Source organism: Cloeon dipterum, chromosome 4 (assembly GCF_949628265.1).
Source record: "Cloeon dipterum chromosome 4, ieCloDipt1.1, whole genome shotgun sequence".
NCBI lineage: Eukaryota > Metazoa > Arthropoda > Insecta > Ephemeroptera > Baetidae > Cloeon > Cloeon dipterum.
The window spans coordinates 28045461-28167356 of NC_088789.1; the positions used below are offsets into that span (position 1 = coordinate 28045461).

The 121896-nt window shown below is 40.4% G+C and overlaps 12 protein-coding genes across 13 annotated transcripts; 6 read left to right on the forward strand and 6 right to left on the reverse strand.

Annotated features, from left to right (window-relative positions):
- Window positions 1–26642: 26642 nt before the first annotated feature.
- On the forward strand, window positions 26643–31745 carry parvin (beta-parvin). Its single transcript, XM_065489741.1, has 9 exons — window positions 26643–26843; window positions 26906–27090; window positions 27153–27470; window positions 28142–28267; window positions 28438–28527; window positions 28585–28758; window positions 29290–29693; window positions 31091–31334; window positions 31388–31745. The coding sequence occupies exons 1-9, from the start codon at window positions 26683–26685 to the stop codon at window positions 31462–31464; spliced, it is 1779 nt and encodes a 592-aa protein (XP_065345813.1). The 5' UTR covers window positions 26643–26682; the 3' UTR covers window positions 31465–31745.
- A 350-nt stretch (window positions 31746–32095) lies between these two features.
- LOC135943474 (beta-1,4-glucuronyltransferase 1-like) lies at window positions 32096–35104 on the forward strand. The gene is made up of 5 exons (XM_065490015.1): window positions 32096–32407; window positions 32457–32657; window positions 32712–32888; window positions 33751–34407; window positions 34714–35104. Exons 1-5 carry the CDS (start codon window positions 32300–32302, stop codon window positions 34996–34998), a joined length of 1428 nt encoding a protein of 475 aa, XP_065346087.1. The 5' UTR covers window positions 32096–32299; the 3' UTR covers window positions 34999–35104.
- Window positions 35105–35240: 136 nt separating this feature from the next.
- LOC135943475 (beta-1,4-glucuronyltransferase 1-like) lies at window positions 35241–39371 on the forward strand. The gene is made up of 5 exons (XM_065490016.1): window positions 35241–35835; window positions 35895–36095; window positions 37808–37984; window positions 38096–38752; window positions 39002–39371. Exons 1-5 carry the CDS (start codon window positions 35722–35724, stop codon window positions 39269–39271), a joined length of 1419 nt encoding a protein of 472 aa, XP_065346088.1. The 5' UTR covers window positions 35241–35721; the 3' UTR covers window positions 39272–39371.
- Window positions 39350–40019, reverse strand: pen-2 (presenilin enhancer). Its single transcript, XM_065490018.1, has 3 exons — window positions 39830–40019; window positions 39662–39766; window positions 39350–39603 (listed from the first exon to the last, which is right to left on the reverse strand). The coding sequence occupies exons 1-3, from the start codon at window positions 39888–39890 to the stop codon at window positions 39464–39466; spliced, it is 306 nt and encodes a 101-aa protein (XP_065346090.1). The 5' UTR covers window positions 39891–40019; the 3' UTR covers window positions 39350–39463.
- A 664-nt stretch (window positions 40020–40683) lies between these two features.
- Window positions 40684–42675, forward strand: LOC135943647 (beta-1,4-glucuronyltransferase 1-like). The gene is made up of 5 exons (XM_065490293.1): window positions 40684–40933; window positions 40987–41226; window positions 41283–41459; window positions 41689–42300; window positions 42356–42675. The coding sequence occupies exons 1-5, from the start codon at window positions 40820–40822 to the stop codon at window positions 42641–42643; spliced, it is 1431 nt and encodes a 476-aa protein (XP_065346365.1). The 5' UTR covers window positions 40684–40819; the 3' UTR covers window positions 42644–42675.
- Window positions 42676–43448: 773 nt separating this feature from the next.
- On the reverse strand, window positions 43449–47146 carry LOC135943648 (short-chain dehydrogenase/reductase family 9C member 7-like). The gene is made up of 8 exons (XM_065490295.1): window positions 46939–47146; window positions 44544–44750; window positions 44304–44489; window positions 44118–44250; window positions 43945–44056; window positions 43791–43886; window positions 43612–43735; window positions 43449–43542 (listed from the first exon to the last, which is right to left on the reverse strand). The coding sequence occupies exons 1-8, from the start codon at window positions 47144–47146 to the stop codon at window positions 43493–43495; spliced, it is 1116 nt and encodes a 371-aa protein (XP_065346367.1). The 3' UTR covers window positions 43449–43492.
- A 1094-nt stretch (window positions 47147–48240) lies between these two features.
- On the forward strand, window positions 48241–60030 carry PCB (Pyruvate carboxylase). Of its 2 annotated transcripts, XM_065487453.1 has the most exons (17): window positions 48241–48417; window positions 52456–52591; window positions 52661–53011; window positions 53421–53566; window positions 53621–53845; window positions 53901–54064; window positions 54961–55123; window positions 55176–55358; window positions 55415–55649; window positions 55840–55890; window positions 56061–56442; window positions 56498–56738; window positions 56787–57036; window positions 57718–57928; window positions 57981–58440; window positions 59220–59363; window positions 59422–60030. In XM_065487453.1, exons 2-17 carry the CDS (start codon window positions 52456–52458, stop codon window positions 59674–59676), a joined length of 3597 nt encoding a protein of 1198 aa, XP_065343525.1. In that variant the 5' UTR covers window positions 48241–48417; the 3' UTR covers window positions 59677–60030. The 2 variants fall into 2 exon arrangements, with proteins under 2 accessions (XP_065343525.1, XP_065343526.1); XM_065487454.1 differs by lacking the exon at window positions 55840–55890.
- Window positions 60021–99173, reverse strand: LOC135941758 (mucin-2-like). The gene is made up of 3 exons (XM_065487455.1): window positions 98387–99173; window positions 73614–73748; window positions 60021–65747 (listed from the first exon to the last, which is right to left on the reverse strand). Exons 1-3 carry the CDS (start codon window positions 99101–99103, stop codon window positions 65679–65681), a joined length of 921 nt encoding a protein of 306 aa, XP_065343527.1. The 5' UTR covers window positions 99104–99173; the 3' UTR covers window positions 60021–65678.
- A 1378-nt stretch (window positions 99174–100551) lies between these two features.
- LOC135943259 (intraflagellar transport protein 81 homolog) lies at window positions 100552–108599 on the reverse strand. Its single transcript, XM_065489712.1, has 12 exons — window positions 108448–108599; window positions 108267–108400; window positions 108032–108212; window positions 107813–107971; window positions 106969–107164; window positions 105196–105359; window positions 104953–105138; window positions 102400–102793; window positions 101249–101364; window positions 101011–101159; window positions 100822–100950; window positions 100552–100755 (listed from the first exon to the last, which is right to left on the reverse strand). The coding sequence occupies exons 1-12, from the start codon at window positions 108553–108555 to the stop codon at window positions 100656–100658; spliced, it is 2016 nt and encodes a 671-aa protein (XP_065345784.1). The 5' UTR covers window positions 108556–108599; the 3' UTR covers window positions 100552–100655.
- A 176-nt stretch (window positions 108600–108775) lies between these two features.
- LOC135943260 (uncharacterized) lies at window positions 108776–110328 on the forward strand. Its single transcript, XM_065489714.1, has 6 exons — window positions 108776–108997; window positions 109084–109340; window positions 109396–109528; window positions 109580–109730; window positions 109788–109847; window positions 109905–110328. Exons 2-6 carry the CDS (start codon window positions 109088–109090, stop codon window positions 110055–110057), a joined length of 750 nt encoding a protein of 249 aa, XP_065345786.1. The 5' UTR covers window positions 108776–108997; window positions 109084–109087; the 3' UTR covers window positions 110058–110328.
- Window positions 110321–111334, reverse strand: Pmi (Transmembrane protein Pmi). The gene is made up of 3 exons (XM_065489715.1): window positions 111236–111334; window positions 110937–111142; window positions 110321–110878 (listed from the first exon to the last, which is right to left on the reverse strand). Exons 1-3 carry the CDS (start codon window positions 111259–111261, stop codon window positions 110556–110558), a joined length of 555 nt encoding a protein of 184 aa, XP_065345787.1. The 5' UTR covers window positions 111262–111334; the 3' UTR covers window positions 110321–110555.
- An 800-nt stretch (window positions 111335–112134) lies between these two features.
- AlkB (alpha-ketoglutarate-dependent dioxygenase AlkB) lies at window positions 112135–113578 on the reverse strand. The gene is made up of 5 exons (XM_065490288.1): window positions 113270–113578; window positions 113100–113217; window positions 112876–113041; window positions 112743–112821; window positions 112135–112678 (listed from the first exon to the last, which is right to left on the reverse strand). The coding sequence occupies exons 1-5, from the start codon at window positions 113459–113461 to the stop codon at window positions 112205–112207; spliced, it is 1029 nt and encodes a 342-aa protein (XP_065346360.1). The 5' UTR covers window positions 113462–113578; the 3' UTR covers window positions 112135–112204.
- Window positions 113579–121896: the final 8318 nt, after the last annotated feature.

A 121896-nucleotide genomic window follows, 5' to 3' on the forward strand; every position in this document is an offset into this window, starting at 1 on the left:
CACTCGAAAGTCGACATTTTTCCTCGCACAAGAAAGCAATTAATCTGCGCTGATTGCAAATGCCAAGGTGATGAGTTTGGCAGCAGCAGGAGCGAGTGCGTGTTATTGAAAGAAAACGAGATTAAGCCGGCTGTGAAGAGAGCAGCGGAATTCTATCTTGAGCTAAGCGAGAGGGCCCGAGAGCGACTTTTGCAGCCGAGAAAGAGAGAGAGCGAAGGAGGCAGAGAGCAGTCTGACAGCATCATTCAATTTGGCAAAACAGCGTCGAGTACATACGCGAGAAAAAGCGACCGCCGCGCGGCAAACTCGCTCCTCTTCCTGCTGCTTTTACACGTGCGCGATTTATCACCGAATAAAACTGAATATATTATGAATAATATAATATATATTATATAAAAATGCATAAATCAATCATCGCGGCTGGAGGAACGGAACTGATTTCCGCGAGATTGAAATCTCTCTCTCTTTCTCTTTTTCTCTCTCTCTCTCTCTCTCTTCTCTCCCCGCAGCCGAGTCATCTGGCGAAGAGGAGGAACAAACACAATTTCAGCCCCTGCGAGTTAGGCAAGCAGCAGCAGCAGCAGGCGGGCGGGTTGGCGGGTGGGCCGGAGAGAGAGCCAGCGAGAGAGCGCACCCTTTTGCTTCTTTATACTGCGCTTTGGAGCAATGTTGCTCACGTAGTAGAAATGGGGAATCGATATTTTGTTAGATAGGGTGGTTATATGTGCTGTGTGTACGCGGCAGCGGCAACGGCGGCGGCGGACGGACGAGCGAGCGAGCGAGCGCAGGAAGGAGGGGTTGCTCGGTTGGTTTTATGCCTTGCTCTTGTGGGCTTTGTAACTAAAGGTGTTTAGATGAAGTAGAAGACAACCGAGCCAGCCAGCGAGCTAGAGGAGGCAGGTAGCGAGCGCGCGGCACCCACCAGTATTAACTTTATCAAGACACCATTTGGCCTGAATTACATTACCGGCGCAGGATTTATTCCGACGAGACAAACGAGCTCTAATTAACGAGATTGTTCATTAGATGAGACACGGCAAACTGAATCAAATTATTTACCCCGTATGTCTTTTATTTCGGACCTTTTTTCCCAATCAATCGAATCAAATTTAGCTTGCTTACAAAACAAATTGGTAATTGGACTGAATAAATGTTTTAGTCAGTCAAACAACAATGCGGTGTATGAGATCCACATTAAAGAATAATTGAATAACCAGCTGTGCCCTGCTCTTTGTTTGATCCGTCTACGAAATTTGCTAATTGGCAAATAAGAAGTTTGTTAGTTTTCGCCCGTGCTCAGTGTAAATATGGCGAGTTTTGGTTTTGCCAGAGAGGAAGCCAGCCACGCACTGAGCAAAGTTTTCGCCCCCAGGCGGGCTTCGTCTACACACAAGCACATCAATATAGCAGAACGTTCGTTCGGACTAACAGATGCCACGTCTGCCGCTGCTGTATGTGTGTTTTATCTTTCTCTCTCTCTCTCGCTCGCTTGTGGGTCTGCAAACATCAACTTGCGATATGTAATTCACTTCAAACAATCCACACAGTGAACTAATGAGATCCTACATAATGGGGTGGGTGGCGATAGACAAAAGGAGAGAGCGAGAGAGGGTTCAACGCGTGTTCCCGGAAACTAACACAGGTTGCGCTCTCTTGATGGTCCAATAAATGGAATGGTTTATTCATGATCATCATTAATCTCCGCAATGAATCTAGAATCTGAGATGTATAATTATGTATTTTCTCTATATAAATAAAACTGTTTGCTCTGCGAACAAACATGAGGATATTTCATAACTCAGCGTTACAGTTATGTAAATTTAGATGCTCAATTATATCATTTGTTTTCACCCATTTGGAATCAAAGCATTTGAAATGGTCTAATTGTAATCATCAAATGGGTTTTGAGTCGTATTCAATCACATTAGACCAATTTCTAAAACTTTCAAGACGGTCTGAAAGTCTACAGTTCATTCGGAAATAAACAATGCATATAATTGTCTAAGACATATTCGTATTTTGATCTAAATATTACTATCTTTCATCAGAAAAGTGGTTTATATTCTTTAAAAAAATAAATTTTATAAAACTGTTACAAGATTTTTGTAAATTTCAGGTCAATTTTAGTAGAAAGAAACCTCTAACGTCTTTTGAAGAGCAAAATATTATTATTTTTTATTTTTAACACTTAGTAAACTAAAAAATGACAGGCATTTGTCAATTACAACATTTTCAAGGTTTGTATTAAAGTGGAATGATGGATGCCATAAGCAATTGATCGATGAACAATTTGTTCAACAGTTTTGCAATAGAAAAAAAGGACCTTCCTACAGTAAAAATTCAAATTTTGCCAATTTTCTCCAAAATGTACAGTGTTTGAACATATTTTCTTGGCATATTCCGATTCCTCTCGTCGAGATCTGTCCAACGGTGTATGCCACTTATTGGGGAAACTCTTGGTTTTGAAATTAAATCGGATTTCAAGTAAGGAGACAGCCATTACCATTTGAAAAGCACGGTAACTTTCCAGCCAATTTTCCCAAAAAATTACAGTGCTTCTTAGGTCAATTTAGGCTTTAATTGAATCCTAAGGGACGAGTTTAAATGCATTGGCAACAAGCATTTTCCAGGCTTTTGCAGTTTCATTCCTCTTTAAATTTAAAAACAACATAAAATTTGACTAAAAAATTCAACAATCATTTCGACAGCATCAGCAGAGAATCAAATTATTCACATCATATTCAAATTACTGAGTCCAAGCTCGGCTGTATAATATTAATTTGTTCGCCGGCGCTTGCAGAGGCAGAGAGCAGCTTCAGAAGCAGCAGCTCATGCCATTTTAACTATAAAGCTGTTGGAGAAGCATGCACTGACGAGAGAGCGAGCGAGAGAGAGAGAGGAGGCAAAGTTTGTTGAGCAATTTGGCAGGCAGATGATTAGAGATGCAGCGCTGCGCCGAGTGCACTGGCAAAGGCATCTAGATGGAATAATAGCTCAATTAGAAAGTGCTGTATTATTATTTCTTGACCGTGTCATTGAATAATGTCGTGGTTATGGCTCCAAAGCAGCAACTTCATCCTCTTCTCTCTCTCTCGGAGTCGAGAGATAGAGATCCAACTCGCGTCGTCGTCACCGTCGTCGTCGTCGTCGTCGCTGCTGCCCCGACAAAAAAGTTCACTCGAGCGAACGTACTCTGACAACCCGAGTGCCCCGGCTGCTGCAGCAAGGAGCAGGAAAATCGCACTGCTTTTTATGTGTCGGCTATACGCGAAGAAAGTAACTCGATGGAGAGCAGCAGCGCATTCGAGCAAAATGCAGCACAGATGGAACGATGATGCTAATTTAACTGCATCATTGTACATACCTCTCTCTGCTCTCGTTTTTTTTCTGTTCTTTGCGACAAAAAATCCATACCTACAACAAACCGTACCGTCATCTTAACAAAAAAGGAAGCAGCTCCTCTAAAAAGACACAAAAATGGACATATAATAACCTCTTCAAAATTTGGTAGAAAAATAAATATATTATGTGCGGTAAAAATTAATTTTGTTTTCTGTTAAGCAACTAACATTTCGAAAGGAGGGATTGATAAATTACACAAGGATGGAAAGTTCCGTAATACCGTTATTCATGCGGAAGGTAGAAAAATTACTTTCTTGCACCTGACAATTATTAATTTCTGTTGAAAAAGTGTTAAACAAGTTCTAATAAACTATGTATCCAAATGTTCATATTAATAACTATACAATGAAAGGTCTTCAGTTTAGGTTTTGAATAATTAGAAAAACAGTTAGAAACAATAGACACGATTTTAAGTTGAATGCTTTAATAACACATATTTATCTTTCAAAATCAAATTTAAAAAAAAAATACAAAAACTGGGAGAATTTGATTAAAGGAAATTGCTTCTGATAGGAGTGCAGGTAAAATCTAATTTTATTTAGTAAAACTTTGTCACAAAACTTAAAAAATCTGATGTCTTTTTTACTACTAAATAGAATGAGGAAATCAAACCATGAATCTGACGACACATAAATTTCAACAACATTATTTATCAATTCTTAACATCCAACGAGAGCTTACAAACACGTGTATAGAGATCTTAAACTGAGATAAGCGCTTTTAAAAAATCTCCTATCGCATTTATCCTCCATTAAATTCCGATGTTATTCTTTACCGATGCGCATGCAACCTATTTTTTGGTGCTTGAGATTAATAATCGCATAAACACGTTAAAGTTTGATTTAAACTGCGAGTGAAATCCCGAAATCAGAGCCTTTTTGCTGCTGTCTCCAATTTATGAGTTTTCACTCGCAGTTAAATCTATTTAAATCAACTTTCAAAGCAGGGTTACATTTGCTTACCATCCGGGTTTTTTCACCACTGGTTTTTAACGGTTTTTACCACTCCATGTTTACTATTTTCTTGCGCAAGAATTGAAAGAAATGAATTTATTTAATTTTTCTTCTGTGACAATCTAAAATTTCGGTCGGAGTGCTCAAAATTTCCTCCACTGTGCAGATATTTTCTTTTAAATTGTCTTTTTTTACTCTGACAATATTTCAAGTCGAAGTTATAAGCTAAAAATTAGTAAATTATTGAAAAAGAATGCCTGGAAGAAACTGGTAGAAATGAAAAAAGGCATTTTACCACTAAATTGCATTTTTTTAAAAATGCGGGTTTTTTGCAGCCCTGTTTCAAAGTGTTTCTGCAATTATAAATCAATAAGTCTAACTCTATTGCGCAATCGGAAGCAGAACAAGGAACAAGGAGGCATTATGTAATATAGAAAAAAATGCGTTCAGCGACTTTTCTGAAAGCAGGTTTTAGGCCTGCTTGGAAGCTAAACACGAATTTATTGCTATACATATATATAATTTCATAAAACTTGCGTGCGATGAGCACGTTTATTTATATTCCAGACGCCGATGTGTGAATCAGAGTTTGCTGAGGTTTACCGGCAGGCACTGGACATAAAATATTCGAGCGGAGCTAATAAAATGAGTGACGCATTGAGCCGCGCGCGTTTGTGCTCCTTTCCTGCTTTGCTGGAAAGAAAATGCTTTGTGGAAATGCGATACTCACCTGCAGAAAACGCGGCGGCGGCGGCGGCGAGACAAGGCAATTTCATATAAAATTTGAGCTGCCAGCAGCAGCGGCAGCGCAAAAGTTATTACGGTTTAATAAAGAGAGCGCGCTTGCAAGAATTTATTGATTTTGATGCGGGGCTGCTGCTGCTCGTTCTCATTACTTATGGCTCGGCTCGGCACGGGGCTAGATTACTTACTTATTTATCCTGGGCTCGCCCGCCATGCACACCGTCGAGCGCGCAGAGTTGTGTGTGTGTCTCGCGCGCGCTCCTTCTTCTCGTCCTTTTCCAACAGCTCGAGGCCTCTTTGAAAATCTGCTCGTCGCGTCTGCTTGGTTTGCAGCTCATTATTCCGCCAGCAGTCAAGGTGTTGACGTCAAAATGTGCATGGAATTGATATCATCGCATCGCGCACTCACAAACACATATGACAGCCAGATAAAGTCGAAGATTTCCCTCTGGACAAATATTTTTAACGCTCAAAATAATATAAAACACGATCTTTTGTATACATTTTATGTCTTCAAAGCACATATAGCGCTTCACTAATAGTTGGAAATTCAGATTTATTTATTAGATGAGGTTTTATCTGTCAATTTTTTATTTATTACTGAGTGTTTGATTTCAATTAATCAAGAGTGATATTTAATTTCAGTTTAGGCTTGAGTTGCGTGATATAAGACAAGATCAAAGATATCAAGAACACATAAAAAACTAAAGAGCATTCGATTAAATCTCAGATTACAAATTAATCAACTTGAAAAGGTTTTGAATTTATAGGACTGTGTTTCCTTCTTCCATTGACTGAGTCAGCAAGAGGAATCGCGCTTTCAAATACTTTGTTTGAATACCCTAAATCAACACACTAATTGATTTAAAAATACAAATATTTTCTGGCCACTTCTTGCAAAGATAATTTAAAAAAAATCAAAGAAATATTAATGGGTATAGTTTTTATAAAATGCAATAACCAACGATTTTCTAATTTTTATACAGCATAAAATACCGTTTTAGAGCGAAAATCACGGGACGCAGAACGTTTTTGGTGGTGTCAAGAAAATCTGACGAAATTCACACCATCGATCAGGAGAAACCGAAAAATCGTCAACATTTTAATTATTGCGGATTTTACGGAACAACTTTGGCAATAACTCATTTTGAATAGGAGCAATTTAAAAATTTAGGTGTGCGTTGAGCTCGTCTCATCCAGCCCAATCGAATGAACACCAAATTTGTGGTCAAAGGTCAAGGTCAAAAGTCTCGAAGACTCGTTTTCGTAAATTTCTGGCTGTTTTTTCGATTTTAAAAACCAGCACCATACTTTAAAATCTTGAAATGCCCCTTAGAACTGGTCTCAGGGTCTGAGTGAACTGTTGTGATAATTTCAAGTTGGCGTCCGGCTTCATTTCCGAGAAATTAAATTTTGAATTAAAAAACACGGGGTTTTAAACGTTGTGAGCGCCAAATCTCGGGTTCAAATCGTAAGAAATGCGAAAACTGCACACCGTTCGACTTGGCTTGACTTTCCCTAGTGAGACAAATTGTTTTTGAGGTACTCTCCCCTCTCCCTCAACCCCTATTGACCTTAATTTCAAACCTGCCCTGAGTAGAAGAGTGAATATTTTTAACCATCGCGATTTTTGTTCTTTTATATCTGGAAATTTAAATATTTTACACTCCTGTATAGAACACAAGTAGATTTAACACATTATTCAGTGGTTATTCCGCATTAGACGTTTTGGGAAAGCGAAAAATTCCCGGTATGCAATTAGAAGATTGATTTACTCTATATAACAGTGAAACAAAAAACAGTTGTTGCATCTTGATGACAGGACCGCTGGTCAAATTCAGTGGCAAAAAGCTGTAGAAAATAACGCTGTCGTTTGCGGTGTTGGCGAGCCGAGGCAAAAAGCAGTGGAAACTGTCAGTCGGTCGAATCCACCGGGTTTTTTTACGCCGTGAAAGGGTATCCAGCGCGCCGCATTATTGTGTCTTTTGTCCTTCAGGAGATCAAGTTTTCTTTCGCGTTTTGAAATAATTTAATATTAAAGTGCGCGCCTGCCATGCAGTGTGTCTGCCGGCCGGCTGGCTTGGCTATATAGCAACGCTGCCGAGTCGTCCGTCGAGTCGAGAGAGCGAGAGAAAGACAAATCTTTTTAGCTGGGCGCTCGCTGCTGGGCGTGGTTCGCATATAATGTAATAAAGTCAGTTTCAATTGCCATACTTTATTCCGAACAAGCAGCCAGCCGACACTGTGTTATTACATCACGGAGAGGCTGCGACGGCCAATTTTCCTCGGCTCGCTTTTTTGCACCTCGTTCCGATCAACTAATAATATCGTTTTTGTCAACGGCAAAGCGCGTTGTTAGAAACTCAAATCTTGATTTATCTCTGATAATTATACCTCCTATATACGCAATGCTCATTTGTGCAGTGTGTTACACCCGCCAAGCACTCCGATTTATTTGTCTGCAATTAAGCGCTCAAGCATGCAGGACGGCACGCACGTAAACAAAATAATTCACAAATTGTCCCGACGAATTAAAAAAAAATATGAATCAACAGTTTAAGGACTATCGAGAGAGGGACTCTATATGATGGAGGGTCCGTTTTTCTGTTTTTGACGCTAGAGGGTCTGTTTTTTTCTGTTAATGGTGCTAGAGGGGCCGTTTTTGGATCTAGACAGGCTGCTTTTAGGGGGGTCATTTTTTGGCTTAACGGAGGGGTCTTTTTTGGCTGCAACGGGTCATTTTCTAGATGCAACGGGAGGGGTCATTTTTAGGATGCAACGGGAGGGGTCATTTTTTTGGACCATAGGGAGGGGTCACTTTTTTCCATAGGGAGGGGTCACTTTTTTCCCTAGGGAGGGGTCACTGTTTCCATAGGGAGGGGTCACTTTTTTCCCTAGGGAGGGGTCACTTTTTTCCATAGGGAGGGGTCACTTTTTTCCCTAGGGAGGGGTCACTGTTTCCATAGGGAGGGGTCACTTTTTTCCCTAGGGAGGGGTCACTTTTTTCCATTGGGAGGGGTCACTTTTTTCCATTGGGAGGGGTCACTTTTTCCATTGGGAGGGGTCACTTTTTTCCATTGGGAGGGGTCATTTTTTCCCTAGGGAGGGGTCACTTTTTTCCCTAGGGAGGGGTCACTTTTTTCCATTGGGAGGGGTCACTTTTTCTATTGGGAGGGGTCACTTTTTTCCATTGGGAGGGGTCACTTTTTTCCATTGGGAGGGGTCATTTTTTCCCTAGGGAGGGGTCACTGTTTCCATAGGGAGGGGTCACTTTTTTCCCTAGGGAGGGGTCACTTTTTTCCATTGGGAGGGGTCACTTTTTTCCATTGGGAGGGGTCACTTTTTCCATTGGGAGGGGTCACTTTTTTCCCTAGGGAGGGGTCACTTTTTTCCATTGGGAGGGGTCACTTTTTCTATTGGGAGGGGTCACTTTTTCCATTGGGAGGGGTCACTTTTTTCCATTGGGAGGGGTCACTTTTTTCCATTGGGAGGGGTCACTTTTTTCCCTAGGGAGGGGTCACTTTTTTCCATTGGGAGGGGTCACTTTTTTCCATTGGGAGGGGTCACTTTTTCCATTGGGAGGGGTCACTTTTTTCCCTAGGGAGGGGTCACTTTTTTCCATTGGGAGGGGTCACTTTTTCTATTGGGAGGGGTCACTTTTTCCATTGGGAGGGGTCATTTTTTCCCTAGGGAGGGGTCACTTTTTTCCCTAGGGAGGGGTCACTTTTTTCCATAGGGAGGGGTCACTTTTTTCCCTAGGGAGGGGTCACTTTTTTCCATTGGGAGGGGTCACTTTTTTCCATTGGGAGGGGTCACTTTTTTCCATTGGGAGGGGTCACTTTTTTCCATTGGGAGGGGTCACTTTTTCCATTGGGAGGGGTCACTTTTTCCATTGGGAGGGGTCACTTTTTTCCATTGGGAGGGGTCACTTTTTTCCATTGGGAGGGGTCACTTTTTCCATTGGGAGGGGTCACTTTTTCCATTGGGAGGGGTCACTTTTTTCCCTAGGGAGGGGTCACTTTTTTCCATTGGGAGGGGTCACTTTTTCTATTGGGAGGGGTCACTTTTTCCATTGGGAGGGGTCACTTTTTTCCATTGGGAGGGGTCACTTTTTCCATTGGGAGGGGTCACTTTTTTCCATTGGGAGGGGTCATTTTTTCCCTAGGGAGGGGTCACTTTTTTCCCTAGGGAGGGGTCACTTTTTTCCATTGGGAGGGGTCACTTTTTCTATTGGGAGGGGTCACTTTTTCCATTGGGAGGGGTCACTTTTTCTATTGGGAGGGGTCACTTTTTCCATTGGGAGGGGTCACTTTTTTCCATTGGGAGGGGTCACTTTTTTCCATTGGGAGGGGTCACTTTTTCCATTGGGAGGGGTCACTTTTTTCCATTGGGAGGGGTCATTTTTTCCCTAGGGAGGGGTCACTTTTTTCCATAGGGAGGGGTCACTTTTTTCCATAGGGAGGGGTCACTTTTTTCCATTGGGAGGGGTCACTTTTTTCCATTGGGAGGGGTCACTTTTTTCCATTGGGAGGGGTCACTTTTTTCCATTGGGAGGGGTCACTTTTTTCCATTGGGAGGGGTCATTTTTTTCCATTGGGAGGGGTCACTTTTTTCCCTAGGGAGGGGTCACTTTTTTCCCTAGGGAGGGGTCACTTTTTTCCCTAGGGAGGGGTCACTTTTTTCCATAGGGAGGGGTCACTTTTTTCCATAGGGAGGGGTCATTTTTTCCCTAGGGAGGGGTCATTTTTTTCCCTAGGGAGGGGTCACTTTTTTGGTGCAACGGGAGGGGTCGGTTTTTTGGTGCAACGAGAGGGGTCATTTTTCAGCATTCGTGCAGTGCGCGCCCTTCCCGGTCCTCGGACAGGGATAAAAAGAGCAAAAATACGGACTCTATCAGGATTCTGCAAGCAGAAAAAATGGAGTATTTCAAATTGATCGGTATTTTTACAACTTCAAATATCTGGGGCGCGAAAATGAACAGTCTCCGGCAAAAAAAAATTGTCACCAGTCCGGGCCTAGGCCCAAGTAAAAAATTACGAGCCGCAGAAAATTAACAAAAGCATTTTTGCCCATCTGCATCACGAAACGAACACCTAATAATTGCATACGTGCCAATTTACTTGATCCGACAATTATAATTCAGGCGGCTCACGCAATATTTACACTGGATTTTAATTCGGTTAAATGAAACGGGAAACGTGTGTGCAATAATATACAGCGCAGTGTGGAACACGTTTGCTATGGCGATATTTAAATGGCGGCAACGCGCAGAGCAGCTTTGTCGAATTAAAATATTTACAGCATACATCACAAACAAAACGTGACGAATATGACATTCCGTGTGTGCCATCAAATTAAACATTCGCGCTGCCGCCGCTTCCTCGTCGCGCTCGGCGTGTGTATTTATTTCTGGCTGTTAGCGGATTCGCGTGGAGATTCACGCGCCGTGCCACCGCGCTTGCACAATGCCTGCCCGCGGCTCGGACCGACGCACACTTTTGCGCATTCAATGCTAATCCGAGCGAATTCCTTTTCACTCAAAGCTCAAGTTATGATCAAAGTTTCACAAGGAGTTCGAGAATGTTTTCCTTTTGTTTATTTACAGAAAAGCACCATTTTATATACCTGATAACTTTCTCAACTTGCGTTTTACGTGAAGGAACAAATAATGTAGCTTGTTTAGAAGTTACCGAGCAAGGTTTTTAAAAGTTAAAGATTCATTTTTTGTGGGTTCTTAATCTCGAAAATTAATCAAGTGATTTTTTCACAGAACTTTTTCTGATAGCAAGCATTAAAATATCAGCTTTTATATTTTAATTAATCAAATGGTTAATTTAAATTAAGTTGAATTTTAGAAAGGCGTTTGAAATGCAATCTTTTTGGTATCTCTAGCATGTCTACAACTGTGGAGTTATCACTGTTTGTTGTTTTTCAGAAAAAATATATGCCATTTACAAATACTGCCACACTGAGAACAATACAATCACAATTTTCACACATCATAGCACTCATAAAAGATTGTTAAATTAAATTTTTATTACTTAACATACGTGAAACATTTAAAATTAACACATAAAAGTGTCGAATAAAATTCTAATGATTTTCTCAAGCATGAAATGAAATATTTTCTAAATAAATTCCCTCCTTGGGCCCCAGTCCGGCACCGATGGGCGCCAATTAAATAAAATGCATCTAATCTCAAATTAGAGTAAAGAAAAAGCATTGCATTTTATTGCGCGGCAGTGGAGCATTACAAAATGCTATACCTTTCATTGTCCTCTGTGACCTTGTTTAGGAGCGAACATTTTTGTATGCATGTCAAGTAAATGCCGCATTTTCCGCCAGCGAAGAGCGTGCACGCTGATGCGGCACGGCGCGGGTGACACTCTTGCACGTGTATTATGTGAATTGCGAAAGCAGCAGCAGCGCAGATGAAATTCATTAGGACGATTCAAATATTAACAACTCGCGTCCATGCACAGAGCACGAATTAATCTGGCTTGCTAATTTAAAATCCAATTATTCGCCATTGCGAGAGAGCCAGACGCTCGCCAGACGCGAGGGCGCCGCCGCCGCCGCAAAAAAAAAGAAAATTTATATAAAAGAGCAGGCCAAATACGCGCGTGTTGCCGAACTAATCCAGCTTTGCACACGTTTGCTATTTATTGCTCCGCCGGTGTGGTGACGTCAGCTACGTGAAAGTGTAATATTCACCTGTAGCAGAAGAAAAAAAAAGTGTCTTTTGAAATAATCCCTTCTCCACAGGCACTTTAAATGAAAAGATAATTGCCCAATCAACTGGTGCTCTCTCAAGAAGAAAAATTATGTTAATGAATTAAAGAATTTATAAATTTATCAACATTCGTCTCGCTGAATGTCAAGTTTTCGAGAAATTATGGCGAAAGAAAAACAGTTATTTTGGATTTCAGATTAATTTTGAAACGAAATTTTATAATAATGAAATTATTTAAAAGCAAAACAACTAACTAGAAATTTTAATCTTCATTTGCGTTAATTAGGTGACATTTTGTGCTGCCAACCCACCCCTGCTGTTACTCATTAAGAGAATCTGCGATTCGCCCCCGCGCAGCTTCCGCCAACAGGGTAATTGCGCGCAATCAAGATCAGCGACGTAAATAATTAGAGCTGAAAGCTGTTTGCGCTCGTGTCAATTATTGATAGGATTTTGCATGCGCCTGGCTTCGAAGCCAGGCAGGCAGCCAGAGCGCGCAGTGGCGATGAATAATGACGACACGAGCGATGAAATATGGAGCGCTCATGTTTGATACATCACACACCGTCGGCGGCAGCGGCAACGGCGGCGTCGGTGATGAGAAATTGTGAGTAATAAAGAGAGCCAACCTGCAGCATTCAATATTTAAACACGCAGCTTCAATTCAATCACATTTTACTCGTTTTATTGACGGCGAGTTTATTGCTTTTCCCATCGGCCGGCCGCCGCCAACGCTCCAATCAATAAAGTTTGTAATGAATTCCTTCTGCGAATGCGATCGCACCGCGCGCTCTTCCTTTTGCTGAGAGGTTGATCTTATGTGCGCCGAGTACGTTGGCGGTGCTTGCGAAACGTGCGTGCGGAAGAGCCAGCTTTCCGCAATCGGCGCTCAACGATGAGCGAAAATGAATGCTTTCCAATTCCCTCCAACAGGCATCAAACCTTTAGAATTTCACATTTGAGCGAATATCACAAGGTCACGCGTCATAATTATTTAATTCTTCCGGCAAATCTAAAACAAGAAGTGTTAAATTTTCAGATATAAACGATAAAAAATCGCGGTGGTTTAAAATATTCACTTTAATGCTCTGCGCATAAAATTGTGGCCGATTGGGGTTGAGGGGTGAGGGTTGAGCACCCCAAAAACCATACAGCTTACCAGGGGAAGTCGAGATACGTTGAATGGTGTGCAGTTTATGCATTTCTGACGCTTAGTACCCGAGATTTGGCGCTCGAAACATTTGCAAAAAATTCAAAAAATTAGGTTTTTCCGAAATTCAAAAGTTAATTTCTTAAAAACGAAGCCAAAAAAACAGCTTCAAATTTTCACAACGGTTCAAACGCACCCTAAAATCACATTTTTAAGGCGTTTCGGATTTTTTAAATTTTCAAAATCCCAAAAAAAACAGCCGGAGTTCTCGAAAATGAGCCTTACTGACCTTTGACCTAGCCCGATGACCTCAAATTTGGTATCCATTCGATTGGGCTTGACGAGACGAGTTCAAAGCACACCTTAACCTTGAAATTGCACCTCCTCAAAATGAGTTATTGCATTCAAAAAATTCGTAAGACTAATCAATGGTGTGAATTTCGTCACAAAACCGTCTTGCGAGCCGGCAAAGTAAAAGTTTGACCATCTGACGAATTTCTATTGCGTAGTGATGTCGTGTTGGAGAAGAAGTTGAAGAGCTCCGACATTTGTTCTCTTCTCACAGGCGCCCACGCGAAAAGACGCAGAGCGTGCGCGCAGAGGCGCTTAATTCCGGGGGCCGCTGCAAACGCATCTAATCATCGCGTCCAGTTAGTTTGCAGCGTAATTACTCTTGCACGGCGCATGTATAATTCAATTCAGAGAGCTGACACAAAGCGCGCGCACACTACGCAGAGCACAAACAAAGCGTCAACCGCAGCAGAGGAGGAAAATCTGCCGCACAAAAGGCCGCACGCGCGCCCCCGCGCTGAATTTCCCAAGCCGACTCGTACACTGCTTTTTTTCAAATTAAATTAGTCGCTCCGGAGAACTTTTTTAGCCAACGCGATGTCATTATAGCAAAGGTGGCGCGGCCCACAAAGTGTTTGACGCATATTAATTTATTCTGGCGGATCCCAAAGGGGTTTGACGCGGCGCGGAAGCTGCTCAGTTGTGTGTACCACTGATACAGCATTGTGCATGCCGTTCGCTCGCTCGCTCGCTCGCTCTACAAAGGCATCGTGATGAAGAAAGGGCTAAACTTTATCATAATGTACGGCAAAAGGGACCTCGGCTAACTAATTTTCCGAGTCTTTGAAGCAGTTCTAGAACGCAAACTGCCGAGGATATTAATTCCTTTATGTCGTGCCAGGCAATAAAGGCAGAGCAAGCCGAGCGACGGCACGGGACGAGCAGGCAGGCAGGCAGGAAGGCAGCCAGCCACCTCGCCCTTTTAATCCGCCCCCCGCAGCACGGATAATCTATTGCAAATTAATTACACAGCCACTGACTGTTAGAGTGAATTTGCAATTTTCATTCAGGATTACACAAATTATACTGATGTAATAAGTACCACATGCGAATTTGTAACAAATTAATGGCAAAATGACAAGCTAAATAATTTCCAGGTGGCCGTTTAAATTTGGGAGAAAATCAAAGGTTTGCATACCGGCGTCTCCAAAATCTATTTCAGAATTTAGGGAATTTTCCTAGAAATTCGCACGCCGTTGGAAAGATTGCGACGAGAAGAATTAAAATCAAGTAAAAATTTATTTTACTTTTCTGAAATTTGAGAAAATTGGAAATTATTGAACTGTTCCTTGCTCCTGATTTTCTAAATTGGATTGATACAGGGCAAAAATTAAAAATTATTTAAATAGTTGGATGTAATAAACAGTTGATCGATAAACAATTTGTAATAATTAAAAAAGGCCCTCCTACAGTAAAAATTCAAATTTTCTCCAAAATTTACAGTGCTTGAACATATTTTCTCGGCATATTCCGATTCCTCTCGTCGAGATCTGTCCAACGGTGTTTGCCACTTATTGGGGATACTCTTGATTTTGAAATAAAATCGTATTTCAAGTAAGGAGACAGCCGTTACCATTTGAAAAGAATGCTAACTTTCCAGCCAATTTTCTCAAAAAATCAGAGTGCTTCTTAGGTCAATTTAGGCCTAAACTGAATCCTAAAGGATGAGTTTATGCATTGGCAACAAGCTTTTCCAGACTTTTATGCAGTATCGTTCCTCTTTAAAATTATATTTTTCTCCAAAATTTACAGCGCTCGACCGCATTTTTTGGCAGATTTCAATTCCTCTCGTCGAGATTTGTCCAACAGCGTATTAAACCTTTTAAGGACACTCTTTGTCGTGAAATAAAATAGTATTTCAAGTAAGGAGACAGTCCTCATCATTTGAAAAGCATGCTAACTTTGCAGCCACTTTTCTAGAAAATTTACAGTCAATTTTGGCTTCAGCTGAATCCTAAATCCTAAGGGATGAGTTTTATGCATTGGCAACAAGAATTTTCCGGGATTTTACAATTTAAATCTTTTTTAATACAACGCAATTGGCTAAAATATTATTTTCCTCATCGACATTAAGTTGCTGGAAGCCTCATTACAAATTTGAAAACACTGAGAAGAAGGTGGAAGGAAGCGTTTTCAATTAAGCCTTATTAACTGCCGCTGACGAAAGGGAGAATGGGAGCGATGACGGTGCGTGGGACTTTTCCGGCAGCAGCCAAGTATAATGAAGAGGCCGCCTTCGATGAACCCTTGACAATTTCTCATAAAAGAGCCTCGTCTATCGTCTCTCGTCTCGCGTGTCGACGCCGCGCAGCATTTCGTCGATCGACTGACTGCCGCTTTTTTCTGCGAGACGACGGAAGTACGTGCGAATAAGATCAACGTACAATTGCAATTGATCTCTCGGCAAACACCAATCTGTTTATTGTTAAGCAATAACGGGCGGGCGTCACGTTGCCTCCGGCGCCACTGGCAGGCCGAGGGCAGAAGCTCGCGCGTTATTTGCTGATCTTCACCTATTTAAATTCAAATCAGGCCGTTTTTATTCCGCGCAGATAAAAAGAATCTCTCCGCTGGCTGGCTGGCTTTGCTGCGCTCGGATATATTTATTTTATATATGTACGTTTATAAAATACTCTCGGCGCATACACATTCACATTTATACAGAAAGAGAGCAGGACCGGCGCGCGTGGTTCAGATTCTTGGTAAAGAGAGAAATAAAAAGCAGCCCGCTCTCAAGACGGGAAAAAGAGAGAGAGAGAGAGGAGCAGAGAACTTTTGCATCCAAGCCGGGAATAATAAGCGGACTACATTTATTTAACAAGGCCGCCGTCGCCTCCGCCTCCGCGCGTGTGTGTCTTCAGCTTACTTAAAAGTTTACACTTGTGTGTTGCTGCCATTTTCCCGGCGTCTAAAACAAACTAATTAATTCAGGAAAACGTAAACATCTTTGTTGCTCAATAGACGCCTTTCAGGCAGCTGCTCTTCGATCATGTTCAACAATGCTTTCCTCCGAGGAATCCAATCGCGTTCTGTGGTCTAGTGTATGTATTAAACACGTGCGTGTAACCTAACACTGCAGGGGTGCCGCGCAGTCAGCAATATGTTCGTATTATTATATTATACATTTTGTGTCGGAATGCATTCAGTTGCCTGCGAACTTCATACTTCAGGTGCTGGACTAACCTCCGATGACCCTTGCGTCGCGCGAGTTACTTTCGTTGCAGTGACAATAGCGTTGTTCTGCATGGAGAGGAGCTTTATGGCGAGGTAAAAAAAAGAGGGGACCGAGCAACCCACCTGTTTCCGCTGCGGCTCTGCGCCGCTATCTCTCTCTCGCGGACGAGCAGACTGGAAATAAGCTACCATGCTTTGGCACGCATATATAACACTAATGATAACATGCACTCTATATAGGGTTAGGAATTTTTATACCTTTTTTCCGACAAAAGGCAAAATTTAGCAAAAGAGTAATAAAAATGTTTTTTTAATCATTTCACGCCTAAATAATGAAAACCCCACCAAAGAAATTTATTTACAAAAATTCACTGTGATGTCACTTAAATCTAAAGTTTGTGCTCTTTGCGCAACAGTTATTAAAATTAAGCCGCTTCCAAAGTCTTGAAGTGGTCCAGGAGTCTGAATTTCTTTCCTTGGTTGCATTAAACGGAAAACAATCAGTTCTACAATGAAAATTTTGGCGTTTTTCAAGCGCTAGTCAATTTCAAGTGCACCCCTGGTGGCAGATATGTGAATATCAAAAGAAACGGGCAATGATTATCTCCTTTTTTTATTTTAATGATTTTAACTAAAACTCAAACTTTTGTGTGGAGACTCTGGAAGCGGCCATCATGCGCGGCTGATCATGTGACGTCGCAGTGCAAAAATTAGTAATTTTTTCTGCAAATTTTAGCACCTCTTGGATTACAAAGAACGCCTAAACTCGTTGTTTGCTGCCAGATTATCAATTTACTGTGAAATATAGCATTCCATTGCTACTGTACACATTTTCCGAAGTTTGATTGGCATTTTACATGATCCAGAAATGCAGGGAAAATATTTTAAGACCCTTCCCCTTTATAAAAAAAATCAAACTTAAGCCTAGAATTTTTTAATTTGTTTGGAATATACGCAAAAAGTATACAGGCAGCTCCGATCAACAATAAAAAACAGACGGACAAAGAGGACGATTTTGAAGGAATTTTAGGGTGTTTTGCCTTAATTTTCTTGCCAGTTAAATAATCCTCAGCACTAAATAAACAGTAAAAACTCTCTTGCTAAATCAACAAGAGGATTAAAAACTAAAATACACGGTCAACCAAGAAAAAAAACCTTTTTCGAAAAACCAAATTAAACAAAAAATAAAAAACGGTACAAATGAATAAAAGATACATTTTTATTCATGAAATACAGGTTTCAAAATGTAACTGCGTGAAAATCTTACTTTAATTTACTACAAAAACCACTATGTTAATTTCCTAGGACGTTTTCGAGCGCTTTTGGACTTATTTTTGTATTTTTATAAGGTTTCAAGAGCCCCAGCGACAGTTTTAGACGATTTTTAAGTAGCTCGAAAGCATCTCGCGCTCATTTGGCATTTTTTATATACGCTTAGAGAAATCCAAACTCAAATGAAAACCATTTCTAGGCATAAAAAGAGAGCTATATATCGTCCTGGTCCCGGCAAAATTGCGTAACTTTCAACAACCAAACGCGAATTTCCTTGTTGCAAGAAAAGGTCAACAATCAATTCGACAATGAAAATTTGGGTGTTTGTTGAACGTTGCGCAATTTTGCCGGGACCAGGACGATATTATGTTTTTTTTAGAGATTGCCAGGATGTAGGGTTTATCGCGTGGTTCGTTATCAACACTCAAGTTGTGGAAAAATTCGAGTCTGTTGTTTTGTTTTCAAATCTCCGAGTCGAAAATGATTGGTGTGTTTCTGTTTCTGGAAAAATCTGATATGGCTCGGATGACATTCAACGTCTCAATAAATACATAGCTGCCCTTAAGAGCAAAAGTAGTTCAACGAAAGGCGATAGCGCGAAGTAATTGCCTCACTCAGCAGCAGCGCAGCGAAAAAAGCTGCGAGAGGGAAGAAGAAAAAAGGGTGGCGGTTTACGGGATTCTGTTTGCACCGTGGCCTAATCGGTTTTAGCACCAATCGAGCAGAACTTTTGCGCTTATCATGCATACATGCGAGTGTGTACACAAAGCACGGGTGGCTTTTTTATCGCCAAGGCAGCAGCTAATAAAATAAAGACGAACGAACGAACGAACGAACGCCGTATACAGAGCGAGAGGAAAAATAAGAGAGAGTCAGCCATGCAGCCGACAAATGATAAGCGCGCCGAGATAACGCATTTTAAACCAACCGAGACGTGCGGGACTCTTGTTTCGTTTTTGGCTCGTAAAAAATTCGCCGATTGCCCTCTGCCTCTGCCGCGTCTGCGCTCGCTGCTGCTGCTGCTGGCCACTTTTTCCTCGACTAAATTATTTTTTCCGAGTAGGAAGCAGCATTAGCATTATGTGCCTCTTGCGTATACGCCGATCTCCTCCGCTGGCATCCGTTCAAAACGCGCCTGCCTGCAAAAACGAGCAGTAACTGTAGCTGACTGAGGGGATGTGAGAGATACAGACACGTACATATTATACTCTCTCTGCATTTCCATTCATTCTGGTGAAATTTGAAGCGAAAGCTGCCAGCCAGGTCACTTCCTACGACACTCGACCAGAGAATTAATTCAAAGTTTTAAAGCAAAACCGCCAATTTTTATGGGTAGTAATTTATAGAGGAATCATACTGCAAAAGCCTGGAAAATGCTTGTTGCCAATGCATAAACTCATCCCTTAGGATTCAGTTAAAGCCTAAATTGACCTAAGAAGCAGTGTTATTTTTTGATAAAATTGGCTGTAAAGTTAGCGTGCTTTTCAAATGGTAATGGCTGTCTCCTTACTTGAAATCTGATTTAATTTCAAAATCAAGAGTTTCCCCAATAAGTGGCATACACCGTTGGACAGATCTCGACGAGAGGAATCGGAATATGCCAAGAAAATATGTTCAGGCACTGTAAATTTTGGAGAAAATTGGCAAAATTTGAATTTTTACTGTAGGAAAGTCCTTTTTTATTATTGCAAATTGTTTATCGATCAATTGTTTAAGGCATCCAACAATTCAAATAATTTTCAACTGTTATCCTGAATCATTCCACTTTAAAGGAGAGCTCTTCAGGCCAACAATTAAGAACATTTTGCTTTGTTGACTTTATTTGTGAAATTTGGCAACAGTGGCAAACTTTTGAGCCGATTTTCTAAAAATGTGTATTTTTCTCCCTCATTTTTCGTAAGGATTTCAAGTAAATTTTGATCTTAAATAATTTTTGCACGTCCCTCGGCGTTGGCAAATATATCTACGGCAAGGGCTAGACGCCTTTCGCTTATTTTTCCCCTGCAAAAACACCCCGTAACATAAAACATATACACATACACACGATAATAGCAGTTGCTGCTCCTCTAAAGTAGATCTCGTGCGCGACGGAAAATTTTTGCTCGACTGCTGCTGCTTATTTATTTGATGTCGCTCTGCCGCCGAGGAAAAATAAGTGTGCAACATCGTGAGCCCTTTTCTTATTTCTCCCTTCTTTTGCTCTGCGCTCTTCTGAATGTGTCTGTATGTGTGTGTAGAGCGCAGAACGTTTTAACAAGCCAAAAGGAGACGTCGTCGGACAATAAAATACACACAATCGTCGTTTAATTCATTCGTTACGTTTCCTCAGTGGTACTTGTACGCAGAGAAAGAAGAGATTACACTTGGAATAAAAGAGCAGAGTTCTGACTGAGGATTCGTTTTATTTATAGAGGCCCCTCTTATAGATGGGATGTTTTTTCTATTTTCTGGCCAAAAAATAAATATAAAAAATAATACTGAGGTTTTTTATTAGATTTTTACAAATATTTAAAAATAGTAAACAGGCGTCCGGTGATTTTTTGCTTCATTTCGATCCTTCTGGTCACGATCTATCCAAATGGTGAGTGAATTTCGAGGAAATAATGCCATAAAAATTGTGAAATAAATCGTGATTTTACAGTAGAGAGCATGCAAACTTTTAAGCCGATTTTCTCAACAGTTTAAACGGCATTTTAGCTTTTCCCAATATTTAAAGCAATAGAATCAAATAAAAATTACAATTTTAATTTTCTACGTGTGATTTAAGATTATTTTATTTGTAGAAATTCTTGATTAATTAGGTTCGAGGAATGCCGATCCACTTTACAGCCGATGGAGCATTATTTGTTGGCGATAAAAGCCGGTAGCAGCGGCACGTCGCGCCATTTGTGCAAGCAGGGAAGCGCCGAGCAGTTATATGCGGCGTACGTTTAAATTTGCGCTGGCTGCTCTCTCGTGCAGGCAGCGAGCGAGCGAGCGAACGAGCGAGCGGCCGATGTACATGCCTGAGTACATATGTACACACTTACCCATACAAATATAGTCGCGACCGCGAGTAAAATACACACATACACAAATTACATGGCACACAGTAGACAGGATGCTCCGCTGGGTGGATCGCTCTCGCTGCCGTGAAAATAATGCGCGCACGCTGACAAATAAAAGAAAGAAAATACGCAGAAACTTTTAAAGCACGTCTCGTTTCCACCTGCAGTGGTGAAAAGCTGCATTTATTTGCCATTCTGCAGCGACCCAAAATGACCTGAAACAGTTATTAAAAGTCCTTGTCGCAAAATGACAAATAGTTGGTGCAGAAAAACGTCTCAGTGGCGTCGCAGTCGCACAATCGCAGCTCCACCCTTATTCTCCTGCGTCTTTTTCAACCAGTTTCCATTGAAAGGGAGGAAAAAACGCAGCTGGCTGACACTACTTGGAGTTGCTTGGCGCGGCATAATGTGTGTAATTCACCAGATGATTTACTGTTGAGACTGGCTAATCCCTGACTTTAAAAAAATATATAAATTGTTCTGCTCTGCAATTCTTTTATCTTGCAGAAGAAAAGTGTCTAAATTAGACCAAATCGAGCGGCAATGCCGTTCCTCTGCTGTTGGAATGATATCAATTTCCGCCGCTCGCACTTTCTACTTTTATTGTATTCACGCAGCAGATGATCCGGCGCCTCGATGGAAATTTTATTGCCCTGTGATGACCATAAGTGCGAATTTATGGCTCCAGCACCTCCGCGTGCCAACATGTTTGGCTGCCAATATCTTTATTGTTCTCTTCTGCAAATAAGCTAATTTTACTATGGTATAAACAGGCGCAATCGTATCTTCGGAAACTGGATCTCATTCTAAACAAGACCAATTTTATATCGATTTTAAATCATCGATTGGCATTTAATGGATTATCACAGCTATTTATTTTTAAAATTAGAGTCGCTTTCTTGTTAAAAATAAAATTGTACGCATTAGACAGCTTAAGTGTGTAGCCCAGCAATGAAATATATTTAAATTAAGCAGTAAAATTGCGTCTTACCCATTCAAAAATATTTAAAATCATCCCTAAACTACCCTAAACCTGTGTTCAAAACAGGAGAGCAAAAAATAACAAAAAAATCGACATACTTTTCAACGTGGGGGATGAAAATAGGGCCAAGAGGGGTTCTAGTTGGGGTGAGCACCCCAAAAACTACTCAGCTCACCAGGGGAGGTCAATCCAAGTCGAACGGTGGGCAGTTTTTACATTTCTGACCCTTAGAACTCGAGATTTGGCGCTCACAACATTTGCAAAAATTGAAAATTCGCCTCTCAGCGCGTTCTCGGATTTAACGCTGACAGAAGCTATGCAACCTGCTCGACAGTGACGTTGCGCGCGTTGCCTACTCGTCAGAGCTCTCTCTTTCTCTCTCTCTCCCCTCGCGAAAAAACGATCGTATTTCTATTGTTCGTTGCTCCTCGACAAAAAATAATCCCATCAGCCGCGGCATCAACGAGCTATTTGAGCTCTTTTTATATGCAGCTATTCCATTCTGTTTCAATTACAATTATAACACAGGCCATTTGAGAGCAAAAAAACTGTGGACAATCAATAATCCTTGTTGAGCTTTTTTTAATAATTTTTAATCCGCAACCGCACCAAAACCGCTTGAAAAAAACCGCAACCACTTATTTTCTAGATTTTAAAACAGCATCCAAAACCGCAACCAATTCCTCAAATTTATAACCGAAACCACACTTCAATAATATTTCTTTTTTTCATCAAATTAGTTGACAAAAAAACAGTTCCTAATTAATTGATTTGCGGTTTGGCTAATTGTAAGGAAAACCACAACCACAATCTACCATATTGGATTGGAAAAAATTCGAACCGTGCAAAGCTCTAAAAACCTCCCAGACACATATGTACAATGTGCCTGCCTCATTATTATTTTAAACGCTTTCCATTTGATAAAAAAATCAACAGCTGTCAATCAAGCGAGCCTCATATTTATCACAAAAAAGGATCTAATTTTGTCGCGCGACAACCGTGTCCAATAACATATTGTCACTGTTGCTTTGCTATAGCCGCTGCCAGCTGGCGCTTATTTCCAAATTTTGTTTGTGTACGCCAATCGCACGCTATATCGGTTGTTATGGCATGGAGATCATCGAACTATATGGCGAGTGAAAATTGAAAGCAATAACAATTTTCAATAATGCCACAATCACTACTGTTTTTTTAATGAACGCCCTGTGAAAATTTTTCGGGTTCGTTTTCAAGAAATTCAAATTTTTTTTCGAAAAACACCAATTATTTGAATTTTTGCAACTTTTGTGAGCGCAAAATCTCGGGTTCTAATGGTCAGAAATGCAAAAATTGCACACCGTTCGACTCGGATTGACTTCCCCTGGTGAACAGAATGATTTTTAGGGTGCTCACCCCTCAACCCTCTACCCCAATAGGCCATAATTTCATGCCCCGAGTCGAAAAGTGAATGTTTGAAATTTTCTCGATTTTTTATTCTTTATAACTGGAATTTTTGGAAATTTAATTTAATTTTATTTGGTTGCTGGGTTGCACTTATCAAGAATCTTCCTGTCAACCGCTTCATAGTCAGGCTCTTGTTGTTCCCAAAGATTCAAAATGAATTTTACATCTAAATTAAGGTTTTATTTATTTATCATTCACCTCGTATTAATTTTTAGTGCACGAGGTTAGCGCGCAAAACTTGGTCAACGCTGTACGTCACTGACCAACGTATTTTTAATTTCTTCACAACCTTGTTTCAATCTAAAATAGCACGAAAAAACGCCATGCGACCTTTAAAAAATGCAAATACAGCAATAAGAAAAATTATTTTCTTTCTTTATTTTCTTCATTAACATATTGCGTTTTAAAAAAAAGTTACATTCCTAACGAGCAAATAATAATTACGTGCTTCTGCGAAATAAAAAGGCGCTGTTTGTGCTATTTGACGTGTACAGTGTACAATTTTTCAATTTGTTGGAGCGCACAGCACACGCATACATTATTCCATCTTTGCCTGCCTGCCTCTCACGTTGTACAGAAAATGTGTGGCGTGAGTGGTGCGCTGCGCGCGGTGAAATGTGCCCGCGTGTGTGTTTCTGGCTCTTGTTGCGTCAATCAATCACACCTGACGATTCGATATCACCCTCCTAGCCTCGCCCGCCGCCCACTGCTGCCATTTTATTATCATGCATCCGCGCACATACGTTTATATCCACCCCGGCGGCAGCGGCGGCGGCCGGCGTCCCCTAGGAACGGAGCGAGCGAGCGTCGCGCGCGCACTGCCGCTTTGTGTCACTTTCCTGCTCGTGTGCTCCACTTCATCCCATTGATTTTGATATCTGACGCACCTGCCTGTCAGATTTGTTGCTTCTCACCAATCATATAAAACAATGTTGATGGAAATTTTTAAAAACAAACTTGAAAAGTGCTGACAGATCTCTGATTGTGAATGCGAGTCGCACTGTGCAAAATTAAGAAATGTAAAAACGGTAAAAACATTTCAATATTTGTTTATAATTTGAATTTGTAAGATATTGAAACAGGAATTTAAATTTTCGCCAGTATATACACGTAAAATTTCACTTTTAACCTAAGGACATAAATATATTTATTTTTTGTCTTTAATTTCCAATAAAATTTTTAATTTATTGAACCAAAAATGTGCCCCCGCGTTCTGTATTTTTACTTTTACAAAAAAATATTGCTCGTTTTCACTTGTTCAACCAGCCTGAAAATTTTGGAATTGCGTAGTTTTCGAGAAAATTGTTTGCAAAGTGTAAGTTTGGAGCGCGTGCTCAAACAGCGTAGTAGCGAACGCATGGTTGCTTTCGCACTGCAACCTTAATAGTTGTAAAATTGTTATCAAATTTGCAAGAAATGTGTATGCGAGGGTATGTTCATTGATGTGCAACCCCAACCCGACCCTGAACGATTGTTCTGCCAATTTTGCTATGCATGAAAATGCACCTCTGTTTTTTGCGCAAAAAAACAGCCAGAAATAACTACTAGTTTTGGTTTTTTCCCGCATTTTTCCAAATAAACCCTGAAACGTTTGAAGTTTTGGAAAATTACGATGGTCAAAATTAAAATTTTCGGTCTTTTACACAGAGTTTTTCAGTCACCCATCATGAGAATTTTTTTATCTTCAATAAAATTGCATGAATTTCGGAACAATTCGCAAAATTTCAGAAAAACAAAAATAGCATTTATTTTGCAATGCAGTGTTTTTCCGGGGAAAAAACGGGTTTTTGAAACCCTGTTCTATACCCCTTTAAACATGAATTTTCGATGTTTCGCTTAATTGGCTACATAAAATCGACTCTCAGTTTAAATTTCATCAGGGGTGGTTTTTATTCCGGACATAATGTAAATACCAAACAAGGTAGAAATTCAGCTTTCTCTCACGCTGATTTTTTGTGTGCTTGTTTTTTAAACAGGAAACTGATTACATCCCCGACTGCAGTAACCCCTCTCACCCTCTTTATCTCCTGTTTTCACCCCCTGCTGATCGTTTTTGAGACAGCAGAGTCGTGGTTTTCCTCTTTTATCATCTTAAAATTTATACGCAACTGGTTTTGTCTTTATTACTTAAATTTTTTTAAAACTAAATTAAAAAAAACAGATCATTTTAGTTTATGATTCAAAGTTACATTCCTTTTTATCTTAATGTTAGTCCTGTGTAAAATTAAAGTCCAGTGGTAAATTCAGAGAACACGTATGTGCAGTTGTGCACGAAAAAGAAGTCAGCTATTATATACTCTGCGGTTTGGGAGTTAAGCTACGCCAATTAACACTGAGATTAGCCCGCAAAGTCGAGGCAAAAAGACAGTCCGTGCCTGGCGGGTGGTTTTCGCAGGCATCAGCCAGCACCCTCCGGTGGCCGCAAAATTTGAGCTCTCGCTCGCTCGCGCACTCTGGGCAAATAGGATTTCTGCGAGAGGTCGAGGAGCGAGAGGTGGCGGGCGCGGGCGGCTGAGTGACATGTAATAATTAATGACTCCCCTCAATTAAGCACGGCCAAGTGTGTCGCAAAACATTTACCAGAGAGCGACACGCATCTCTGCCCCCGGTGGCACCGGCGCCACGTAGTTTGCCGTCTCGCTCACAGATGTCGGACGCGAGCTTTGCTTTTTAATTCGCACGCTGGGTGCGCGGCGTTACACACACTACACACTCACCCCGCGTCAACCCCCGCGTGTTTATTTGATCGCATTATGTGCTAAGCAGTTGACGCTGGTTCGGGGGGTGAAATGAGGGATGGGAATGAGCCCATTAACACCTGTCAACTTAAGGGAACAACTTGAATAATATGTTGTTAGATTAATTTGTGTTGTATCAATCAATTTACTTAAATTTAATGATTAGAAATAATTACCGCTAACCTTACACGAAGTGTACAAAAAAATATAAATTTAAATTTATTTTGTGAGGTATTTTTTTTTAAATTTATGAACACATCAAATCTGCAAGCAATTTTTAAAGTTGAATTTGCGAATTTTTCTTACCGCTTTGGTCAAAATATCCTAAATATATTTTGCCTTTGTTGAGAGTTGCCTCTGGAAAAACTGTTATTTCTCGCCTATAAAAGGGATTTTTATCTCTTTTAAATACTTTCCAAGATTTTTTTCCTTTTGGAGAATTTTTTCCCCTTCATTCGGTTAAGGGAAAAGTATTATTTTATTTATTTTTAGAGCTGGCTCATTGTCAGAGCAATATCCTTCGAGTTTTTATGGTTATTTCGTTAAACACGACGCCACATATGAAGCGGATTTCCGTCGTTTTTCTTTCCGAGATAAAAAGTTGGGGTTTGGTCTCACACTATAACACTCCTTGCTAGTTTCCACAGAACACCCATTCTATTAAGTAGAGCGTTTTATTTTCTCAAAGTGAAAATGGAAAAAGATGAGCAGGTTGAGAAGCCTGTGGTGCGCACATTATTTCGGCAGTCCTCGGTGGAGATGAGAATGTACCCTGAAACAGACCAGGGCTCTTCGTCAGACGATCCAGACGAGGAAGAAGAAGTCGCTTCTTCTTACAATCAGCAGGGGAATAGGTACAATTATTATTAAAATAATTTTGCAACAATTAAAAAAACTTTTGCATTTTTAAAATAAGCCCGAATTTTATTTTCACTCACGCTGCAAATGCAGTGGTAACCAAAAAGGACGAGGAGGAGACAGATTTCCGGCCCAGAGTTGTCAGTGCAGTGGTTAAAAGGGATGAAAAACCACCCCCTACAACGCCGAGGCGCGTCTCCAGCCTGTCAAATGCCGAATTTATCAATCCCATCCAGAAGCGATGCAAGTATTTATTCTATTATTTAAAAATGTGTTACAATTTGTATTGTTTTAAAACTAAACAGGCATGGGCGAGGAAGACTTGAGCAAGGCTGAAAAGGAAATTAAAGAGGGTGATGCCGAAAAATTAGCAACTCAGCAAAAAAGCCACGCACGCGATTCGCAGTCTTCAGTTTCATCCTCTGCAAACACTCTAGAAAGGAAAAAAGTCAGCTTCGTGACGCCCCCAGGGGAAAAAACCAAACCAACTTTGGTGGAAATTATTGAGCCTGCCGAAATTAGAGCGGCACACGAAGATGACGAGAGGCCGCAAAGTGAAAGCAACATTTCCAAAGATGGAACCGAATATGCTGAAATAAGCTACAGTGTTGGAACACTAAAAGGTACACCACGACACTTTCATTAATTTATTTTTAGACAAAATTAAGGGGTGGGAAGAGAGATCTGGGGTGGTAGGGGGTGGTTATTTCATGCAGCACTCTTTAAAAAATTTATTGAAGTTACGACCCTGAAAATTTGAGCCTAATATGTCCATAACAATGATCTCAGAGGAGAGCAGAAATCATGCAAAAACGGATCATCTTTTTGAAGGGGCGGAGAGGGGTTGAAAATCACTGAGGGTGAAAGTTTTGCACTTTCACTATTTAGCTGGCATTATCAAGGTGCTACCCTAAAAATTTCATCCTGATATGTCCACAATTTCGTTCACGGGAGCATAGAGTCTCTGAGGGGAACCTGAACGCCATCCTAATCCTCACTTTTGAAGCTCGCAAGCTTATTCAGATCGAAAATTCCTCCCTTATATCCTTCCTCCCAACGATATTTAAGTAACTCCACATGTATATCAATGACTGCGGCCCTTAAACTAAAATAATTGCATAATTATTCATTAATAAGAGCAGAGGTTCCCTGTATATATATTACTCATGGTGTGTAAGAATTTTCCTTCCCGCCGTTTCCCCCACCCCTCCCGACGAGGCGCTACGTCACGCTACGTCACAGCCGTGTTTATTTACATCACTGACTGGTGTTCTGCTGTTGGTGTGACGTACAGCCCAAGAAATGGCTTCACCTCGTCCCAAATCTCCGCGAGCTGGCAATGTTTCGGCCAAACCTGAGAAGGAGGAGAGCTTTTGGGAAAAGATCGGCACTCTAGGACGAAAGAAACGCATAAAAGAAGGTAATTTGATAATATTTTCGGACTTTTATCCCCTGCAAAGGAGAATATTGGCGAACTGAAATGAGTCATGTCCATATTTGGAAGTGATCTCACTCAAGAAGTGTGTAGGAGGTGTAACGTTGTCCCTTTAAAGTAGACAATTAACAATCTTTATTTGTTTAAATTTTCAGTGCAAGAAGTACAAGAAGAGGGCAAATATGCCATCGACTCTCCAGGAAACCCGATTGCAGCAGACCTTCCGCCGGAGGAATATGCTCTGGGTGAGTTAATCAAATAGAAAAAAGGGTTTTTAACCTGTAAATAATATTCTCTTTTAGATGAAAATGAGGAGCGGTCCATGATCACACCGCAGTCCTTGGAGGACAGGCGTCTGCGAGAGCTGATCGAAGTGCTGATTGAGTGGGTGAACGACGAACTCGCCTCTCAGCGAATCATCGTCAAAAATCTCGAAGAAGATCTGTACGACGGCCAGGTGCTCCACAAATTAATTGGTATGATGTGGTTTTATTTTTATTTATTTTCAAATACCCAAAAAATACAAATATAAATTAAAAAAACGCCTTCAAGTAGAAAAATTCGATAAATTCCTACGCCTGTGTTTGTGGCTTTTCAATTTTTTTTTTTACTTTATAATGCTATAAAATTCGTTTTAAAGATTTAAATATTTTCTTCTCTGATTTTCTTTAAATTGTTACTGCTTGTAAAACCCTGATTATTAAAAAAATCGGTTTTTAATCGTTCTAAAATATTAATTCAACCAACTGTTATTCTTTGATATAACTGCATGTTTTGCACTTAAAATTTCAAATTTCTACTGAACACGTACTGTAGAAAATTAAAAATGGCCATTTTAATATTAAATGCGAGAATTTGGTTTCCCAGAAAGCAGATAAAAGCGAGAAAATCGTTATTTACGCAAAACTAGAAGGAATTTTTAAAATTTCAAAAAGAAAATCATCCAGCACTGTAAATTTGAAATTAAATCCTGAAGAATTCACTAATTTTCATAAAATAATTTCCAGAAACCCTGACGGGCGAGTATTTGGACGTGCCTGAAGTGACCCAGTCCGAGGAAGGCCAGCGTCAGAAGCTGAACGTGGTTTTGTCGACGGCGAACAAGGTTTTGGGTCTGCCCCGCTGGTCGCAGAACAAGTGGAGCGTGGAGAGCATCCACTCGAAGAACCTGGTGGCCATCCTGCACCTGCTGGTGGCGCTGGCCCGGCACTTCCGAGCTCCGGTTCGCCTGCCTGAGCGCGTCGCCGTGCAGGTGGTCGTGGTGCAGAAGCTGCAGGGCGGCGCACTCGCCCACCGCACGGTCAACGAGGAAATCACCTCGACCTACGACGACCTCGGGCTGCGCGGCGAAAGGGATGCCTTCGACACACTCTTCGACCACGCCCCTGACAAGCTGCAAGTCGTCAAAAAGGTTGGTCCAAAGGTTTTTGTTCTTATTAAAGTATTAATAATTTTATCCTGCAAAACTATCAACGTAGAAATGACGATTAATCGGGAATTCCCAGATTTTTAGCTAAATTCCTGTCTCTTTTATTTTTTTTAAATTTAATAATCTTCTCAGCCTTTTCTAAATTAAACTGGAGCTAGTTTTTGTTAAATCGCGGCTATATATTTTAGTGAGTAATTGATTTTTGTTAAATTTTATATTTTTATGTATAAAAAAAATTGAGGAAAATTTGTGAATTTATTTTGTCATGTTTGATCAATGAAATGTTTCTCTTTCACTTTACATTTTTGATCTGTGCTCATTTCGTGGCTAGACCAGGACCACCAAAAAATCGACGGTCCGTTTTGCGATTTTTATCAAATGCAGAATCTTTATTGCCAGCAATTTCATACATCAATTGGGAGGATTATTTACGCTGTTCAAAGTGGAATGACTGATAGTGAATTTACCCGCAAAATTCTTTAACACACGTGCAGATTAGGTCCTAAGGATCATGTATGGTTAAAAAATACGTAGCGCTGTAAATTTCCTAGAAAATCAGCCTCAAAGTTTGCATTGTTTGAAATGGAGAATTCTCAAAGGTATTTTGCAATCGCCAATTTTCATATTTACCCAAAGAAAGACTTACACTGTCGAACAGATCTTGATGAGAGGATTTCAAATCATGTGAGAAATTAGTAAATTTGTGTAAAATTTGCTTAGAAGGAAAAAAACTGGAAAGTCTTTCTGAATATAGGAAGTTTTTGACGCTACTATTAACTGGTAAATTTTAATGAGGCGAAACACAGACCCTTTTAAAAAAGCTGAAATTTCTGAAAAAAATAGCTTTCAAGTTTCAAGACTAAAAATATATTTTTTTATCTTCTCACTTTTAAATTTCGAAAATTTTTCCCATCCCGGAAGAAATTAATTTCCTTTGCTCAAAAAAGAGGATTTTGGATCCTCTTTTGCTTAGAAGTATATGAAAAATTGGTTGATTAAGGTTAACTTTTCATGTAATATAATTTTTTTCATAAAAAATCACTGTCATTCTGATTTAAGGAACAACGTAGCTCTATTTTCGTTTTTTGCAATAAAATCACATTTTTCTTACGATATAAACTTAATTTTCAGAGTTGAATTTTTCCGGAATGGCTTGAAAATTGATACCAACACAAAAATATTGAAATCAGGACCTATCACGTTTGAGATAATTCGAAAAACTTAGCTATCAGTGAAGAGTTTTGTTCTAAAATTGATTTTTCAAAGATACAGGACCTTGATGGAATCAATTCACACACATTTAAATTCCTAAAATGAACTAATAAAGAAAAAACCTGTTGCACATACATAAAGAATGTAAATTAATTAATATTTTTCAGTCGTTGGTGACGTTTGTCAACAAGCATTTGAACAAACTCGGTCTGGAGGTCACGGACCTGGACACGCAATTCCACGACGGCGTTTTCCTGGTCCTTCTGATGGGGCTGCTGGAAGGGTTCTTTGTGCCTTTATATGCCTTCCACAATACTCCTCACGATTTCGACCAAAAAGTACTCAACGTGAATCTGGCTTTCGATTTAATGCAGGATGTTGGTTTGGCCAGACCCAAAGCCAGGCCCGAGGGTAATTATTTTTGTAATTCATCCGATCCAAGTTATTAATTTTAATCATTTTAGATATTGTCAACCTGGATCTGAAGTCAACACTGCGTGTTCTCTACAATTTATTCACGAAGTACAAGAATCTGAGCTAAATTCCAGCAGTGTATTTTCGCAAATTATGACAACTGTAATTTAATAATCAAAAGTCACTAATTCCTTGTTAGTGCTCTGATTCAGTCTTAACAGAGCTTAATTTTTGTACTAAAACTTCTTGTGCCTATCATGCAGTATTAATTGTAGCGATTAGAATGACGTAATCTGTGCCTTTTTTAATTGGTCTGTTTCACAAATTGTTAATAATTACTATATGTATTGTTTATAAGAGAACTGACAGCGAATATATATGGATCAATAAAATACTTAAAAGATAAAATGCATTTTCTTTGAAATACCGAGTTATCAACAAAGAAATAAAAATTCTGTGTCCGTTTTTAATTAATAATTAAACAGAAGATAGGCTTGAGTGCCGCACTCGACATAATTAATTTTATCTTTTCTGCTGAGCATCTAATCACTTTTTTAATTCTTTGATTGCTAGTATGCTGGTTGAAGGGTGCGGCATTGTTTTACGTGTATGTGCCGAGGAATTATTTCAAAACAAGCTCAAAAAAGTGTCTGATATCAACTCCAATATAATCTAACACATGCCTAAAAAAGTGCCTTTGTCAACGATATGAAGAAAAGTTAATGTTTCATCCGCCGATCGCGGTATTGCACCTATTATATATATATACGCGCGGGATTAGCACTTTAGGGTACTTGACTATTACTAAAAGCAGATAATGTATGGCGCATATTTTTATCAAAACGAGGTAGCAAAGTTTCAGTCCATCTCGCGTATTCAAACATGCAGGCTTCGCCGATAAGGATGAGCAGTCGTGCGTTTTGAGCGATTTTTTCCAGTCTCATGAGGCTTGCAGAATAATAATGAGGATGAGAAAATCATTTCCCTTGTTAATATTGTTTATCATCAACATTTTATTTTTCCTCGCTGTGATATTCGAGGCGCCGAGCACATCCGCCCGGAATGGAGAGGTATATGTCCATACAAAAAATAGAATTTTTATCTTTTTTAAAAAATTAGATCTTTGTGATTGTTTCATCTCGAACACTGTCGGGGGCGCAGACCCTCGGCTCCGTGGTAGTTGATAATGCCGATGCTGGAAACACGTCTTTGGTGGAAATGTTTAAAAATACTCTCCTTTACGGAAAATTGGATCAATCAGGAACATACCTGACGCTGTCAAATGTTATCGTGGCCCTGGACAACGAAAATGTTTTAAAGGTGAGTTTAATTTAATGAGACGCCATTCATTTATTTTTTTTTTTAATTTTTTAGGAGCCTCTGTGTGTTGCGATCCAATCGTCTTTTGACCAGCTCCACAAACTTCCTGATTTTGTTTCCACGTGGCCAGGACCCGTCTCCCTCGCAGTCTTCGCGCCTGGCGACGAATTTCTCCTCGCAATCTCATACGCAAAATATTTAAGAGCCTGTTTTCCAGCAATCAAAGCCCAGGTATGCATTTTTCATTGCTGCAAACACTGATTTTTTTTACCAATTTCTGGCTCAATAAGAGATTATGTTTTTATCTTGGGGAATCCAAAACGATTAAAGGCTTTAGGGCTATAAATTATATATATTTTTAAATTAATGTGCGAAATGTACTAAGTTTTCGAGTGGTAAAACCTTCAGGTTTTTAGTTACTGAAGGTTAAAGGTTGAATCTTTTTATTTCGGGTTATTATTGAGCCGCACGATCGGTAGATTTTTACCCTCAGGATATGTTTGGATAAACAATTTATATACCATCAGTATAGGTGAGAAATCGAACCCTGGCATCAGGGTAGCCCTCGAGAGATCGAATCATTTAACTCCCACGTTTATAGACACATTAACGACGCCAGACGGACTGTATAGTTTCGATTTGCAAAATCTTTACACCGTTGGAACAGAAAAATCAAGAGCTTTCAGAATATGTTCAATTTGTACCTTTAGGGGCCGTCAGGGTCCTAAGGAAACGCTCTGATGTGCCAAAATATCGTTCCTGAGCGTCCTGATGGCTTCCCAAGGGTCGAATTGCACATATTCTGAAAGCTCTTGACTTGGCAGTTCCAACGGTGTGCAAATCTTGAAGATCTGTTCTGATCATGGTCTTGTCTGACAAACGTCTTATATTTCAGTCCTAAATTATAACATAAAAATGCTATTGCTGGCCTGACAAATACCTTCAGGTTGAGGTTATGTCATAGGAAAAAAAGTAATTTCCTCCGAGAAATTGGTAAATAATAAATAAGCGTTTTTTTCAAAGCTGCAGGTATAAGCATAATTGATAAAATTTAATTAAACGATAACGTAATGCAATCTTCTGACACCTATAGGTGAACTGGCACTTTGCTTTTCCTATCGATTACCAAGCCAACGAGAATTCCATCGGCCAGGTCTGGCGGGACATGGCGTTGAACTGCAGTCTGAACCAAAATGAAACCCTTGTGAGAGTGCTGGAGAGACTGAGTCCAGAGGCGAGAGAAGATATATCTGCGAAGAGAAAAAACCACGAACTGCCGTACCCGCAAAACCTGATGCGGAATTTAGCCCGGCAGCACTGCCTGAGCGAGTGGGTCATGTGTCCGGACATAGACATGGTGTTTCCCAGACCTGACCCGCTCGTGCAGCCGCCCCTAACGGACAGACTGAAAGCTTTTCTGCAGTCCCAATCAGCTGCCGAAAGTGCAAATTCCGTTTTCGTGTTTCCTCTGTACGAAGTGAAGCACGAGAATTTCACCCTGCCGAGCAGCAAAAGCGAGCTGCTGGCGTACAAGAGGAGAAACTGGGCCCAGGTTTACCACGTCAAGGTGTTCAGTCCGAATCAGGGCTGTTCTAAACTGGCCACCTGGGAGAAGAGGCCCGAGGAAAACGTGCAGGTCGCTTACAAAATTGAGTTTAAAATGTGGTGCGAGCCAATCTACGTGGCCAAACGGGGAATTCCACTGTTTGACGAGAGATATGTCGGTTACGGAATGACCAGGAACACTCAGGTACGAACTTGATTTGCATGAAAAAGGGTCGCAGACCAATAGAATCCAAGCAAAAAATCAGTTTTTCGTGTTTTCACACAGAGGAACTTGAAATTCCATCGCGCAATTCAATTCAATTCAATTCAAATTTTTCTTTATTCATTAATTCGCGCACAGCAGAGCCTTTTAGAAAATATTTTTATATTATAAAACGAAACACTAATATAGTTGATCTCCTAGCTTTCTAGAGGAAATCCACATAAATAATCGATATAACTTTCAAACTTATTATCATTTATTTTTAAATGGAAATGACCCATTTTTTAGGCATATGAAACGGCTCTGGCTGGCTACAATTTCTACCTGTTAGACGGCATTTTCCTGAACCACGTGTGGGGCTTGCAAAGTAGATCAATGCAGGGCAAAGCTCGGAAGAAGGAGACATCGATGAACCACAAATTTTTCGCCAGCGTGCACGCTCGAGAACTGGCTGCGAGATACGACAGCGACAAATTTAACGTGCTCTCCATTCAGAAGCAGGGAAAAAGGAACTACAACGTCGCCATGGAAACAGTTAAACCAAGAAATAAACAAATTAATTTAAACACCTAGTTAAACAATCTACGATTACCTTTGTTCTCACAAGGGTGATTTTCTCAGGAAAAAATACATGTTTTTATGTAATCTTCTAATAAAACAATGGGATTGAGTTTAAATACATATTAATGAACGACATAAATTACTATTATTGAGAAAGAAATAAATTCATTCGCAAAACGAAATCGAAATAATTAGAAATTTCAGTAATTTAAAGATAAAATAAATTGCAGATGATTGAGGACTGGAGATTTTAGACTGTTCAATATTTTTTTGTGAGCTATCAATCGTTGCTAGATCGTCAAATTAACACGACTCATGCAATTTAAGTGATTTACACCGTACTTAAAACTATATATTAAACTCAATTTAACGCTGTTTCCAAAATTTTGTTCCTTATGCTCAAGACTAAAGCACTATTTAAAATTTTCCAACTCAAAAAATACAGAAAAACAGAAAAATTTGATTTTGTTACAAACCCTTGAATGAAAAGGACCTGTCAGAACATTAATTAAAGACCGACGCTCTTTATACATATTTTTGTAAAAGAGTAGTTATAAAAGCAGCGTAGACATGGAACTGAAACGCTTAATTATTCTACCTCTTATCAAATCGAGCTGGCAAAGTTTATGTCGCTCATTTCAACATGCAGGCTTCGCCGATAAGGTGAAAAAAAGGACAGGAAGCCGGACATTTTGACCCGAATTTTTCCAGTCTCATTATGAACCTTGGAAACTAATGAGAATGATGAAGAGAAAATCATTTCCTTTGTTACTATCGTTTCTCATCAACATTATATTTTTCCTCGCTGGGATTTTCGAGGCGCCAAGCACATCCGCCCGGAATGGAGAGGTATATCCATCTACTCACAAAAAATTATAATATTTATCTTTTTTTAATAAAAAAATAAGGCTTTAGTGACTGTGTCATCTCGAACACTGTCGGGGGCGCAGACCCTCGGCTCCGTGGTAGTTGATAATGCCGATGCTGGAAACACGTCTTTGGTGGAAATATTTAAAAATACTCTTCTTCACGGAAAATTGGATCAATCAGGAACATACCTGACGCTGTCAAATGTTATCGTGGCCCTGCACAACGAAAATGTTTTAAAGGTGAGTTTAAATTTTAATGAGGCGTAAGTAGTAGAGGTCTGAGCCGCTCATTTTTTGTAAACTGCTGGCTAAACCGGCTAAGCCGCATAAATCTGGCGGCTGCGGTGGATCGCCTAATATAGGCGGCTGCTGGCTCACGGCGCGGCTCGAGTCACTCACAAATCACCTTTCGGAAATTGAATTTTTTCTAACATTTTTTTACGAAGGTAATTAGGATTCACGAATTAATTTTCTTATTAGTCCTTCCTATCAGTCAACAAGAGTAGTGAATCTCAAGACGCAGGGAATCGAAACTGGAAACTGGAATCCGGTCCTTTTTTTCCCTATATATTTATAATAATTTCCACCACAGCAAAAAAGCAAGCTGAAAACTGTAGAGTGGTTTTATAATTAGGTTTGGAAAAATTCCACTACAAAAAAAATACGACATATTTTATTTTTCAGATTTTTTGCATCTCCAAATCTAAGGTTCTAGCCATCAGAATTGCAAAAATAAACCACCGTTAGACTCGTCTCAACCTCCAATAACCAGCTAAAGTATTGAAGAATTGCGTCATCCACCCCTTTCAACTCCATTGCTACAATTTTGATAATAGAAATTTTATCATGCCCCTTCTGTGGGATTTAAAATATTTTATCCAAAAACCTTTCAAAATTAACTCCCCGTCCAAAATCAGAATAAAATTTATTGCAAATTTTTTTTTTTTAAAGAAATATATTTATTTTGAAAGCTACAGAAGTCCAGCCAATTCCGGAGAATTAACGGCTGGTGCTTATTCTGCTACACAAGGCAGCATAATTTTAGTACATTAGTGTGCAAATTACATCAATAAATTATTTTTTAATGCAGTGTCGTCATTGAGAGTCCATTCTATTTTTAATAAGCCACTTTTTGATGTTTCGCTTCACAAAAGCGAAACATTATTGAATACAAAAATCTAGAGGCATACAATTTTTACTCTTTCTAAAGGGATGAAGTATAGAAACTTAGGGGTGCCATAGAGACTAAGCAAAAGCACCCCTTAAACCTTCAGATTGTCATGGGAGGTCAAGACGAGTTCAACTGTGGGTAGTTTTTGCAATTCTGATGGTTAGGACCCGAGATTTGGAGTTTGAAATAATGTCAAAACACGAAATCACGAATTTTTAATTTTTTAACTCCAAATCCTGGGCTCTAACCATCAGAATTGCAAAAATTAAGTACCTTTAAGACACTATACTTGACCTACCCTGAATAGCTGAATAGTTCAGGGTGTTCTAACCCTCACCCCTTTCAACCCCTTGGTTTTGTTATAATAAATTTGTACTCAAAAGCATTTTCTTCAGTTTTAAAAATATTTTAGCGATTGGGGTTGGAAGGTAAGCACCCCTAAACCCTTCAGCTGGTCAGGGGAGGTTTAAATAAGTTCAACGGTGGCTATTTTTTGTAATTCTGATAGTTAGAACCCGAGATTTCAAGTTGCAAATATAACGAAATTTAAAATATTTCTATTTTTCTTACTTATTTGAAAAAAAATAAATAAAACTGAAAGTTTTTTGACATGGGACAACATTTATTTACATTTCCTAATGTTCAAAGCCATTTTCAAAAATACATTTAGATTTTTTATTCTTAAATAGTTGATTAGAGAGCACTAAGAGCTCGGATCGGCGCGGCTCGCTCAGACCTCGAAGCGTTAGGCGTCATTCAATTTTTTATTTAATTTTTATAGGAGCCTCTGTGTGTTGCAATCCAATCGTCTTTTGACCAGCTCCACAAACTTCCTGATTTTGTTTCCACGTGGCCAGGACCCGTCTCCCTCGCAGTCTTCGCGCCTGGCGACGAATTTCTCCTCGCAATCTCATACGCAAAATATTTAAGAGCCTGTTTTCCAGCAATCAAAGCCCAGGTAAGTATTTTAACACTGCTTTTTACCAATTCCTTATTCAACGCTGCAATTAAAAATGATTAATAAAATTTAATAAACGAGAATGAAATGCAATCTTTTGACACTTATTAGGTGAACTGGCACTTTGCTTTTCCCATCGATTACCAAGCCAACGAGCATTCCATCGGCCAGGTCTGGCGGGACATGGCGTTGAACTGCAGTCAGAACCAAAATGAAACCCTTGTGAGAGTGCAGGAGAGACTGAGTCCAGAGGCGAGAGAAGACATATCTGCGAAGAGAAAAAACCACAAACTGCCGTACCCGCAAAACCTGATGCGAAATTTGGCTCGGCAGCACTGCCTGAGCGAGTGGGTCATGTGTCCGGACATAGACATGTTGTTTCCCAGGCCTGACCCGCAGGTGCAGCCGCCCCTAACGGACAGACTGAAAGCTTTTCTGCAGTCCCCATCAGCCACAAAATGTGCAAATTGCGCTTTCGTGTTTCCTCTGTACGAAGTGGAGCACGAAAATTTCACCCTGCCGAGCAGCAAAAGCGAGTTGCTGGCGTACAAAAAGAGAAACTGGGCCCAGATTTACCACGACAAGGTTTTCAGTCCGAACCAGGGCTGTTCTAAACTGGCCACCTGGGAGCAGAGGTCTGAGGAAAACGTGCAGGTCGCCTACAAAATTGAGTTTAAAATGTTATGCGAGCCAATCTACGTGGCTAAACGGGGAACTCCCGTGTTTGACGAGAGATACGTCGGTTACGGAATGACCAGGAACACTCAGGTACGAATTTAATTTCCATTAAAAGGGTCACAAACAAATAGAATCCAAAAAACTGTTTTTTAATTTAACACTCAGGGAACTTGAAATTCCATCGCACTGCAGAGCCTTTTTTCAAGTTATATGCAATATATTTATGATGAAAAACGAAACACTATTAGTTGATCTCCTTTCTAGAGGCACTCAACATGATTGAAACTGTCAAAATTATTGTCATTTATTTTTAAAAGGAAATTATTACTCATTTTTTAGGCATACGAAACAGCTCTGGCTGGCTACACTTTCCACCTGTTAGACGGCATTTTCCTGAACCACGTGTGGGGTTTGCAAAGTAGATCAATGCAGGATTTCGCTCGGAAGCGAGAGGCATCGAAGAATTACATATTTTTCACCAGCGTGCATGCTCGAGAACTGGCTGCGAGATACGACAGCGACAAATTTAACGTGCTTGCCATGCAGAAGCAGGGCAAGAGGAACTACAACGTCGTCATGGGAACAGTTAAACCAAGAAAACAAATTTAAACACCTTTGTTCTCACAAGGGTTATTTTCTCAAGAAAAAATAAATGTTTGCATGTTTTCTTCTAATAAAACAATGGAATTGAGTTTAAATATTATTTAAAGACATAAATTATTATTGTTGAAAGAAATAAATTCATTTACACCAAAATTAAAGCCTTACTTTAAATATATTCACATCGATAATTTGCGTCAGTCACGGAATGCCTTGAGGAATCATGAAGGAAATACTGTCAGCGAATTCTCCCCATTCTGCTCTCTTGGTTTGAAATATGATGATCCAAGTTGTGAGGCCTGCAGCCCAAATAACTGCTCCGATCGCAGAGAGAATCACGTCTGCAATAATATTATGAATCATAATTTTCCGGCTTAAATTTCTAATCGCAATACGCACATCGCCTTATCAGCTTCTGCTCCTCAAATGGATTCCTCCTGAATGCCTCCCAGAAAAACCACACAGCGTTGATTGCCCACAAAAACGGCAGAAAAGCAAATCCACCTGTATATTATAAGAGGATATTAAAAAAAATTGTCGAGAAGAAAAATCAAGAAATAAACCCACCTCTAAAATACCACTTGCAAAGATCAAGTTTTTGGTCGTCTTTCAACTTTCCTAAATCCATTTCGCAGGCAGATCGGCAGCAGAATTTGTTTTACAACAGGAAAATAGGTGGAATCGTGAAATCGGACGATTCTTTAAGGCTAATCCTTTTTAGGGTAGATCAGCAGGTTATAGATAGGATGGTCAGCTGGTGGGTTGTGCACTAATAAATAAACGAAACAAACACTGACGAGTTGAGTGCCACGCCCCCTTTGCGAGCAGAGAAGAGAGGGAATGCGAAAACGGCGCGAAACGACTGCTCTCGCCGGGTATTCGCGTTCGCGCGCGCTGCCAAGAAATATAATAATCGAAATATTTATAAATTTCAACAGTTTTAAGTTAAAACAAATTGCAGATGATTAAGGACTGTGGAATTTAGACGGTTGAATACTTTTTCTTAGCTTTCAATCGTCGCTAGACCGTCAAATTAACCAAATTTACATGAATCATGCAATTTAAAGTCATTTGAATGATTAACATCTTTTACTTAAAACTGTATTAAACCCAAATTTATGCTTTAATTCTCAAATGAAGTCCTTTATGCTCAAGATTTTAGATTTCTAAGTGAGATTTTCAATCTAAAAAATTTAGTTTGGTCAAAAACAGAAATATTATTTTCATATCAGCAAAAATTTCAATTTATTGCAAAAAACTGATTGAAGAGAAAAATATAACGATCCAAAAATTATTTGAAACTGTCTCAATTTAAGATGCTTTTCAAAATTAATGTCATGAACCTCAAGATTAAAATAATTCACCTAAAAAATTATCATAGAACTGTGTGTGAAAATACTTTCGAACAATCGGTATATATACTTAAAATAATATAATAAGACATGCAAAGACCGCCCCCATTATCATGGTTATCAACTTTCTGTAAACTTCCGCGTCGGCGTGCTGTATTTTTCAAGAAAAGCAGGAGTTGACACGCACACCTGGCACCTGGCAGACATGGACTTGAAACGCTTTCTACCTCTCATATTTGCCCTTTACATTTTCCTAGCAGTCGGTTTAGTCCTTTTGTTCACTAGAAAAACCACCGAAATCCACATTGAGACGATTAAGGTAACAAAAAATCCGCAAAAAAACGCTAAAATAGTTCAAATTTAAAATTTCAGCGAGAACATTTCACGAATTTTTCACAAATATCTACAAACAAGAGCAGAAATGCAGCTTTAAGTTTTGAGGACATAAAATTCGCCACGCTGTTTGACGACATTGCCCTGAAGGATTTGTCCGACGTGCAGTTGGCTGTGATTTACAACCAGACCCTCCTGGAAAGCTATTTCGACGACCAAGCCACTTTTTACATTCTCCACGACGCTTTCCAAGGCACAAACTATCTCTCCCTTGCAAAGGTATTTGAAATAAATTAAAATTTGCTTAAAAATTAACCTGATTGAATTACAAAAAGGACCCTGTCTGCGTTGCACTGACTTTGTCACCTGACCAAATTCCACAAATTGCAAATTATTTGCAAACCTGGCCAGGCAGCGTTTCCGTGGCAGTCTTCGTTTCTTCTTTGGATTTCTACTACGCTATTATTTTGATCAACCTCCTGCGGGAGTGCAATAAAGACGTTTTCAAACAGGTAAAAAATGCAAATATTGTTAAAATTAAATCACTGAAAATTAAGAGAGAATCAAACTGAGAAAGGTTTGCAGGGGAATCAAGCGGCAAGCATTTTCCGAGTAAAATTTTATTATTTAGGGGCACACCATTGGATAAATCATGTATTTTTTTCGATAAATTTGGGAAAATCTAAAAATTTAGCCAATACATAGTCCTGAATTGTATTTCTAAATTCCATAATTTTTCAGGTCAGTTGGCATTTCGTTCTGCCGAGGAATTTCACCCCACCAATTAGCAAGCTGGGGATTTTGAGGACAGAACTAGATTGTTCTGTGGACATGCACGAATCGTACAATGTGTTGAGCAAATTGTTTAACAAAGACAAGGAAAAATCGCCTCTGCCGCTGCCAATTAACACGATGCGAAACGTGGCGAGCAGGCATTGCAGAAACGAATGGGTCATTGCCCCAGAGGTCGACCTCAGATTTCCTTCTGACAAATCAATTTATCCGAAACTGGTGAACTTCTTCAACGCAGCCAATGCTTTCCAGTGCGTCAAGTGCGCCTTTTTGCCGGCGACGTACGACGTTCTCAACGGCGTCATTCCTGAAAACAAAAAGCAACTCGTGGAGCTGGTTTTAAACGGAACTGCACACGTGTACCACGAGAAGAAAAGCAATTTCAGAAATTTTACAGGAAATCTCAGTTTCTGGGAAGCTTTGCCGCACAATAATGATGACTTTGTGGTTGCCTCCAAAATTAATTTAAAGTTTCCCGACCAGCCAATTTACATCACGAGACATGGCATGCCGAAATTTGATGAAAGATATTTGGGACACAGCTGGACCAGAAGTGTCCAGGTAAATCAACCCTCTCTGAAATTATACGCATTCAAAATTTATATATTTATTTCAGGCTCTGGAAATGCAGCTTGCGGAGTACAGGTTTTTCCTTCTGGACACAATTTTCCTTGTCCATGTGAATGGCACGAAGATCAATCAGGCAAATACTCAAGTGAACAAGCAAATTTTGACTCATCACTTGAGAGAACTGTCATTGAGATACGACGAATACCTGGAAGAACTAATCGAGCTCTACCCGTACGATTCTCCTCGGCTGGTGGACATTGTGCAGTCACCCCATGAACTAGAGAGGAAAACCGACCGTGAAGGTCTTCAAGGAAAAATAAAAAATGCCGATTAAATTATTTATAAGAACAATTTTTATTTGTTCTAAATATCTTCACCAAGAATTATTTATTTACAATACACGATAATAATAAATTAGTAAGTCTTGTTGTTTTATCTGTAGTTAATAGTATTTTAAATGTACACGTAAAATGGGAAAAATTCAATTAATTGTTCATCATTTTTTTAAGAATTAAAAATGTCGAAAATGACCGCCCATCCACAGTTATTGGCAAAGCAGCCTGTCCCCGGTCCCCGCACATTATTACACGAATTATTCGCGAGTTCAACACGCTTGATGTTCGCGCAAATCTATCGCCTCTAAAATATTTATGCAAACCGGTGTACGCCTAAAATACACATTGAAAAGCTCCGTTATCCAATATTACGCGCAGTTGTTGCCCAGCACCACCTCCGCAATTGAAAACAAGAATTCTTGAAAAACCCCATGACCCATGACGTGTATTATGAATGTACCAATATTCATTCTCCAAACAACAACTCCTCGTTATAAATGTCAATCATAATCGAGGAACAGTTAAATTACAGAATTAGTAAAAAATTTAATTGATTTGTTCGCTTGATTACCATTCCACCAATCAAAATCTATTCAACGATGTGTGAATTAATAAAATTCCCTATGTTATGAAATAACGAACATGATTTTACAGAAGTGATTAGCATACAAGCCGATTTTCTCAGAATTTTTAAACGACAATTTAGTCCTATCTAATTTTTTAAGCCATTGCGTCAGGAATGATATGATTTTTCAGATTTTTCCGTATGCTGAAAAGGTTTTTCTTTATTTACAATCATGCGCAATTGATACATCAGCTCTTTATTGTTTCTCCACAACGATAGTTAGCTACACAAACACCTCTGTGTCTTGGTCAGCAAAATGAGCACTAGAAATCTCTGGGCAAACAAGCAGCAGATTACAGCATTATCGCATTTACTTAATTTCCAAATCATTAATATCAGTACCTGCCAAGCCTGCGGGGGGAACGTCTGGTATGCTCTTGCTCATAATTCTGTCCTGCCATTCCGTTGGTATCGACGTCAACAAATGCACCATGAATTTAGTGCTCAGAGACGGAATGTAGGTTATCTAAAAGAAGTGTATCAAATTACTTCCGTCCGTAAAAAAATCGTAAAAATAATACCTTTGGCTCTTTACTGAGTATTGCGTCCACCATGTCGTCGACAACCTCACTCGTGTTAGTCCTAGATAATTTCTTTCCGGCTTTCAGGTAAAGCGTCTGCCGAAATTTAGATTAGAGAATTAGAAATCAATAATTAAAATGTCAATTTAGCAACCTTAAAAGTTTGGAAATAATTTTCTCCGTAAGATTTTTTTACTTCTGGCTCAGTTTTATCCCAGTGCGACTGAAGCGAGTTTCCAATATTTTCAGCCGAACTTAGCGGAGTCCTATTTTTTTTAAATATTTTACCAATTTTAATATTGTCTAAATTCTAATCCGCCTTCTTACATGTACGCCGTGGGTTGAATAGTGTGCACAGAAATTTTGAACGGTTTCATTTCCTTTCTCAAGACGTCTGCAAATGAAATAATGGCATGCTTCGACATGCTGTACGCTGAAAATCCAGGCAAAGAGTATCTGCCTAAAAGAAAACATTCGGTCTATTTATTTCATTTAAATAATCGGATCATTTACCAGCCACTGAAGCGGTGAAAACGACTCGCGAGCCTCTCTTCAAGCGGAGCAAAGGTAAAAAGGCTTTCGTCACTCTGATTGTGCCGAAAGTGTTGACTTCAAGCACTTTGTAAAAAGTTTCTATGCTCGTCCACTCAACTTGGCCGTACTCCGCGATGCCTGCATTATTCACCAGCGCGTGAAGCTCTATATTTGAAAAGAAGCTTTTGGGGAAATTATCATTTAAATATTTTAAAATACTTTTGTCGTCTCCCAAGTCGAATTTTATGAACTCCACAGCTTCATCGATAGATTTCTGATTTGTGATGTTGATTTCGATGACTTTGCACCCTTTTGTTCTTAATTGCTCGGCGCCGTCCGAGTCCTGGTTCAGCACGCCTGCATACACGGGGATTCCCATCGAGTTGAGATACAGGGCCAGTTTGAAACCAAATCCAGTGTCGCATCCTTTATCAAAATTGTTAGTATTAAAAATCTGTTAAATGTTTTAGGGCTGGGAATTTGAGACTTTTTTTCTGTGTGGCATCAGATTAGCACAAATTATGCAATTTTAAGTCTTAAAACTGTTTAAATTTTCTTTGAAATAATTTTAAAAACAAAAGTTTCGATCAGAATCACTGAATTTAACGCTGCCTGTAAATTCACAAAAAAGTAGAAGTCGGTAAATAGTATTTTACAATCACTTGGTCGCTTTTAGTATTCATTCAACGTCTCTAATTGAGCCTAACTCCAGGCAAAGTACATAGTTTTGAGGATTTTGATTATTTTTATGCCGCTCCTTGACAGGGCGAGTGGCGCGGCTTGGGGAAAATATGAGAACGTGCGCGAGAAATTGGGTCGGTGTGCAGTCGGCTAACTAACAATGAGAGAGAGAAAAGAGGGTGACGCGAGGCAGAAGTTAGTGCAATTGTGTAAAGTGCAGTTTATCTCTCATTGGGCAACATCCCGCAGCCACGATGTCGGACAAGGTTGGGGCGAATAAAAAGGTATAGAGTGTATATTTGTTTAAATTTCGCGTTTTTTAATGCCTTCGGCCTTCCCCTTTCAGATAGCCAAGTCAGAGATAGGGATGTAGATTTTAGAAACTCACACTGCGGTAGGCGCCATACCCTAACAAAATCTCAGCTTCTAATAGTCAGATTTATGAAAACCGCACACCACTAGACTCGGCCTTAATCTCTCCCTTAAACAGAGAAAAATAGTCCAAGGGTACCACCCCTTCAACCCTATTTAGCACAGTAAAAAACTAAAATTTTAGTTTTTGTTTAGCTTGCACCTCTTTAATTTTATCACCCTTAAACCACTTCAGTTGATTAAGGAGCGCGAATTCGAGCCAAGCGGCATGCAGTTTTGTAAATCCGATGCTTTAGAAATGAGATTTAAATGTCATTCTATTTTTTATCATGCCGGTTTCTGAAAGAAAAAACGCGTTTTCGCCAAATCTTAGCTTCTAATAGCAGATATTAAAAAACTTCACACGGTTTGACTCTTCATATAATCTACCCTAGATAATTGAATAGAAACCCTTTTCAACCCTTAAAAGGTCATAAGGTGCTGTAATAACAATTTTTTAAAATTTTACATCTTTAGAATGCAAAAGTGGGGTTTAAATATTTGGCACTTATAAAAAACGTTCTCTATCTGGGGAAGGCTGAAATTATTCTAGCGGTGTTTGATTTTTGAATACCTGATAATTACAAGCGGAGATTTAAGCGTGTAAACATTTTTTCAAATCCAAGTGGAATTTATTTTTTACAATAAAGTAAAATCACCAAAGCAGTTTTAGAGTTATCCAACCTAATTTTGCTGCGAGTCACAATCGCGCTCATCTATCACTATTTAAAAAAAAGGGGGAAGATATTGTTTTATCTCAAATATTCGCTCAGGTATTTAATGAATGTGTGCACGCAGAGAGTGCGAAGTTAGACTCATGAATATGTAACTAATTTTTTGCCCGTAAAAATGAGAGAAAGTCGGGGTTTTCTTATAGTGACTTCAGCAAAAATCAACCCGTCGAGAAAAAATGATAAAAATCACAATTTTCGAAAGCCATACTAATGTTCATAACCGCCAACAAAAAGGCACTGATTCCTTATTCTACACTTTTAAAACTATATCTTTTGGAGTGCAGAAAACCAAATTCGGTTCAGCCAACCACCGTAGCATCGTAAAAAAATATTTGAAATAAAAATATTTTCCGACGTTTCTACGGCGATTGGCTGGACTGATTTTTGTCTTGAAAATATATAAAAAAAATAACAAATTTAACAGCAGAATGCACAGTAGCAGGATTGAGTTTAAAAAGTGAATTAAAATCGAAAGTAACCGCTGGTGCCATATATTATGGTGGATTCGCAACTAGTGAATTCACGAAAGATTCAAAAGAAGCTTAATATTTATATGTATAGTTTTTTATCGATAACAAACATAGATATCGATTGATTAAAGGGTATATAATAATAATTGTGTCTCGGATCCTTGTCGAACTTTTAAACAGTCTAAACGCCACTCTTTCAAAGCCTCAAATGAAAAACGTCTAAAAAATCGACTGAATTAATCTTAAAATTAATTTTTATATGTGCCGGACGTTATCTCCAAAGACCACCGAATAACAAGAGGTGTGGCTGGGGCTCACCTGTAATAAACGTAGCCCTCTTGCTCAGATTCGGGATGAAGTTGGCCGCCCTCCGGCTGCTGGAAAAGGCCGCGCCCCAGATGGCCAAGTAGGCCGAAATGACGAGGGTGCCGGTCCAGGCGATGAGGCGTCGGCTGATGCCCACCCACAGCACCGACGCAAGGGCCACAAACCAGCCTAGGTAAATTTTACAGCTCTCGCTCAGCATTTTCGGCAGACTGATGATAACAAGTGCAAAAAAAATGCGCGACGGGGAAGCTCCGAGCGCTTTATCGGCGAGTGAGAGAGAGAGAGAGAAAGGGAGAGATGCCTGTGTAGTGTGACACTAACAGTCCAGTTGCCGAGTTTATATAGAAATTTTTACGTGGGAATAGTGTTGTGTTTGTGGTTATCTGAATCACCCACTCACGCGTGCGGTTCATCTCAAGATAGTCTCGTTATCAAGTAATCAATAATAATTTCGGAGATGAGTCTATGAAATCCGTGCTCTTTGAGCTCTCATTGAATTTTATACTTTAATTTTGATTAATTGACTTTTGTTTGAATTAAATTACGCAAGAAAATTAATATTGTGAAAATTACTTAAAACAGCTAGAGGGCCCGAAAAATTCATAGTAACAAAAATTGTGATGATTTATTTATTTTCAATTTTAATTGATAAAAAAACTAGAGCACGGTTTTTCTGTTGGCCTGATTCAATTAATTTTGTAGAGCATATATCCAACAAAAACCTTGATCTATATATTTTTTTTTCTCAACTCTGGAATTCCTTGGTTTTCACCACTTTATATTCATGAATCATGATAAAACAATTTTCTGAAAATCAAAAGAAATAACATACGCATTATTTACTACTAACATAGAATTTTCGTCACGTCCGCGCGTCATTCTAACAACAACTAACTAAACATCAAGCCAAGGCCAGGAAATCCTTTTTATCTGCCAAACAGAGGCAGTCGTATTTTCGCGCTGTCGCTTCTCGCCGAGAAACCTCTCTCGTTCGACGTAAGATAGCAGCTCGGTTCTCGAACTTGCCATTCATTTATCAATTTTCTCGCATTTCAGCTCAATCCGCCGTATGAAATAAAATTTTAACCCTTTATTTTGTAAAAAAATGCCTTTTTAACTCCTTTAAAACCCGTCATCACGCCCAGCCCTTTAAAAACACGGATCGCGGCGCTTTGTTTACGTTTTCATCGGAGGCGCCGGCGTCAGCGGACGGGAGACCGCGCGCGCACGCCATGTGCGCAGGGGTCCTGACCCCTCCGCCGGCGCAGAGCACGGCGTACGGCGCAGAAACAGAAACAGAGGATTCACTCAGTCTGGCAGCAGCTGCGTGCGAGGCGGAGTCCGTGCGACCTGATCGAATTCTACCTGCCTGCCCGTGAGAGAAACCGCCCCCGTTATCCAGCTGATCAGCGAGAGGCGATCGCAGACCGGCGAAAGACGCTCCGACGACCGAGTTTTTAAAGACCCAAGGTGAGAAATCGGGCCTGCCGCCGCCGCCGCCGCATAATGCCGGCTTGTTTCTTCAGCTATTTTTAAACCCTTTTTTTATGCGTGTCATTTTTGCTATACTTATTCTAGAGAAATTTATTTAGGCTCGATAATTCCTTTTGATGGTTTGTATAATTATCATTTCGCTCTAATTTTAACTCCAATAACCTTTGGTCGCTCGTCAGCACAATTAATAATTACAATAATAATTATAAGAAAGTCATGACGCATCGAAACCCATTAGAATCGTCTTTCTTGAGGCTTGAGGTACAGTGTTTACAAAAGTTAAGGAAATAACTTCAGGCGCTAAAAACTTTCGAGTTTTCTGTTCGAAATAATTATAATGTTGTTGCCCAACCTGGGACTAAATGACCCCGTCTGGCTTGTTAAGGTGTTTATTGAGCTGCGCGGCGTTTGTTGATCTGGTTCTCTATACGCCAATTATTATACCTCCACCTGCTGCTTTGTTGCTACTCCGCGTACTCCGTTCAGGCAGGTGTGACGCAATAGGCGCTGACCCGAGCTCCGCAGCAGCTTTTTTTGTCCTTTTTCATGAGTATATTGAGTTGGTCAAGGGCAAACCAAGGTGGGAGAAGAGACCATAAAGTGAAACCACCATACGTCCTCTAACCAATAACATTATTATTTTCTTTATCGCCTAATTATAATTATTTTTGGCAGATCCGACATCAACATAATAAAATATGCCTCTACGCGAAACTGCGCGCGTACGTTTTGAGTATTGAAACTGATGCGCGGCTTCTTTTATCAGCTCGTGGTGGTGATAAGAATTTTTTTCCGAGCGAGATGTGTAGCAAAACACGACGCGGTTTTTATATATACCATCTGATCAACGTGTGGCCAGCTGGATGAATTGGGTTAGAGTTTGCAACATCCATAATATGTTGTTATTCTTGTAGCTTTTATAAAAATAAAATTTCGCAATAATTAATTATAATGGAATGGATAGCAAGAAATTAATTTGATAAGAAGAATCCAATTATTATAAACGAAACTCATACTTGTGCAATGATAAATTATCCTTGGCGACCGGGGATATAAAAAACTCTCTTTATGATGTGTGATGTGCCAGTAGTGCATCCCTGAAGGGAGAATCTATGCAATATCCAGCAAAGCTTGATTTTTGCTTATAAAGGAGAAAGTAAAAATCTGATCGACTGTAAATTTCTAACAATAAGAACCGAATTTTGGGTTGCGTGTAAGATTTATAACCTAAGTAAGTGAGGGTGCTCAACTGATTTGACAAGACGCTGTAAGTGTTAAAGAATTACCAATCCATTCCATAATTAATTTCGAAAATTATGTTTTATACCTGCTATAGAGTAGCATACAGCGAATGTTACAAGTGCTATCTGTTTCTGAGTGAGCCAAACCGCTTGGGTTCATTTGGTTTTAATTCATGAAGTTAATTTAGGAACTAGTTTAAGAAGTTAATTGAGGAACCAAACCCTCGATCATTAATGTTTGTCAATATTTTAACCAATTTGACGTTTGTTGAATCGTTTGTTGTTTCTTTAAGATTGTACAGGCCAGGAATGGAATAATTAAAAAAATGCATAAATAATTATTACAAATAAATCTTGCAAAAAGGGCCACAGTTAAAAATAAATCATAAAAAAGCCCAGTTCTCTGCTGGCCTAACGGTAAGATCGAGACAGCAGCGCCAGTGGAAGCGAGTCAAGTGACAAGACCAGCTTTTTAACTCGTGTTAGTTGTCACTGTGGCGCTGCTGTCTCGATCTCGAGGCCAACGCTTCGTCCAATCAGAGAGCCGTTCCCTTGTCTGATTATTTGTCGCAGACCAGAAACCACAAAAATAACGGTGTTTATTTACGTTTCCTCCGACTTTTGGCACGTTGGTTCGCATTGTTGACCGAGGGATTCGGCTAGCATACCGAAATTGACCATCAGAAATCGATTGGTATTGTAAAAATAGAAATTTTAGTGTTTTTTTTAGTAGTAAAGACCTTGGAAAAATTTCTCACGCATCCCAGACTTCACGATTACCCTCGCTGTCGAAAGGAATCTAAAAAGGTCCTTGCACCTAAATGAAAAACCGCAGCCACGTTCCGCGCGAGCTGCATTTCTACTCATATTTTTCTCACTGTCGCTGTGAATATTTCGCCACAGCGCCGACGTCTGCGAAAAGGACCTTTGCTCTTACGATGATATAGGTCCATTCGGCGGGCCATATCGCATAAATCCGACTCCATATAGCTTGATGGCGTGTCCTATTGGCACCGAGAACTTTATTGCTCTGAAAGTTAAATAGGCCAGCATACTTTTGTGTCTCACTCCGTTTTTATTATGAGATCGATCAACCGAGTGGACAGACGAGCATAAATAATTTTATTTATCGTTTGACTAAAACAGAAGCACGACTTTAGGTTCAAAATTACATTTTTCCGAACAAAACGGTAAAGCAATTAAATAATTTCTTTGATCTTTGCTGAAAATTGTCTTGGCGAGCGAACAGATTCTGAGAAAAAAAACCCGTTTTCAGTTAGATTGTTGGTTGGTTGGTGTGTTTTTTTCTCTAGCTGTGCGTAAGGATTCGTGCGGCCACGAGGAGTCAATTAATTTAATTTCCTTTCGTCTCGCTATTCCTGGCAAAGTGCCGACGCGATTGGGCGGCGCGTGCGGCGCTGCAAACGCCGAGATCCTTTTAATTCTGAATGAGCCAGCGTGAACTTTAAAACGAGTCACCGCGTGCACTTTGGTTATTTCGCTGACAACTAGTCTAACCTGATCGCCAAGGCCACAACCACCACTCGCTAGCTCACCGACTGAATTCTCGTGCATTAATTTAGGCCCTCGGCAAACCACTTAAGCGCCGATTTGGGCTAATTGGCTGCGTGAGGAGCCGCAATAATTACACAGCTGCTGTATAGGATTTGTTACACTCGCAATTTTAACTGTTTTGATCTATCTTATCTCCTCGCATTACTTATTTCTATCTTGACATTGCTTTGTGTTGTACTCACATTATTTTATGCTTATTATCTAAGTAAGCTCCGGCATGCAGTTTGAATCTTTAATTACGTAAGCAAAGACGATGTTTTTTATATGCTATTGCCTCATGACCGCTTCATTGAATTAATTAAGATGCCAGTAAGTGAGTGGTACATGTTCTTTTGCTGGCGACGATTGTGAATGACGGACACCACGGAGTTTTAATTCTGATTGAAAAATTTTAATTTTAAAGTCGAATTTCTGAGGATGGGAAAACCTAGCTTCTAATCTTTTCATGTTTAGCAAAAATGTGTTTGCAGCAGTCTTCGTTCCAAAACAAAGTTTTCATAACAAACTTATTTTAAGAAAACTATGTGGTTTTTTTGTGTGTCGCGGTGATAGAGGCATCACACTTATCGCTCTTTTCTTTGTTAAGGGAATTTCCAACGCAGCTCATAATTTAATTTGCTTTATGAACCAACACACCCATTAATCTTCAAGATTTTAAATTGTCCTCAGATTTCAAACAGGATTATGCGATAAAAATAATTAAAAGCTGAGAAAATAATAACAAAATTTCTAACAGGGTCAGGGCTGCTAAAAATCCCTATTTTTTAAATTTATTATGACGGATTTTTTTAAAAATGTAGTGCAATGTTTAAAAAACGTTTATTTACCAGTTTCTTGCAGCGTAATTTAGTTTTTAATAATTTTCTAATTATTTGCTCATGGCCTTGACTTAAAAAATTGTTAATAGATAAATTTTGTTGAGAAATTGACACTTTAAAAGAAAAAATCTACACAGTAGAGGCAATTTTGACCACTCCCATCGCAAATTTTAGATTTTCTAGGGGGAAAATTGAAAAAATTCATTTCTTGCGTAAGAATTTGGTAAAAATTGAGCGGTTAAAACCTTTAAAAACCAATGAGGCAGCAACCCTGAGAGGGGGTTATGGTAAACACTCCCTTCAGTTAGGACTCGAGATTTGGAGTTTACAATTACTAAGAAATTGATTTCCAAGTATTAATTCTATCTTTTTTGGCACAGATGGTTCTTCGATGGCCGTGCGGCCTGTACTTGAGCACGCGGCAGCGGCTGCTGCACCTGCGGGCCCACCAGCCGCGCTGCTACTCCACCGACGTCGAGTACAAGCCGATCCGCAGCGTGCTGTGTGCCAACAGAGGTGAGAGCCAAAAAAACAAACTATATAAAACCAAAGATATGATATTTCATTCTGGCGTGCAAATTGCAGGTGAAATCGCCATCAGAGTGTTCCGAGCGTGCACCGAACTGGGAATCCGGTCGGTGGCCGTCTACTCGGAGCAGGACAAGATGCACATGCACCGGCAGAAGGCGGACGAGTCGTACCTGGTGGGCAGGGGCCTTCCCCCGGTGCAAGCCTACCTCAGCATTCCGGAAATCGTGCGAGTGGCCAAGGAGAACGACGTGGATGCAATTCACCCGGGCTACGGCTTCCTCTCCGAGAGGGCCGACTTCGCGCAGGCCTGCATTGATGCTGGCATCAGGTTCATCGGGCCCACCCCCAAGGTTGTCCATCAAATGGGCGACAAGGTTGCTGCCAGGCAAGCAGCTATTGATGCTAGTGAGTCCTAAATTTATAAAGTTGTAAACAAGCGGGCTCTGCCTTCCAGCGCCTCCAGCCCTGCGGGCGACTGTCCACTGAGACAGGTGCGCGGCTCGCGTTACCATTTCTCGAGAATCGTGTCGAAAAAATCGCGAGCGGTAACGTCGGAACGGTCGGCGGCGTTGGAAAAATCGCGAAAAGTTGGTCCGGGACGGATCTCAGGGTGGGGTACCCTGAAAAAGGTCGCCAGGGTCGGTCAGGTTGTTGGTCTTGCCGAGACGAATCGATTGAGACCTCGTGAGTCGAAGTCCATCAATCCGCTGAATTTATACAAAAATAACACCATGGCAAAAAATGACTTGAGCGCGTCAAAATGAGTCCTAAATTTATATAGTTGTAATTTTTAAAAAAAATCTCTTGTTTGCAGAGGTGCCTATCGTGCCAGGAACCCCTGGACCTATCACCACCTCTGAGGAAGCAGTCGATTTCTGTCGGAAGCACGGTCTTCCGGTTATTTTCAAAGCAGCATACGGAGGGGGTGGTCGAGGAATGCGAGTCGTTCGAAAAATGGAGGTTTGTAATTATTTTTATTAATATGCATCCTGATTAAATATTAATTCCGTTCAGGAAGTGGAAGAAAATTTCCAAAGAGCCAGCTCAGAGGCTTTGTCGGCCTTTGGAAATGGTGCCATGTTCATTGAGAAATTCATAGAGAGGCCTAGACACATTGAAGTGCAGATTCTCGGCGACAAGGCAGGCAATGTCGTTCATCTGTACGAGAGAGACTGCTCTGTCCAAAGAAGGCATCAAAAGGTCGTCGAGATTGCCCCTGCCCCCAACCTAGACAAAAAGGTACAATGACAATTTTTTTTTTAAAAAAAAATCGATTTATTCAGTGCTCAATTAGGTGCGAGATCAAATGACTGAACACGCAGTTCGCCTTTGCAAATCGGTCGGCTACGAAAATGCAGGAACCGTTGAGTTTTTGCTTGATGAAAACGGAAACTTCTTCTTCATCGAGGTTAACGCTCGCCTGCAAGTGGAACACACAGTTTCAGAGGAAATTACCGGGTAAAATTTATCATTGTTAACATTAGTCCTTAGGCAAAATCGATCTTTCCGACAAAATATCAAATTTTTCCGGGTTTTCCGGGATGATCCCTGAAAACTCTGAAACATCATCTCTCGGTAGTGCAATTTTAAAAACAAATGTTTTGCTTTGAATTCCTCTACCCGCGAATTAACACCAAATTTAATGTCTGAAGGTCACTACCAAAAATGTTGGTTTCTAATTTAAATTTTGGAAAATAGCTTTTTGGATATTAGAATTTTGAAATTTTGCTCAAAAGTTGTCCCTTAACATGTGTGAGCTTGTGTCAAAATTTCATAGAGGTGTGCTGATTTATTTTCGAGAAATTCCGCTTTAAAACTCAAAAAAAATGTTTTTTTGTGTTTTGCAAATATTTGCAACTCCAAATCCTTGGTTCTAACCATCAGAATTTCAAAAACTACCCCCCGTTGGACTCGCTTCGACCCCCTCTGACCAGCTGAAGGTAGTAGAGGGTGATTATCTCCACCCCTTTCCACCCCCTGCGACAATTTCAATTGCAGAAAGTGTAAAACTTTGGCTGCCATACCGTCGCTTTAAAACTAACCATCCAACCTCATTTGGGGGTGGAAAATTAGCACCCCTAAACTCTTCAGCTGGTCAGGGGGGGTGTATTCAAGTCTTTTGTAATACTAATTTTTAGAACCCATGATTTGAAGTTGTTAATATTGGCAAAACACAAATTTTTTTAAAAAAAATCATGTTTTTCTAATTTTGGAGGGCAATTTCTTGTAAACAAGAATAGAACACCACTCTGAAATTTGCACTTGAGTTCAGAATCTCAATTAGAAAACAAAATCAACAGCAGTTAACCTTTGACCAACATGAAATTACATTTTTTATTTAAAAAAAAATCTAGAATCGACTTGGTGCAGAGCCAGATTAGGATTGCCGAAGGCATGACTCTGCCTGAGCTTGGAATGACGCAGGATACAATAACCATGCAGGGCAGCGCCATCCAGTGCAGAGTGACCACGGAGGACCCTGCGAAAAACTTCCAGCCGGATACTGGACGCATTGAGGTAGGAAAATTCCAAAAATTTAGAATTTCTGACTCAATGCACCAACCAACAGGTCTTCAGAAGTGGAGAGGGCATGGGAATCCGTCTGGACGGTGCTTCTGCTTTCGCCGGTGCCCAAATTTCGCCGTACTACGACTCCTTGTTGGTGAAGGTGATCGCTCACGCGGGAGATCTGCAGGCGTCCGCTTCCAAAATGAACCGAGCCCTCCGTGAATTCCGAGTTCGTGGAGTGAAAGTGAGAGGAAAACAATTTAAACCGGGGGTTAGAAAATGACATCTAAATATTTCCAGACGAACATTCCATTTTTGCTGAACGTGTTGGAGAACCAGAAGTTTTTGAACGGCACCGTCGACACCTACTTCATCGACGAGCACCCGCAGCTATTCCAGTTCAGACCGTCGCAAAACCGGGCCCAGAAGCTGCTCAACTACCTGGGCACTGTTCTCGTCAACGGACCATCCACACCCCTTGCTACAAGCCTGAAACCTGCTGAGGTCGTTCCCCACCTACCCGAGATTCCAATGAGTAAGCAATTCATTTCTCTTAATCTGTGCACAGTAGAATATATTCATGAATTCTATTTAATTCTCATTATATTTTTGTTCGTAATGTAGATAAAAATTTTGTGTTTGTAACTGGTGAAATTATAATAATTTCTCGTACTTTCTAAGGGTTAGCATGGCATGTTTCAATCATTTCATTTTTCACTGTCCAGATCTTAAAGCTGCCTCTGAGGCAAGTGAAAGTGAAGACGAGTGTGAATATGGTAAGACATAGTTATCTTTTTTCTGTTCGTAGCTCATTAGTCGTTTTTGTTTGTTTTCCCTGTTGAAAAAACTGCATGCACATGGTACAATTTTAAAGGAACTAAATGAAAAATAGTTGTTTGTCTGACAATGTTTGAATATCATCATTTTAACATGTGCAATTTTCAAGCTTTCAAGCCTCCCAACGGATTCCGCCAAATTTTGTTGGCTGACGGGCCCGCGGGCCTCGCCAAGGCTGTCAGGAATAACAAGGGTCTCCTGCTGATGGACACGACCTTCCGCGACGCCCATCAGTCCCTCTTGGCCACCCGCGTGCGCACCTTCGACCTGCTCAAGTCGTCGCCGTACGTGGCGCACAACTTCAACGGCCTGTTCGCCTCTGAAAACTGGGGCGGTGCTACATTCGACGTCGCCCTGCGCTTCTTGCACGAGTGTCCCTGGGAGCGTCTCGAGGAGATGAGGAAGCTGATCCCCAACATTCCGTTCCAAATGCTGCTCCGCGGTGCTAACGCTGTCGGATACACCAATTATCCGGACAACGTCGTTTTCAAGTGATTTCCTAATTTAATTTAATTAATCACTGTTGATATTTTTTGTATTTCAAAGGTTCTGCGAGCTCTCTGTGCAAGCGGGAATGGACATTTTCCGCGTCTTCGACTCGCTGAATTACCTGCCGAATTTGATCCTCGGAATGGAAGCTGCTGGAAAGGCCGGCGGCGTGGTCGAAGCTGCCATTTCCTACACGGGAGACGTGTCTGATCCCTCGAGGAAGAAGTACGACCTCAACTACTATCTCAATCTGGCCGATGAGCTTGTCAAAGCAGGCACTCACATTCTCTGCATCAAAGTAAATTATTTAAAATTCAATTTAAATTTAAATTAAAAAAAACTCAAGGACATGGCCGGTCTTCTGAGACCCACGGCCGCCAAGCTGTTGATTTCTGCCCTGCGTGAGCGCCACCCTGACATGCCCATCCACATCCACACGCACGACACGTCTGGAGCTGGAGTCGCCTCCATGCTGGCCGCTGCCGAGGCTGGCGCCGACATTGTGGACGTTGCCGTCGACTCTATGTCTGGAATGACCTCTCAGCCCAGCATGGGCGCCATTGTCGCTTCTTTGAAGGGAACTGAGCTTGACACAGGTACTAACAACTGAGATAAAATACCACAATTTCCACATTTTACATAAAAAACGCGACAGTTATTCAGGGTTGCATTTGCTTACTACCCGGTTTTTTCACCAATTTCTGGCGCAAGAAATGAATTTTTCCAATTTCCCTCAGGGGAAATCTAAAATTTGCGATGCGAGTGTTCAAAATCTCCTCCATTCTGTAGATTTTTTCTTTTAAATTACTATTTGCTGCCTCAATTTCTCCATAAATTAATCTCTGAAAATTTTTCAAGTTGATGTCATGAGCTAATATCTGGAAAATATTGAAAATTGAGGTGCACACATTACCTGCAAGACACTGTTAAAAATTGAAAAAAAAGTTTTTCATTACTGCACTGCATTTTTTTAATGCGGTTTTTTTGCAAATATTAGAGGTCTCAGCCGCGAGATTTAAGGAAGCAGCTTAGCCGTATTTCTTGCCCAGCGGCGACTGCTGGCCATTTACATCGGCGGCTGATGTGGCTGACAATATTTTAAACATGAATTTTTATAGAAGCTTAACGGCCCAAAGGGCCGCAAGACATTTTTTTCTCCTGTACTTTTTAATTTTCGACTCTTTTTCCCTGGTGGCTGAGGCCTCTAACAATTTTATTCACCTAATTCTGAAAAAGCCTAGACGTCATAATAGAAACACTGACTGAAATTTGATTAGGCATCGAGCTGAGCAAGGTCAGCGAATACTCGGCCTACTGGGAACAGGCTCGAACTCTGTACGGACCGTTCGAGTGCGCTACAACCATGAAATCCGGAAATGCTGACGTTTACATGAACGAAATTCCTGGCGGCCAGTACACGAACCTTCAGTTCCAAGCCTTTTCTCTTGGTCTCGGCGATTTCTTCGAAGACGTGAAAAAGGCCTACAGGTATAATGAATTAAATTTTGATTTTCGAAATAATTATTATTATAAAATTCAGAGAAGCGAATCTGTTGCTGGGAGACATCATCAAGGTGACTCCGTCCTCGAAGGTGGTGGGCGACCTGGCGCAGTTCATGGTGCAGAACAAACTGTCGGCGGAAGAAGTGTTGGAGAAGGCGGAGGAGCTCAGCTTCCCCAAGTCGGTGGTCGAGTTCTTGCAGGGCAGCATCGGCGAGCCCTACGGCGGCTTCCCGGAGCCCCTGCGCTCCAGGGTGCTAAAGAACATGCCCAGGGTGGAGGGAAGGCCCGGTGCGTCGATGCCACCCATGGACTTTACGGCCCTGAAGAAGGACCTGCAAGAAAAGCATCCGCACATCTCTGACAAGGACGTCATGAGCTCCGCCCTTTATCCGCAGGTGGCCGAAGAATTCTTCGACTTCAGGGACAGTTTCGGGCCTGTTGACAAACTGGACACTCGCATCTTCCTCACGGGACCCAAAGTTGGAGAGGAGTTTGAGGTTTGGATTTTTTTATTTATTTATTTTCAGCCACAAAAATTTTTAGTACATACTTTCCCAGATGTAATGGTTGTTTTGTTGACCTTATCTCGGAATCTTTTGCATTTATTAATTTTAAGCAATTTTATGCGTCTGTGAGGAAACATTTTTTAGGTGAAAGGTCAAGCTCATCAATTTTTAATTTTAAAAAATGAAGGACATTAAATATATTTGTCGAGTTTGCGCAAAAATGTTGCAATTTGTAATATCAATCTTGTCTGAAATTTTTGCGGCTGTGGAAGTTTTAGTTTTTCAGATATTTCAGGTCAAAGGTCGAAATTAGAAATAATCTGCTTGTGAACGCGAGATCTCGGCTTCTGCTGGCCAAAAATGCAAAAGCCGCATGTCGTTTTAATCGTCTTGATGCCCCCTGACGAGCCAAAAAGGTTCCAGGGTAGTGTAACCTCCCCTTTCCATCTCCCTGTACCCCCGATATTACAACCCCTCAAAAATTACTGCGGTAAAATGCTAGAATTGTTTTTATTTGACTAAGAAATTGACAAACGCCTTTGGTAAAATCCAAGCTTAGCCCTGAGAATGTGTGAAATGACCCATCGATCGATTTATCTTATAAAACACTGATTGTAAACCAAATTTCATCAAATTTGAACCGAAAACTGAATTTTTAAAACATTTTTTTCTTTTTCTTCAACACCCTTTAAATTGCTTAGAATTAATTTTGCATTTAACTCTTCCTTTATTTTATTTTAAATTTTAATTCGACCGGTTATTTGTTGCAGGTCACAATTGAGAGAGGAAAAACTCTTGGGATTAAAACTCTGGCCATGGCCGAAGATCTGACGGCAAACGGCGAGCGGGAGGTGTTCTTCGAGCTGAACGGACAACTGAGATCTGTCTTTATTAAGGACAAGGAGGCAGTCAAGGTGCGTTGAATCCCTTTGGGCAGCTTCCCGAATTCATCTGCATGGCGTCTTTTTCCAGGAGCTGCACATCCATCCGAAAGCACAAAAGAATGTGCGTGGCGAAGTGGGCGCCCCGATGCCCGGGGCCGTTATCGAAATCAGGGTTCAAGAGGGGGATAAAGTGGAGAAGGGAGCGGCTCTTGTCGTCCTCTCTGCCATGAAAATGGAAATGGTGGTGCAGTCGCCGGTGACTGGCATTGTCAAGTCGATCGTGGCCACCAAGGGGATGCGCCTCGAGGGCGAAGATCTGCTCATGACCATCGAAGAAAAGTGAAAAAAGTCTCCTTTGATCAGGGCTCTCTGTTAACGTAAAAAAAAAGAAAGAAAATGTTCTTCCATAGCTCCTATATTGCTTCTCTTATCATACATTGTTGTCCATTTATATTTTTTATACTTGTTAATACTGAATTCTGCATTTTTATGATGAAGAGCTTGTTGTTTTTTGGGTAGAAATGTACGAGTTTAGGCAGAATTATCAAGACTGTTGCAAACAGACGAGAAAAATCTGTGCTTGCCCTCAAACAAAGTTGTCAAACACACACAATACCGCGCTTTCTGGAAAGCATATCTGTGACACGATTACGTCTATAGATTTATGAAACCATTAAACAAAGTCTGTATGGTATAATAGCGTAATAATTTATTTTTCCTTCCCATATACACTTATTCCGCTATTTACACTTAACAATGCTACAGCAATAATGAGTTTTAAGCCGCTTTTTTTCGACCAAGGATTCGTCTTACACGCTAGATCACATAAAAGTAAAATTATCCGCGGAACATTCAACGCTCAGTGTAGCGAGGCGAAGTGCTAAAAATAAGCAAATTGCATGACACAACTCGAGTCAAGTGCGAAAATTTAATAATTAAAAGGTAGAGGAGACGAGTGTAATTTACGATATTTCGGCAGGCGGCGCGTCGGCGGCGGCGCGGCCTGAGAGTTTATTAAAAAGCCGGGCGCTAATTAGAGGCGCGGAAGACTGCTGCTGGATGACGCACACGCGTTGCCTTTTCTAATAAATAGACGCACCACCTCCGCGCGCGCGTGTGTCACTGCTAATGGATTTTTCAACCGGCGGAAAAGCTCTTTGTGATGAAATTTCGCCAGGAGAGCAGCAGCCCTCGCGCCTGTCTAATAAGCAGAGCAATTTTCGCTCGGAGAATTTTCACCCTCGCCGCCCCCGCAATCAGCGATCGCGCGCGCAGCCTCTGGTAATTAGAATTCGCCGCCCTGACACCTAGACGTCGCGAATAATTTTAGCCGGGGAAAATTGTTTTTGTCAATCCCGGAGTCTTTTGCTAATTTTTAACTCAATGTTTGTACGAAATGTATTTGTCTTTTTGATTTATAAATTATTAATGGAACTAAAACACTGAAGATTTAAAGTTTATTTCAGGAGATTTTCTTTTAATTTTTCGCCCATTAAAAAATAAAACATTATTTGGTTTAAATTTTGAAATTCATCGTGGTAGGTAGCTCTGAAATTGCGCATCGCTCAATAAACAACCAAAATTTCCCTGTTCTTGCAACAAGGAAATTCGCGTTGGCTTAAACGCAATTTTCCGCTACCTTTTTTGATAGTTAAAAAACAGTTTTAAAAGTTTTTAATCTTCTAAATAATTTTCAACTTGAATCGTGTGTCTGATATATACTGAGCGTCCAATTTTATACATGATGTACACATTTTATATGAATATAAGACAGCGATTTTTACAATCTACACTGCTTTATTCATAGTGGAATGTTGTGATGGATTCTCTGCCGTTAATTTTGACACAGACTAGACGTCAGAAGATTGATTTTTGGTCCTTTTGCGTGATATACAGGGGATTTTGATTAATTCGTCTCTCATTTTTCCACACGAAAAAGGGAACAATATATGTATATAATATATGTACCACCTCCTACACGTAGAGAAAACCAAGCGTGGAAAGCATTTTAAGGAAGCCCACGAAAAGAATGAAAGGCACAATTATTTGCTCAACTCAAAGGTCATCTCATTCACACTGTGTGTTTGCACCTACCAAAAAATGAATTAAAATTCAACAAAATATGACAACGACGCGCACTGTCCTATGTTCAGCAGAGTGACACTGTGATTCACGAGTTGTTAGACTAATTATTGATAACCTCAGCAGTTTTCTCATCTAATGAACGAAAGTTTACCCGCTTAAACGAATTGTAGGGGATGTACATTTGGTTCGAAGGCACAACATGCACTCGAATTAATTAAATATTTATTATAAATAGTGAGTGTGTGTATTTGCAAACACCCGCGCCAACAATTAACCAGCATTTCCCTAAAAACTAAACCCTCAGGAAACTATATTTCCAGTTTTTTCATCTCATCTAATTTTCATTACAAACAGCAAACTTCTGGGTCCTTAATTTTCCGTGAAAAATAACTTGTGTCCACTAATTCTGCTAGTAACTAATTCATATTGTTATGGTTTATATATATTATGCTGTAGTACACAGTGAGGCTAATGTTGCTAATCCACCATATAATTTTTAACCTTCGATCGCGTGGGTATATTTATATATCATATGTATATAACAATAAGCTTTTTTCCAGTTTTCATCAGTCGGATTATGTTTTGAAATCACAATTAATAATAAAGCAGCCATTAGTTGCGTGGACTACTCCTATATAGGACATCAACTGTGCCGTAGCAAACCGTCGGCCTGCGGAAAATACAGTACATGATATTTATATATGCGCCATCAATCCGTAAAAAAGATTAAAGGACACACGTGTAGTCGAAAATTATTTTTTATGTTTAGCTTAAAATTCTGAAAATCATAAAGTTGTAAGAATTATTGAAAAACGGCATCAACGTTATTAAAAACCGTCTTTGACGAAGTTTCTGAACACACCAATCGATTCCTGAGGGTCGAATTAGGTAAAGTTGATATTTTTACCGCCCAAAGAGTCCAGCGCGACGTGCGTAGCACAAGTAGAACTTTTTCCCGCCAAAATAATATGAATACGAGAACTGCGCATGCGGCAGAGCTGGTTCGAGCATTTGCAGATAGATCACCTGTACGAATGACTTCTTTGTCAGATCCAGCCAGCTCTGACGCATGCGCAGCTCTCGTATTCATATTGTTTTGGCGGGAAAAAAGGTTCGCACGTCGCGCTGGACTTTTTGGTCGGAAAAAATATCCAGTCAACCTAATTCGGCCGTCAAGAATCGATTGGTGAGCTCAGAAACTTCGTCAAAAGTCTTTAAACAAGCGTTATAGAGATAACAGAAACTACATATGACACTGATGACGCGACAATATGGCCGCCCTCTTTTTCCATCAAATTTATTGATGGCTATCGCAGCTGCCGATTCCAAAAACTCCAACAACAAACACACTGATTGACAGAAATTTTAGCCTGACATGTCCTTTAAAGAGGTCAGCATTAATTTGGAAAATAAACGCGCTTTATATTCTAATCAGAACAACGGCTCCGCAGGGGAAATGCGCAATCAAACACAGGCCAACGATTTTTGCACCACAAAGCGGCGGCGGCAGTGAATTTGTGTATGTGTGTGTGTGTGTGTGCGAGCGAGTGCTAATAAATCTAATCAGTATGGTATGTACAGCGCTCGTCGATTTATCTGCGTGTGTGCTCTCCATATTCTAGTCGGCGGTATAACGATCAAAACATACGATATATATAATAATCAGAGGGTGCATTCATCGCGCAAAGCGCTCTTTGACCATTCAAATCACGTACATGCACTCGCGTCTCTCTTTCCTCTGTAATCAAACCGTCATCATGTATATATACCGATTGATTCGGCGGCGCCATCGCCAGCAGAGGACAGAAAAAGACACGCCAAGCCCCTGGAAAATGAAGTGCGTCATGCGTGCGTTTGACGCTCGAGGAAATCCGATGAAAAAGGGAAATTAGAAACTGTTTTGCTAACAAAAATGATAATTTTGAGATCAAATCGGATTCCTGACTCAATTAATTTCAGCTGTTCGCGTTTATCTATGCGCGAAGGGTTGGCGTGTATTTAGTCTCTCAAGTGTATAGTGGCAGAGGGATAACCACTTGATAAATGTCAACAGTTTCAACCGCAGGCACCAACTAAATCACGTCGAGGGTCGAGATGCCACCCCTGCCTGCGTGCGGTGAAATAAATGTCAGTGCAACATACCAAATAATTCGGTAGTCGCGTCAGGTCTGGACTGATATTGATTGATAATAGCCATTTATATTCAGTTGTTGGACACGTACACATCTGGGAGTCGCGGCATACATGCATACATATATTATATTTCGTGCCCGCGCGCCGTTTGCCTCTGGCTATTCGTTCTCTTTTTGTTTGGCTCGGCAAATGTACTGCAAAATGCAACGTTATTGGTATGCAATATCGCTCCAACAACGAGAGAGAGAGAGAGAGAGAGAGAGAGCACACAGTCGGTCTGACACTGTGTTGAGAGAGCCATTATGCAACCGGCATCGCTCACTATCCTGCTCCAGACAAGCGTATCAGTGGCTTTATTGTGCAGCAACAGGGGCGGAATCGGACACTAAATACTTGGCTCAATGCTTTCCTCACAAGGAAACTCTTATTATGGATTGATACAGGACGCGCAACAATTGAAAATTATTTGATCGATAAACAATTTGTTCTACAATTTGCAACAATCAAAAAATGACCTTGCAACAGTTTTTGTAGCGAATTTTCTTCAAAATTTAGAGCGCTCGACCAAATTTTCTTGGCAGATTTCCATTCCTCTCGTCCAGATCTATTCTACAGTGTATGAAACTTTTTGGGGATGCTCTTTGTTGTGAAATAAAACCAGATTTCAAGTAGGGGGACAGTCGTCACCTTTTGAAAAGCATGATAACCTTGCAGAAACTTTTCTAAAAATTTTACGCTGCTACTTAGGTCAATTTTTGCTTCAACTAAATCCTAAGGGATGAGTTCAAGCAATGTCAACAAGGATTTTCCAGGCTTTTTAATAGTATCAATCATTTAATTTTGAAGAAAACCGTTACTTTTGGCGGTTCTGAATTATAAATATGCTGGCGACCAATCAGAGACGTGGCGCTGCATCAAAGAGCCAATCAGAGAGAACCACTCTATTTTCTGATTATTTCCTATCGTTCTTTGCTTGATTTTCTTCGCTGATTTTCAGCACATCGAGTCGAATTGTCGACCGAGTGATTCGGTTGCCTTAACTAGTTAGAAAATTAGACCCTGACAGGAATCCACACGAATCCAATTATAGTTTTAAGAGGAATGATACTGCAAAATCCTGGAAAATGCTTGTTGCCAATGCATAAACTCATCCCTTATTGTAAGAAGTACTGTAATTTTTTGAGAAAATTGGCTGGAAAGTTACCGAGCTTTTCAAATGGTAATGGCTGTCTCCTTACTTGAAATCCGATTTAATTTCAAAACCAAGAGTTTCCCCAATAAGTGGCACACACCGTTGGACAGATCTCTACGAGAGGAATCGGAATATGCCAAGAAAATATGTTAAAGCACTGTAAATTTTGGAGAAAATTGGCAAAATTTGAATTTTTACTGTAGCAAGGTCCTTTTTTATTATTGCAAATTGTTGAACAAATTCTTTATGGCATCCAACAATTCAAATAATTTTTAATTGTTGCCCTGTGTCATTCCACTTTAAGAGTTTCTTTGTGAGTCAGATGAACAGAATTTTTGTCTTTACTCCCTTTTAGCAGGTGCCGTAAAAATTAGATATGTCTCGTTTTATTTAATAACACAATTTTCGGCTCTGGTTTCCCTTTGACGTGCATTATTTGGGCGCCGTTTGCCACTGAACGAAAGGCGCGCGTATTTACTCAGCGGCGTGCGCGGGTGCTTTTTATATATGAAATCCAATCCTACTCACATCCGCGCTAATGCATCCTTTTCCACGATTCTCCTGCACACTCGCACAATCACAATGGTGCATTTCATACCGTGTATATGTATCTACTTTTTATAACTGCTTTGACGCAGACACACAACCAACAAGCAGCAGAGCAGCGAGGGACATACGTGTGTTGTAACAATTATTACCGGCAGCATCTCCTTGAATACGCCGACGAGCAGACGGGGAGATTTTATTGCGATTTCAATGCTATAAAGAACAAAATGAATTTGCCGCAATTTCCATGTTTTTTCCTGTCAAAACGGAACATGAACAACTTTTTCTGCTCTTTTTTTTATACAAAACGCCCATTTGTATGTGTGCAATGTAACGTGAGAAATATAGTAAAGCGGCATTTTCTGTTTTCCAGGTTGCCGGCGGCTGAATTAATCCTCCACCTCGGAGCCCTCAGTCAGCAGCGTCGTTTTGTCGCTCTGGTTGCCCTCTGTGCCCATCTGGAACAAATAAACGCACGAGATTAAATTATTTATTTATTTTCGGCGTTATTTAGGCTGTCGGTCGGAAAATTGGTTCAAAGAGTTATTTACGAGGGCCGTAAATTGGATTTATATTTGAAATTTGATTCGAATTTCGGTGCGGTAATGCACAAAGCGGACGGAATTCGAAAATACAATTAGCGCCAACTCGATTAGGCGCGCGGCGTCGGCGTAACTCTCAAATTTTCGAGGGGAGCCAACCGCAGGCCGTAATTTAATTTTTACCGGCTGATATTGTCGTGCCGGCGGGAGATAGCAGTTGCGTAATAAAAGCTAGTTATGCAGCACAAAGGGCCCTCGAGGGAACCCAGGAGCAGGAGACTGCGGTAATCTCAAAGATATGAAAAGTACGTCCCCGCAGCTTGCGTGTGCCACAATTTGGACACTCTTGCGCACTAAAACCTTCATAAATACATCAGAACGCTTTAATAAAAAAAATTCAACTCCTGCCGTATAGAGGCGAATTAATAAAAGAGGCCATCTTTATTGCGCAGCAAATTTAAAAAATTTATCTCTAGAAGCAGGATAAAAATCATTGCCTGAAGAAAAATCTGAACTGTTCCTCGTGTCGTACATGAATTTTACTTTTAAAAAAGAAAACTTATAAGCCTATGTTAATTTGATGTTGAAACACATCGTATTGTTCGTGCTTAGGGTCACGTATAAAGATATTGTGTTTAATCAGGCTTTCTTCTTGAAGTAATTTCATTGTGTTGCTGCATGGTAATATTTTTTGAGTGCACTTACGGTGCCAGGAAAATTAATAAGAACAAAAATGAACTCTCTCGGTTGGAGGACGAAACAAAACATCTGGAGTGCGGCCAATTTCCCGGCCGGCCAAGTAGCAAAAAGAAAAAAAAACTGGACCGATTTGCTCAGATAAATAGTTTGCGATTGTTCTTTGGCGCGCATTTATTGGAGCGAAGGCCACTAAATCTCGAAAAGAGCCACTCGATCGCTTTGCGAGTAAACAGCTTGCAAAAACTTTTGTTATTGGAGGCGCCGCCACCACCGCCAGCGCGTCCTCTTTCAAGATAAATATTTGGGAAATAGAGGATCTTCCATACCTTTCTTGTGTTTTGCTTATAACATTACAAGTTTGGTGTATCGCTCGCCAGTTTTTGTACGCCGCTGAAATCTGATTTAGAAGGATATCTTGTTCGTGATATTGGAAGAATATGTCCAATGAAAAGTTTCTAAATAGCATGGTACAAAGTCTTGTGGGCATTAAATTTTTTTTAAACTAGCAATTCCTGTCTAATCACTGTGGAATTTTGTGTGACGATTTTATCTGGTCTGTCTACCACTTTGCAGTTTTCTTTGGCTCAAAGTGACCTCAAATTCAAAAATTAAGTGGATTTTAAGAAAGTAAAAAAATTATTCCCCAATAGATTCGTCTAGAAAAATTTTAACTGGTGGTTTATGTTAACTGCTAGATTTGAAACTGTAATTATTTTAGTATTGAAAAGGGTGTAATATTCCAAGTACTCAAACAAAGGAGTATGTCTGTGCTATCGATAATTACAGTTAATTAATTTCCAAGTAGGTCTTTCTTCTATAAAAATTGAGCGTCGTACAACACAGAACGAACGTGTAAAACCAACATGCGATTTGCCTCACTTGAAATCACGATGATCAATAAAACAAAAAACGCATAAGAGTATAATTCCACAAATGAAAACGATTTATTATTTGATGGTGCCGGCGCGGAGCGGGAGGAAAACAGCTAGTTCGGCTAGTTCATTACGTTATTACGGCAAAAGGGCTGGAAGTCGTGATAGCGTCGTCAGCTGAGGATTATCCGCCGCACAAGTTGGTTCGCACGGATTTATATCAAAATATCTGCACGCCGAGGCCGTCGAGCTTAACATTTGAACACGTTGTACAGCAAGCATCTCTTTTGTATAATTAGTCGTCTCCGCGCGCGCTCAAAGCGACGCAGAATAATAATTTGCATTGGGAGCAACGCAGTTTGGACAAGAAGAAGCCACGCGCGTGGTGGCACCGGCTGTTTGAATACATTTGAATAATACGTACTTCTCTCTCTCTCTCTCCCTCTCTCTCTCTCTCGAGAGAGAGAGAGAGGGAAGAAAGTGAAGCCTGCAGCGCGTCTAATAATTGTTATTGCCCGAGTTGCCCTAATTAAATGTCAACTCTTTGACTTTGAACCAGGGAAATCGAAAGCTGACGTCTATAAGCAATGAAATTATATTATTTAGTACTACGGATTGTTTCTATTGAATTGTCCAACAGGGAAGAAAGATAGTTATTAATTAAATTTATGTTGGATTTTTTTAAATTTTTTAATTTGTATCAATGGGATTGCTTAAAGAGTTGTGTTTGGATTTTTCGGTTGAAAAGGTAAGATGGCGTCAGTTAGGACCTGGATTTTGTTTTTCGAATTTGGCGATATGTGACTCAACGAAATGTTCAAGTATATTGCGTCTAAAGAACAAATAATTAATTATTTTTCAAGATTTTGCAGTGCATATTTTTGAAAACATTAAGCGCCGGGGTGCAATTTTAAAAAAGGGCATGATTTGGATTTTTTCACCAAGCCCGATCGAATTATCTCCAAATTTGATGTCCTAGGTCAAGGTTACAGGTAATTTCTGTCAATTTTAGGGTTTAATTTAAATTTTGGAAATGTGCTCAGGATTTCACCATTTTTAAAAAGAACTTGAAAGTTGTCCTATGACATGTGTGTGACCTTATGCCAAAAATCCGGAGTTTGTTTTCGAGAAATTATAATTCAAAACTTGAGAAAATAAGAATTTTTCGACTTTTTCGAATTTTTTAAATATTTTGCAACTCCAAATCTCGGGTTAAAACAATCAGATTTGCAAAAATTACCCACCCACAGACTCGTATTGATCTACCCTGACTAGCTTAAGAGTTTAGGGGGTGCTAATGCTAACCCTTCAGCCCTAAATTGCAATATTTCAACCCCCATGGGATTATTGAAAACTTTTATAGCGCTGTAATTTTAATTCTAACATTATAAATTGTTTTAATTTTGTAATTAGACATTGGATGTTAATTTAGGGTGAGTTATGGATAGTTAAAAACATTTTTAAGCTTCTGAAATTCTCCATCTGGACAGCAGAACAGCTATTGGTATTAAAAAACTGCCAGACCCCTCGTCTAAAACACGGCAGATTTTTCCTCTGATAAAAAACGCTAATAATGCGGTCTTTGCAATATTTTCAAGACTATACAACACGCGCTTAAATAGTGTTCTGACCTAGAACGGCAGTGATAAAAAGCGCCGGTGCCATTTATTCGCGTGCACGGGCATGAAACTTACATAACGTGTTTTTCTTCTCGGAATTGTTCCGCATCGATCCTGGTCGACGGAAAATTGACGTGTGCAGCCACTTTAATGCTGCACAAACCGAGCCAGGATGATAATTTTCAAATAATTTGTGAGATGAATGCCGGGGATTAGGCGGTGAGTCGTGCGTGCGGCCGCTTTTGAATATTTTTACATTTTGCTAGCGTTTGCTCATGCTGGCGCTGCTCCATTTGCATTTTACAAGTGTATACGCACATTAATATTTATCGACCACAAGCACAACCTCTCCGAAGAAGAGTGTTTGCGCTTTAAAAGCTGGCGGAAGTGCTGGGGAAGGCTAAAAAATATGAAAATTCGATTCTCGGCGCCGCGCCAGAGAAGGAAGTGACAAAAAGACTTTTCATTCGCTATCGCAGGTGCATATTCGCACCTTGCAAATAATGCACGTTGTCGAGATAGCATGACTGCTGAATATCTGCTGCCGGGGCTGCTTTGAAAAATTATCGTGCGCCAGCGTGTCTCGTGAATAAAATATGTATTCATACGCTTTTTTTGCGTTTTTTTTTCTTTCTCCATCTCCGTCGACGACCCCCCAAGGCTTTAATGCTCCACTCTCTCGCAGTGCATGCGAAATTTCTGCAGACGTCCGCCCTAAACACTAGAGTTTGTCTTTTAAAAAAAATGCTTGCAAGCAATTCCACGTGATATACGGGTTTTTGATGCGTTTAATTTTTGACTGAAAGAAAGTAAATTCTCCTTTTGGAAAGGCATGAGCTTGGAATTTAGGAATTTTAAAATTTGCTATAAAGTTTTCCCATGATATGTGTGAACATTCCAGAACGGGGCTAATTTTTTCGAGAAATACCCTATCAAATCTCGAATATGGCGATTTTTTTCGACGTTTTCGTTTTTGCAAACATTGTCACCACCAAATCTTGAGTTCTAGCCATCAGAATTGCAAAAACTACCCACCTTTAGACTTGTATTGACCTCCCCTGACCAGCTAAAGGGTTAAAGAGGTGCTAACCCTCCATTTAAAATATTTTTTAAGAAATGCAACAAAGTATTGTAAGTAGCGCAATTTTGCTATTACATTTAAAGTGTGGGGGTTGAAAGAGGTGGATATTAAGCACCCCTAAAACATTTCAGCTGGTTAGGGGAGGTTTAGAAGAGTCTAACGGGTTTTAGTTTTGACATTTCTGATGGCTAGAACCCGAGATTTGGCGTTTACAAATTTGAAAAAGTAAAAATGTCTTATTTTTCGAGTGTTTATAAACTATAAAATTTATTTTCAGGGGTTGAAGGGAGTTTTGGGGGGTTGAAAGTGAAAAGTATGATAAAAACCCTCAACTAAATTGAACAATACAAAATTTGAAATCAATTCAAAAATTTTTAGTTCACCCGAAGTGTAAAAAAACAAAAAAAAATAACTTTCAAGAGAGTAAAAAAGCGAAAGGGGGTAAGTTAGGGGTAGGTTGAAATTCAATATACATGAAACATACTCATATACACATTTTATGAAAATTTCAGGGTGTTACTCCAATTATTCGAATTTTAAAGAGTCAAAAACAATATTAAGCTTTGTATATGGATAGTTAAATACCCGGGACAAAATCGGGTTATTTTGAAAACGGCTGACCTTGGAGTTTTCAATTTTGGTCACAATGTGTATGGTGGCTAGAAAGTCGACTGCAAAAATTTTCGGATTTTTTGGAACAACTTTTGAGTCTAAAAACGACAAAAAACGTCATTGGGGTCGTCAAACGACCCCACGCTCACTCTCAAGGTTTAAATAATGGAATTTCTCAAGAACGAACAATAACACCATTCTGAAATTTTCACACGAGTTTACACGAGTCATGGGACAACTTTAGAGCTCATTTTAACAATTCCAAAATCATGAACTTTTTTCCAAAATTTAATTTAAAACCAAAATTAACAGTAGTGACCTTTGACCTTGACGTAGGACATGAAATTTGGTGTCAGTTCGATCAGGCTCGGCGAGAGAAATCCAATGCACACCTTATTTTTTAAATTGCACCACAAGGAGAGGAGATACTGAGAGGATTTAAAGATTTCCTTAAACGTTCCGTAAAAATGAAATTTTCTTATTACGCAATCTAATTGTATTGTAAATACTAATTTGTGGGGAAATCGTGGACTAATTGCGGAACCGAGATAACGACTAAATTACTATGTACCAGATTGTGATTTGGAGCAGAAATTGACGAGCAGTGCCAGACGGAGATATGCAACCGTCTCGACGCGAGGGCACGGCGCGTTGCATAATTCCATCTGTCGTATTATTAAGCCGGCTGTTTGTCAACTGGCAAGTCAATTAGCCCGCACATGCATGTTTCAATTAGGCAAATCCGAGAGCGAATTTATTGAGCACTCCCCTAAGCGGATTGCTAATTAAATCAGCCGCCGGCGTCTTCATTAAGCCGAGAGTGGCGACGTGCAGATGTCAGCCACGGTTATTCCGGTCCGAAAAAATTTGTCACCATGACAAAGATCAGGCGCACTCGCTTCTTCCGAGACACGCGTGCCTAGAATTTTTATTTTCAGCTGCAGAGGCAAATTAAACGTTTTTTCCCCTTCTTCTCCTTCCGAGCGAGCGAGAAGATTATGCTTCAACCGTCTGACTTTTACTGCGAAACACCGCGCGCATCCTGCCTCGAATTTTAATTTACTCCGGCAGCGAAAGTTGTATATTGAATAAAATTGGAGCCAGAATTCCGTTCAGCAGGCCGAGTTTTACGACGCCCCGACTAACAACTTCTAAACTGAGAAAAATTCCATTTTTGCGCGCTGCCGGCGGCCAACTTTGCAGAGTTTAGCAAGTAAATTCTTTTCTGCATTCACAAGCGCCTCGAAAATAGAAATATTGATTCGTCCTCGACTTCACGAGACGAGACTCTCTCGGCGCGGCAAGCGTTATATTTTTCCTTATTGACGCGGAATAAAATTGGAATTCAGCATCAATTAAAAGTTATAATTAATTGAAAAGTTCCGATTGCTCTCTGATTGCGTCTGGCGCTTGATGTGAAATTAATTAGAATTCGCTAAACGAGTCCGATCTCGCTTTTGACACTTAATTTTCTGCGTAGTGATTTCTGAGTTGAAAAGCACGAAGCCATTCTCATTACTAATTAATTGTTTCTAGGTTAATTTAGATTTATAGAACTCGAAATCAGCTGTCACAAAATCTGAAAAAAATCGCAGTTGTTTAGTTTAGACCCTTATATTGGATTTTAATGTTGAAATTCACCTTGTTGCCAATTTTTCCCACTTCAAATGGTTTTTTCTTTTGAAAAATTTTATTCCAAATTATAATTCTCCATTTAAAACATATTCAGATAAAATAAATTAATTTCAAAATATTTTCCAGCCCCGTAAAAACACCCCTTTTACATTTTGCAAAGTTTTAATCCCTTTATTCTTGAAATAAAACATTGATCAGGAGTTTCGAATAAATGATTTTTACTCCAGCCCCTAAATAACACCCCAAATTAACCCCTTAAAGCGTTTTTGGTACCTAGTATATAGTTTAGAGCTCTTTTTTGAGTAAATTTTATCATTTCTTTTGGCCTAAATTTATTTTTCACAAAATCCTCGTCTTTCAACCCCTTAAAACCCCCCCTTTGATAAAGAATTTCTTATTTTCGTTTAATTTTATTTTGATTTTTACTTCACATCTTAAATTAAAACATTGTGTTGGGAGCCTGGACCTATTTTTACACTTCAACCCCATAAACCACCCTCTAAATCAGTCCCTAAAACATTTTTGGTGTGTTTTTTCTTGTTTAGAGCTCCACTGAAATATAAATTTTAGTATCCTCGTCTTGAAACCCAAATTATTCCTTTTAAAATCCCCTATTTGAGAGAATTTCTTGTTTTCGTAGATTTTCACCATGATTTTGGTCATTCTACATCAAGCCTGGAATCATTTTATTCATCCATATGGTATGTCAACCCCTTAAGCCACCCTTTAAAATTATTGGGACCTTATTGGCGCTGTTGAGAATTTATTTTAAATTATTATTGCTGATTTTTCAAGTAATATTTAAAGGCGAAAATCAAGAAATTCTATCATAGGGGTGGTTGGGTGGTTTGAAAGGGATGAATTGGGGGTTATATGGTAAGAAATATGAATAAATTTCACATTTAGTTAATTTAGAAGGATACAATGTAGAAGTAATTAAAAAGATTCCTCTAAATACGAGCTGAAAGGAACCAAAAATCCTTTAGGGGTTGATTTATAGGGTTGTCAAGGTATAGAAGGAGCTAATGGCTTAATTTATTGTGTTAAACCCACAAATTCCTAGGATAAAAACGTGTTCACAGTGAATAATAGCAAAAATTACTTTAATAGGGTCGGTTTTTAGGGGTGAAAATTTCAATTTGGGGTTTTTATTTGTTCGTGGCCGTGACTCATCCCATTCTTTAGTTTTAAATTTGGCAATTAACATTTCTGAAACAGTTTTTCTTGAAAAAAGGGGTGAAATTGGTGGAAGTGCACTTCTTACCCCGACATTTCTCCTGCGTCTCGCTTTTTGTCTTCTCCGGCGGGTGGCGAGGCAGGCGGCCACGGCGATCACGACGGCCAGGAGGAGGGCGCCGAGACAGGCGGCCGGTACGATAGCACTTTGCCGCGCCAACTCCTGCGAACACGCCACAGATTTTATTAGCAGTCGCGTGCGCATCTTTTCTTGTCGAGCCGACATTAGCATGAAAATAAAGCTCGGTGAAATATGGCTGCGAATTTGCATTTTATTTGCAGCCTTCGCGGGTCAGCCCCGAGAACTTTTTTTATGCAAAATTATACAAATTTCTGCTGGGGCAAGGACCGCATGCAAACTAATTGCCCAGCGGGTTGTAAAATAATTTAAAAAGCATTTTATGCAACTTGATGATAAATTAAAAACCATCCAGAACCAATTAGCAATTAATTTGGCTAAAATTTCCTTGTTTGTTTACGCTTTAATGTTTATAAAGAGCAAATAATAATTATTGACATGGTAAAACATCAAATTTAATTTATCAGAGCTGAAAAATCATTGAATTGATTGAATTGTTAAAACAGAGCGAGCTGTAAATTTAAAACATAATAAATTGTCCTGGTTCCGGCAAAATCGCGCAACGTTCAACAAACACCCAAATTTTAATTGTCGAAATGATTGTTGACCTTTTCTTGCAACAAGGAAATTCGCGTTTGGTTGTTGAAAGTTACGCAATTTTGCCGGGGCCAGGACGAAATCATCATGAAATATCAACACTGATTTAATTGTTTTAATTTCTTTTTCAGGATTTTGATTTTTTTTCTCTCTTAAATTAATGGAAATAAATTCAGAAAGAGTTTATATGTATGGCAGGAGCCGGTGGATCTTGATTATTGTTAAAACGTCTTTCAAACTTTCCCATAGTTGTGGATTTTACGGGCGTTTCAATCTTGAATTTCGAATTTCGGGATTTTTTAGTTTTCTCTGAATAAATTGGGCGCAGAACAAAAAATTTGACACTGTTGAACTCGTCTCGTCAAGAGTAACAACTTTCCTGTTGACTTAATAGCAGTAGGTCAATGTTCAAAATCATTAAAATCGAATTTTCTAAATTGCACTTGAACATGAAAATATAAAAAACTTCATATAGCCATCTTGTAGAGTGCAAAAAATAGAAACATAAAATGTCAAAGTCTGAAATATCATTTTTTCCTTGATTTAATTTCAAAAAAATGAAACCTACAATTTTTTTAAATGCTTAAACGCCCAAATCTCAGCTTCTAATTGTCATATTTTCAAAAACCACACACCGTTAGACTGGTAATAATCTCCCCTAGATAGTCGAAGTAGTCTAAGAGTTCCAACCCTTCAACCCTTTTTTGCACCCCTCAAAAAACGTATTATTTTACATTTTTTAGTTCGCGCACCAAAAGAAATAGACGTTATTCACCAAATCTCGATTTCTTATCATTAGATTTGCATAAACTGCACACATTTTGACGCATCGTGACCTTCCCTAGCAGTCTAAGGGTGTGTCAACCCCATTTCAACCCCCATTTAAATAGACAGTTATTTAATTCCTATATATAAATTGAATATTGGATATATTTAAACGTCGTTCAGCCCTCATCCCCTATACTATAACACGATAATACCCTTGGGGAATTGATGCGACGTGGCGATGATCACATTGTCGGAATTAAATTCCAATTGCAGGTGCAGAGAGGCGGGTGGGATTACGCCCCGCCAGTCATTAATCATTCCGAATGTGCGTGTGCATCTGACGAGTTAAGTGGAAGGAATTCGGCGAGCATAAGGGCAAATCCTTCGAGCACCTTTAGTGTCAGCCATATTGCTGCGCCGCTAGCTCGAGCAAATTTCAGCCAGGTTTGAGTTATGGGCCGCGCCGAGCGTTATTAGCAATAAATTCAGGGCCAATTTTATGTCTCGCTCGTGCTTAATTTCCGCGATAAACACACACGCCTCGTATAAATGAACCTTTTTAATTATTCCAGCGGCCGCTCTCTGAAGTGAGATGTGAGTGAGTGTTATCATTCCTGTGCACGCGCCTTTTTGCAACAAACGCGAACTCCGCCATTCACACGCTCGTAAATTTGCGCCAACATTTCCATTCAAATCTCTGGATAAATTTATTGCTTGCATTTGTTGCATTCCGTGCAGGGGAATTTCAACAGGAAATATCGTGAGTTAATTGCTTCCTCTTAAATTTGTAAACCGCGGATTTAATGAAATTCTAAAACTTTATTTAGTTTTGTTGAATTGCGGTATTTAAATTTAATGATTCATAAAACGAATGTGCTGTTTGAGCCTGGGCTTGGATTAAATGTTATTTAAGCCGAAAAGCACTTTTTTAATTAATTAAATTGCAGTAAAAATATTCAAAAATCAAGTCAGATTATTTTTAAAAATACATTAATGCGATTCCATTCGTGTTTTTTGCTCTGAATTGGTTTTTTACTACCCTTCTCTGCATTGCACGAACAGAGAAAGTGATTTTTCGCGTGTGCTTTTTGGCGCAAATATACGCAAGTTGCGGCGCGCTACAACACTTTTGGGCCCGAGGCATAAAATGCCATTTATATTGTGTGTGTCGTGTGCTGTGCGAGGGTATTGACAAAAATGCGAAACAAATTCCAAAGTAAACTCTCTTTGCGGGCCCGTCGAGGCAAAGGAGTCAAGCAGGCATGAAGGAAGCTCACAGCCGCCACATCTTGCTCCTTTGAGATTCGGCCGCGCTGCCACAAACAAGAAGGGCAGGCGGTATACGTTCAACGACAAAAAAAAACGTGTATTTCTTTTTTACAGCGAGTCAAGGTGCAGGCCGACCGACCGACCGACCAGACCCTTCGAGCTAGAAGTAAATAAACTTTTGGAGCTAAAGCCTGAATTATTTGCTTCCTTTTTTTTTAAGGAAATTTAAGCTTTTAAAAAAATGATTTATTATTTTAGTTACTATGCAAAACACATAAAGCAAACGAATTTACTGAATATTTATCAGAATTTCTTTTTTATAGAGAGAGAATCTGATGGATGCGAAGAATTCCTGCAACTCGGCTTCTTCTGGACCCTCTTAGATCAAAATTGAATTCCCACAAGCCTGAACTTTCCAGCATGATGCCATTTATTCTCAAAAGATCTGCTATATGTGAAGGGGGATGCCGCTTCGGCCGCAGAGGAATATGTTTGTGTCTGCTTCTTGCGGCTGCCGAAACGGCTTTCACCGTATAAATTTTGGCTCTGATTGTGTAGCGCAGTCGTTTGTGTGCAAATTAAAGTGGGCTACAGCTAGAATGCTCCTCGGCACGTAGTGGCAAACTCTGCATTTAATTCGAAAAGAAGCTTTGAAAAGTTTTTTTTTCTTAAGTCATGCATGCGGAGCGAGTGTAACGCAGTTGCTTTTATATTCAATCTCTGCAACTTGCTTTAGAATTTTGCTGTGAAATTAAGACCCGAAATTTCTTTGCTGGGAAAGTGGATTCTTCAAATTTACTCCAGAGTTAGGAATGAGCTCAAATTTCCCGGAGTAAATTTCTGGTTGCACTGCACCCCATTCCAGATTTTTGTAATTTTTAATGTTTCTTTTTCTCGAAATTATTTTTGATTTCTTAAAATAAATTTTTATTATCCTTAATTTAGCATACCGAAAGATTCCCAATTTAATTAAGCGCTTCATTAAGAATTTAAGGTTGAGAAAGTTGTGAATTTTGAAGTAAAAAGGTCCTGCTTGAATTTAAACTTGTTTTGTCACATTTTATTTTTGTGCCTCCATCAGCTCGGCATGCAAAGTAAAAATTCAGCTAAGCCGCAGGATCTGCTCTGGCAGCGAGAGAGTAAAAACCGTTTGGCGTTGTGGCAGCCAAGCTCGGAATCGACGCGGATCGTGACTTTTTATGCTGCGAGAGAGCGGCCCAGAAGCCGGCCAGAATGAGAGCATTTCGCCTTTCGCCGGTGTTATTACGTAAGGCCGCCCGCCCGCCCGCCCGCCCGTGTGTTCATATACATATATCCGGCGCTCCGCGTGTGTGTATTGTCGACATGTGCACAATATCACATATGTGTGCCTACAATCTCGTTTCGAGCATGCAAACGTTTGGACAGAGATGGATCGATCAAACGCCATACCATTATTTTATTGCAAATCATATCGCGCGCAGCAGCGTGCACACATATGTCGCCACGGGTTTATGTCATTTTTACGATGACAACCGTTGCAAAGAAGCGAGAGTAGGTGCATGTCCCAAAAACAGCCGACAGGATTTGCCATCTTTGCCAAAAGCCCCTCCGCGTACGCGTGTTTGGAAACTTTTCTCCAGAGCAAATAATGCGACGTCTCAACTTGTTTTGACAGCTTTGAACCACAGAGTGCGACAGCAGAGACAGTTGATTTTCCCAGAAAGGAAAATTTCCTTTCCAGACCTGAAGTCAAATAATTAGAGTCAACACTGCTTTCAATGCCAATATTTGCTAAAAGTGTTGAAACGCGAATTGCTGGAATTTGTCGATGGAGACAGTGGAAATATGGTCTCGCCAGTTTTTATTCCTGTAATAATTGGCCATTCCTGCAGATCAAACTAAAACGGAGCCCACACAGCACTGGAATTCCATTTTTGACCGTGCCAAGGTCGATTATATTCAAATGGCTTGGTCGGAAATTCGATACGACGTGCTGAAAATCGGGGGAAATGAAAAAACCGTTACTTTGGCGGTTTATTCTACGCAATAATCAATCAGAAATGAGAGCCGTACTCTGATTGGACGTGGCATTAGCCTAAAGACAGCAACACAAGCGCCACAGCGCCAGCCAGCGGAGGTAGCCAGCACCAGCCTCTTCCCTCTTGTTGCTTAATAATTGCACTGGCTGTCGCAGTGGCGCGGCTGTCTCGATTTTAGGCCAATGCTACGTCCAATCAGAGAACGGCTATCCCTTCTCTGATTTGTCGCCGGCTTTCGTTTTTCTAGATTCAGACCAAAAACCGCTAAAGTAACGGATTTTACGTTTCCCTAGGGCTACCCTGACGCCAGGATTTGAATTTTTCTCTGTCCTCACGGTCGTGTCTGACCCTCAGCATGCTCCGAAGTTAAAATTAACCAATTTTGCAATTTTGATTTCTCCTGAACCTGTTTTTCCACCTTTTTGACCCTGTTTATCTGGGAAAATAAAAGTTTCGCGACCCTAATAACAACATTAAAAGCATCAAGATGTTGTTCAACAATAGATTGCAGACTTGATTGCGTGTCGCGTCGTGAGATTGAGAAAGATTGGTTTTTGGCCTGCGGGAGAAAAGTTGCCAGTGGCAAGGCCAATTCCTCAATTCCCGGAGTATCACACACACGCGGCGATGGAGACAAATATAGAGCCAAATGTGCCCTGCTAAAGGGTTCGTTTGCTCGTTTCCCAATTTCCCAGCAACCGCTCTGCAAACATCCGCTTCGCACCGCATTTTTCCAACCCATTTTCTCCGATGCCTCTGCTGTTTGCGAAAGAGAAAATTCTTTCACTCGCGCTAAGGAAGAGAAGAAACGTGTGTATTTCCTTCGGTCGGTTGCCATGGCGACGCAGCAAAAGTGATATAAACCCAATTTGCAGCACAGCCCAGACTCGGCCGGTGATCCGAGCTCTCATCCTTGCCTCTGTGCATATCCTACGCTGCCTTTTTGTCTTTTGATCAGACGCGTGAGTAATAAATAACTGCGACAAATGTGGATCAATAAGGAGCAAGGCGGCCAAGTGTGTGAATGAATGAATGAAGACGGAGCGACAAATTGAATTTTATCTCGGCTCTCGCGCCAATCAGGCTAGGTAAACAAGACTTTTTTACTTCGCAAATGCCAGCGAGGGTGAAAAAAGCCAAGCCAGCGAGCGAGCGACCTTCTGGCCAGACCCATCTTTTCAGGCTACTGCTTCTGCTATAGCTGCGTTTGTTCTGCGCACCAGTGACGGCCAGACAATTGATTCAGCGGCCGAATTCCTCACTCGCTCTACGTGCCTCTCTCGGGGTGATTTCCACTCCAGTTCAAGACGACGTCGAGCCTGCTTTTAAACCAGAGACAAATCTTGTTCGTTTAAAATAACACTCACTCCAAATAAGTGCTTGGAGTAAATTGAACTATTTTCTTTTCGAGAAATTCCACTTCTAAGTGTTTTGCAAATCTTGTCAACTCCAAATCTCGGTTTCTACAGCGGGGACCAGATTCGCGCGATGTACAAATATGGCGTCCGGTGGAGTATGGCGCGAAAAAACGGTCCACGCGAAAAGAACCCAGTTTTGGTCAATATTGTGACGCATAATTTGCATTACTTTTACTAATTGTATCTTTTGGATCGTAAAAACAAACTCTTGACACTCGTACGGCAATCCAAAGAGAGCTTTTTGTTTCCCACATTCAGACGCCATCTTGGATCTGCGCAATGCGAACCAATTTTATCGCACGTCTGGCCCCCGCTGGGTTTCTAAACATCAGAAATGCAAAAACTGCACTTCTTGACATCCCCTAACCAACTAAATGGGAAGTATACAAAAAAGACCCTTTAAACAAAAGAGACAAATCAGTCGACGTTTAAATAAACACCCACTTCAGATTGCTTTTGAGTAAATTGAATCTGCTAAACGGTTTTATTTTCAAAAGCGCACACCGTGCAACCAAAATTAATTATAAATTTTCAAGCGTTGACGGTTGAATGAATTTAATCAGCAGCACCTTTGATTAATTTCCCCGAAGTCAAGAGTCGGTGAAAGCAGCAATGTTTGGCACAGACAGCCGTATAGATTGAGCGGCATGTTTGCCAACATTCATAAAACGTAATTCGCTTCAGATGGCTTTGCTCGTCTTGGAACGCCTGCGGCTGCATTTTTATTTTTGCTTTTCCCTCGTTGCTCCAAGAATTGGGGCTCGCGAGCGTGCTTTGCCCCTTTGTGCTGCCACTGACGCTGTATGACTGAGATTTCAGCTTTGTGTGCTGCAGATTATGTGACTTTTTGTCGTTCCTGCCAGATAGCGAGCTCATCATTTTTTTTTCAAATACTTTGTGAAGAATTCCTGCTCTTGCTGCAGGTTAAAATGAAAATATGCACTGAACTATACAGATTTTTCCAGTTTGTTTATTTTTCTTTTCTAAACATTCGTTTTATTTATTTCATCAGTGCGTTAAAACTGTTCTTTTTTTTCTGCTGAAAACTTGACTGAAATGAAGACGGAGGATGAGGATCTGCAGAACAATGGTGGCGAGGGCAAATTAATGTCGGGTGTGCCGAAACGACAAGAGCAAATAGTGCCGAGCTTTAACGCATTTATACGTCCGCAAAGACAACGCGGCGACTTTTGGCCGCTTTTCGCTCCACCGGCGACAGACAAAGCGAGAGCCGGGCAGGGCTGAGCCGGGCCGGGGTCGACCAACTTTGGTGAAAGGTTAAAATTTGGCCGGCGCTCAGACGAGTATTAAAATTTCAAGTGTGCCAAAAGCCGCGGCCGACCTCTCTGCACCACTTTAATGCGGACAAACCCCAATTAGCGGCCTATCTTTGATTTAAATCCAGCCAACGCGGACAAAGGATTTGCCGCTGAATAATTGAGCCGATTATATTTATTATTTATGGCATTAAGTTTCGGCTCATGAGGAGAGGCCTTTGCCGATGAATTATTCAGGTCGGCGAGAGAGCAAAAAGTGCCGTAAAAAGTCAAACTTTGACATTTCATGAGCAGGGGTGAACTTTTCCATCCCGTCGTCTCCGGCGTCGGCAACCTGCCCTTTTCCTCCGTGCTAAAGATCTGATGAGCCGTACATGTATAGTACATAAGCAGTTCGTTCGGCGCGTTAATAGCCCCCAAGTGCGGTGCCGATCAATGCCCGCTTTCCAAGGAAGAATGCCGTGCACACCCGGCTCTTTTTCGCACAACTGTTATTTTGCAACACGTGACCAGCAGTTGGAATTTTTTTCAGTTTTGCGCGGGCTTGAAATTGGATATTACACGCGTAAGGAGACTGACTTTCTTGATTAAACTCGAGCATTCTCGAAAGAGTGGGTAGATTCAAAAGGAGACTTGAGTTAATGACATTTTAAAGTGGATTCATACCGGATTTTTGACTTTCGTAAGACGAAAGCTTTTTTAGACTTAAAGAAACTTAAGATATTAAGTGATTTTCTTTTCAAATGCAACTATTTTTGCATTCTTAATTCACCAATTTGCGCGTGTTTTTATTTATATGGTTAAAACGTTAAATAATCAAATTATTAGAATATAACCGTTGGAAAAATTACTGAATTCTTGAAAATTTGCCATTTTCGATATCGAAAAACACGCCCTTTAGATTCTCTATGAACATTGACCACTGGAAGACGGAAAAACTCTTGATAAATTTGAAATGGGGGCGTGGCTTCTCAGAAAATCAAATTTTTACTTTTTAAATTTGCTGAAAATATGCGGATATGTAGAAATGGGGGCGTGGTTATTTATAAGGCGTGACCTAGCGTTGAATAGATCGGGAAAATCGCAAAATTTCACGTTTATTCTGAGAGGTTTACGGGAACTTTGAAAAAGGGCGTGGTTTTCTATCAAAATTTAATAAAGAAGGCGTGGCATTTGTTGCAAAGCGCGGGAAAAACGTGAAATTTGTAATTTTTATCGAGAAATCGAGGGAATCTTGAAACAGGAGCGTAATGTTCCTAAGAAAACTATAAAAGGAGGCGTGGCACTTCGCACTAAGCGCGGGAAAATCAAGAAATTTGTCATTTTACGCATTTTACAGAGTTTTTCGGGTTGAATCCTGATCAAATCTAGTTATGCAGATATTATCGCAAAGAACCAAATTTCTAAATGTAAGAGAATGCTTAAAAACTCATTAATCATGCTCATTATCGATTTCCTATTTTATTTTAACTGCCAAATCTCCAGTTCTAGCAGTCGAAATCGCAAAAACTGCACACCACTGGACTCTTCTTGACCTCCCCCTATGATGAACTGGAGGTTTTCAGGGGAGTTCGGATGCCAGTAAAAGAAGCGTTGCTTAGCGCTTTTCGACTAGTGAATATGTTAGTTCCAATCCTCTTTAATTGAAATGTACCGTGAAGTATTGAGTAGAATTAAACCTTTTGAGAGGCCAACCTGAACGAATGCGCGTGTCGGATTTTGTATGGGGCCTCTGACTCACTCACTAGAGGCAAAAAGAGAGGGAAAAAACCAACATTTCCCGCAGCGCGCGAATTGATTTTTAAACCACCCAGCAGAGCCGGCCGGCACTTTGAAGGCACGCATCCGCCGCGAGCCTGTTTAAAATAATACACACACACACAGCGGCCTCGGGCTGGCGGGCATTCCATTTTCCAGTCTGCGCGTCTTGCGAGGAGCAGGCGCGCATTATTTACTCGCGAGTGAGCGAACGGGCAGGCATTTCATAACAGGCCAGCCAGAATGAAGAAAAGCGCAGAAAATAAGAGCCGTACTGGCAGCACGTCGGTCGGTCGGTCGGAGCGCGGATTAAAACGAGGGCGGCTATATCAAATATGTAACCAGGGGCAATGCACACGTGTTTGCAACCGGCAAACATACGCCCCTGACTCTCTTCGCAATGAAACGCGGAAACTACGGCTTGAGCATTGCGCAAATGGGAATCCTTTGTCGCGTGTATTTCGTATTTCGCGAACAATTTGCTGTGGGGAGTTTGGCGAAGCTCCTCTATTATACCGTGTGTTTGAATATCCCGCTCCAATTTGCGGACAAATAACACAATGTAGTAAAAGTTAGTGTTTGTTGGGAATTATGCCATGAAATCATTTGGCTGTTCGATCGTGTTTTTTTTTTTTTGTTCTGCCGCACTATACCAATATTATACGGAATCGTTACTTTGCGTGAGCAGCGTCACGTTCAAAAGCCGACTATTTTGCTCTCCCTTTCAGCGTTTAATTACGGTCGTCGACGGCGTGACAGCAGAATTGCGTTTGTGTCGCCGTAATGCCAAAGTTCGCACACAGCAGAGTACATTTGTGTCCGCGCGACGACGGAGACTCTCCATTTCCGCCGGCCGTGTTGTTCGCTCGTGTAATCAGTCGGAAGAGATGGCGATGCTAGCAGCACAGACTGCAAATGGTCCGAAAACAGGAATCAACTCGCCTCATGGGACTGTATTCATAAATAAAAAGCCGATCTGGTTCATTTTTCAATTCATTTACGTCCAAGGCTGCGAGCTAAAAAAAACCTGGATAACACAGACCTGTTTTTTTTTAGAACTGGGATTCCTGGTATTAGTAATTTCACTTTCTATAAAGGAGGTAGTTTGGGGTAGATTTTTATTGATTTATGAGAGTTGTGATCAGTGAATAAGTTTGCTGAAAGTGCAAAGAAACGTGGGCGATTTTTCTCGTTCCTGTAAAGCATATGGTGGAAGGGGGATGAGGGTTTATCACCCCCAAAACCTCTTTGGCTATCTAGGGGATGGTAAGAAGATTCAAACGGTGTTCAGTTTTTGTAATTCTGACTGTTAGAACCCGAGATTTGGTGCTCACAATTTTTTCAAAAATTTAATGTTTCAAATTTTGCCAATTTTGCAACCACCAAATCTTGGGTTTAAACTATCGGAATTGCAAAAACTGAACACCATTCGACTCGTCTCAATCACCCCTAGAAATCCGATGTAATTTGGGGTCTTCTATTAATTTTAAAGGGTTGCGATCAGGAGATGTCTAAAAGTGCAAAATGAAGCAATTTTTTGCTATTTCAATGCATGGGGTGAAAGGGGGATGATGATTGATCCCCCTAAAAACCAGTTAGCTATCTAGGGGAGGTTGAGACGAGTCAAACGGTGTGCAGTTTTTGCAATTCTGACCGTCCAACCCCGAGATTTGGTGCTTACAATATTTGCAAAAATGCGGAAAAACGCGTGTACAAAATATTAAAAATGCTAAAATATATATAATTCTGGGCATTTCATTGGTTTTAAATTTGCTCTAGACCTAGGTCATGATTAAAAAACGAACTGCAGTTTTATTTTTGAAAGAATAAAAAAATTCTGGAAAAAACGGAAAGTCTTTTATTAAATTTTTCCCCTGTTTCAATCAGAGCAGCGATGAAAGCCGGCTTCTCTTTCAGCTGGCGCGTGCCAGAAATTCGTTTTCTTCCTTTCAGACAAAAAAGGGTAATTACAATGGCTGGAAAACAACGGCGGTGGCGGCGGCGCTGTGAAAGCTCTAAATCTTCCCCATGAAAACATTCGCGCAAACTTTGCGGCGAAATTTGCACAAATTGCGCGCCGTTTTTACCTCTCCTCTCGGCAGCCGCGGCTATACCGCAAGTCACTCGCACGTCTGGGCCAAACTTTTGTTTGCCATAAATTCGGCAAACGAGCCAGTTTCGGGCCTCGCGCAGAAATCACAAGTGGCGCGCGCGGGACGTATCTCTTTTGTCTCGACTCGTTTTATTCCATTCAGGCGGAGCAGCATGCGAAGCCAGCACAACATGCGGCTGCCATCCTTGTGTCCGAAAGAACAATCGCTGCTCATTTTGGAATTCCTGAATTAAGAGAGCATTTTTTTAAACAAAATTTTACTAAATGAAAGAGCTAACTAGTTAGTGTTGGCTCGGTCTGAGTCTAATATACGGAATTTAAATGTGTAGAAACTAAAATTAGAGTGAAAAATGTTCTCTTCTGGTTTAATTTTAAATCCTGATTAAATAAATATTAAATTTAAGGTCATTGCTCAAGGTCAAAGGCAATTTCAGGGTTGTGAATTCCCTTCAGCTATCTAAGGGAGATTATGGAGTGTCAAATGGTGTGCAGTTTTTGAAAATCTGACGATTAGAAGCTGAAGTTTGGTGAAAATGCCTTTTACTTTCAAATTAAGGACATCTCGCATAATCAAAAAAGAGTGTGTAAACAAAATATCGGGTTATAATTATGTCCTATTTACAAAATCTGCATACCATTGATGTAATGAAGAATTTTTAAGGGTAAGAAACAAAAAAAGCCGAAAACTCTGTTCCCTAGTTAGGTGCAGACAACCAAAAAATGCCAACTTTTACGTTTTTTTAGGGTGAAAGCAGGGGTTGAAGAGTTGGCAACCTTAGATTGCTTTGGCTATCTAGAGGAACTGTATGCGAGTCTAAAGGTTTTAGATTTATTTTTAAATTAATGATGAACATTTTTTTTTAAAAATCAGTAGAAGCGCTAATTTTAAGCTAGCAATTTTTTATTATTTAAAGACTGCCTTTGACGAAGTTTCTGAGCACACCAATCGATTCTTGAGGTTCGAATTAGCTAAATATTTTTCCAACCAAAAAGTCCAGCGCGACGTGCGTTTTCCCGCCAAAACAATATGTGAACCTATTTGCGAGAACTGCGCATGCGTCAGAGCTGGTTTGAGCACTTGCAGAAAGTCACCGCCTGTACAAATGACTCCTTTGTCAGATCCAGCCAGCTCTGACGCATGCGCACTTCTCGAATAAACGTTAATCTTATTTTGGCGGGAAAAAAGTTCTTCTTGTGCTAGGCACGTCGCGCTTCACTTTTTGGAGGGAAAAATATCCACTTTACCTGATTCGACCCTCAAGAATCGATTGGTGTGCTCAGAAACTTCGTCAGAGACGGCCTTTAAATAATAAAAAACTGCTAAATTGGTGCTTTTACAGGTTTTAAAAAAATTTTCAGCTTCTTTAATTTAAAAACAAAAATCAAAAACCCTTAGACTCGAGATAACGTTGTTCCACTTGACGAGACTAATTCAACAGTGTCCAAATTTTTGTTATACAACCAATTGAAACTAATTTGGAGAAAATTAGAAATTCAAGTGCTCGTAAAAACCGATGTTTAAATGAAAAAATCAGTAATGATCTGAATTTAAAAATCCCTAACCGTCCTAATAATCAGAAATGCAACGCTTGTTCTGAAAAATATTACCCTCTTCTATTATTAGTGTATTTTGGGTGGAATTTTGGCAAGGAATTTTTCGTCAGTTAGGACGTTGCGCGGCACCCCTCGTATGTACGTACACAGCCATAAGTATTTATGTATGCGGGGCACAGCTCGAGTTGTTTTGTCGAGTAGGAGCAATCGAGTGAAGTGGTCTGCTCGGCAACACATACACACACACTGGCTCGCAAATATGTGAATTCCAGCCCCGCTCTCGCTGAAATGCATCTCGCAAATAACAACGCGCTTGCTTCCAGCACACATAATCCGCGGGGGATACGCACACACGATATAGGCAACTGATGGCGTAATTCCGCGCCCGCCGCCGCCGCTGGGCGAGTGATAATTACGAAATGATTTATGAACGCGGGATTTTGGCTCAGCCACTTTTTGCGCCTGGCTAAATCCCTTGCTTTAATTAAAAATGTCGGTATTAATGCTCGCCCGATTGGCGCGCACGCCACGACGAGTTGCCTTTTGCCGGTTCGGTTTGTTTTTGCGACCGCCTTTATTAAACGAGAAAGAGCACTCGCTTGTTTTGCCTGCGCTCAAAGGCAAAGGGCTGCGGTAATCGTCTTTGTTTGCCTCGGCGGGCGCACAGACGAGGCTCGTCGCTTCCGTTTATTATGCAAATTGATTTTCTAGCAAATCGAGGAAGGGTTGACAAAATGACCAACCACTCAAAGCTAAAATTAGCTGCTACGTATTTTTTTCTAAAATTAAAAAAAAATGTCAGGAAGAATTTTTAGCGCTGAAATTTCATTGTTAACACGGCCAATCGATTCCTGAGGGTCTAATTAGGCTGGAAAGCCGAATAATTTGGTCGATAATTTGACAGGACGTGCCAAAAATCAACAAATACGTAAAAAACCGTTTCCTGCGACTTTTGGCACCGGGGTTTTAGATTTTTTTAGGTGCGTGAAACCGAAATGTTCGGAAATCAGGGCGTAACCGAGGGACCACGCCCCCTATGAGCGGTGAGCAGAGCACTCTTGCCTGCTGTGTCCGCGCCGCCATACTGTATTCCCTCGGTTACGCCCCCCTCTTCGGTGGCTGTTTCGACGCCGAAATGTTCGGTTTCACGCACAAAACAAAAAATCTAGTATTTTTTAATACCAAAAACGAAGGAAACGTCCCTATTTGTGGTTTTTTGAACCCAACGAAATGTGCGAGAAGAACGCCATTGACCAAATTGATGCCATTGAGACAGCAGCGCCACAGGGACTCCCAGCGGAAGCGATTCAAGTGACAAGTCTAGCTGCTGGCTTGCCTGCCTTGTCGCTGTGGCGCTGCTGTCTCGATCTGGCCAATCAGGAGGCACTTTTTTTTGCTTAATTCACAACAAAAACCGCTTAAGTAACGGTTTTTTTACGTTTTTGACGATTTTCGAATGGTTGACTAAAACTAAGCGCTGTACATTTGTCATAGAGGTTCATGATCGAAGCACATATTTCATTTGCAGGTCGTCGGCACACGCAAGTGGCATAAATCAATCGAGAGAGCAGTGAATGTTGAAATTCTAAAGTGAAACTATTACAAACGCCAACAGTGAGTCTCGCAACTAAAAGCCCGTGGTTACTTATTATTTACGAGTGGCACATTCCCTTTGGTAAACTTACCAGCAGAGGGAGTGACACAGATTTTCCGTTTGTTTCGTCGTCGGTGACTTTGCATTCGAAACGACCGCGCCGCCGGAGATAAAAGCAGGTCGTTTCGTTCAAAGAACAAGAAAATTATCTGCACGAGAGAGAAGGAGAGAGGGACGGGGGTTGTTGCTCCGTCCACCCCACACGATAAACGGCCCTATTGGGTATGCATTCCTGGAATGCCTCCCGCGGGAAGCGACCACGATTCCATCCCATTGGGGCGGCTGCAAATTCGCAGATAATTTGGCTAAGTAGCCTCGAGTGGCGCCCGCAGAGGGGGCGCACAAGAGCCGAGTCGAACGCAGAGAAAGAGCCAGAGAAGAGCCCGATTTGGCCGCTGGAAAAGAGGATTTCGCACCAATTGCGCATTTGCCGTGCCTTTCAGCGCCGAGCGCACACCAGCAGCAGCAGCTTTTTAATTTCCCTCTCCCTGACTGCCTGTCTCTCTCACAATCAGTCTCAGCACTACTCTCCCTTTTCCCCATGGGCGCTATACTGACCCTTTGCTGCGGATTTAAGGACGGGAGAAGTGCATAGTAACAGTGTTTTGCAGAAATATTTCACAATTATTCGAGTGTTGTCTTTTTATTCATTCTACTTTGGTTTAAAGATTGTTGGTCTATTTAATTTATTTTGTTTCAAAACCAAAATTATCTCAGAAATACTTTTATGGTCCAATTAAGATGATTTCACCTTTCTTTCAGGTCAATTTAATTTACATCGTAGTTCAGTGGGGCCAGATGTGCGATTAAATTGGTTTGCACTGCGCAGATCCAAGATGGCGTCTGAATTTTGGAAGCAAAAAGCTCTCTTTGGATTCCCGTGCGAGTGTCAAGAGTTTGTTTTTACGATCCAAAAGACACAAATAGTACAAAAGTAATGCAAATTGACGAAAACTTCGCGCATTTTCACGTGACCGTTTTTTCGCGCCATTCTCCACCGGACGCCATATCTGCGCGTCGCATGAATCTGTCGTATTTATTGATGTCTCCAGGATAAATTTAAAAAAAAATACCAAGGCCATTGAAAAAAATCCCGCAGATCCATCATTCTGATTTATTCGAATTATTCATTCCTGCGAGGGATTAAGTACATTGATGATAGGTACCATTCAGGAATAATGTTTGGAAACGACGCTTTATTGTGGCCTACATATTTTTTGTCCATTCGAAGCCAATTATCAATTGGAATCACAAAGCAGCAGAATGAGCCGGCAGCACGGAAGTAGAATGTCGAACGTCGTTGCCTCTGTGCCTGGCATTATTCATTTTTTTCGTCGGAAAAAGAGAGTGGCTGCTGGAAATACACTGGTGGAATCAATATTTCAGGCCTGCACGCCGAGAGACCGTCGGGGGCGCTCGCACGTCGGGGCGAATTGCAGACAGAGCCGGGTGAATTATTGAAAAGCGACCATCAGAGAACATCGCAATTAATGGCGCAGCTCGCACCCTGCAGATGTAATGCGCCCGCCGACTGCAAACACACACTCGCGCGCGCCGCGCAGGCCCATCAAAACGCTTTTTTATACGGCCATCCGAGCGTGAATTACTTTCATTCCGTGCAATTCCGCTAATTTGCCTGTTTCGTGCGCCGGCACAAAAAATGATAGTGCTGCCTGTGTGCTCTGATCAAATGTAAAAGAGATTTGCTTCCGTGCCACACTGGAGTGCTGGCGGTTTTTTATTTCAATTAATGGCGGGCCCTGGGAATGAATGAGATTGTGCATTAATTTTAGATTTTCAATTGTCACTCTCGGAGAGCCAACTGGCGGGTAATTGGATTCTCGTTCTGTCTGGTTGAACCTTTTACTATGGATTCAAGGACCACTTACTTCTTCTTGATCTTTAAGGTGCAAAATTCACTGAAGTGAGAAGGATAAATTTAAAACGTTTATTTAGAAGGAAAGTATTTGTATTGTAATTTTTAAAGAAGCACTAGAATTTATTTTTTGATAATGTCAATCGAATCCTGGCAGCTGAATAAATTCAACGCGAACGAGCCGAAAATTAATGGAAACGTAAAACCCGTTACCTTGGCGGTTTTGGGTTTGAACTTCGCTCTCTGATTGGCTACTTGTAAGCTCGAGACAGCAGCGCCACAGCAACGGCCAGGGCAAGCAAGTCAAGCGACCTGACGCTTAAAGACCATCTTTGACGAAGTTTCTGAGCACCCCAATCGATTCTTGAGGGTCAAATTAGGTAAAGTGGATATTTTTTCCGACCACAGAGTCCAGCGCGACGTGCGAACGTTTTTCCCGCCAAAACAGTATGCGAGAAGTGCGCATACGTCAGCTGGCTGGATCTGACAAAGAAGTCTCTCTGCAAGTGCTCAAACAAGCTCTGACGCATGCGCAGTTCTCGCATTCATATTGTTTTGGCGGGAAAAACGTTTGCACGTCACGCTCGCCTTTTTGGTCGGAAAGAATCATCCACTTTACCTAATTCGACCCTCAAGAATCGATTGGTTTGCTCAGAAACTTCGTCAAAGACGGTCTTTAAATGAAAGTGTCGCTGAAACGCTGCCGTCTTGATCATAGAACTGTTTCCTTCTCTGATTGGTCACCGCCGTTCTTTTTTTTTCAAACCCGAAACCGCCAAAAGTATCGGTTATTACGTTGATTTCCAGCCCGTCGTTTTGAAGCTATTGGCAGTCAAAAATGAAACTCCATGGAGTGCTACTCATTACACAAGGGAGAGTTTCCTTTTAGTTAAAATGGGTTGTCTGGCTTTGCCGGACATGCTCTGAGTAATTGATGGTCAGCCCCAGGGGCAGTTTTATTTAATTGCTTGCTCCGCCTGGCTGGCTGCTGCCCTCCACTCCACGGCAGTATCAATCATTGTTTTATTTCCCACCGGCTGCAGGCTCGACGAAAAATTAACTGCGCCGCGGCGGCAAGAAACTAAGAAACACGTTGTCTGGGGGTGAAATAAACCATATTTCAGAGGCCGTAATTTTTGTAAAACCGCGCCAGGAGTGCGTTTTCGTTTTCGGCTCTAACATTTTTTATCGGGGGTGCGAGGTACAGCCCCTTTTGCGAGAGCGTGAATGCACCGCTTAATTTTATTTATGCGCGCGCGTGCCAGTCTTTGGAATAAATTTTCCCGACCGAATCTGAGCGGCGGCTAGGAAAAGGGGGGTGCTCGCTCTCTCTCTCTCGCTCTCTCTCGTGCTGCGGAGAACGTGGCGTGAGTACATTTTAAATATTGACTGTACTGCAGTGCAGCATTATGTGCCATTAATCCAGCCCCTCGTTTAGCCGGCGGCCAGATATGAATTGCAGCCCACTTGACTTACTTTTTTACTACTAAGAGCGGCACGCGGCCGACCATTTCATCCGCAGGTGGCTTACCGTCGCCTCTTTTCGCACACAGCCAGTTGCTCTGAATGCACGAGAAGCCGTTTGACGCCCCTGCTGTTACTCACATGTGTCACATGTCAAAGGGCGAACGTGATAAATTGGTGGGTCGAAGTAAAAATAAATTATACCATCGAAAATCGATAGAAATTTGTTTCTAAAATTTGAAAGACACTGCTGTTTGTTATAATAAAAGTGTAAAGGCATTTTTTTCAAGATTAAAAATAGAATAAACACGTTTTTAATTTTTATAGATAATTAATCATTAATTCTAACATTCCTAGCACAAAAATCCTACTCTATTATGTTAAATTTTATTATTTTGCCAAGTGTGCGCAAAAAGAATTACACTTAAACGATAATTAATTGAAAGTTTTCTGATTGTGAATTTTAAATTAATGCGAAAAATACGTTTACTGGATTCTCATTGAAAAGAGGTAACTAGAAGAGGACGTAACTTGCGGAAAATTTGAATTGGTGGCGTGTTTTCCCTGGAAATTTAAAAATGAAGGCGTGGCACATGTTGAAACACGCGGGAAAATCGTGATAATTGAGGTTTTTACTGAGAACTTTCAGTAATGTTGGATGGAGCGTGCAGTTCCTCAGGAAATTTAAAAAGAAGGCGTGGCACGTGTAACAAAAAAGCGCGGGAAAATCGGTAAATTTGACATTTTTCTGAGATTTTCGGCTAAAATCCTGATTCGCAGGACCAAGGAAACATGATCGAATGTCGGTTTTCCACATCCTATGTATTCAAGTGATAAAAAAAACTTAAACTAATTAACTACGCAATGGCTGGAGCAAAAAAGATAATGACAAATTAGTTTAAAACCTTAACTGATTTTAATTTAAAACTATCAGACACTTTTAACAAAGTTTTCTGCAATTTCCCTAATTTTGCGATAAATTCCATCATCGAAATTGGCGGAAATTGGTAAAAAAAAAATAATGGAACCCACTTGACAAAACCGTGACAGCTGAAAGCCATTATTTGAAATTGATGCGACTTGCCTGCTTTTTATTGCCGCCGTGAAATAATAGCATCGAGCCCCCTGCGGCTGCTTTGACCGAGAAATATAATTGGAAACTCGAGACCAATCGCAAAGAGACGTCAGACACGCGTGGGCGAAAAGCAATATATGAATATAAAAAAAAAATACAAAGACCAGATGCCGGGAAACACATTCATCTCTGCGCTCTGCTGTCAAAAGTCCCGGCTGCTTTTATATTAATTTTATCTCTGATCAAAATGCAAATCGGGCAGCGAGCCTGCGCGTAATGTAATATAAAAGTTGGATGGAAGTAAGTTTGCACCGCTGGATTTCATCATTAGATAAAACGGTTTGCTTTCTGCTTCATCTGCACGGCAATCAATTATTAAAAGTGACAATGTTCTTTTTCCAGCGAAACTTCCTCGAGAGTCAACGTAATTTAACTTGGCAGCCCCGCAGAGAGAGAGAGAGATCGCTAACTTTTATCGCGAATTTTCAAGTGCTTCTCTCGACCGAAAATTAACTAGCAGTCTTTTTTCTGCAAAGCTCCAAATTCAATTTAAACATTTGGTCTTGCAGATTAGCCTTCATTCTTCATTCTTCATTCTTGTGTTTGCCTGTTCATACTGACGTAAATTATGAATACATATTTGCCCTTCACTACATCAAAGAGCCTTTCTTTCCTTTTGCTCATCTTGCTGCACCTTTCATGTCTAAATCGCCGCTTAGCTCCAGAGAGCAAAAACTTCTGTTTCGAAAGGAGCTCATGCATCATGCAGACAAAAAAAAACAACGTTAGACTGGATCAAAAGGTCTGATTTTTGTCTATAAAGTTCGGGGCAGACGCAGACGTTTCCAGGATGAAATCATAATAATTGGTCTCAATTCGACACCTCTGCTCTGCTCCTAATTACAATTTTCACTCTAGCGCAGGTTTAGAATTAGAGCGGGAAAATATCGAATTAATTTGATCAGGCGCAGAAGACACACTCGAGAGGGCTGATCGCGTTTCACGAGAATCCGGCGAACAAGGCAGGCAGAAATAACCAAGTTCTCCTTCCTACTGTGAAAAGCGAAACTTCAGGACACAATGAGACGTGGATGGGTGTAAGAAGCAGCAGCAGCAGTTTCACTTTCCAGCGCACAATCCTAGTTCATAATCGCTCGTCGGCGCTTCTTCTCTCAAGTGCGCGCTCAGCAGCTCGCAAAGTTGGCCTGCTTCAGAGATAGAAAACAAATTTTCAGCCACAGCGTATGCCCGGCTTCACCTGGCTAATTAATTATTTTCCGTGCGGTCTGCAACTTTGGCTCGCCGGGCCCGCAATAAATAGAGGGCAGAGCCGGCAATAACCCCCCTCTGCGCTCGCTTTGTTGTTCTTCTCCGCCGCTCTAGGCGTCTGTTTCGCATGCAAATTTATACGCACACATTAATTGTGCCTGCGAGTGTGTGTGTGTATATGTGCGGATGACTCTATTACACAGCGATTCGTCCTTATCGTTTAAAACACACTCACACACACACACACACACACACACTCGCGCTGTCACTGCGAAAACTCAACGCATATACGTAAGAGACGTGATTTATGGCTGCCTCTCTGTCTCTGCGCATCCTGGCGGAGCAGAAATTCTCGCTCGCATGAATTCCAAATTCGGCACCGCGACGCTCGCGAAAAGCTAACACTTTCGCCTCCGCACATACGCATTAATGTGTTTGCGAGCATCAGCAAATGATTGTTTGTTTGTTTGTTTCGTAGGCTGACTTAGTGAGGCGAAAATTTACACATTATTTGCAACTTGAAATAAGCGACTTGCCGCGATCTGCAGAGCAGAGACGCAAATAGCCCGTTTCGTGGAAGGGAACTTACTGCTTCTTGCTTGTTTCTTCCCTGGAGAGCAATTTTTTATACCGAGAACGTCAGAAATGGATCTCTGGATATATTTTATCGTTAAATAAGACCATAAATGTCCATGAAATTTTTTAGGTTTCTCCAAATCGGTTAAAGTTGGACGGAGAGCAGAAATTCGGACACCATTGAACTCGTCTCATCAAGAGGAACAACTTTTCTGTTGACTTTAAAGTTGTAGGTCAAAGGTCAAGGTCAATAAAATCGTATTTTCGAAACCATACTCGAATTTTAAAATTAATTTATTAAAATAGTTTAATTTTGAGATAGCCATCTTGTAGAGCGTAGAAATTAGGTTGGATTAGATCATATTTTGAATAGCATTTTGCCTTAATTCTGTAATTAAAAAATAAAAACTACAAAATTAGTGCTCTTTCGTGTTTTCAAAAAATGTTTAAACAACCAAATCTCAGCTTGTGATGCTTAGATTTTCAAAAACCACGCACCGCTAGACTAGTTTCAACCTACCCTAGATAGCTAAAGTAGTCTAAGGGTGCCAACCCTTTAACCCCTTTTTTGCACCCTAAAAATCGTAAAATTGTACCATTTTTTGTTGTTTGCACCTCATTACGCAACGGAATTTGATATTTATCACCCTGAAACCACTTTAATACGTTATGGTACGTGAAAATGCAAGTCAAGCGTTAAGAAGATTTTTTAGAAAGGACACGTAAAACCTGAAATTTAGTTTTTTAATAGGTTTGCCTCTCAAAAAAATCAAAAATAAATATAAAAAAAAATAAAACAAAGTCTCCAAATCTCAAATTCTAATAATCAGATTTATAAAACCTACACAACGCTCAATTCGTCTTGACCTCCCCTAGATATCCGAAGCAATTTTAGGGTGCCATCCCCTTCAACCCCTTTTTCAAGCTCATATATAAAAAATAGAAAAATGCAATTAATTCATGCTAATTTTTGTGAAAAACGGAAATTTTCGAATTAAAACCTATTTTGATTACGTCTCAGTGGGGTTGAAAAGGGGTTAAAAGGGTTGAAAACCTTGGACTCTTTGGCTACATCACTAAATGAAAATATCTAAGCAAAAATAAACGTACCCTGTATCAATATTTACATTAAACAAAGGTAAACTCTACCACACTCACTCAAGATACATTTTATTAACAAAAACCACGAGCCCTAGGATAATAAACACTCGACAAAAACAAGCACAACAGTGTATTGTTTCAATGAATTTGCAATTAGTGTGTCAACACAAACAACGCAGAGCGCGCGTTGCAAATTAAAACAAAATCGAGCTGTTGGGTCAGAGAGCACTCGGATGTTAATTAACTCTCGCAGATGCTCCATTGACGCGCAATAAACGCCGGCGCATATTGATTCAGCCGCTGCTTTCCGTTGTTTCCGACGGCAACACACCGAGGGACGAGCGCGCGCGTTTATCAACAACCAACCGAACGGCCCCGGCCTGCCGACCGACCGGCCGGCGAGGCGAGGTGTCGGCTGCGAAGGTGCGGTCGCACATCTGGCTGAACCCATCGAACCGCCTAACACCTACTCACTCACTCACTCACTCGAACCCTCTCTGCTGCGTTTTAAAATTCAGCAGAGGATCGCAGGCACGAACGCCTGCCAGAGCGCGCGCTATGCAACCGACGTGACACGCGCGTCAGCCGGGCGAGCGTAAGCTCCGATCCGATGAAAAACTGGCTCTTCTGCGTTTGAAATTTAATGAAATTTTGTTTGTTGGCAGTGGCAGACTGTGGTTTTTTGTTGGAAAAGCAAATATTATATAAAAGGGAGTGACACGCGATGAAATCAAGTCCAGATTCGAGTTGCTCGTGGCATAAACGTAAAAAACTCTTCGTTATTCTGATTAAAAGTTAAAAAATTCCAACCCCAGGGGATAAGGGCAGGGTCCGCAAATATCTGCATTTTTCGGCATTCCCACTGCATTGCAAAAAACGTTTTTCCGTTTTTTTTCTGCAATTTTTCACATTTTTATTCAAAAAAAATCTTTTTATGACGGATAACCAAAATTAGGGATGTTTACAAATCAGTAAAAATGCTACCGGTTTCACCAAAAGACCAAAAACTCTAACAATAATCGTAATTTTCCTAAATTTATGACTTTTTTGGCGTGAAAAGGTGATCTTTTAGGGGTTAAATTTGGTAAAACCCAGAACTGGTGGGTTTTTCCAGCTGTTTTTAGCGCAAAAAAAACCGTAGTGAATTTTTGCGCATAGCAAAACTGGCAAACCCTGGGGCAGGGGGTGGGTCTAAGCCCCTTACCATGATCTCAGTATGCATATACACATTGAATTTGGGACAAATCCACTTGAAATCCGCCCAGTAAAATCAATTGCTCAAAAATCGACATGTTTTTCTACCGGAAACTTTTAGACCATGTTTATCAGGCAATTTTAAAATTTTTTATCCAGTATTTTAGGGTGCAAAAAGGACTAATAGGGGCAATTTCATCTAAATCTGAAAGCCCAGTGCAAACAGGGTGTACATTTAAACCATAAATGAATTTTCCTAACTGTTATATGACCACAAATTTCGGTCCCGGCGCAGCTCCAAATCCGATTCATCTAGAATTCCCGTCGTCAGCACGAGACGTGTGCAATTCGAGGATCTGGCCATAAAAGTCGGTTGCCGGGGTGACTCAGATGGTTTATCCGCTCGTCTGAGCGGCGTGCGTATACATATTATATAAAATTGGCGTTCGTTACATGCTCTGCATCTCTCAGCTGCATCATTACATTTCTCAATTTCCGTCGTCTTCCGCCCGCTCGGCTCACGCGCTCGGGGGCGCGTTTTAATTATCGAAGCCTGCCGGGCCGTGAAATATCGAGCGCGATTAATTCGCGGCAGGTGTTCGGCGTTCAGCGCGCGGCAAGTGCATTTGCACAAAGTGGCTTGCTTTGAGCATCTGTGTCACTGGCTTTTTATTTTTCCCAGTTGCCTGCCTGCCTGCTCAACTCGAAAGCATGCATACTTCATGAATCTGCACGCGAGACGAGCGCAAAATATATATATGTATGTATATATGCAGTGCAGTTTTAGTCAATTTGTCTAGACAAAGTGTTTTCTTCTTCTTCTCCTCTTCTTGCCGCTCCGAATGGAAGCCGGATATTATCTGGCTGGAAATCTCTTAAGTAATTTCAAACTCCTCCTGTTTCTGAGAAAAGAAGCTCTGTTTTATCTTTAAAACGACGGAGAATAACAAGGAAAATCAGTTTGTTGCGTAAGCGATCCCTCGCAAAGGCCATCCAGCCATTGTAAATTATTCCGCGTAAGTGATTTAGTCGGGCAAAGAGACCTCATCATGCGTGTGATCCGTGCACGGAGAGAGCGCGTTTGACATATGAGCCGAGTGTGTTAAAAAATCACCTGCATGATGTACAGAGAGTGCTAATCGTGCAACCGGGTGCAAAACACGGCACATATCGAGTACAGCAGGTTTAAAAGAGCTAAATTACTTCGTTTTAAATGGAAAGCTTTTAAAGAAAAAATCTTTATATTAGTTCAAAAAAATTTTAACAGCATTAAAAATATAAATTCCCCATTTTGAGTGGTTATAGCGGGTGATGTGCTGTCGATAAGCGATCTATTTCGCGCAGCGGATGACCACGGACGTTCTGATTGGTCAACAAAAGGTTATATAATACCGCCAGCCAATTAGAGCGCCCGTTGTCCCCCAACTACTCCTTCAAAAAGTGGATAGTCAACTGTTTTCAATGACCGCGGGAATTAAAAATCGCCTCTGCAATCAACAGCTGTTTTTATTTTAGGTCGAAAACATTTATTTTAAACAATTAAAAAATTTTTAAATGAATAATTTAGCCAATCAGAAATTAATTAATTCAAAAGATGTAGAAATTTGTGTGTCTGATTGTGAGCAGCACAATAAATGCGGTGTTTGCGGATTGCGTTATGGTAAATTAGTCTGAGAGCAGAAATTGCGCGGCAGAGTCGTCGTTCGCATGCGAATGGAGCAATAAATTGGGTACTCACCGTCCACTGAGCATAAGTGCTGGCTGGGTCGACGAAGGGCCACTTGGAGGGTAGCCAGGACTTGTGCGTCTTCTGGGTGGCGGCGGGGGTTGGCGGCGGAGGCGCGAGTCTGAAGCGCCGCTCGGTGCTGCTCGTCTTGGCCGGCGTCGTGGTCAGGGTCGTCGTGCTCGAAGGACCCGCTTCCGTCGTCGTGGTCGTGGTGGTGGTCGTCATCGTCGTCGTGGTCGTCAGGGTGCTTCCGGAGGTGGTGGTCGAGCCGGCCGGGAGGGTGGAAATCGGCTCGTCAACGGGGGCGGCGGCGCTCGGAGGCAGCGGCGGCTCGGCGGTGACCACGAGCACGACGTCGGAGGCGGCGGCGGCGGCGTTGTCCGTGAAGACGGTGGTCACCGAGAAGTTGAAGGCGAGCAGCTCCGGGGCGGGCGGGGGCGTGGGGGCGGCGGAGGCGGAGGCGGGCCGCAGAGGCCGGTGGTGCGGCGTGCGGATCACGATGCTGCTGGACACGAGGAAGGGCACGATGACGGCGGCCACCACGCCGCCCACCAGCACCACGCAGATGGCCACGAGCACCGCGCTGCGGCCGCAGGCCGTCGCCTCCTTGCGGCCGCCGAAGGCGGCGGCGGCCGCCGCCTCCGAGTCGACGCCGTGGAGGCCGTTGTCCTGCTGCGGCAGGATAGTGTATTGCAGCGAGTTTTCGCCATGCCGCACCGTTTTGTACATGGTGGTGAACTGTTGCGCCTCAGCCGCCCGCTCCACTTTATATCCGGCAGCGCGGCGGGCGGGCCTGCGCACCCCAACCCCCAATCGATAGACGCGAGCGCCGCCGCCGCCGACACCGACCGCCGCCGACCGCCCCTGGGAGCGGAACAACTAGTATAACAGAATCGACACTGGCACAATCAGCCCGATACCTGGCCTGACACGGTGACACCTGCGTGGGAACCATCGCCGCGCTATTCACACACTCGCCGCTCTCGTGTTAATCAATCTAGACATACATTATGTCCCCTGATTGTCAGTCCTCGACATCGCAAGAACCAGCCCCAAGCCAAGAATACACTCTTGTTATTTTTATCTTCGGGTAAATAAATACCGCAGCTTTGATTCAGCATGTTCAGAGTTATATTACTTGTAATGTGATTGATTATCGATGTTTGGTGGTGAAAATCCCTTGAAAATTCCACCTCTTTTATAAAAGCAATGTTTTCAAAAATATTAATGAATTCGCAATCCTAAATCCTGAGTAATGCTATTGTTTTAACTAAGGGATGAGGCTTCAGCAAATAATGCTCACCCCAAATTTAAAGTTTTACCCCTTAAATCACCCTTACGATAGTAATAATTCTTGTTTTTACTCATTGTGATCACATGTTAATCCTTTGAGTTCTTTAACTAAGTAAAATAAATCAAAACCATTCGTTAACCCCCCTCTTAAGCATTTTGGGTTCGTTTGCTCATATTTAGAGCACTAGTTAAGAATTTTTTTTACCATTTATTCCCCTAAAATTAATTTAATATAAAAATTATTTATCTTTTTATTATTCAACCCCTTTAAATCACCCCTGTTTTTTTATCTTTATATGCGAAACTATCAAGAATTGCATTAATAATTTAAAAATATGCTTGACATACTCAATAGGATCCCAAAAATGCTTAGGGGTGGTTTATGGGGTTACAATTGTTCAATTAAATACCACTGAAATGATTTATTAGAAGAAAATCGGTTTAAATCACGATTAAAAGAAACGAAAACAAGAAATTATTTCTAATAAGGGATGATCAAATTGGGGTTGAAAGATCTCATGCGAATAAATGGAACAAATCACTCAAAAATGAGTTTCTAAACCGTTTACCGTTTTTATGTCAAAAAAAATTATTCCAAAAATATAAAAATAACAAGAAATTCTATCCCGAGGGTGGTTTTCGAAGGGATAAAATCGAACGAGGGTGAGATATAGTCAACTACTAACTTTTCAGATTTTGTGCACATTTTTCCGCAAAGTTACAGCCAATAAACAAGCCCATGCTAGATTAAATCATTTAAAACATTATTGCAATTTTTAATTTAACTTAATTTAATTTAAAAATTAAGGTTATTAAAATTTCTAATAGGTAAAAGGGTTTAAAATCTGGCATTTTTGGGTGTAAATTTCATTACATTCATATTTATTAAAAGAGTCGTCCTAAAGTCCAACCTTAACCATGAAATAATTTTGTTTATGCTGTTGTTACAAAGTGTTTAATTTGAATCTGCAATCAGTTCAATCACGATTCAGTTTAAAATAACCAGCGTCTCTGCTCCCCTCTCCCTGCGAAAAACGCCGGAATCGCGTCGAGCCGTGGTCACGTGTCTGAGTTTCGCGGCGAAAATCCTGCAAAAAATGTTTCAGAGTGTGAGATGTGGAGAAACGTCTTTAACAGTGTTGAGACGCGCGCACCTTTCCACGTTTTCCCAGAGCATGGTCTGGCGCTCGTTGGCAGGCTCGCTGTCCTTCATCGCCCTCTGCGCCTCTTTCAGATGCCGGCCCCGTTTCTCTTCCTCAGCAATTTTCGCGTTTAATCGCTCCCTGTAATTGCGCCGCTGTAAGTGTTTCGCCCGCGCCCATATTCGCTTCCGGCGCGCATACCTGAGCGATTTGGACTTATCCCCCGACTTGTAGAAAGCCATCTCCTGGACCAGCATCTCTTTCTGCGCGTCCACCACTTCCGTTTTGGCCCCGAAGAGCGCCGCCTCCGACGCCGCCTGCCGCGTTTCCTCTTCAATTTGCTTAATTTCCTGTAATTAGAGACTATTAATCTGCGCCGCCGCCGCTGGTGAGCCGGTATTAATTAATTAATCAATCAACCCGGTGAATTCGTGCGTGCCTGCTCGATTTTGTTGCTCGCCGAGCCCAGGTTGGCGGCTGTTGCGTCGTACACCTGCTTCAACTTGTTAAAATCGGCCAGCGACGCCTGGTACTGCTCCCTCAACGGACGCAGCTCTAGAAAAACGCCATTGAGTGGTAAATTTTAAAAAAAAAATATTTTTGCTAAAATTTAAATTTCTTTTTAATAAATTTTCATAAATAATTTATACTAATATTCCATTTTTTTAGAGCAAAGTACAAAAAAAGAAGTGGTTTAGGGGTGTCGAAATAACCAAGCTATCGGGAAAATTATGTGCACATTTTCCGGAAAGTGGGGGTAAATTCTGGAGAAAGGGGCATTTCGGCGTTCACAAAAATGAAAATATCTCTAGTTCTAATGGAACTAGAACATTGAACTTTGTGCTAAAATATGCCCAATAAGACAGTCTACAACCTTAAAATTAAAACCATATTTTTAAATTAATTTGTCTAATTTAAATAATTTTTTAATATCTCGAAAACAAAATTATTTTATTTTCTGAGGACGGATTAAAATATTGCCCTGCGTGTGTGACATGTTTAGAAAATTTCAAGTTGGAGATTTCCTCATTTCTTGAGTTTCAGAGGGTCAAAGGTAAAAAAGGGTATTTTTTAGTTCAGGGCGGAATTTAAAAAAAATCAAAAATGCAAGATCGGTTGATTTTTACCGACTTTACATGTTTTGGGTCACCCCTGAGGTTAGAAAAGATCATCAGAACAGGTTATAAATCCAACCCTGGCGTCAGGGTAGCCCTCGAATGATCGATATTATTAATTCCTCTTTCTGGTCATTTTTAACGACACCTGACGGGCTCTGTATGGTTTCGATTTTCATGATCTGCACACCATTGGAACGGCTAAGTCAAGAGCTTTCTAAAAATGTGCAATACGACCCTTTGGAAGCTAACAGGAGGCTCAGGGTACTCCCTGATATGCCCACAAAAGTGTAAAAAAATACTTTTTAAAAATTAATTCTCTGAAAGTACGGCGTCCCGAGGCGTCTTAAATTAATTTTAAAAATTTTTTCCATAGATTGTGATATATTTTCTATCAACCAACATTAAAAATAACAGAAAAAATCAGAACAAGGTTCTCAAACAATTTAAATTAAATAATTAAACAGCTTATAACCTTGAATTGCAGGCGCGAGTTTTGCTTTCTTCGAGGCAATAATTTGGTTGAGCTCGAGAATGGTTTTCGAGAGGGCCTCCAGCTTGCTCTCCTTCTGCAAATCCAGCTCGGTTTTGGCCGCGTTCACTTCCGCGAGCTGGCTTGCGGTGGACGAGTAGCCGCTGAGACCGAGGCGACGCTCCTCGTCTCCCAATTGCCTCTGCGCCAGCTCGTGATTACTTCTCAGAATCTCCAGGGTCCTGGACAAAACGCCGCACTCGGCCGTCTGGCTTGACAGCTGGCTGCGTTTCGCCTTGAAAAGTTCGGTGCGCGGCTTCAACTGGCCCATGTACTTTTTGAACTGCTCCTCGGTCAATGGCAGCTCCTCGCCCGGCATCAGCTGCCCTTGGATTTTCTGAAATCGTTAAATTGCAATCGTACTATTTTATATAACTTGGGAGCGAGCTAAAATTGTTCTAAATTTCTGAGAAAATCGGCTCCTTACTGTAAAATCACGATTTATTTCACAATTTACGGAATTTTTCTTCCAAATTCGCTCACCACTGGATAGATTTCGACGAGAAGAATCAAAATAAAGCGATAAACATTGACAAAAACTGCTGTGGGGGGTGGGAAATTGATTTTCGATGGTGCTACTGCGTTCGAGTGTGCTACACGAAACAGGCCATTACGCATTGTCGTCCGACAACAATTAATTTTGTATGCCATGAAAGGATTTGCATGTGTTTTGCGGCGGGAATTTGCTGCACAGCTGCTCTTTTCTCATTTCAGTTTTAAGCTGGTTATTGTCAGAGCGCGTGTTCAACGGAATTGCTAATTAATTTCCCTCTGATGAGGCAAAGGGAGGATTAAAATGTAAGTTGCTGTCTTTTAAAGTCGTGCATTATATTTTAATCGTAAAAGCTGTTGCAACAAAGTAGCTGCGCGAGCAGGTAAAGTAGCAGCTATTATCGTAGTTTTAATTGTTTTGCATCAACAGCTCTTGGGAAACAATATTGACAGGCATTTAATGGAAAAGATAATACGCAAGAGAGAACAAAGAACAGAAATGCAATTTTAATTAGACTGGTAGGCAACCTGCGCCACACCCATGCCAAGACATTTGCCTGGTTTTTAATGAAAATATGTACAATTATGAGAATTAAAATATAATATATGCGTCAAATAAGCACGAATTATACGTAATTTTAAGCCTTTTGGGTCATACAAAGCGCGATGCTTACTAAAAATTCAGTGTCTAGGATTCCCTGTTAAAATTTCTGATTCTAAATTTGAATTTTCCAGGGTCACAAACCTCGGAAATGACACCAAATAAACGATTTAGGACAATTTTTGTGTTTTGATACTCAGGGTCACGTCACGGTTGGACCCTGAAGGTTTTATTTGACCTGAAATGGTTGAAATTGGTTAACCTTAGTGTGCTTAAGAAAATTGGACATGAAAAATTTTATTTCTCGCACAAAGACACAATTATTTTCAAACAGAGAAAGAAGCAGTTCTGTGATTGGCTCATAGGATCGAGAGACAGCAACGCCACAACGACAGCAAGAGCAGTTAAAGACGAAGTTGACGAAGTTTCTGAACACACCAATCGATTCTTGAGGGTCGAATTAGGTAAAGTGGATATTTTTCCCGACCTAAAAGTGCAGCGCAACGTGCGAACTTTTTTCCCGCCAAAAATAAGAACCTAATATGCGAGAACTGCGCATGCGTCATAGTTGGCTGGATCTGACAATGAAGTCATTCGTACAGGTGGTCTCTCTGCAAGTGCTCAAACCTACTCTGACGCATGCGCAGTTCTCTCATTCATATTGTTTTGGCGGGAAAAAAGTTCTAAGTCGCGCTGGACATTTTGGTCGGAAAAAATTTCCACTTTACCCAATTCGACCCTCAAGAATCGATTGGTATGCTCAGAAACTTCGTCAAAGACGATCTATTTAAGCAAGCCAAGTCTTCCAGCAGCAAGCCGTCACTTGCGCTGCTGTCTCGACCTTAATTAATCAATCAGTGAACAGCTCATTTCTCTAATTGTGGTTGCCGGCGTTCTTGTGCCACTTTTATGCAACGTTCAAAACAAAAACCACCAAAAGTAACGTTTTTTACGTTTATATATCTTTGCTTACATTTTGACATAAATTAATTCGTTGTAGTATAGTGGAAAAATTGCGCAACGCTCAACAAACACTCAAATTTCCACTGTTGCATTATTGATCGTCGCCCTTTTCTTGCAACAAGGAAATTCGCGTTTGCATGGTTGCTGAAGGATGCGCATTTTTCTGCTACCAAGAAATAGATGAATTATAATTTGATCTCTCTTGTTTATGATTTACGTTCCGTTCCGAGTGATGAAAAATACCAAGGACGTAAAAATTGTACTATATGCCAGCTTATTTGAGAAGAAACGAGAGAGAGCGAGAGATAAATTTTACGAGGTCAATGCTCAATGCACGATAATTTTTTTTATCCTTTTTTACTATGCGAAGAAGGCCTCATCAATTTTTTCAAGGAAAGATTTTTACGACTCCTCGATAAAATAGACTGGTTCTATACTACCTCTAGTTTTGATTTCAAGGCGGCTGATTCCTTCTTGAGCTCGCCGAGGGCCTCGGCGGCCGCCTCTTTCTTGCGTCCGAGCATGGCTGCCTGCTGCTTGAAAGGGGTGAGTTTGTCGTCGGCAGGATCAGCGGCTGCCATTCTCCGTTCGAGGAGCGCATTCACCTCGGAGGAAAGAGCACGAACCTGTCAACGACCAATGGACATATTGGAAATTGCGAATAGAGCGGAAATGACGAGTACCTGTTGCTCGACTTGAGCGAGGTCCGACCTCGTTAGACACGTTTGCGACGCCACCTCCCGCAGCAACTGTAATTGCGTTTGCCCGCTTTTCATGTCGGCCGGGATTTTCTCGTTGGCGATGTACGTTGACACTTTTTCTTCCTCCTCGGCTCGCTGCAGCAGCCCTTTGAAAGCAGGAATAACTCGCTTGCAGGCAGTTTAAAAAGAAACCCTATCAGATATTAAATCTTCTGAAGGAAGGGCCACGGCAAGAGTGAGTGTGTGAGTGAGTGCGAACGGCTTTTGTGTCTGTGAAGATGTGCCAGCTAAGACTTTTTCTTTGTCGCCGCAGCTGCGAGAATTCCACAAAGTAATAGAATTGAATACTAGAATTCACACACAGGACTGGAAAAACTTGGAACTTTTTTTACAATCGGCAAATCAATTCTTCCATAGCTATATATTACGAGAGTTTTAGATTTTTTTAGAAAGTTCAATTATTAAAAAAAATCGAATTTTTCGGAAAAAATTTATCTGAATATCCCCTAGGCACCTTTTTTCACAGGGTTCACAAAAACCCGCATTTATTCGGAAAACCCCAATGTTTTTTTTGCGTTTTTCTGCGATTTTGCGCATTTTTTTCTGTAGCACGCATTTTTATTGAGGTTCTAAAATTCTCTCAATTGGTGACCAAAAATACGACATCAGTATGAAAGCAACTGGTTTTACCAACAGGCCTAAAAAAAGTAACACTCATGGCAATTGACCAGTTGTATATATAAACCCATAGTGTTTGAAGCTGCCAACAGATGGCGCCACCGTTAACTTAAGTAATAAATTTAATTTTAAGGCACTTCCGCTGCGATTTGAGATTGAATCCATCCACTGTGGGTTCTTCACTCAAAATGTATTCTTTTGACGTGCTGAAAACCAAAATCGTTTCTGCCAATCGCCGTAGAGTTGTGAAAACTATTTTAGAGTTAAAAAAAATACTTCCGACGATTCTACAGCGAATGGCTGGACTGATTTTGGGTTTCAGCACGTCAAAAGAATACATTTTAAGTGAAGAACCCACAGTGGCTGGATTGAATCTGAAATCGAAGCGGAAGTGCCTTAAAAATATTTTTTTAGAAGGTATACAGTGGCGCCATCTGTTGATGGCTTCAATCACCAAGGGTTTATGCAAATGGTCCAAAATTTCCAATACTGTTTTATGAGAAATGTGACCTTTTTGGGGGCTAAATTCAGGAAAATGTGGAAAACCCCCAAAACTGGTGGGTTTTTTTCCAGACTGGTATTTTTGCGCAAAAAACCAATGATTCATTTTTTGCGCATTGCAAAATTGGTGAACCCTGATTTATACCTTTACATTTCGCGTTGTAGTGAGGATACAAAGTCAACTCTTGGAATTTTTGTAAGAGCCCCCGATTAGGATCCCGCCCGGAAACTGAAGTTGTTCTTGACTTACGAGACACCCTGTATAAATTTGTTTGAAAAAAATTCCCTTTCCCATTTCATTGGCTTTAATTTATTTCCATACAAAAACGCAAATTTATTAAAATCGCCGCATTTTTCTGCTTACTCTCTCTGAAAGTCAAAACAGAATAAAATGCAAATGAATGGAAAAGAAGGACACAAAAGAAAAATGCTTGCGTCAGCGCGGCCGGGGGAAGCTGTGCAGTGCACTCTGAAAAGGCAGGCAAAAGTGCACAAATGTGTCGAGCTTCCTAGCTTTTAGCAATCCCCAGGCACATAAATATTCCATCTGGCCGTTTCCCTTTGCCGCTTTTGTACCTTGCGGAGTGACCCCGTGCGCTGCCCTGCGAGCTTCGGCCACCTGCTGCTTCGTCCTCGCCACGAACCGTTCCATCTCCACGCAGGTGGTCTGAAGACGAGCTTTCTGCTCCAGCAACATGTCCCTCTTGGCCCGCGACTCCCGCAGGGCCTTCACGCGCGCCAACAAAGCCGCATTCGCTTTCGAACCCTCCACCTGAAAATTAATTCCCAGCTTATTTTAGCCGCATGGCTATTTTTTCTATTTTTTGCTCAGCTTCCAAAAGCCTAAAGTGGAAAAACTATTTACAAAAAAAATTATGATTGGCTTCTGTGTTAGAAATACATAAAAAAAACATTTTTTCTGCGGCCTCTATGGTGTTGAAGCCGTAAAATGTAAGCACGGAATCGTAAAAATTTGGAAAATAAACTTTTTTGTATAAATTAAATTTTAATTATCGAAAAATTATGTAAATATTCCGACAATAAACTCGTGGTAGTCGATATTTTTATCGTTTTTACGTGGAAAAGAAACAAACGGGTATTTCACTGATGGCGCATTGCAAAATTAATTTAAAACAACTAAAAATTAAATTTTACAGAGAATTTAACACCGGAAAAAACGCTTTTTAATCAAATAACTTGTACATTATTTATTCAAAAGATACGAAAATAAAACGCAGCAGGGAAAATATTTCTAGTATTTAAATAAAGTAAAATTTAGCTTCAAAAATTCAAACCTCGTTCCCCACTGCACCTTTATGATATTTTCACGGAGAAAACAAATAATAAATAAATCCAGGAAAATAATATAATTCAATTCCCTGGGCGGTTGCAGCAAAAACAAAGAGTCATTTCAACATACGCGAGTTTTCTGCAGAGTGGCTACTTTTGCGGCCACGATCTCCCGCTCACGTTCCATCACGGCCAGATCTCCCCTGAGCTCGCCGGTGTTGCTACCGGCAGATAAAAGTTGTTCCCGTTCGCGATGTGCATCCTTAAAAGTCTCCAACAGCTGCTCGTACTGAAATACACGCGATAAAAATAACGTTTCAGCTTTAATAAACCGAACACATTTAATTACATTCTCGAACAATTCCTCCAGATTCGAGTCTCCTCTCAGCGCTGGGGGAACTTCGATTTTGATTAAATACCTCCCCAAATACGCTCTTTTTTCAAGAGTCGGCCGCTCCTTCAGCAGCCACTCGAGTAAAGGCAAAATCGCTGATTTTTCTCCGAGGAAGAGCGATTGAGCCAAGTCATATCTGCGAAAATTAATTTAGATTTTGCTATTAATTAATTTAAATTAATTTTCATACTCGTTTCCGCTGGGTGGTCTGTATTTCATGATGTACAGAGAATTCAGCAGTCTTTTTATGGTCATCTCACGGTTTTCAGACCTTGTGTTGACGGCTTCTTTCGACTCAATTGTGCAGATTACATTGCTTAAAATCTACAAGAAAATAATAAAAAAAATATCTACACTCAAAAACAACAAACCTGCACAAGCTGGTCGGGTTCAAACCCATCAAATTCAATAATGTTGTAGTCCTTCTTCGGGTAAAGAGCCTTTAGCTCGTCGACAACGTACTTCAGCTGAGCATTCATCCTTAAAAGTTGTAAATTCAAAGTAACGCAACTTTCCTAGGCCGTTTTTATAATGATATTTTATTTGGACTCGTCGTTTCCATAGCAACCACATTGAGTGCTTCCGCACATTGCACGCGGTGCTGCCGCCAGTTGTTCAAAATCAAAGCGAATGTTGGTCACGTGATTTAAAGGGCACCCAAGGCGCATGCGTGTGAAAATAAAAACAGCGGTTCTCTGGGCGGTGGGAAAGAAAAGGCGCCAGAACGGGTCAAAGAAGACAAAGTAGAGACAGAAAACAGAAAAGAATTAAAGAATGGACAGTAGACAGCTGCTGGGTAGGCTGTACTGGCTCTAGTGTGTGGTGATCAACGAACACGGAGTCAATTTCGAAGCAATTCAACCCTTCCAGGAACCTGTAAATTAATATTCACCTTACGGAAACAAAAACAAAGCAAAAAACGTATGTTTTAAAGATTCTCTGAACAATTCAAGATACGAAATATCCAAAATTAACGGTGATTCTGATTTTTTGGTTTTGTTTTTCAGCAAAATGAGTAAAGAATTGAGAAAAGTGGAGATGAAAGAGGCTGCCAAAAAAATTGATCGAGTGCTGATGGGAAATCTAGCTGACATTGAAGAGAAGCTGAGCCAGATTCCTGGACAGGTCTTCGAAGAACCGTACAAGGCGGACTTTGAAGATAACGAAACGAATTCTATCAAGACTGAAATCCTCCGCCTAGCCAGCGAGTTAGTGAATGGAGTTGCTGTTAATGAGCAGAATGAAGAGGAGCCCATCCTCTCTGGCAAATAAAGACCTTTTTTATTAATAATAAAGCAATAATTTTGATTTTTAAACAGATTACTCTGGATTAGGACTGGCAAACGTGGCGACGCAAGCTCAAAATTATCTGAAACAGCTGGTGACGGAGCAGACGCAGTTTTTGAAGAAGTGTGAGGAAGAGGAGACGGAGCTTGATCAGTCCTGTGCCATGTAAAATATTTTATTTCTCAATGTTCGCATTCTAATTTAATTTTTTTGTAGGCTTGCGAAGGCAATCGCTGCCATGGAGATCCGCCTGCAGAGTGGAGAGGACATCGGCGAGATGGGCAGGCTGAAAGAAGTCACTCCGGAAGAGGAGAGAGCACTTCTCGGGAAAATCAAAGAGAAAGACACCGAGTTGCAGGAGTCCCTGGTCAGATTAAATATATAATTAAATTAACCTTGTTGTAAATTGTAATTATTATTTTAGATGGGTGTGATTCAGCATGTGTTTGGCCAAGATGAAGATCTAGCTAGTGAAGTGGTTTCTGTAGGTTATTCCTATTTTTAAATTGTATAAATTTAATTTTTTTATTCTGGATTGTAGGAACTGTGCAATAAAGTGCTGAAAGAAAGTGGAGACCCGTACATCCAAGTGACTGATGAAAACAGGAAAGTCATCTCACTGCTTCGAGCAGTTGGATTGGTGCTTGACCATCCCCACAACCCTTCCAAAGTGAAACTTATTATTGTAGCCTGATGGAAAACCTTGTAAAAATTACGTTGAAACTCCTATTCCACTCACAAAATTAGATAGGCTGCAAGCTGCTTAATTTTTAGGGTTGGAATAGAAACAAAAAATATCTGATTAGACATCTTAAAAAAAATGAAGGAAACCCAGAACCAATTTTGTAATAAAGCCAAAAATTTATATATGAAAGTAAGTTATTATTGAATGTAAAATAAATATAATTAAGTTCAAGAGGAAACTTGTACAAATTTTTGTAATAAAGCCGAATATCGTGAGTTAATATTTAATAGTTTTATTAACTCGTTTTTCTTCATAAAAATAATGCCTCAACACAATCAAGTCTTAAGTCTAGAGCAACGGTTTTTGCACTATGTACAGAAATTCGAGTAGACCGTCCTAAAATGGAACAAATTAATTAATAAAAATAGCGTCGCTGCCCAAATTTTGCAATTAGATACATCAGCAGCTCGTTTTGGAAACCTAAAATATGTATAAGCGTAGGCCCTATTAGCAGCACCCGTTGAGTGCCCTGTACAGTCTAAAACTGGAGAAAGCAATGGCGGCGAAACACACCGTCCAGTGGACAATGTGTCGTTGTCTCTGGTGTGTTTCTCTTCGAACTAAAACTTTGACGGGGCCGAGTAGGTTGTGTTTGCTCCACTCGTAGATCGGGTACCTCTGGTTGATGTCGAATAGCGTGTTTTTGTCCTTCTCCACTTGGTACTGGCAGCAGGGGTCGAAGTGCCACGAAATTGTGTACAGACTGGTGGTCACCAGGGCCGCAGCCGCCAGAGGCACACACACCACGGGCCTGTCAGGCCACAGAACACCTGCGAAGAAAATGAATTTAATATTTTCCTCGCTCTTAACAGGGACAGTGTCAATTGCCTGCTATGATTGAGCCAAGGCCCACGTTGACGGACAGTTTGTGCAGCAAATTGCCGACCCACAGCCACCTGGCAGTCTCGTCGCCCAGCCTTTTAGGCTCGATGACAATGTACTGCACGCCAGCTTCCAGCAGGCTGTCGAGTTGTTGCTCGAAAAATTCGTGTGAGTTCTCCGAGTCGTATATTTCACGTACCACCTCGAGATCACTGGAAGAAAAAGAAAGGGTCGGTAAGCGTGTTCAAAAGAGACCGAAAAAGGTTCATCGTGAATTTTTATCTTATTTTCAAGGCTAATCTTACTCGTATTTTTTGTGTTTGCCAGCCATGATGGAGAGACGACGGAGAACGGAGAAAAAGAAAAACAGTGCAGTGCTGCCAACATGCGGGATAAATCAGAAATATTCGAACATCTCCATCCAAGAATTTCCTTTTATGAACTGAGAATTTCGCATTTCGCAATGGATTTTTTTTTAAAATTTAATTTAAAAATGAAGAATGAATGAAAATTCATCATGATTTTTTTCTTTAATTCATTCATTTCTGCTTTTGTGCGTTCTTTGGTGATTAAAAGAATTATATTTGTGGAGCCTAAAAATTCGCCAAAATTCAGTTTGGCAATACCGGTGTCCAGAACAATTTTTCAGAACTTAAAATCTCAATTGCAATTGGCTAAGCCTATTTTGGTTTTCAGAGTCAATTAAAATTCTAATGAAATTATCTTTTTACACCAAAGAATTATACCAGAAATGAAAATAAAAATATAATAAATCGCATGAATTAAGGAATTAGCCCAAATATTTCAATTAAACAGTGGCACCATATATTATAAATTTAGTATGTATGTTATTTATTTCGTCACTTGTTTATTTTCCTCTTAAAACGATTTATTAAAATCCATGAGATCAATTTCCACAAGTTGACCGTTGGAAAAATTACTTGATAAAAAAATCGGGAACCTGTCCACCGAATTTTTTGTGACTATAGCGACCAGCCGACCACTGAAAGAGGGCATTACTCGCGCAAAATGTTGGAATGTGGGCGTGGTTCACCGGGAAATTAAAAAAGAAAACTCACCGCTTTCCCACATTTTCATTTGCTAGTTTCAAGTCACCATGTACTTACGCGTTGGGAAAATCCTTGTTTAGCGAAATTCTTTCAATTTTTGTAATTAAAAGGACAATTGCAACAGAATGAATATAATTTTTTGGTATACGGATAAAATTTTAATAATAAATTAGTGACATAGTTTTGGTAAAAATCGTTACATTCTCAATTTGTATTGACTTTCTTGACTTGGCGCACGTTTAAGTTAATTCTGGATGACTGCAAATAATCACAGCAGTTATTCCAGTCTTCTGTTTCGTCTTCTGCTTCATTCCCTCTCCACCTGGGAAGGTCGTCGACGATGGGCTCGATTCGAGGGACTCCGTGGTAACTGAGTCTGCAAGGTCCAGACATGATGACAATATCTCCGCTCTGAATGAGCAACGCCAACGGGTGGTCGCTTTTGGTGACGCCTCCGAGGAGGAAAACAGCGTTTTGTCCAAAACTGAAAGAAATTAACGGCGCATCGAAATTTTCTTCCGAGTGGTCTGTGTGGCCCGCTAGAGTGGAGTCGAAGTGGTAAAAATTTACTATTGCCGCTTCGGCGACATAGTTTTTGGACCCGATCACTTCAGCAACTATTCTTGACATTTCAGCCAGTTCCTCAGGAAATGGAGATTTGTTTTCATCGGAGTAAACCTTAAATTAAAAATAAAAACATTCTTTAGTCTTAATTTTTAAACAAATATAATTAAATCCCAACCTTTGTATCCCAGTCGTGGTGGTAACCTAATGTCGACCAGCGCAGTTTTTTCTTCAAAATGCTGCTTCTTTCTTCACCCCTGTTTTGAGATCTTTAAATCGATTTGCTTTTAAATTTGTTTAGAAAAAAGTACCTGTTTGACAATTCCCACCAATCTGGCTGGCCATTTCCCACCTGCCATTCTGCGTGTGCGTCCAGATTTAATTTGTAAGGCGGCCGTCGAGTGTAGTCTTTCAGACTTCGAAGAATCCAGTTTCGCTGGCCTTGACTAGTGAATGGGTTCAGGATGTAAATTAAGCCTGCAAAAGTTTACAATTTATTTAAATCTAAGAATATACGTAACAAAACCCTCTCTACCAGGATGGCTGTTGAATTCCAGGATTGTCCAAGCCCTGACGTCAATGAGCCCGAGTGCTTGGGCGACTTCAAAGTCGTTGTCCCGCATCGTGTCGTGACGCGCGGCCACTTGTCTGATCTGTTGAGGAAAGAGATTAGATTTTGGATTTTTTTAATTCAATTACACTAACCCCAAAGATCTGCCACAATTCCCGGTGCGAAGGATTAATGACGGAGTTCAAATCTGGCGGCGGATTCCTCTGCTTGTAGTATTTGAAACTCTCGTCAAAATTGGATGTGTCTGGCAGCGGATCGGCACTCTGTCTGATTTTGTTTTCCAATTTTTTGCGTTTGAACTTGTGCCTCCCGCCGCGGCTCTCCATCTTGCAACTGAAATCTTGATTTCTGTCCAAAAATTCGGCGGCTATACCATGCAAGAATTCGTCTTTGAAGCAAAATCAAGTGAAATTCAAGCTGGAGAAACATATAAATAATAACAGAAACGTTTTGTTTACGTCAATCATATGGTGGGTGGTGGGGGACGCTGATTCAACATCGCGTTAGCACTGCGCATGATCAGGTCTGCTTATAAAGCCCGCCAAAACCGCGTGCATTGACACTGCAAAACCCCGGAAAATTCTTTGTTGTCAATGCCCATCCACAAAAGAATTTTCTTCTAAATTTTTGAGAAACGTTGACTGCAAAAAGTTAGAATGCTGCCTGTTTGAAATCTTATTTTATTTCACAACAAGAATTCCCCCAAAAAGAACGATAATCGCATACGCCATTGGAAAGATCTCAAAGTTTTTGCTGTTACGCGGAACGCACATTCATTTTACGCCGCTGATTTCTCTAATTAATTATTGACACATTTTTAAAGATGAGGTGTTTTTATATGAAACTGTCTATGACTGGTAAATAAAATTGTCCGTCCTCGAACCATGTTTAACGAGTTTTGATTGCAATCCCGTGCGATTACGCGATTAGCACGGCGTGTGAAATTATGTAGCCTCTTTACAGCTCGCAGTCGTCAAACATGTAAGTGACCCCTGCGCTTAAACGGTCGGCTAATGAGCTCGGCCAATAAAATTGCATTGCAGGCTAATTGCCCTGAGTAAAGTGATCATCTTGTAATTAATAAGGCTCATAAATTAAATGGCTTGGGATTTTGAAATGGTCGAGCGTCTGATTTAATTATAGACACCAAAATGAAAACAAATCATGCAGTTAGGGCCAGACTGGTATTGAAAAAATCACCGGGGCCCACAAGACATAATTAATTTTGGATAATTTAAATTATTTTCGAATTTTGAACACTCGAAATCTCGGGTAGTAACCAAGAAAATTGCAAATATCAAACCCACCGTTGGACTCGTCTCCACCTCCCCTAACCAGCTGAAGGGTTTAGGGGTGCTTACCCTCCACCCCTAAGTGGCTGAGCAGTTATTCGCGAGATTGGAGGTCAATTGGACGCGATTTTTCAGCGTAGAAATTTTTAGGTGGCAGTTATATTTGCTTAAAGTACTTGTTAATGGAAGGTGAAATTCCAAATTTGAAGCTCGGGAATGGGGGCGTTCCCTATTTTTTCGGTATCTAAAAAATGCCCGAAAAATGAATTGTGTTAATGAATTCTAAACTGCAACTCTTGACTGCATTGAGGTATCACCTTGAAATTTTCACTGCCCAACCTAGTTTTTGATCCTGAACAACTTTTACATTTACAAAAAAATCGCAGGTCGAAGGTCAAGGTCACCTTTTGCGACCTTTTTTTGAAAATTCAAAATTAAGGGATGATAGCCCCCTACGATTTTTTTGGGGTTCAGGGCTGAAATGTAGCCCGTGAAATTCTGCACAAGTACACCAAGTTTCATAGGTGCAATCGCGATAGTTTTGCTGCAATTCGAATTTGAAGTTTGAAAACCTGCTTGAGGCCGCTTGACCGCGCGTGCACTTTGAGTAGCGAGTTCACCTCTTGTTCTTCAAGTTGATTTTTTTCGCATTTCACTTGCATAGAAACACCAATGGGGCCTAGGGTAGACCAAGGAAGGTCAAAATCGACCTTCAGGGTCTATCCCTGACGTGACCCTGAGATCCGAAATATCGAAAATTTCCAATTTCATCGAACTTGGTGTCTTTTTATAGGTTTTCACCACCGTAGAGCTCAAATATACAGCCAAAACTGCTGAATGACAATCCTGAAACCGGTTCTTGAAATAATTGTGGTAGCAATTAATCCAGACGTGATGTGTGAAATGGGCAAAATTTTGAAATTTTTAATTTATGAAAAGATTCTTCTGTTTTGTACACACGAAATTTATATCGAGTTTTAAAAAAACCGATCGTTTTTTTACAAAGTTAACAAATTTATTTAGAGCAATAACAAATAAATTAAATGTTAAAAATTTTTACTTAAAAAAGTAAGGAAACAATTTTTTTTAGTTTTTAAAAGTAGAATTATTTGTTATTCCATTTAATAACATTTTTTCATAGTATTAAGCATAAGATCCTTTATTATCAGCACATATTATACTTCATATGTGCAAATAAGAAGTATCTTTCATAAATTAAAAATTTCAAAATTTTGCCCATTTCACACATCACGTCTGGATTAATTGCTACCACAATTATTTCAAGAACCGGTTTCAGGATTGTCATTCAGCAGTTTTGGCTGTATATTTGAGCTCTACGGTGGTGAAAACCTATAAAAAGACACCAAGTTCGATGAAATTGGAAATTTTCGATATTTCGGATCTCAGGGTCACGTCAGGGACAGACCCTGAAGGTCGATTTTGACCTTCCTTGGTCTACCCTAGGCCCCATTGGTGTTTCTATGCAAGTGAAATTCGAAAAAAATCAACTTGAAGAACAAGAGGTGAACTCGCTACTCAAAGTGCACGCGCGGTCAAGCGGCCTCAAGCAGGTTTTCAAACTTCAAATTCGAATTGCAGCAAAACTATCGCGATTGCACCTATGAAACTTGGTGTACTTGTGCAGAATTTCACGGGCTACATTTCAGCCCTGAACCCCAAAAAAATCGTAGGGGGCTATCATCCCTTAATTTTGAATTTTCAAAAAAAGGTCGCAAAAGGTGACCTTGACCTTCGACCTGCGAATTTTTTGTAAATGTAAAAGTTGTTCAGGATCAAAAACTAGGATGGGCAGTGAAAATTTCAAGGTGATACCTCAATGCAGTCAAGAGTTGCAGTTTAGAATTCATTAACACAATTCGTTTTTCGGGCATTTTTTAGATACCGAAAAAATAGGGAACGCCCCCATTCCCGAGCTTCAAATTTGGAATTTCACCTTCTATTAACAAGTACTTTAAGCAAATATAACTGCCACCTAAAAATTTCTACGCTGAAAAATCGCGTCCAATTGACCTCCAATCTCGCGAATAACTGCTCGGCTATATAAATTAACCCTCGAAAAAGTAAAAATTTTAAAACTGTGTATTAATTTGTGTGTTTTTTTTTAAATATTTGGCTTTGTTACGTTACACATCAGGGAATGAGAGATGTTTCTCATATTTTCCCTCGCGCTCGCCAGAGTGTTAAAGGTCGCTGCAATAGCCAAGCCAGACGAAAAACTTCCACCCCTCAACGGACACCTCACAGAATCAGGGAGGCTTTCATCTGTTGCACACGACAAACGTTTCAGTAGCTGAAATTCAGAGAAGTCTTCTATAGCTCGGCATCGTCATCAAACTGTTGCATTTTCGGAAGGAATTTTGAGTCCCATTTGAAGTTTTTTCAAGTCAGGTAAGATTTAAGTTTTATCCACAACACGCACGTCGTTCTTTGATTTCAACTGTGTGCTGTGTGCCAAGATAATTCATCGATTTTAATTTAGAAAAAAAAACACTTAATAGGTGTTGAATTATTCTCCATATAGTAATTAATTATCACGATAGCCACATTTTCCCCATTTTTCACAGTAAAATTTTTTTGCTCGAACTCTCCACCAAAAGATATAATTTAATGAAGTAGCATATGTTGTTGTGCTCATCGTTTTATCATGTTTGCTCTGGAACATTTTTCCGATCCACCTTGTGAGTTTCACATCCTGGGGGAAAAAGCTGTTCAAAGAGGGTCGGTGGTATGGCCGAAATAACAATGCTGCGCGAGTCTTTTGTTGAACTGTTTACGTTTGAGCGCGTTGCTGAGCGGAAATAATTGTTGGAATGCACGCACCCTCTCCTAGAGCAGGTGCAAGTGACAAAAGATTGACCACCCATCCTACAACTGAATTGTTATTCACTTGGCAGATGAGCAACAAGCAAACGTTGATTTCGTTTCCCCTCCAATTTAAAAGAGTGTCTCATAATTTTTTTTCTGTCAAAATATTTAGCCCGTTTTTAACAAGTTTTCATGAATAGATTATTTCTTTAGATTTTAGGGTTAAAATTTGAATGAAAAATTATGCAAACTATATTTAAGTGGAGCATAAAGAGGAATGATACTGCAAAAGCCTGGAAAATGCTTGTTGCCAATGCATAAACTCGTCCCTTAGGATTCAGTTAAAGCCTAAATTGACCTTAGAAGCACTGTAATTTTTTTAGAAAATTGGCTGGAAAGTTAGCGTGATTTTCAAATGGTAATGGCTGTCTCCTTACTTGAAATCCAATTTAATTTGAAAACCAAGAGTTTCCCCAATAAGTGGCAAACATCGTTGGACAGATCTCGACGAGAGGAATCGGAATATGCCAAGAAAATATGTTCAAGCTCTGTACATTTTGGAGAAAATTGGCAAATTTTTAATTTTTTTCTGTAGGAAGGTCCTTTTTTATATTATTGCAAATTGATGAAAAATTGTTAATCGATCAATTGTTTATGGCATCCAACAGTTCAAATAATTTTCAATTGTTGTCCTGTATCATTCCACTTTAACATGAACAATTATGAACATTTTAGCATTGTTGACCGAATCAAGTGTCAATTTTTTACGCTCCGATTTTGATTCCTCTCATAGCGATCTATCAAACGCGAATGACTTTTTTCATCTGGTGAATGCTAAAAATGCTTATTTATAATTTTTTGTGGTTAGCAAAAACGGCTATATATTAGGTTACGATGTTACGAACAAAACATGAAATCTGAAAAAAAAATTATATCAATTGGCAACAGGCCACAGTAGCAGCTATGCAATTTTGACGTAGGGTATGTTTTTGATTTACCAGGAAAACGCTTGAGATGGCAACCCTCACATCCGAAGAGATGATTTTGGAGATTAAAAGGCTGAAAAAGAGGCTGCGAGAGGTGCTACAAACCGAGGGAATGATTCTCGTGACCGATCTCGTCGCCAGTGCCGTTGAAACGAATGCGTTGTTACAATCATTGAAAAATGAAGTCGAGCAGTCGATGGGCGATAACCTCCGTAAGTGGTTATTAAAATTTTATTCATTAAATGGCCAAACATGCATTACAAAATTTCAATTTTTGCAGACGATTATAAAATATTATGTTTTGCTAGAGAAAATTACCTTGTATGAATTAACAGATTTTTTAAAATTTCAGCGAAGGTTCTGGTAAGGTACTTAAGAAGAAAATACGCCGTCGATGCTGAAAATGAGACGGTGTTCTGGACGGCGATGGTAGTTTATGACTTTCTACTGCGAAGCTCTGGCCCCCATTCCTTCAAATCAAAAGAGCTGTCAGAGATTTTGACCCTCTTTCCCAAGCTTCCAAATAACGTTCAGGACATTTCAGAGGTAATTTACGGGAAAATAGACTATATTAATTCAGTGCTTTTTGATTCACAGTTGTTTGAATTGACTCCCAGCAACGCACAGATCATCGAACAGATAATTTCTTCCGAACAACCAAAAGTGGATGATGAGCAGGCTGACATCCAGATGGCAAAATACGTAACTCAACTGAAACGTTTACTGAGACTCACCGATTTTTCTCTCGATTACCTTCAGTTTCCATGAATGAGCTGCGGTGGGACGTATATTGAACATGTATGAAATATCAATTTAAATCAATTTAAGACCTAGAATAGGTCTAATACGTTACTAATCTGATTTTTATTGGATAATTTGACCGATTTATTAAGAATTTCAATTTTTACTGTACGCATTATGTTTAGAGGTTTACCAAATTTAAGAAAACAAGTTTTACTACACTTAAGTGCATTGCCAATTTGACCATTTTTATTTTTCCAACTTACAATTATTGTGTATTGCAATTGTTCTTTTGTTTTGATCCCGGATTCGTAGAGGCAATATATTATACAAGTTCACAATAGTTGAAATATGCAAATTTAATTTAAAATCATCATTAAAACCTTAATTTGCTTAAAATCGTTTATTTTTTGCAGAGAAAAATTGATTTACTTAGATTCACAAATGATATTTTTTCTCTAGTAACGAATTGCAGATCTTTGGTCGCTCAGAAAGTAGCCAGAGGTGCCCATAACCTCGTTCCTTGGCACCCTGAATGCTTCCAAAGGGGGGAAATGCTCTCGATTTGGCCATTTTACGGTGTGCAGATCTTGCAGATCAAACCAATACAGATCAGGTGTTTGTAAATTGGCCACACACTTGCCAAATGAATTATATTTATATAGAACGTTCGAGAGCTACCCGGACGCCAGGGTTCGATTTCTTACCTGATCTGATTGACTTTTAAGACCTCAACAGTCACCCCCAGCATGTTCTGAGGGTAAAAATCAATTGGTAGATTGATTTTGACCTTCTAAAAGTTTACCTGAACTCAAAAATACCATTTTTTCTTTTGATTTTGTATTTCAAAAACTAAAAGCTTCACCGTCACCATCCTGAAAATTTCTAGACACTTAGAAACCGATTAAAATGGCCGTTTCTTAGATTTTCAAAAATTAATTATATAATTAATTAGAACATATAATTACTCAACTTGAAAAAATTCCCAAACAATTTATATTAAAAAATGATTCTCTTGCTCTCTTTGGATTCCCGTACGAGTGTCAAGAGTTTGTCTTTATGATCCAAAAGACACAATTAGTACAAGTAATGCCAATTATGTCACAATATTGACCAAAACTTGCTTCTTTTCGCGTATTTTCACGTGACCATTTTTCGCGCCATACTCCACCGGACGCCATATCTGCGCATCACACAAATCTTGTTCCCCGCTGCAGCAAATGTGGTTATATTGAACCCAAAATTAAGATGGTAAATAATTAAAACATTGCAGACCGTATTAAATCTCCAAAAAATAAATCGGCCCCAAAAACAACATCTAAAAATGCGGCATTTAACGAATAAAACCGTATTTTTTTGTCGATAAAATTAATTGCTTGCTTGTTACTATCTGATCTGCTTTTGCAGCTGTGAGCTCACATCAAAAGGACGGCCTCGTGTGTGTGTGTTATATTTCCCAATAGGTTTAACTCTTGGAGCCATCCATTGTGTGTGCTCTCAACGGCTTGAATAATTATTCACGCGCGCACTCGAAATTCTGCGGCAGCGCGCGCGGCGCGCGTTCACGCACGACGGGCTGCTTTAACGAGACGATTCGAGCGATGATGCCGCCGCCGCGCGAATGCATTCAATGCGGCTCTGATTGCGTCCATTCACTCTCAACTTGTTAATCCTCATCTGCCCATATGTACACACGTGAGGTCACTGCAAAAAATGTGTACTCTCTTCGATTTACAAGTATAATACATGAAATACGGCTGCGTGAGAGTTGCAGACCATAATATGCTCAGACACCGCTCCTCGTGGAACAAGGCGATCGTTCGTTGCCTCCAGGGCTCTGCGCGAATTACGAAAATCGGTGTGTCGGAAGATGATGTATAGCGTCGTTTTACAAGATGATTAAAATTCAGGTTGGTTTGAAGATCGAACGAGTTTTTTTTATACATTTTTAAATCGCTACAATGGGAAATAATGAAATCAGGGCCAAAATTTAGAGGAAAAAATCGGCATGAAGGTTAAGCAAACTCAAGAAATGAAATTTGCTAGCAGATATTGCGTCATAAATATATTTAAAATAATAATATGTTCAATTTTACGCGCTTCAAGAGACAGTTTTGAAACACTTTGAAACCTCTCGGTATCTCATCTCTCCGTGGTGTAATTTAAAAAATAATATTTTGTTTTTGGATTCCTCTTGCTGACGCTGAGCTCGATCAAACTGACATTCAATTTAATATCCACAATCAAGTTCATAGCACACTTCTCTATATTTTGCTTTTTAAATTAAATTTTGAAATGAGCTCAGTATTTTGGGATTTTAATGTGCGATGGAAAGTTGCCCCACGACATGACAAGTGGTGCTCATTTCTACTTTCGGGAATTTCCACTTTAAAAACACTCGATTTTTTACATTTTCGTGTTTTGAAAAGTTTGTAAACTCCAAATCTCGGGTTCTGACCATCAGATTTGCGACAACTATCCACCGTTTGACTCTTATAAACCTACCCTGACCATCTAAAGGGTTAAGGGGGTTGCTTACCCCCACGTCTTCCGATTTTTGGCACGTCGACCGAGTGAGATTTGGCTTTCTAATCATTTTCGGCCCTGGCACTGCCAAAAATTAAATCCAGCCATCATTATTTTGAGGTAATTTAAATGATTTATTAAGCGATGCGTGCTTTAGGGGAAAATATGGGTTGCCTGAAACTGCAGAAATATTTCGTACAAAATTACAATTATTTTAAAATTCGTAATAAACTATGAAATTAACTTATTTTTAAGCAATTTGAATTTGAGATAAAAAATTGGATGAATTTTATATTTTGTTGGTTTTTGGTCTCTGTTTAGGAGGCAAAGAGGTTTACAAAAGCCTCGAATCTCTCTTGAGGAAAGTGGATCTAGCAGACTTACAGTGTT

Coding starts and splice junctions, on each gene's coding strand:
- Pmi (XM_065489715.1), bottom strand. CDS start 111,261: ATGGCTGGCAAACACAAAAAATACGA. Junction 111,143..111,235: donor GGCAAACACAAAAAATACGA/GTAAGATTAGCC, acceptor TTTTTCTTCCAG/TGATCTCGAGGTGGTACGTG. Junction 110,879..110,936: donor CCTTGGCTCAATCATAGCAG/GCAATTGACACT, acceptor TTTTCTTCGCAG/GTGTTCTGTGGCCTGACAGG.
- LOC135943260 (XM_065489714.1), top strand. CDS start 109,088: ATGAGTAAAGAATTGAGAAAAGTGGAGATGAAAGAGGCTGCCAAAAAA. Junction 109,529..109,579: donor CTTGATCAGTCCTGTGCCAT/GTAAAATATTTT, acceptor ATTTTTTTGTAG/GCTTGCGAAGGCAATCGCTG. Junction 109,848..109,904: donor TAGCTAGTGAAGTGGTTTCT/GTAGGTTATTCC, acceptor TCTGGATTGTAG/GAACTGTGCAATAAAGTGCT.
- pen-2 (XM_065490018.1), bottom strand. CDS start 39,890: ATGGATTTAGGAAAGTTGAAAGACGACCAAAAACTTGATCTTTGCAAG. Junction 39,767..39,829: donor TTGCAAGTGGTATTTTAGAG/GTGGGTTTATTT, acceptor TATAATATACAG/GTGGATTTGCTTTTCTGCCG. Junction 39,604..39,661: donor GCAGAAGCTGATAAGGCGAT/GTGCGTATTGCG, acceptor ATATTATTGCAG/ACGTGATTCTCTCTGCGATC.
- LOC135943475 (XM_065490016.1), top strand. CDS start 35,722: ATGAGAATGATGAAGAGAAAATCATTTCCTTTGTTACTATCGTTTCTC. Junction 35,836..35,894: donor CATCCGCCCGGAATGGAGAG/GTATATCCATCT, acceptor TAAAAAAATAAG/GCTTTAGTGACTGTGTCATC. Junction 37,985..38,095: donor TTCCAGCAATCAAAGCCCAG/GTAAGTATTTTA, acceptor GACACTTATTAG/GTGAACTGGCACTTTGCTTT.
- LOC135943648 (XM_065490295.1), bottom strand. CDS start 47,146: ATGCTGAGCGAGAGCTGTAAAATTTACCTAGGCTGGTTTGTGGCCCTT. Junction 44,057..44,117: donor ATTCAACCCACGGCGTACAT/GTAAGAAGGCGG, acceptor TAAAAAAAATAG/GACTCCGCTAAGTTCGGCTG. Junction 43,543..43,611: donor TCCCCCCGCAGGCTTGGCAG/GTACTGATATTA, acceptor TTGTTTGCCCAG/AGATTTCTAGTGCTCATTTT.
- LOC135941758 (XM_065487455.1), bottom strand. CDS start 99,103: ATGTACAAAACGGTGCGGCATGGCGAAAACTCGCTGCAATACACTATC. Junction 73,749..98,386: donor GCACTTATGCTCAGTGGACG/GTGAGTACCCAA, acceptor GCGTGTTCGCAG/GAGTTGGCGCGGCAAAGTGC. Junction 65,748..73,613: donor GACGCAGGAGAAATGTCGGG/GTAAGAAGTGCA, acceptor TATTTGTTCCAG/ATGGGCACAGAGGGCAACCA.
- parvin (XM_065489741.1), top strand. CDS start 26,683: ATGGAAAAAGATGAGCAGGTTGAGAAGCCTGTGGTGCGCACATTATTT. Junction 28,528..28,584: donor GCCGGAGGAATATGCTCTGG/GTGAGTTAATCA, acceptor ATTCTCTTTTAG/ATGAAAATGAGGAGCGGTCC. Junction 29,694..31,090: donor AGCTGCAAGTCGTCAAAAAG/GTTGGTCCAAAG, acceptor AATATTTTTCAG/TCGTTGGTGACGTTTGTCAA.
- AlkB (XM_065490288.1), bottom strand. CDS start 113,461: ATGGAGAGCCGCGGCGGGAGGCACAAGTTCAAACGCAAAAAATTGGAA. Junction 113,218..113,269: donor AATTGTGGCAGATCTTTGGG/GTTAGTGTAATT, acceptor TTTCCTCAACAG/ATCAGACAAGTGGCCGCGCG. Junction 112,822..112,875: donor TGGTGGGAATTGTCAAACAG/GTACTTTTTTCT, acceptor ATCTCAAAACAG/GGGTGAAGAAAGAAGCAGCA.
- PCB (XM_065487453.1), top strand. CDS start 52,456: ATGGTTCTTCGATGGCCGTGCGGCCTGTACTTGAGCACGCGGCAGCGG. Junction 55,124..55,175: donor CGGATACTGGACGCATTGAG/GTAGGAAAATTC, acceptor ACCAACCAACAG/GTCTTCAGAAGTGGAGAGGG. Junction 58,441..59,219: donor AAGTTGGAGAGGAGTTTGAG/GTTTGGATTTTT, acceptor TATTTGTTGCAG/GTCACAATTGAGAGAGGAAA.
- LOC135943259 (XM_065489712.1), bottom strand. CDS start 108,555: ATGAATGCTCAGCTGAAGTACGTTGTCGACGAGCTAAAGGCTCTTTAC. Junction 105,360..106,968: donor GCACGGGGTCACTCCGCAAG/GTACAAAAGCGG, acceptor CTGCTTTCAAAG/GGCTGCTGCAGCGAGCCGAG. Junction 101,160..101,248: donor CGAGCAACAAAATCGAGCAG/GCACGCACGAAT, acceptor CTCTAATTACAG/GAAATTAAGCAAATTGAAGA.
- LOC135943647 (XM_065490293.1), top strand. CDS start 40,820: ATGGACTTGAAACGCTTTCTACCTCTCATATTTGCCCTTTACATTTTC. Junction 40,934..40,986: donor TCCACATTGAGACGATTAAG/GTAACAAAAAAT, acceptor TTAAAATTTCAG/CGAGAACATTTCACGAATTT. Junction 41,460..41,688: donor ATAAAGACGTTTTCAAACAG/GTAAAAAATGCA, acceptor ATAATTTTTCAG/GTCAGTTGGCATTTCGTTCT.
- LOC135943474 (XM_065490015.1), top strand. CDS start 32,300: ATGAGGATGAGAAAATCATTTCCCTTGTTAATATTGTTTATCATCAAC. Junction 32,408..32,456: donor CATCCGCCCGGAATGGAGAG/GTATATGTCCAT, acceptor TTAAAAAATTAG/ATCTTTGTGATTGTTTCATC. Junction 34,408..34,713: donor GAATGACCAGGAACACTCAG/GTACGAACTTGA, acceptor CCCATTTTTTAG/GCATATGAAACGGCTCTGGC.